A 114,704-nucleotide genomic window follows, 5' to 3' on the forward strand; every position below is an offset into this window, starting at 1 on the left:
AAAGTATGAAAATGAAAAGTATGAGCATGTACAGCACTCAATACTTAGTTGGGGCTCTTTTGCCTGAATTACTGCAGCAATGCGGCGTGGCATGGAGTCGATCAGTCTGTGGCACTGCTCAGGTGTTATGAGAGCCCAGGTTGCTCTGATAGTGGCCTTCAGCTCATCTGCATTGTTGGGTCTGGTGTCTCTCATCTTCCTCTTGACAATACCCCACAGATTCTCTATGGGGTTCAGGTCAGGCGAGTTTGCTGGCCAATCAAAAATTTCCTGGTAGATGGCTGCGTTGACTGTGGACTTCAGAAAACACAGTGGACCAACACCAGCAGATGACATGGCAGCCCAAATCATCACAGACTGTGGAAACTTCACACTGGACTTCAAGCAACGTCTTCCCCATTATTGTGGTTTCAAAGAACAAGAGATACCCAGAATTTATACTGTAGGGATGGTCATTTATTCAAACTCAAATGTAAATATTCTAATATTTTGAGATACTGATTTTTGACTTTCATGAGCTGTAAGCTCTAATCATCAAAATTAAAAGAAATAAACATTTGAAATATATCAGTCTGTGTGTAATGAATGAATATAATATACAAGTTTCACTTTTTGAATGGAATTAGTGAAATAAATAAACTTTTTGATGATATTCTAATTATATGACCAGCACCTGTAGTCATTACATCCCATGTCTAATCTCTACTTCATTTCTATTCTGTACAAACATATCAGCCTTAAATTTTCATGCATATTTCTTGCACAGTAATCAACACATTGCCTGTTGTGCTTTTAAACGCTTTCTCCAATCCTGACCTACTTCTATTGAAAGAGAAATTCCTGACTGTGATTTGAATTTCCTTTTGTTTTGATTTAGAATGGAATATTGGTTAGCATTCATGTAGACAGTAATGCATTTTCTGTGATGACATACATCAACCACAGATTCTTCCAAATCTTTCTTTAGGTTGCAGGCTAGGTGTTTCAGAGCCATTGTCAAAAGAGTCGGTGTAAGTGGGCAGCCTTTTCTAAGCTCTTTATATTCACCAGTGTTTGGAAGCAGGTTTTCCACAATCCTGAAGTCACGAGGGGGTGATGGATTTATGGGCTTCAATGATTTTAAAGCTTGAATTAAAAAATCCTTTTTGATTTTTTTGGGCATCCTGCGAAGGCTAACAACAACAAAGAGTTTGCATCTCATTTTACTTGTTTTGGTTTTGAATGAGGGCTGAAGAAATTTTTCCAGTCGTCTAACAAATATAGTGGCAAGTATCATGTAGTCTGCTCTAAACTGGTGCCTTCTGTTTTCTATCACGCTGTCAGTGAAGCCCTTTGGAATTCCTTCTCTAACCATTTGGTTAAAAAGCTCTTTAAGTTCTTGTGATTTTTGCTTGTTGTTAATCTTAAAGGTTTCCATATTGTCCCCAAGTGGGGTTTCATATTCTACAAAGGACATTAAAGCTTTCAAAACTTCAGCTTCACTGATTTCACCTGCTCTCCTCTTATAAGGCCTCTTTCTGAAGACCATATTTTTGAGGCTAGAACAAGCTACCTGGTCTTTTGAGCGAATGGTTTTAGTGCGCTCTGGTTTTGGCAAACACACACTCAGAACTACAGGGAGGTGATCTGAAATATCCCTTTGAACTTGGCAGATTTCACAGCTCTCAGCAAGCCACACATAATTTCGTGGCATGAAAAACATATCTAGTCTTGATGCACCCATCTTCTTTTTCTTCTGATTTGATGGTTTTTGTTTTTTTTGTTTGGATGGTTTCCATGGAAGACGAGTAAATGAATCTCTCTTACAACTATTCTTAAGTCCCCAGACGTCTATAAGCATTAAAGAAGAGATGAATTCCTCCAGATAAGGTCTAAGGGGCTCTGCATGTCCAGTTGGATACTCCCGGTCAAGATCTGTGTTTAGAACTGTATTGAAATCCCCTGCAACTATCAAGACACCTTTGGCAGTCTGACGAAGATACTCAGAAAGACACTGCAAGACCTTGTGTTCTTTTGCATGGTTATACACATTCACTAGAGTGAAGCATTTACCGTATAATTTGCAGATAAGTACAATGTAGCTGCCTGTGGGATCTATATCATCTTTTATGTACTCAAAATTTTGCGATCTGAATAAAACTTTTTTTATCAGTATTGCAACACCTTTGCTACATGGATGATGAACACTGAAATACGGTTCCCAACCATCAATGCCTTCAAGAAGGCTAACATCATCAATACCTATATGTGTCTCTTGAAGAAATGCAACAGATGCTTGTAGCTCATTCAGCCTTTGAACAATCTTTGATGTTTTGTCAATAGTGTCTTTAGTGTCTTTAATTCCACAAGTGTTCCATGTGATGAGTTTCAAAGATCTGGTCATAGTTTCTAGATTGAAAATATCTGAGGAGGAAAAACATTTTGAATGATAAAATATTTTAGGGTCACATGAATAAAATATAGTAGACAGAAATTATGAGTGTGTGAATAATAGCACTGAATGTCCAGCATAATACCAACATAATGTACTCAAGTTACCCAAATACTGACTAATTAAAAAAACTGAACTCTCTAAATAAAAAAGTCTTTCAAGTTAAAGCTGCAGAACACTTCATGTTATCCGAACAGGAGCTCGTATTAGTGTCCAGATGGATACTCAAAGTCAATATCTGTGTTTAAAGCACAGCTCTTGTATCAAAGTCCCCTCCAACAAAGACAATTTGGCAGTCTGATAAAAATATATATATAAAAAAAGTTGCTACAAGGCAATATTTTTTTTGTTTGTTTGCATGGTTGCATGTATTTCTATTGTTTTATAAGTACAATAAAGCTGCATGTGGAAGGTTTATTTAACTTATCAGTATTGCAACACCTTTGTTATGTGAATAATGATAACTGAAATATAATTTTAACCACGAATTTTTGCAACATCTTTAACATTTTCCCTATATGCATGTCTTTGAGGAAAATCGCAACTTATGATTTTAATATAGTATAATTAGAATCTTTTGTCTTTTTTATGAGTCTACAAATGTTCCATGTGATAAAATTCAGAATTTTTTGGTCAGTTCCATTGTCACTATGGTCAGCTGATTTTAAATAAAGAGAACCTCTAAAAAGCACCAAAGAGTAAAAGTTGAGATCAAAAGCTCACAATAAACTGGTCACATCATGTCCAGCATATAATAAAGAATTCATTGCTCTTTTGATTTAATAAAAATTAAATATAAACACATTACTTTGAACTCTGAAAACATGTAACATTTGCCATGTCTGTTACCAATTATCTGATTATCTACTTTGTAGATTTCTTTTTTTTTTCCCCAGTCCAACTGATTTTCAGAAGCTCTTGCTCTCAATAATTAAATATTTAGATTGCTCACCTTTAGTGCTTCAAAAAAATTCAACAAGATGCTGATGTTATTGATCAAATAGCAATAAAATTGATGAACCTCTGGAAACGGGCGTTGCAGCAAATTTTGTTAGAATGTCAGGAAGATTGTTCTCTTTTTAAACGCATGAACAGCAGTGGCTAATAAGTGTGCTGTGTACAGAAATTTTTTTCATGCAAATGAATGACCATGCCTCTTTCCTTTTTGGGTTATATATAGCAGACAAACTGGTTGAACTGAATCACAGCCACAAAGGTTACTATCACATGAATGCAACGGATGAGCTGAGGATCTAAGTGCAACGATGTTCATTAGACAAATCCACTTAAACCAAAAACAAGGCCGAGAACTCAGACAAAGAAACACATAACATCTTACATAGAGTAAAGCCACAACCAACAAACAAGGAATGAAACACAGGTGTATAAATACAGACCAGAGGACAAAAGACTAATGAGTAACCATAGAAACTAATAAGGAGTGGGTGTGGTCAAATGAGTGTCCATGGCAACAAACAAGGGAACAGAGCAGCAGAGAAACATGAGGAGAACAAAGCATCTAAGTAAACACAATAAGACAAAAGGTAGGCATCTATACAATATTCAAAATAAAGTCTGGGTTGAAATAAACAGTTATGGAAGCAGAAAGGATGATTCTGTATTGGCTTCGAATAGGGCACACATCCCTTAATTACTCACTGTTCATCATAGGGAAAAGAGAATCTGAAAACTGCACAGTGTGGCCTGTCAGAAACAGTTGAACGTGTTGATTCATTATACAAAATATAACAGAGAAAGAATTCCGTTTATACAATCATTAAGCCATGTACAAATTAATGGCCTGTCAGTAATAATCATATATTGTAAAGCACAGAAAGAGTCAAGGGTTTATAACATTTTAAAGGGGACCTATTATGCAAAAATGTTTGAACAGTTGTGTGGCAGCAGTGTGTGAAAATAACCAGCCAATAATGTTAAAAATCGACCCACTCATTTTTTATAATCCCAATAAATCATAAACAGTCTCTCAGAATATGCGATTTCAGATTCTCCCTACGTACACGTCATCGTAGGGAAAAAAGTCCCGGACTAAACACACACTTACATACTCGCATGCACATCTTGAGTACTTTGTTTGGATGTCCAGGACTTTATGTTGTTGTATGTATCTGTGGTATAAATATGACCAATCTTCCTTAATAAACTTAAGAAAGTTATGGTAGTACACTGGGTCTCTGTATCTGCTTGATCATTCTCCTGGGATCCTGCTCTGCGGCTGCTCTACACTAGAGGGGTTGACACACCGGTTCACCGATGATGACTGATAGCATTGAAACTACAAGATAGTCAAACAAAAAATTTTATCTAACAAAAATGATACTAGTTTTGGAGAGTTTTTTTGAAAGTGATGGGTTGAGATAGGGTGTAACTATTCATAAACTATCGCTGACTTACAATACAACAAATTACACCCACAAGAATTACATTACAATGAATGACATTTCTGCTCTTCTGTCATTACGGGGCAAGTCAATCAATCACTCATTTAATCAGTTGGTTCAAAAAAACATTTCAATAAATGCAGTTTCACTCGTGGTTGCTGCCTGCTTTTTACAGGGCTATCACACTGCAGTTTTTCATTTCATTGACTTCTATTCATACACATATGAATGTGGGAGACCAGAAACACAACAGCGTACAAAAAAATAATAAATTACTGCATTCCAAAGTTCAAGTAATGGAGGCAGACACATCTTTTGAACTAAACAGGTCCTGAATCTGTGGTTTAAGTACACACAAAAGGGTCATTGGGACACCCATTGTTTTTTTCCTTATTTTCTTTTCTGTTGAACTGTTGTGTTAAACCCATATTACACTCACACTCCTGGTCATATGACATTGCTTTAATATATGAGTAGTGTGGAGTGGTGCTATGAGTCAACCAATACTTCATACCAAGTGAGTAAGAACAAGAACCGGAGAAACTTGTTGTGTCAAAGCAGACTGAGACTCCATTGTCAAACTTTGAACCCAATAATACCCACACATGGACATGAAAGAAATTCCACATGTGACTGTATTAGAGTTATTTAGTTTCACTAAATGATACAAAAAAACAATGATACAGCAAGAAGAACAATAGAGTGGGAGCTGTGTGGTACAAGACACATTCAGGTATTATAAACATGATAGATATGCAAGCAGCAGTGAATAAATAAATGGCATATACTGAACAAGGATCTGAAAGACAACATTGTATTCCGTATACAATAAGAATGAATAATTATACAGTTTTAGGCCAATACTGTTATAAACATTCTATTTCAACTATATAAAATAAATTAAATTTGATCAAATATACTTTTTATGCTTATATTTCATCAGATATACAGAAAACAGTTAGGAAATAATGGCTGCATTTGAAGTGAAATGCAGAATTGCTTTCGTATTGCTATTTTTGAGCAGTTGCAGCTGCATATGTTTTTTCTTAGCTAAAAAAGTAGTTAAAAGTAGTAAAAAATAGTTAGCTTTAGTTCATTTTTTGAAATTGTTAATTCAAGAGTCTTCACTGAACTCCTCCCAAAGATCTTCTGGAGATATTAGTTATGCAGCCTTTCTCATTTGTTCAAATCTCCAGATATTTCAGCATCGAACTGAGAATGGCTCTAGTAAGCGGACAATCCTTTTGTAACTCTTTGAGATCTTAAGAAGGATTACTGGTGGTAGGGAGAATGCTCTCTAAGCCTGGTCTCATTGTTTACATGTAGGTATTAGCAGTATTGGGGAAAGTTACTTTTAAAAGTAATGCATTACAATATTGTGTTATTCCTAAATAGTAACTAATTACATTACTTAGTTACTTTTAATGGAAAGTAATGTGTTACATTACTTTTGCATTACTTTCGCGTTACTTTTTAAATATGAGCAGGGCTTGATTGTTTTTAATATAAGAAGTTCTATTTATAGCAAATGTAAAAGCCCTTTCACACCAAAAAGTGTAATGAATAAACCTCAGGCTGAAGGAAAAGTAAAATCCATACAGTAGAACGCAGGAGAAGAAGGTTCAACACTCTTCAGCAATAAAAAAACAATGAAGCACAATTGTTAGTTTATCTAAAGTAATTTTTGCTTATTAGTATGGTTGAACTGGATCAACCATACTAATAAGGTCAGCAGCAAAGATATTGCTTAATAAAATGGGATTAGATACATTTGTGTTGTTTAACATTTAATTATTGCAGGTTTGCGTCATATTCTGAGTTTGCATTTCACTGTTTTAATTAATTTTGATGAATACTAAATTTGTTTTTTGCGAGTGGGATGAATTAATGCACATTCACATTTAGTCTAGAACTACAGTAACATCATGTTCACAGCTCACACAACGCCTCTGTACATTTCTCCCAACATGGGGACAGGAGACTTGACATTCAATAAATGGGAAAAAACTAACTGCCGTTACTTTTTTGAAAAAGTATAACTCAGATATTTTCTTGTAAATTAAAAAGTAATGCGTTACTTTACTAGAAACTTGAAAAAAGTAATCTGATTACGTAACTCACGTTACTTGTAATGCGTTACCCCCAACACTGGGTATTAGTGCGTAACATATACAGTTATAAAACATATGAAGAGTTCATTTGCAAAAACCGATAATTCCAAGTAATATCAATCAAACTGCAGTTGGGTTGTTTTGATTAAGTAATAATAACTTAAACAAATACAGGTAATTTACAAAATTAAAGTTCATTGAAAATATATATATATATTTTTACATATTAAAGGTTTGTTTTATAGCAAAAGCAGATAACTCCACATTTCGTGTTTTAGAGTGGAAAAAAAACACTCGTTTAATCTTTGTAATCTCCTCAGATGACAATGTAGATGCCTGACAAACGTTGTTGTTGTGATCATAGACTGTATGTATCTCTATTAGAGAATGGGAATGTGTCGTCACAGCAACAATGCATTCTGAATATTTCACAAAAATTTACACAAAAATTTATTTACACAAAAACGTACTCTAATCTCATAAAATAATTCTATTTAAACGAGTGAACACTGAAAAACGTTGTATGATTTCCTTTTAATCAATGTTCTCTCACAAATTGCTTTTAAATTTCAAAAATAATTACAAAGAAACTGCAGGTAACATTGAATTAAACATGACATTTTTAAGTAAAAAGACTGAAATAGTATTTACTTGTAAAACATAATCTAATAATCTTCATTTTATTTACTTCATTTACAGTAATTTTTTAGTCTAATCTATAGTTTGTGTACAGTTAAAAGCACCCACAAAATTTTAATGAACAGTCAAATACTGCTCTTGAATCTATATTTAAATTCTCCATACAATATCTCTATTAATCGCCTATGTATAAATACACACAATGTAAAACAATATAAAATATATCAAACTCACCTTTCTGATGTTGGGTGGTTGTGAAAAACTCAAGATTATTTTTGAAGTATATATGATGCTGTACTGTCAGTTGATGACAAGAGTGAGTGATGATTCAGCCTTTCAGTATCGTAGAAAATAAGTTGCCACTCCTTCAGTAAAGTTACCATGAGTCATGCTGGAATAAATATTTCAGCATTCTAAAATATGATCCTGATAAAGACAAAAGATGTGACATTTTGTACTTTGCATCAGTATTTCTGGACACCCACTTCTGAGAGGTCATTCCAGTAATTAAAGTAATGAAGACAAACAGAGAGATTGATAGAGAGAAAATAAGTTGGATTCGTGAGTGTAAGAATAAGAACAAAGTAACGTTGATTTCCCTAACTAAAACCAATTTAACCTTTGCACTTAGTATGCGAGTTTAGCTTGATACAGCTCTGTAAAATGTTATCATAAAGATTATATAACAGCTGTAATATGTTTTAAACTGTAATTATGAGGTTAAATTGTGATGTTTAACTTATCAGTTGTAATAAAATGAGTGTGAGAGTACCTCAGTCACACATATTATAGTATATATTATATTCATGCAATATAATATAAATGAGACTTACACAGGCTTGAATGTTGATTCTCTAACCTATTGCACAGGTAAGCTGTTCTACCTGCGTGGCTTTCCAGCCTGAAGCACTTCCACCGGTTCCATTAAGTCTGCTTTTTAAAACAAAGAAAAGAAGCAGGAGGATGGCTAGTATGCAGTTCTTAAACCAGCAGGAAAACTGTATATTCATGTAGTGTGCGCATATGAGAAGATCAAATCCGATTTAAATCTTGTGACACACAATATCTCACAGAAGTGAGTACACCCCTCACATTTTTGTAAATATTTTATTATATCTTTTCATGTGACAACACTGAAGAAATGACACTTTGCTACAGTGTAAAGTAGTGAGTGTACAGCTTGTATAACAGTGTAAATCTGCTGTCCCCTCAAAATAACTCAATACACAGCCATTAATGTCTAAACCGCTGGCCACAAAAGTGAGTACACCTCTAAGTGAAAATGTCCAAATTGGGCTCAATTAGCCATTTTCTCTCCCTGGTGTCATGTGACTCGTTAGTGTACAAAGTCTGGTAAAAAATAAATAAATAAATAAATAAATAAAAATTCTTGAAACCTAAACATTTATTGGTGATTCATTGTTTTTGCTTATTCATGTCTATTTATATGTTGTTGTTGTTTTTAATTGAGTCCTGGTGTCCTCTATAGAGGGATAAATATGAATAACATTTCATTTTTCAAAATTGTTATTTTTCCATATTGTGTTCCCGGCTTCACAGAATGAACCGGATCAGCTTGGAACAGAAAAGTCTTACCGTAGGCTACTTGTGGGCTGATGGACGGTTATCTCCCGTCAGTGCCAGTTTTTAAAAGTCCTTTTTACAGAATTATGCATTGCTGCTGTTTTTCTAACATTTTCTAACACACACTGCAAATTACAAGCTAACTAAATAGGTGAACACACAAATTCACAGGCACGACATGCCTGAGACAACACAATAGCCAAACACAGCTGTCAATCAAACTCATCAAGAATAAGGCAAAAACGTCTTTTATTTATTGTAGTTATTATGTTATAATAGTTTTGTAATTGTGTAAAAAATATATTAAACAATAATTATTTAACAAATATTACATTTGTATAATAAACTGGGGGGCCTATTCATCAAAGTGGGCGGCCCATGTGCCTGTCAGGCCCGTCCGCTGCATGCCCCTGGACCAATAATTGTATTTTTAGAAAATCCAACTAAATTGTTAAAATTGGGTGTCTTGGCAATGTAATTTGAATAAATCAACTGAAATGGGATGTTTCATATTGACAAATAAAGTTACAGAGAGATCTGAAAGGCCTGAAAACATGTCACAACAGTTACACTGCATTGAGACTGAATTATTCAGTTTTAGATTGTGATCACTTATATAGGTTATAGTAGGCCTATTGCTGAAATAACAACATAAATAACAGGATTCCAATATATACACGTTAACTTTGTTATTTGTTTTTATACCGAGATATACCGGTATATAAATAACCTATAAACCCGTTGGTTGCTCTGACAGATCTTTTATCACTCAGTAGACTGACATTTATTCATTAGATGAACTAAAGTTTTTAAGTTGTTGGTTGCTAATTAAGTTAACTTAACAAGTTGACTGCAATAGGTTGCCTATTGTTTTTTTTTTTTTTTTTGTTAGGTCAACTTTTTTTTTTTCTTCTTTAGTGTACTTTTAGATTTTTCTTTTCTTTATTTTTTTATATATGTTTATCGTTTTTACAAATGAGAATGTCCCTAGATGTCCCCAAATTTAATCTTTTTGGGTTTAGCTCAAGAATCTGTCCTTTAATTTGTAGACGTATAGGCTACCTCCCCCCTCCCCCATACTTTCTCTCAGACTACTTTATCCTCACTCTTTAACATTTTCAATCGACCTAATATTTTGGGGCAAGATGCCCCAGGGGGCTTTTGCCCCATTTTGAGGGGGCCATCTTACCTCAGGCTAAGTAAACTTTACCTTTATTCATCTTACTCCGTACGTACGTATTTATTTATCCATCCATCCATTCTAAAGCTTTAGCACATATGGGGCTTCTTTGACTTATGTGCTGGGAACAAAATTAACAAATCTTTCTATTTTTTTCCATTAATTACACATTGCCTGATGCTATTTCTAACTATTAGTAAATAACTATTCTTATTAATTAAATCGTCTAAGAATAAAATAAAAAGGGCCTGAAACATAAAGATGATGGTGCTGCTGGTAATCAGAGGTGTAACAGACCGTGCGTCCGTAAGCGAGTCGCTTTATTAGAACATCGATTCCCGTTGCCTGACCGCTGACAAATTTCCAGATGGGGGAGATCGATAGTCTTGGATTAAATCTAGTTTGGATATAGAGTAATGTATTGTAATCACCATTTTAAATGTACGTGACTACATCGCACCCGTGAGGCTGGAAACCGCCATTGCATTTCATTAACTGGGGCGCAGGGTGTCAGTGAACGATGAAGATGTGCGCTTATTACAGACTGCTCTCCAGACATCAACATGCTTGTTTGCATGAACTGAAGCAATACGTAATTTACAAGTCACTTAAAACCGAATTATTTTAACTAGCTTGTTCTTTTATTTAACGTAAAAACTTGGCAGTTGCCGCCAAGGATGTGCTAAAACAGGAAAAAAATCGCGCACAACACAGTTAATCGCACTTTCCTCAAAGACGAAACACAAGTCATGATGGTTTACAATAATATGACCAAAATTGATATGAAAAAGAACAAGATATTTTGATACGGTTTTATTATAAATCCTAAATACAGCATATAGTAACATCTCACTTTTCTACGCACACCCAGACACTCCAGTACACAAAGTACAGATTTTGTCCAAGATCTGTTTCTGATATTTCAGATTCAGTTCCTTCTTCAAAATGTTCTCAGTTGCACGTCATCCATTGCGTCTTCTTTAAAAAAAAAAAAAAAAAAAAGAGAGATTAAGATGTCTAAGAAGTCAGTCATGCCCTTGAGTTGCGTTCCTCCTCCTCTTTTTCCAGCTTGTAGGCAGGTTTGTAGCGAGTCACACCTCTCTCGTCCACAACTTTAAGAGATGGATTCCTGCATGTGTTATCCATACTGCCTAATGAAGTGTATCTATGAGGAAGAGAGATAAGGGCATAAGCAAACCATGAAGATAATCTTATCTGAATAGTAAAGACCAATTGTGAAAAGAAGCATCTCACCCTTTGTCATACAGAATACAGTACGGCACATATAAAGTTCTGAGGAAAGACCAGATGTCATGATATGTCCATTCCTACAGAAAGAGAAAGAGATGTGGATATGAAGCAAACATTCAGAAGTAACGTGGATCCAGGGTCATTTGTAATTCTGAGAACATGCTGTACTGCTGTGTCTTTTACATAAGCACCAGTGATTGGGATGATGGAGTTACTGTGTAATGATCTTGGAGAGTCTCATTCATCATCATTCACCATCTCTTGGCTGTTTCTGCACCCAGCTTACATGAGAGTGAGTGGGAGACATGACAGTGATTTACTGACTGTGGAGTCAGTTTAGACACTACAGGAAAGGTGGGAAGATGGGTGAAAACCTTTCAGTTTTTTTTTTTTTGCCCGTTGTCTCTGTGATTATGATTATATATGTGTACACTTATTAAAATTTTACAAGTTAATTAAAAAAAAAAATAGGGTTGGATATTGACAGATTTCACAGTTCGGTTCACAAGCTCGTCGATTCAGTTAACATTCCAATTTGATTCAATTCAATTGCTGTAAACTATATAGGGATCCCTTTCAGTTGGTATATTACTATAAAATTTAAGGTTAAAATAAACAGTACCAAATTCAATTTCTATTTGTTTGTTTTTTTAGATATATTAACACTCAAATAAAAATAAAAAGTTACATGTAACCACATCATTCAAAATGAATTTGGAAAATCTGATCATAGTTTAATTTCAGATTGTAAGGGGTGGTTTAAACCTTTTCTAATCTGTTCGATAGGACATGTATACACTTGATTGGATTGAAAACAGAAACTGGAAAGTTGTGCAATGATGCGGAAATGCCGTAATGACGCATCAACACATAGAACCAGCTGTTGTTGTTGAATCATTAGTGTCAGAAATGAAATCACAAGTCAATCATGAATCATAAGTATCAGTCTAAATTTTTTTTCTACTCATTGTCTGTGAAGTGGTGCAGGACAGTAAAGCTGTCCCAACAATCCTTGCTTCGGACTTCTTGTCTTGGGCACAGGAAGGGCTTTACTGCTAGAGAAATATGAGCAGTGCGGTACAAAACTTCATGTGTTTGTCATCTCCCAAAATATATAAATATTAAGTATGCTTCTTAAAACAAAGAAAAGAAGCAGGAGGATGGCTAGTATGCAGTTCTTAAACCAGCAGGAAAACTGTATATTCATGTAGTGTGCGCATATGAGAAGATCAAATCCGATTTAAATCTTGTGACACACAGTATCTCACAGAAGTGAGTACACCCCTCACATTTTTGTAAATATTTAATTATATCTTTTCATTGACAACACTGAAGAAATGGCACTTTGCTACAATGAAAGGTAGTGAGTGTACAGCTTGTGTAACAGTGTAAATTTGCTGTCCCCTCAAAATAACTCAACATACAGCCATTAATGTCTAAACCGCTGGCCACAAAAGTGAGTACACCTCTAAATGAAAATGCCCAAATTGGGCCCAATTAGCCATATTCTCTCCCCGGTGTCATGTGACTTGTTAGTGTTACAAGGTCTCAGGTGTGAATGGGGAGCAGGTGTGTTAAATTTGGTGTTATCGCTCTCACTCTCTCATACTGGTCACTGGAAGTTCAACATGGCACCTTCATAGCAAAGAACTCTCTGAGGATCTGAAAAAAAGAATTGTTGCTCTACATAAAGATGGTGTAGGCTATAAGAAGATTGCCAAGACCCTGGGCCCGGTTGCATAAAGCACGTTAAGTGTAATTTTCCCTTAAGATCGCCCTTAAGTTTCCCTTACAATTAAGGGCGTTGCATAAAATATACCTTAGATGACACTTAAGGCTTTCTTTAGGTGAAACGTCATAAACCCTTAGAATTTCTCTTAAGTATCCCTTAAAGCCCATTAAGTGTTGCATAAAGCCCCTTAACTGTCATTTTCCTAAGTATACCGTAAGGTATGGAAAATGTCACCTTAAGTGTTACACAGCGAGCAGATTCAATCCTAAAGTCTTCTGCAAGACACAATCGACCGCTTTATAACAGATTTTAATTTAGGCATTTATTCACATTTATCAAATTACATACAGCTAATAGTGCAAACGTGAATGCGTCATGCGAGAACACATTTATATTCTTGAAAAACACACATGAAAAACACACATGAAAAATATATTTTCGCAATTGTGCGTTTATTTTGTTTACATTTCTGCTTTTTATTCAGCTTAGCTGCAGCGATCGCTGCTGTATTCCATCATAAGATACTTCTATGTGTCCGGAATGGACTTTCAGCTCAACAGCGCCCTCAGGCTTCGAGTATGAATGAAAAATACACTGCATAGGAGTGTTTAGCGCTTCATAATGTTCACATTATGTTACGTTTTGGATATGAATAAAATGACTATCTTGTCTGTTTGCATTTAAATATAGATTTATTCACATTAGTCCCTGAAAATGTTATGTTTCTGTGAAAACTTACACCACTATCTGCATTAACAAATAATGTGTCCATGGCAACAGTAGATTTTTTTAACGGCAAAACCTGGGTCGCTGTCGTGAAATACTCAACGGTTTTCCTTATCTAAGGGAATGGTTTAAGGGATTGTATGCAACCCCCTTAACTTAGGTAAGAGGAAATCATGCCTTAAGGGTCATACTTAAGGGAAAAACTTAAGGTGCTTTATGCAACCGGGCCCAGAAACTGAGCTGCAGCACGGTTGCCAAGATCATACAGCGGTTTAACAGGACAGGTTCCACTCAGAACAGGCCTCGCCATGGTCGACCAAAGAAGATCCCCTCCCCTCGGAGACTGGGCCGCAGGGCAGTATTCCAACATGATAACGACCCCAAACACACCTCCAAGATGACCACTGCCTTGCTAAAGAAGCTGAGGGTAAAGGTGATGGACTGGCCAAGCATGTCTCTAGACCTAAACCCTATTGAGCATCTGTGGGGCATCCTCAAACGGAAGGTGGAGGAGTGCAGGGTCTCTAACATCCACCAGCTCCGTGATGTCGTCATGGAGGAGTGGAAGAGGACTCCAGTGGCAACCTGTGAAGCTCTGGTGAACTCCATGCCCAAGAGAGTTAAGGCAGTGGTAGAAATTAATGGTGGCCACACAAAATATTGACACTTTGGGCCCAATTTGGACATTTTCACTTAGGGGTGTACTCACTTTTGTGGCCAGCGGTTTAGACTTTAATGGCTGTGTGTTGAGTTATTTTGAGGGGACAGCAAATTTGCACTGTTATACAAGCTGTACACTCACTACTTTACATTGTAGCAAAGTGTCATTTCTTCAGTATTGTCACATGAAAAGATATAAAATATTTACAAAAATGTGAGGGGTGTACTCACTTCTGTGAGATACTATATAAACACACAAAGAAACCCAATCACTTCATTTATCGCGCAAGTAACTATGTTCAGATTCATCAATCTTAATACCGGAGCATCAGAGCCCGCTCTGCCAGACTGCTCAACAGCTTTTTCCCCCAGGCTGTGAGAGCCCTGAACTCAAATCACCCCGCCTCTGAACCCCCATACAAACCCCTACCTCCTGTAACATGTAACGTGCAATTCAAGTGTGCTACACACAGGTGAGTGGGCCTGTACAAACCACCTGTAGTAGCACACTCTCCTCCTCTATGCGCACTAGTCACTTTTCACACACACTGCTGTGTGTACACAAATCCCACAAAAAGAACTCCGTAATATATGTGTTTACATGCTCATGCACTACAAATCATCCTGCACTGTTCCCCAGCCAGCTGCTTGAACTCAATGTTTCTCCTTGCACATGTACAGTACTTATCTGAAGCATTCGTATAGTTTGTATAGTTTGTATTTTTTTAGTTTGTATAGGTACTTTTTTATAGATAGTATATTTATATTTATAGTCAAAATCTATCAGTAGGATAGTTGTGTATAGGTTTATATTGTCTTACTCCATTGTTGTATGCCTGTATTTATGTAGCACCGTGGTCCTGTGAGGCACGACATTTCGTTCCACTGTATGCCCCCGCATGTAGCGGAATGACAATAAAGCTCAACTTGACTTGACTTAATTATTTAATTCTGAATGAAACAAAATCTGTCCATGTAATTGTAGCTAGTGATTGAATGACATGATACAGTTTAGTAAGTTGTGCTGTTTCTTTCTGCATACCGTCTGATGTTCATTCATGTTTATTTTGCGCTTTAACTTGTAAACTTGTAGGCAAGTAAGAGATTTTTTTATTTAATTTTTTTTAATCTAACATTACCGTTCAGAAATTCGAAGTCAGTAAAATAAATGTAGCATAAATGTTAAAATATTAAGCAGCACAAATATACAGTGAGGAAAATAAGTATTTGAACATCCTGCTATTTTGCAAGTTCTCCCACTTAGAAATCATGGAGGGGTCTGAAATTGTCATCGTAGGTGCATGTCCACTGTGAGAGACATAATCTAAAAAAAAAAATCCAGAAATCACAATGTATGATTTTTTAACTATTTATTTGTAGGATACAGCTGCAAATACGTATTTGAACACCTGTCTATCAGCTAGAATTCTGACCCTCAAAGACCTGTTAGTCTGCCTTTAAAATGTCCACCTCCACTCCATTTATTATCCTAAATTAGATGCACCTGTTTGAGGTCGTTAGCTGCATAAAGACACCTGTCCACCCCATACAATCAGTAAGAATCCAACTACTAACATGGCCAAGACCAAAGAGCTGTCCAAAGACACTAGAGACAAAATTGTACACCTCCACAAGGCTGGAAAGGGCTACGGGAAATTGCCAAGCAGCTTGGTGAAAAAGGTCCACTGTTGGAGCAATCATTAGAAAATGGAAGAAGCTAAACATGACTGTCAATCTCCCTCGGACTGGGGCTCCATGCAAGATCTCACCTCGTGGGGTCTCAATGATCCTAAGAAAGGTGAGAAATCAGCCCAGAACTACACGGGAGGAGCTGGTCAATGACCTGAAAAGAGCTGGGACCACCGTTTCCAAGGTTACTGTTGGTAATACACTAAGACGTCATGGTTTGAAATCATGCATGGCACGGAAGGTTCCCCTGCTTAAACCAGGCCTGACTTAAGTTTGCCAATGACCATTTGGATGATCCAGAGGAGTCATGGGAGAAAGTCATGTGGTCAGATGAGACCAAAATAGAACTTTTGGTCATAATTCCACTAAACGTGTTTGGAGGAAGAAGAATGATGAGTACCATCCCAAGAACACCATCCCTACTGTGAAGCATGGGGGTGGTAGCATCATGCTTTGGGGGTGTTTTTCTGCACATGGGACAGGGCGACTGCACTGTATTAAGGAGAGGATGACCGGGGCCATGTATTGAGAGTTTTTGGGGAACAACCTCCTTCCCTCAGTTAGAGCATTGAAGATGGGTCGAGGCTGGGTCTTCCAACATGACAATGACCCGAAGCACACAGCCAGGATAACCAAGAAGTGGCTCTGTAAGAAGCATATCAAGGTTCTGGCGTGGCCTAGCCAGTCTCCAGACCTAAACCCAATAGAGAATCTTTGGAAGGAGCTCAAACTCCGTGTTTCTCAGCGACAGGCCAGAAACCTGACTGATCTAGAGAAGATCTGTGTGGAGGAGTGGGCCAAAATCCCTCCTGCAGTGTGTGCAAACCTCGTGAAAAACTACAGGAAACGTTTGACCTCTGTAATTGCAAACAAAGCCTACTGTACCAAATATTAACATTGATTTTCTCAGGTGTTCAAATACTTATTTGCAGCTGTATCATACAAATAAATAGTTAAAAAATCATACATTGTGATTTCTGGATTTTTTTTTTTAGATTATGTCTCTCACAGTGGACATGCACCTACGATGACAATTTCAGACCCCTCCGTGATTTCTAAGTGGGAGAACTTGTAAAATAGCAGGGTTTTCAAATACTTATTTTCCTCACTGTATATTGTTTCCCCTCACCAGCAGTGGGTTGACCCTCATGTATTCAGGCCAGCCCGGGTCTGTGGGACAGAGGGGTGTCAGTGTGTGCGAATAAGGGTCGGTCCGTCTCGTTCCCATCAGAACCGCCTGTAAATCTGGCTTTCTTTCCCGGACCTCATGCAGAGCCTGCCGAATACTGCCCTCCACCGAGAACAGCTCCAGGTCATATCTATAGAAGAGAGAGGAAGAGATGTGCCAAATAATTACACCTATGGAGCTTTGATGGACACTGATGAATTAATGAGGCCTGGAACCATGTTCAACTCATCACGGTTAAGGAACAGACTGCAGCTGGTTTGTCAGAGGCTGTTACGGCTTACAGATGGCACATCTCCCTTGAAAGTCTCACTCAAGTGATTTGGTTAAGACATTTCACTTACTAACTGGTGCCAAATCCAATATCGTATGTGGGAAAACAAGCAGGACTGCTGATTCTAACATTAGTGTAACAGTCATAAAACTGTTCAAAGCATGTCTGGAAAACTTCACAATTCAGAAATGTTGTCAAAATAATTGTCTGAATCAGACATGACTAAATCATGTTTACATATGCTGGCTTCTAATGCAGGAAAAAGTTCTGGGAGAAATGCCAGAGGATCCAGTTTGTGATTTACCTACTCAGGAGAAAATTATTTTTGTTTCCAGATTTTTATCATCTCCTACTTTAAATCACTGCAGTACCTACTTTTTTTTATTGAAGGCAACTTGTCTTACCTTTTGATTGTATCCTGCAAAAACCTCTCCATTTCTGTAAAAGGAGAGACAATTCGAATGTATAGAGCTTTCAATCCGTCTCTACTATCTGGATACCGCCTGAGAGAGAGAGAGAGAGAGAGAGAGAGAGAGAGAGATATGAAACTTAGGTCTATGCATGCTGTTTTCTTTAAAGACAACTGCCTATTAAACATGGACATTAAATTCAATTCACAGCATTTCTAAATAGTGCCCCAAAGAGTATTTGGACCCTTAAACCACACTCAACGTATACATTTTCTGCATACATAGAAAATAGCAAATCACATGACATTTGCAAACAAATGATGCAGACTTAAGTTCTCCTCAAGTTCACACAAGTGTCCTAGCAGAATAGAAAAACTCCATCTACATTTCTCCTGCAACTTTTTTGTAAAGGGCATTTGACTTTCTTTGCACATTCGCTTTGTAAACACTGGGGCTGTACTTCCATCTACGTCACGAGTAACCTTTCCAACATAATTACGTAATGTGTGAGGTCGGGCTGGTGCAAGATGAGCATTTGTGGTCAAAAAATATATAAATTTTTATTGTTTTAAGAAAATGACTGATCATTTCACTAGATAAGACCCTTATTCCTCAACTGGGATCATGTAGCGTCCTTTGAAGCTTAAATCCTTTGGCTTCCATTGAAGTCCACTATATAGAGAAAAATGCAGGAATGGTTTCCTCAAAAACCTTAATTTCTTTAATTGTGACTGAAGATAGAAAGACATTAACATCTTGGATGACATGGGGGTGAGTAAATTATCAGGAAATTTTTATTCTGGAAATGAATTTATCCTTTAACTGAATATGTGATATGTGTGTGAAGATACACTAGCGTTTGACAACCAGAAAGTTTTCAAATACTTTAATTTCAATACTGTATATATATATATATATATATACATACAGTGGGGCAAAAAAGTATTTAGTCAGCCACTAATTGTGCAAGTTCTCCCACTTAAAAAGATGAGAGAGGCCTGTAATTTTCATCATAGGTATACCTCAACTATGAGACAAAATGAGAAAAAAAAAAAACTCCAGAAAAACACATTGTAGGATTTTTAAAGAATTTATTTGCAAATTATGGTGGAAAATAAGTATTTGGTCAATAACAAAATTTCATCTCAATACTTTGTTATATACCCTTTGTTGGCAATGACAGAGGTCAAACGTTTTCTGTAAGTCTTCACAAGGTTTTCACACACTGTTGCTGGTATTTTGGCCCATTCCTCCATGCAGATCTCCTCTAGAGCAGTAATGTTTTGGGGCTGTCGCTGGGCAACACGGACTTTCAACTCCCTCCAAAGATTTTCGATGGGGTTGAGATCTGAGACTGGCTAGGCCACTCCAGGACCTTGAAATGCTTCACGAAGCCACTCCTTCGCTGTTCGGGCGGTGTGTTTGGGATCATTGTCATGCTGAAAGACCCAGCCACGCTTTCATCTTCAATGCCCTTGCTGATGGAAGGAGGTTTTCACTCAAAATCTCACGATACATGGCCCCATTCATTCTTTTCGCTTACACGGATCAGTCGTCCTGGTCCCTTTGCAGAAAAACAGCCCCAAAGCATGATGTTTCCACCCCCATGCTTCACAGTAGGTATGGTGTTCTTTGGATGAAACTCAGCATTCTTTCTCCTCCAAACACGACAAGTTGAGTTTTTACCAAAAAATTATATTTTGGTTTCATCTGATTCTCCCAATCCTCTTCTGGATCATCCAAATGCTCTCTAGCAAATTTCGGACATGTACTGGCTTAAGCAGGGGGACACGTCTGGCACTGCAGGATTTGAGTCCCTGGCGGCGCAGTGTGTTACTGATGGTAGCCTTTGTTACTTTGGTCCCAGCTCTCTGCAGGTCATTCACTAGGTCCCCCCGTGTGGCTCTGGGATTTTTGCTCACAGTTCTTGTGATCATTTTGACCCCACGGGGTGAGATCTTGCGTGGAGCCCCAGATCGAGGGAGATTATCAGTGGTCTTGTATGTCTTCCATTTTCTAATAATTGCTCCCACAGTTGATTTCTTCACACCAAGCTGCTTACCTATTGCAGATTCAGTCTTCCCAGCCTGGTGCAGGTCTACAATTTTTTTTCTGGTGTCCTTTGACAGCTCTTTGGTCTTGGCCATGGTGGAGTTTGGAGTTGGACTGTTTGAGGTTGTGGACAGGTGTCGAGTTCAAACAGATGCCATTAATACAGGTAACGAGTGGAGGACAGAGGAGCCTCTTAAAGAAGTTACAGGTCTGTGAGAGCCAGAAATCTTGCTTGTTTGTAGGTGACCAAATACTTATTTTACCGAGGAATTTACCAATTAATTCTTTAAAAATCCTACAATGTGATTTTCTTTTCTCATTTTGTCTCTCATAGTTGAGGTATACCTATGATGAAAATTACAGGCCTCTCTCATCTTTTTAAGTGGGAGAACTTGCACAATTGGTGGCTGACTAAATACTTTTTTACCCCACTGTATATTATATCACTTAAAACAAACAATTATTTCTGTAATATTTTTGGAAGGTATGCTTGTGCTGTCTTAAAGGGAAAGTTAATTCCAAACATGACTTTACTTCTTCTGTGGCACATAAAAGTATTTATTTTGAAAAATGTCTATTTGTTGTCCGAACAATTAAAGTCAGTGTAGTTTTGGTGGAACCCATGAGGGAAAAAGTTATTTTGTATTCAACAAAATAAAGAAAGCCATACAGGTTTGTAACAACAGGAGGTTTTTTTTTTTTGACTAAACTATACCTTTAAAACAAATGCCACTTGTTTTGATCTTATTTATTAAAGACATTAAATAAATGTTAATGTTTATTAATAACACTGTTATATTAATGTTGGCAACCAAACAGTAGCTGGTAGTCATCGACTTCCATTATTTTACTCCATACTAGGGATGCACGATATTATCGGACTGATATCGGAATCAGCCGATAATGGCTTCAGATGTAAATATCGGCATCGGCAGTGGTGTAGTCTACGTGATACGCAGGTATACAGCATATACCCACTAGCAAAGTTAATGGATTTCCGTATACCCACTTAAAATAGTGCAAGGATACGTAAAAAACATCTTTGTGACAGAACTTTCACACGTTCATTCATAAATTCAATCCGTCTGTTTTGTGATCAAAGCTAAATATTCTAAGCTTTTTGAAAATCACTCTGTGTTTCTGTTGATGACCAATGCTATTGCACAACTCTTTCATTTCAACTGACTGACTGAGGCCATCCTAAAAATGCACCACTGCTGCGCGTTGCCACGAAAGCTTATCATTTGCACGCGTTTTTATGCCTTGCCCATTTAAACATTCAAAAGAGTTTATAAGCATTCAAACACAGGATGACGAAAAACTCAAATGAGTACATATAGCAAACGTAAACTTAAGTGAACGTAAACATTTGAGAAACAAAATTGGGTGTATCATATTGAATGTATTGTCTCTTAAAGGGATAGTTCACCCAAAAATGAAAATTCTGTCATCATTTACTCGCCCTCAAGTAGTTCCAAACCTGTATGAATGTCTTTGTTCTGCTAAACACAATGGAAGATACTCTGAAGAACGTGTGAAACAGAGCAGTTGGGAAACAGAGAAGCCTGGTTACAAACTTTTCAAAATATCTTCCTTTGTGTTCGGCAGAACAAAGAAATTCATACAGGATTGGAACTACTTGAGGGTGAGTAAATGATGACAGAATTTTCATTTTTGGGTGAACTATCCCTTTAAAGTGACTGCGCCTAATTTACTAGCTGCTGTCAGTGTCCTTAATATAATTCCAAGAAATTAAATCAGAGAAAAATCACTCACAGCTCTTTACTGAACTACTTTGTGGTTTAACAAGAATTAATCTATATTTAAAACAGCGAAGAATATGCAATGCTATTTTATATTTGATTATTCGGTTTCTGTACCTGGACACCTACAAACTTGAAAGCGTAAACATTGTGTAAATAGCACAAATAAATACATAGAACAAACATATATTAATCCATTTCAAACAGGGCCCACAGGTACAACTTGCACCGGGGCCCCGCAAACCCCAGCTACAGCCCGGGGAGCAGTGACAGATCAGTCAACTGTCCCAAGAATTTTTCACACAGTCAACAGTATGTTGACTTTCTCAGGCCAACATAACTAGCTAATACTTCAGTACGTAAGTGTGCAGATCAATGAATGCAAAAGAAGGGGAGAGATAACGTGTGTGTGTCTGTGTACAGCAGTTAAACTGAATACAGTGTTTATATCTCCTTGTTTCAGATGATGAGAGAGATGAGAACTCCTGGCCAGCCTTGTGGACTAAAAGTCAGGCCAGGGAATTTAAAAACAGGCACTCTTAAATGTGCATTGAAAATGGCCAGCTGATAAAACCTGTGCTCCAGGGACCATATTCAGGAAAAATTGAGCTCTTATTGGCTGAGTTAGATGATTAACACAGTAGAAAATCAGTCCAGTCTCCCCAGCTGTAAATGTCATTGGCTGTCTTGTGTTCCTTGTAACAAATTTACATGTTAATATCACATAAGCAGTCTTTCAGAATGCTGTCAGTTAGATGCATACTGTACACATTAGTGAGTGGAGCTTATGGGTGTCGCTTTGGGACAGGTGAGGGAGGGAAAAATCACAGTATGCTCACTACAAAAAACTAGACTACAACACTGGGCATTCGGCGCGATATGAAAAATTATGCCGATATGTCTTGTCGATGAGAGGAATACATTAAATCGCATGTGCTCAGGGTGTACTAGTGATTAGATCATGTCAGCAGTGTTGCTCATTCTTGCTCACTATTCATTAGTGTAATACGTTTTATTTTTAAACAAATCATAAGCTCTAAAAGATTTTTACAACTCTTTTGCTGTTTAGACCATCTACAAATGTTAAATCTTATAAATAAAATAAAATGTTAGGGTTAACAGTAACACTGCATCTTTCTGGGGGGAAAAAATGCAGCGATTGATATAGTTTATTTATAGTTATTTTCAAAGCTTCAATGTGCTGTCAAAAAAACCTTCATCATGGTTTATTTAATTCTAACAAATAATTTCTTGTTAAAAACTAACCAAATTAAAAATATTTTGCTTATAATTTCTGCACAGGAGAGACTTGGTGTTGTTTCCAAACAAAAAGCAAATATATCGGTATCGGCCAAAATTATTTGAAAAATATCTGCATATCGGATATCGTCAAAAATCCAATATCGTGCATCCCTACTCCGTACTATAGAAGTCAATGGATACCAACAACTGTTTGACATCTAATATCAAAAAAAAAAAAAAAAAAAAAAAAAAAGGGGCATACTATGCAAAATTTTGCCAACTGTAATTTAATTTGGTCCATATGCTCTCTTTTCTGTCAAGACCTTGTCTTTACTTTAGTCTTTCTTACCGTTTCAGAGCAGCATAATATAAATGCAGTAGAGCTGTGCAGTCCTTGCCACCATTGAAGCCAACACAGATTTCATTAGTCGAGTATTTCTCCAGCGCCATCTCAATGGTCCCCAATGCTGTAGCTACTTTCTTCCCCAGCACTGTCTCTGTGAGATATTTAGTATACATGTTAACAAAGTTACTCTCAACTGATTTAAACTGGTCAAGATCAAATACATGTAACTGACACCAACAACAGCACTCAAATAGGGTTAAAAAGAAGCTCACCGCTTTTCGAGAGCGCGTACACCTCCTCAGCTGCAACTGACACCGGGTCAGTGACGAGAGGAACCACAGATCCTTCGGGCAGCTCTTCTATCAGTTGAGTTCTTGCTCGTTCCACCTCTTCCGAGCTGTCAGAGTCCAAAACCAATCGGACACGATGATAATTACTAAGCCAGTCTGGGTAAGAGCCCAGAGAGATGCGCTTGCCCCAACCTGCCTGCAGTTTTGTTAGACACTGGGCAATATCAGTCTCATCCGCATTCACAAACACCTCACGGGTGTGAAAGGTGGTACCAGAACCTGAAAACAGATGGGTAAGGCCATTGAAAGACTTTTCCAGCAGAGAGGGGATGCCGGGAAATATGTATACATTGCGGACACTGACTAGAGGGAAGCGATTTCGCTGGCCTGTCTGAGGGTCTATGCCAAAATTGAGTTTGGCAGAAACGGGAACCATGGCAAGCTTCATTTGGGCACTGTTGGTAGTGACCGGGCCAAAGAACCCCTCTACTAGCTTTGTCAGTTCAGGGTGAGCGTGCAGACCTTCACCAAATGCCACAGCGACACTCTCAAAAGTGACATCGTCATGGGTGGGACCGATGCCACCGGATGTGATGAGGTGAGTAACGGAGGAGGAAAGCTGTGCCACTTCTTTAGAAATGACTTCCTGGATGTCAGGCACCACAGTGATTCGCTCTACGGTGATGCCAAGCTTGCGAAGTCCCCGGCACAAGAAGGCACTGTTAGTGTCAACAGTGTGACCCTGCAATGTGAGCATATAAACCAAAAGTTTTTAAAATATTGCCTTTTAATGATTCTAGAAGAAATAATGAACTGCGCCAAAGTATAAACTTCCCTGTATGTGTCAATGGTTGGAAAACAGGTATACAAAATCCTTATAGAGCTCTCAACGGTCAGAAAAATAACAGCATATGCAAGATAAAGTGTTAATTGTGACTATATTCAACAGCTATTGTAAATTACCTTGAGGATCTCATCTCCTATGATGAGAATAGCTGCTGTGACAGCACCATCTTTCTGCGTGGAGGATGCATTGCAGTTCTGAGCCATTGGGATGATTTGGGCTCCAATTTGCTTAACCCTCTTAGCTACTCTGCTAATCCGAGGCAAAGCCTGCTGCATTCAGCCAAAAATGATGACACAGGAGAGAGGCAAAGAAAGAAAAAGGAAGAGACAGATGGAGAGGGTCTGTTGGAAACAAGCACAAAAGACTGAGCAATAAAACTAGTCTTTATTTGACTTTTAAATCTATAAATTAAAATTATACATTAAGACTGAATATCAAACATACCAAAAATGTGGACACAAATCGAAAAATTTTCTAGATCTATAATCTTCAATAGAGATTTAAATATGGAAACAAAAGATACCTTTCATTTAAAAACAACTCAAAGAATGTAGGACTCCATGGTTGATCTAATGAAACCAAAATTGTGCTATGGCTCAGTGCTGCAGTTAAATAAAATAAATATAAGCTCTTAATGTTTCAGGGTTTAGCACTGCACTGTGTACATTTACACACAAGCAGCTCATTATCCTGTGTTTCCAGGGTCTTGATTCAAGGTAAATGCTGCTCCACACAATCTCATCTCTGAATGTGTTTGGATCATTTATAACATGCATTTAAAAATGCAACATGCACCATACAACTTTCCAAACTTGCAATGGGAAATACTTATGAACAGGCAGTTGTCAACAAAAGAGAGGCTTTAAGGCTCTCTGTGGTTTTCTGGTAAAAATTTGAAAACGAATAAATTAAGACCATAAATATTAATGTTGCAGTTTTACAGCTGATGTAAAATACAATTATTTTTCTTAAATACTCAATTTGCTTATTTCTAGTGAAATACTGCAACAGTAATATTTCTTGTTTGCTTAATACTTGATCTGTTAATAATACATTATTATTTTCATATTGATATATATGAAGAGTTTATTTGCAAAAACAGACAACTTTCAAAAATCATGTTTTTTTCATTGTGTATTCCAATTAATCTCAATCAAACTGCAAGTTGGGTTATTTTGATTAGGTTAAAAAAAATAATAATACAGCTAACTAACACAATAACTACATGATTTTTGAAAATGTCAAAAAACGGAGTTATGTTTTTGCAAATAAACTCTTATTTATATATATATATATATATATCTCACTCTCTCTCTCTCTATCTATCTATCTATCTATCTATCTATCTTTCTCTCTCTCTCTCTCTCAGTGGTAGAGCATTGCGTTAGCAGCGCGAAAGGTCGTGGGTTCAATTCCCAGAGAACACACATACTGTAAGTGTAAATGTATAGCCTGAATGCACTGTAAGTCGCTTTGGATAAAAGCATCTGGTAAATGTACTATATATATATATAATTAATATTAAATTATATTAATGGTTAAAAGTCAACAGAAGATTTGAAACACTAAACTTGAAACAAATATAACTTATTGGGAAGGTTTAAATGTCTTGAAATCATTTCTTCTAAAATAGTTTATTAAGGTGGTTTACAAAGAAACTAAATGTATGCGCCAGAACAAACTTTCTTGCAAAACTCTTGTAGCTGCATGATTATCTAAGTGTAATTATCTGATCTGTTCCAACAAAAACAGCTGGATATTTATAGAAATGTCTAATTTATCCTAAGTAAAAACACGCACGTTTGTTAGCAAAATGTTTGCTTCCCTTACCTGGAAGGCACGTAACTGAATCCTGGGTTTAGTCCAGATTTCGTGGCCAACTAAATGTTATTCAATGAAGCACTCATCTCATTCGAGAATAAGCCAGGCAAATCAATGATTACATTACATCTGGTCAAACTGTACAGTCACCAAGATCTCAAGGTACTGTCACGGTCATATGAACAAAGTCCCGAATACTTGTGTCGTGAAAGCTATAAGCAAACCAACCGTAAACATTGATACCAGCTATATATACTAGCTAATGCAAACGCGTCGCATACATAATACAGATTCGGGATGCTACTTTTTAAAAGCTGTACTTGATTTGTTATTATTTACCCCAGGTCGAGAACTCACCCTTATTACGCCAGTTACATATCAGTAAGAACACTTGGTTGCACTCCTCCTGTCACGTGACAAGACGTTACACGACTTCCTTAATAAACTAACCAATCAGCGTAAAGAGGGCTAGAAGGAGGCGCTGAACACGCAGCGACATGGACACTCGAGCAGTCCTGGTAGGTCTGAAGTCTGAAGTAAGGGATTAGTCTCTGATCCATTGCTTCAGTAGATGGCGGTAATGCTCAATTTCTGACTGCGAGCCACCAATAAAAAACGAGAAGATGAAGAGGGCGGGAACTTCCTCGGGAAGTGAAAGCAGATATTCTTAACAAAATTTACAGGTTGATTCTATCTAAATTGTAAATGTTACATTTAATTGTCCTTTAGAACAATTGCTAAACGATTTACGTAAAATCAGTTTAATTTTCTTTTGCAGTTAGTCATATGATCACTCAAAAGCAGCTTTGACAAACACACACAAAAAAATATTTCTGACTTAAATTTGTTTTTAATGTAATTTTAATAGGACGCTATATATTTACTTCGGACCGCACACTAAATACATCGCAGTGCTGCTGGAAAGCACCACCAGTTTCATCTCTGTAACTTTTTTGTTGTTGTTGTTGTTTGTTTACCTTTAACGTAGGTCGAGCCTTCTGAGATCCTTATCATGTCCATAGGAAATCATGTGATTATGGTACATTTGTATTCCACACTTACCTCAGTTCTTTGTTGTACAAACAGCTTAGGTACAGCTGTTGAATTCAAGCGTCTTTTATTTCCTTTGGCTACACTGAAATCGGATGGTGAAAAATGCTGGCTGCACACCCTCAATCCACGGATAGACTGAATTGGTGATCCGGTATCTCGATGAAGGGCGATCAGCCACAGTTTCAATCTTTCTGGATCGTGCAGGGGCAATGTGTGAAAAGTCAAACTTTCCTCTTGCATTGATGCCCACTGACGCAGTCTCACAGATTTCTCTTGGTTGAAGCACCCAGGATAAGCACACACGCGCACCATTTTGAAAAAAAAAAAATCCTCCGCCCTGAGAAACCAATAAAGTTCGCGTGCACTTTCTTCTATGTTGTGAATAGAGCTGTTCAGTTTGTAGTCCTCAACTCAATCCCCGAAGAGAACTAGCAGATTCGAACCATGGGTTCCCTGCTGATGGGCGCCTTCGAAACACTAAAGCTTCGTGAATCATTTGTTTCGAACCAGTGATTTGGAGCGTGTTTCAAACTGCCAAAGTCACGTGATGTCAATAAATGAGGCTTCGTTACGTCACAACTGTTTAGAAACGTTTTGAAATGTCAATGTTTCGCCATGCTTCATAAATTTGTACAGATTGACACATTTGTATAATAAAAAGGAAGAGTTATAGTTAATAGTCTTTTATTGACCTGGTTAACCAAGCTTCCCATAAAACAAACAAAACAAGCCCTACAATTTAATACATTTACACATATTATACAAACACTTCATCTGTAATGCTATTAAATTATTTGTTAATTGCATACTTCGGAAATAATTGTGTTAATTGCAAAATGATTTTATGCATATTTGGGTTGAGTTTTTGTTGCATTTACACAGTTTTGACCAGCAGGCGTCACCAGCGCGTGGCGTTTCGAGCGCTTCAGTGGGTATTATGATTCATCTTATTCATGATTCGAATCTTTTGAAATGGTTGAACCATAGACTGATTGAACATATTCAATCACTGATTTGTTTAGTGGCCCTTTCTGCAGGTTATATATCACTAGGTGGCGACTTGAGGGTGACTTATTTGATGTTATTAATCAGTCTTTGAATTATTCATACCAACTATTTCTTAAAACACAGAAACAGGGCTTATTATAATTTGTTAAATTAAGCTGATTCCAAAAAGAGCATTTGAGTGTCATATGCGTTTCTTAGTAACTAACAGACTCTAGTTTCCTAGTTCCTATTAAAGAAAAATAAGCAGATTTATAATTTTCTCAATTTATATATATTTATAGCAAAGAGCCTACTGTATTTTTGTATTTAACACATATTGAATTGATTTATTCCGCAATACAATGCAGACCCCTGCAGTATAGACTAGTGCTGCACATGCACTCCCCCGTTGAAGACGACTGGCCTAGTTAATTCAGTTTCAGTTCTTGAAAAAAAAGTGCTGCTGCGAATATTTTTTTTTTAGATTCAAAACACACAATGTGCTTATTCCTTCAGATTTAACCAATGAATGGGTTAAATTTGAGTGAAAGCCCGCATTCAAATTCTGTTTACTGGTGCTTTATGACTTACCATATAGAGTATGAAGCCAATGGACCACTTGTGATTTGACTGTTTTGAAGCTTGACATATGGGCCCTGGACCACAAAACCAGTCGGGTAAATTTTTTTGAAAATGAGATCTATGCCTCGTCTGAAAGCTGAATAAATAAGCTTTCCATTGATGCATGGTTTGTTAGGATAGGACAATATTTGGCCAAAATACAACTAGCCTATTTGAAAATCTGGAATCTGAGGGTGCAAAAAAATCTAAATATAGAGAAAGTCGCCTTTAAAGTTGTCCAAATGAAGTTCTTAGCAACGCATATTACTAATCAAAAATTAAATTTTGATATATTTACGGTAGGAAATTTACAAAATATCTTCATGGAACATGATCTTTACTTAATATCTTAATGATAAAAGAAAAATTGATAATTTTGACCCATACAATTATTGTTGGCTATTGCTACAAAATATACCTGTGCTTAGGACTGGTTTTGTGGTCCAGGGTCACATATTTAGTCACAATGTCTTGTCATTACATGCAAGAAACCAAAATGGACATTCCTTAAAATTTTTACTTTTTGTTCCACAGAGTTATGAGGCTAAATAAGGAGAGCTTTAATTCTGGACAAATTATATAATAACTGGAGTTTGCAGGTTGGCAAGAAATCTAAAACTATTTGATTTTTAATATAAAAGAAAGAAAGAAACTTGCACTGTTCTTAAACTCGCTTCATGTTAACTGTGATTAAAACAGTAGCCTAATAGGCTGTATTTGTTTTAGGCTAAGTGATAATTTCATGTAGTTTCCTTGTCAATAAAGACCATAAACGCCCGGGAAAGTCCATGAATGAGTTCATAATTCCTGTTTAAGGAAAATTAGTTTTTTGTTCAACTGTGAATCGCAGAAAAAAAGAAAGAAAAACAGGTCAAGGGCGCGCGCTGAGAGAACCAGGTGCGGGCGCTCTCGTGGACGCCAAACCACATGATACAAGCAGCCATCCGATCGCGGAAGTGCGACTTTTTTTTGGACCGTGGAAGAGAGAGGGAGGGGAGGGGGGTAGACTGGGGGAGGAAAGGAAAGGAAGGCAGAGCCGAAAAGAAAAGTTTCATGACATTACTCGTACTCGACGTGTAAATGAGCCTGGCGAGACCAGTGCTTTATTTCATGTCTGGACCGTCTTTTGTTCCTCAAATGTGATATTTTCAGCAGTTGATCTGAACAGTGTTGAGGAGAGCAAGACCGGAATCGAGGGGCAGAGAGGAGAGGAAGCGAGCGGGTAAGTTCAGGCAAAAGTTGACCACAGTCATGACTGTATGATCCGGGACAGGAATCCATACTGCTCCGCACTGGAACGTGCTCGGATGCGTGTGTTTGGCGAAATCTAACTTGTTACGGTCTGACTTGAGAGTTTAACGTTACTTTTGTTTCGGCAGCTTTTCTATTTTAAACGTCGTCCGTTCAATGGCCTGTTCTGACAATTTGTTTTTTGTTTTTTTGGCATTGAGCAAAATGTTGTCTTCATTATTACCCTGCTTGCATACTGTAAGACCACATGAGAGCTTTTCAAGAATCGAGATTCGTTGTAATTTTTCAAGGCAGTGTAAGTTTTATCTTTACATGATAGCCTACAAAGTGCGAGCACTTAATGTTTGCCTTTAATGCATATTATGTTATAGAAATCGACCGATATTATGTTTCTAATGACTTAAACGTGTCAAATAACTTATATGTAGGACCAAATTATATTGTTAATACTGCTCTTTGACACAAAATAAATAATCAGTTGACTACAACAATGAAAACATAACACACATTATCAATATTTTATTTCAATAATAATAGTCATAAAATAATTATTAATAATAGTTATTATGATTAAATTATTTTCTAAATTATACTAATTATAATGATTATAAAATTATTATTATTATTATTATTATTACCATTATCATTATTTTAACACCTTTTATGTGAAGTGTTACTAACTTTTTAAGACTTTTAGCTTTTAGTTTCATTATCGGTAGATTTGATATTAACCTTAAAAACACAAAAATTGTGCTCATTATTATGTAAAATTGAGCTGATTACAAAAGTAACTGTTAAAGAACCGATTAACTATTTAAGTGCGAGTATTTTAGATATATTTAAATATTTATCAAACCGATTATCTGTCTGTCTCTATTATGTTATATTGTTACAGCGATGCAAATGTAAATAATCTCTTCTTGTTGTGAAAAGCAGTTGTCCTCAACATTAGGGCCATTTATCATGGACTGATCTCGCCAGCTGCGAATCCTACACCAGCATGAGCCCTTATCTGCTGCATGAGCAGCTGTCACAGACATTTGGAGCAACTCAGTCCAACACGAGGGACGAGGCTATGTGTTCCTATCAGATTCAGATGTCTGGCTGTGACATTAGACCCCAAAACTGTACGCGATCTCTAGATTGTACAGTCTTTTATGAAACAATGCCTGTGATGTCATTCTGAGGAAACTGAGTCAGTAGTTTTGTTGCTGATGGAATTGTGTTTAAGATGAGCCATGCTTGACGGCCCCTATTTCATATTACATGAGTATATCTAAGCCAACTGGTCTCATCATATTTTGTGTCATGTCCATGTGCTTATATTGGGAAGACCTCTTTGAGCCTTGATTTCACTTTTTATAGTCTAATTTGGGCTTCAGTGATAGAAGCTGTGGGGTAGTTAAAATTTAAATCATTCATTAACTTGTAATTTATGAGTTATAAGGTCAATTACTTCAAAATCAGAACTAGTTGATTGTGTTTTTCCCCTTCTTAGATCATTATATTTGAAGAAGAATGAGTGACCGTAGCGCCATGACAAAGCCAAACAGGATTTATGATGAACTGACAGGCTTACTTTATTGTAACTCTCTCTTTTCTTCTAAGTAGATATGTTATCAGGTTCCCTGCAGATGACACTAACTGGTGAAGGAAGCTCTAGATAGCTCACAATTCCATCTGATTAGAAGCAGGATGAACAGGCTGACAGTGGAAATTATTACTGCTAAATTGACTCTTTAAGACAGCCTGATATCACACATACCTGCTCAATCTCAGATGAAAAATCGAGTGCTCAGAAAAGACATTTTTGTTTCTGAGGTGTATCGATCTGTCTGAGGCATCAGACAGGCTTCTGAAGCTGTCAAAACAGAGTAGACACTTATATAATCCCTTTTGAGGCCTCTTCCAGACTGCTTCCATTTTGAGAACTTCAGTTGGAAGTATTTCAAATGATTTTGCTTTTGTGATAAATAATTACCTATTGAATGATGTTTGCCCAGTGAATTGCAATCAGGACAGATTTATGTTAGAATGGATTCATTCTGTTTGTATTTCATAACTAAGGCCCAATGCAGTTTGGTTTTTGATGATGTTATTGATGTTTTCTACTTCTGGTTCCTATCAAGTTTAGAAACACGCCACTTTGAGCCACTGTCCCAAGCTTCCCATTTAGTCTCTGAGGAGCACTCGACAGGATATCGTGTTCCTGTGCTATCAGAATGAGTAGTTTGTGTTTTTGATAGCCCAGATGACGCATAATTTTGCTAGGCAACAGAGAAATATAGTTTGTCTGGTCAAGTTGACTGCTTAAACATGTTTCCAGATCTAGTCCTTTACCCCGGGAAGGACGTCAAATGGGTTTTTCCATGGGTTTCGTATTCAGCTGTGGCATATCTGAAGCAGTATTCACCACTGAAGGCAGCAGCTACGTCCCAGCCTGCCCTCTGTCTCCTGTCATGAGGCTCCAGTGTTGTCATCCTGAAAGTTTCTTTAGGAAGATACCTTTGTGCAGATGTTGGGTGAGAACTTTGGCCGGTACTTGAACAACTACAGCAGCAGTGACGTGTAGGTGGTCAACTCTTGAGTCAACAGGATGTTGGTTAGGTTTGCAACAAAGGGAGTAGTTCAGCTGCATGTAGAAGAACAGATAGCGAAGCATATACTGAGCATGGTCAGATAGTGAAGCCACATGAACGATATAAAGCGATAATAGAAAAAAAGTCGAGCTCTACATGTGGTGTGTAGTTGAAATGTCATGCTTTTATTACACACAGACCTCATGCAGCATGCATTGTCTTTTGTTTCTCTCTCTTCCTCTCTTTCTCACCGCTTGATTGCTTGTCTTGTACCCATAAAAGTAGGGAGGGGGCATTTCCTGTTCAATTCTGACCATGTTCTGTGTTTCCTTCAACAGACACAAGCACACACACAGACAGAATAGCTTAAAATTGGTCATTAAATAAAAGAATACTGATAAATTGTGCATTCCTAGACTTTTTGATGCACATCTTGGAATTCATTTGGTAAATCATCATCATCATCATCAGAGTTTATGGACAGAATTCATCCACTTTAAGTACGTGTATGATTTTTTTTTGTTTTGTTTTCATACATTTTGGGCATTTCATTTGCACCTGGTTCTTTTCATGATTTTTATTTTATGCAAATGTTCCCAAATTTGCATAAAAATGCGACCAGAAATCAGCTTCTGACACAGTATAGATACAACAACATTCTTTGTTTATAACTGATTTATCTGGCTCTTTATGAGCCACAAGCAGGTAGTAAATAGAGCAAAGGTTCTCTCCAGACTGTCTGTCTCTTCATGTCTGGCACCTTAGTCTGCCTGTCTCTTTACAGGACATCTTGTCTCCTCACGTTAACACACTGTCTCTGATTTGATGTTTTCTCATGGAGGAAGTGATGAATTTTTCATTTTTTCCCAAAATTTATCAAACTGTGAAATTTTCGGTTCAGAAAATGAAGATCAACTGTGTAGGCCTCTAAATCCCTTGCCTTTAAAGACTATTTCACCCAAAAATGACAAATTTGTCATTGTTTACACACCCATATATCATTCCAGCCCTGTATTGTGGATGGTGATTACTCTCAAGTTCTAAAAAGTTCATAAATGCTGTATTATGAGTCTTCTGAAGCCCCACAATTGCTTTATGAGATGAACAGGCTCACTAATAATCTTCCCCTCTGACACAGCTGTCAAATATTTTATGAAAGAAAGAAATGAATACCGGTTCAGAATTACACGAGGATGAGTTAATGATGACTGTTCATTTTTATGTGAACTGTCACTTTAAAAGTCAGTCCCAAAGTTTTACTGTGTGAAGAGTGTTACATGACCTCTGACCTCTTCCAGCGGTGGGACCTTCTCTAAGATCACACACATCCTGTTCTGTCCTGGTGAGCTGTTTGTGGTTCCTGTGAACTTTTTACCTCCTCGGATGCTGTGGCCTTTTGTCCAAATGGTCTCGCTCTGAGTAAACCCACACATGGCATACCCACTGCGAGAGACACGCAAGCTGTTTCTCAAATCCTGCACTTGTGTCCCTGACGCCTAGGCATTTGGAAATGCAAGCTCGCAAATGTTTTCCCTAGTTGAGATTTTGACAAGGATCCAGGGATGATTATGAGTTAAAATTCTGGAGACTTTGACCTACTTTGTGAAATACGTCTGTGTTTTCTTGCTGGTTTTAGCATGTGGTTAGTCTAAGGTCAATCCCACATTAGTTCTATTGTAGTGCCACATTATTTCTGACATTATTTTAATGTCACATATTCTTAAAATATACTTTGGTACTTATTCTTTTAAGTTTTTCTTGACTGTATATAAACACATTGGTCGCTCAGGATTTACACATTTTTAATGAAAGATGAAGAGTTGCAGTGAGTCTTTTGCATGGAAATAAAAGGTCTAGAAATTAGCATGTTTATTTAGCAAAGACACATTAAATTGACCAAAAGTGGCATTTATAATGTTACAAAATATTTCTATTTCAAATAAATTCTGTTCTTTTGAACTTTCTATTTGTCAAATGATCCTGAAAGCAAAATTTATCACTATTTTAGCCAAAATATTAAGCAGCACGACTATTTTCAACATTGATGATAATAATAAGAAATGTTTCGTAAGCACCAAATCATTTCAATGATTTCTGAAGAATCATGCGACACTGAAGATTAGAGTAATGGCTGCTGAAAATTTTGCTTTTGCCATTACAAGAATTTAACGTTTTAAAATATATTAAAGTAGAAAACAGTTATTTTAAATTGTAGTAATAGTAATTTAAAATATGATTGTGTTTTCTGTAATTTTGATTGAATAAATGCAACCTTGGAGAGCATAAGAGACAATCGTACCGACCCCAAGTTTATGCACAGTAGTGTATAGTAGAGGTCAACTAATAGATTTTGTAGATTAAATCCAAAAAGTGAGTTGTTATTTTCTGCTGCAAGACAGGAAGAGAAAGTGGAAATTGGTGTCCGAGGAAGCGGGCACTGTGTATTTTAGCTGGCCGAACTGCGGTAGTACTTGGAAAACAGAGAAGGAGGGAGAAACCTAAAATAGAAAGCTCACACTTTTGTAGTCTAGAAGCCTGCGTGAATGCTAATCTAATGTCCACTCAGAAAAGCCAACGACAGATTCCCACATGCCATCATGGCTTGAATCTTGATGTCACGTAGTGTGGATTTGAGTTGATAAATGTGCACTATTAATCTTGGCAATCGTTTCAGTGACAATCCGGGGACTATTGTGCGTTTTCTGGTTTCGTTAATAGTTCTGGTATGTTGCTAGAGCAGCATTTTAGCATTTTAGTATTTCGTGTCACGGCTGCTGTATTTGCAGTGCATAGAACACCTATGTGTGTGAAAGGTAGAGTTTTGTATACAGTGCACATGTCTGAGAGAATCAAAGATATCGTAAGACCAATATGAAACCACATGTAAAAGTTCTCTGGGGCCTTTTATGTTGTTTTCCTGCCTCACGTAAAAACCTGCTGGTTTTTAGTTTCATTTTATCATGATTTGTATGAGATTCCCAGAGTCCTCGTGGTCCTGCAGAGGTCACACCTGGGTGAAAGGACAGGTTATTCTGTATGTAAACGGCTGTGTGTCGGATTGACAATGAGATGTTACTTGCGTCTTCAGGCCTTCACTTAATCATTTCTGACTAACATATGTGTTTTCAGGGGCATGAATGGGCCGTGTGTCTGGAACATTGCGCTGCGCAATCCTCTGGTCAACCCTGTTATTATGGGCCGTGCAGAAAAAAACGCAGGCTATGTTGGGCCTCTGTCCACTCCCAGAAAGAGAAGTGCAAACACGCACACCTTCCACTAATATCAACAGTCCACCTCAGGCTGATGCAGAACTGTGTACCTGTGGGACTCACTGCAAGGTTATTATAGAATTTAGAATTTGTTTTATTTTTAGTTTGTCCTTTCAAAACATTTAGTATACTTGAGTTTTCACTTTATGACAGTTTAGATTGTTCTGTTTCCCGGTTTATTAACTGATGTAATTTATCAAGGGTGTCTATCGAGTTATCTAGTGTCTTTTTTTATGTTTAAAGCAGCAGTAATATATTTAGCTCCTTAGCGATTTAGGTGTAAAACGGCAAGTTATTCATGGAAGAACGTTGTTTTAATAATTGAATCTTTATTGTCATTGTATGCACTGTATGTAACGATGTAACGATTACCAGTTTGACGATAAATCATGACAAAATTCCCCACAGTTAGTATTAACATTTCATATTTAAAGTATCATTAAAACCATATTCGATTACCGCGATTCGAACAATTCGGTGGCGCGGTTGTCATGGTGACCGTCACATCCCTATGTGTCAGTACTTTTTGAACATTTCCAGCACATTTTAACAATACCTGTGATAATTTTGGTCACTATAGTCGTGATTATAAATTTTCATACCGTTTCACATTTCTAGTATGCACACAGTAGTACAAATAACAAAATGGGGTACGAGTTTTGTTTAGGTTCAGCTTTTCACTGCAGATGAATGTGATGTTATGTGGTAACAGGTCATAATTTTTCAGAGCGAAATTCACTTAGTGGCATCAAAACTATCCTCTTTCAAAAAGACGACAAAACATATAAAAATGATGTCTGTAAATAATTTCTTTTGAGAAGGTAATTGTCTTCCACTTTTTTTGTGACTCATTGATAACAGCTTTACAGTAAATTCAATAATGTTGCAAAAACAAATTGTCATTTTTGCCAAATTCCAACCCAATAGCCCAAATAATGAGTCATTATTATGAGCTTATTGTTGTGGATTACTGTTGTCAATAATTGATTTATTGATTTATTTATTTATTTTTTTTTTTTAGCCAAGAAATCCTCTGTACTGAAGCTTTAATGAAAGCACTTTGAGATTTGAAACCTTTTACTTATATATTCATGAAATTAAAATGAATTTATAGCCATTTTCCTACTTAATTTTGAAATAAAGAAAATATATTTTAGTTTACTTTCAGGTTTTCCAATTATATATTTAGCTAACAATGCTATTGCTCAGTTTTTGTTATAGTTTTGGATAGATAATTATAATAACACTGTGTTACTGGAATTCTGTCACATCGCACCTGGTTACGACGCGGTGTAAACTTTATGTAAAAAAAGAAAAGGAAATTGTGATCAGCCGATTTATTTTTTTTTGTCAGTTTGAGTGGGTGGTTCTTTCCTAAAATAAGCTGCTAAATAGCCAGTAACCAGAAGCCTCTGTGCTACTAATCCTATAGTAATTACAGTATATACAGATAAGATGCATTGAAATTAAAGTGCCAGTCTAATACTGTTTTGCATCAGGTTTTTTTTGGACATTAATTAAAAAGTTATAATAGTTATACGAGTCTGTGTACCTTTCATCCTCTGCCCACATTTTCACATCTGCTAAAGTGTGAATGTGGGTTCGAAGTGCACCCACAATGCTTTTTGAGATCAGTGCACTCTGCAGAGTAGTATCAGTGATAAGCAAAGAACACATTGTTACCAAAGTAACACAAAATGTTCCAGAGGAGTTGCTATTGGTTACTGACCACAGGAACAATTCTATTCTGGGTGGCTGTTTCAAGAATGTTACCTGCTCTGATCAACTCCCAGCAGGCTGGAACATGTGCGCTCTGACACCCATTCAATCTGGAGACATAAGTGAGCTACAGCGTACGTACCCATTACCCGTCCTGACTGGTCATTCCTTTCATTCCATGGTTTGTCTGAGCACGACCACAGACATAGACGCAGACATTCTTTAATGTGCCTTTCTCCTTTTCGGGGTGTATTTTAATCTTGAACGCGAATGCATGCATGCACAATCAAAATATCAGTAGGAGCCAGATGGAGTTGTGATGGGTTTTTTTCCCAGGTGCTATGAGGAAAGCTGACTAATTTAGAAAGTCTTTTGTCATAATCCTCCATTGAATCATACATGAATAAATGCATACCTGAGCCAAAAATGTTTTTATGCCAATAAAACCCTCCCTTTTTTTCCCCTTTTCTTTTGGATAATTTTGGCCCTCGGGCTAATCAAAGGCTTGCTGTAATTGGTGGCTTTGCTGATGTGTCATGTTTTTGTTTTTTTCCCTTTTTTTTATTTATTTATTTTTTTTTGTGTGTGTGCTAATATACGTTTACATGCACTTTCTAGGAAAACTGACACACAAAAGAGCGTTTTCCAATGGAGTATGTGGTAAGCGTTTCCCCAAACACACCTGCACGTACGTATCCTGAGGCATAGAGGCTGGTCATACATTACCGAAAAACCTGACCTGACACATTTTGTCTAGTTAGTGTGGAAGCCAGTAGGCTAACTTATAAACACACTTTATGCTATTACTCAGATGGAGACCCAACTGACAGGAATTACACCCATTATAATTGGTATGAATTCCTTGTCATCGAAGATTTAGGTTAAATTACGTTAATTTGTTGGGCGTGCCTCGATTAACTAATTGTATTACAAGCCTCACGCATAATATGCTGCTCTTTCACTGTGTATTATGTAGGTTATTATTGAAACAGGGTTTGATTTTGTCCTCTGTGCTTATTTTTAATTGATGTGATTCTGGTCCTTGCAGTTACATGGCAACAAAAGTCTTAGTACAGTGAGCCGGGTAAGAAGAGAACATCTAGTGCCGTCTATGAATATCTTTTACTGCATTCTGCACATGCACGCACACTGTGCTTTATACACAACGTTACGTTTCTTCAGGGAGTTGAAAATGTAGGTCATTAGATTTACCATAATGCTCTGTATCTCTCTGTGTTAGCTCACTTCCTGTCCTTCCGTTCTGAGATGCTCAAGAGTGTGTGGGTCTCTAGGTGAAACTCCTTCATGTTGTCATTGATGAGAATCATCAGCCTCTATGCCTAGGGTTACACTTCCAACATGCACCAGGTGATGGCATGGGTGTCTGGACCTTCACTTTGCCACATGTGTATTCCCCTATTCTTTTCATACTACTTCTTTCTGAGGTGTGGATTTACTTTTTCATTTCATTTCAATGTGTTGGAGATCTTGGGTTATGGCAGCAGAATTGTAAATTAAAGCGGGGAGTCTGGGATTTGTTGTCTTTTCTTACCTGCTGTGGGTTCCTCTGGGGGTTCTTGGGTTCATCTTGGCATACAACTTTTCATTTTTGTTTGTACTTATTCTTGGAAGCTTGTGTTATGAATTGAGAATCTTGATATTGCACATTGCGTTTATTGTGGTTCTTGTTTCGCTCTTTAATTTAAAATTTGCAGCTCCCACAGGGCTCAACAATATGGATTACTTTTTCTGAGCCCATCACAAAAAAATATTTTTAAGTTTTTTCTTTGTGTGTGTGTGTGTCAGGAAAAAAACATTAAAATAATTGTAAAATATGTTATTGCTGGAAAATAATGGAATATATACATTATTTGTTAATGATTTTTAATCATTGGTCTCATGTTATCACGCTTTCATCAGGGATGCACAAATTCTGGACAGTACTGATAAATCATATTTTCATGTTATGGCCGATAACTGATAAATAGCTGATATAGAATTCTGTAGTATATTGTCTAAAATTAAAAATAAAATACTAAAACCTAAAGTCAGTGGATTTAGGCATCAGAACATTATAATGTATAGTTTGAAAAATATATATTTGTTTTGAAATCTGTTAACGATTACTTTTTTCTTTCTTTCTTTTTTACAGTGTTATTAAATTACATATGTTTTAAAGATGAACTTATTAGATGCCAGCAAAGGTAATCTAAATTAGCTTTTAATTTTTCCAATATTGTCTGACACCTAAAAATAAATACTGTATACTGGCTGATAACCGATATGGTGCCAATATATTGTGCACCCCTAACTTTAACCAATAATTCTTGCATTTTGGCAAAACCTCATCAATGTCAGAGTCAGAGATCTAAATAACATTATTGTGGTGACATATTTACATCAGCACAATTTGCAAGAACCATTTCTAATGCTAAAGTTATGCACATCACTGATAAATGTAAGATGTATTTGTTTGAGAGAGCGAGTGACCGTTCTGTCAGTTGGCCCAAAACACTTTCACCATCTTTATTATTGAGCCCTGCTGTGTTTGTTTGTCTGATTTCTTCACATTTGAAAGTGTGTAATTTAATCAGTTGTCTTTTTGTATTGATCATGTGTTTGTTTACCCTGTTGTAAATGTTTGTCTGCATTAATTCATTTCTTGTGATTGTCGAGCTGTATTTCTTTCCTATATGTGTTGTGCATATTTTCTCTCTCTCTCTCTCTCTCTCTCTCCCTCCCCCTCCGCCTGTCTGCTCTGAGTGTGTGTGCTCGCCAGACATGCCCATGCCCTGGAGCCAAGGACCATGATGCAACCGTGTTTAAGCTCGAATATTCCTTCCCTCCAGACGTTTCTGATGGACATTTCAGCACAGAGAAGTGACAGGGAAGAAGCAGCGCAAAAAACGAATCGATGCACCTTTGCAGTCCCCTGTGTCCTTAGAAAGCAAGAGCGCGGACAGAGTGCACTCTGGGATTTGTAGTTCAGCTGACTCTTCCTGGTAACCCTGAATTCAGGTCACTTGACTGAATGACTCACAAATCAACCCTCTAGTTATTCCGACACATCGATTAGACGCTTATTGCATGGTCGGTTTGGATTTGTAAGCGCATACTCCAAGATAACCTTGATGATGTGTCAGATGACCTGCATTTTGCTTTTGCTCTGCATAGGCTCGTTGATACCACATGAGGATGGTTCAGACAAGTTCAGAAAAAAAAATTCTGTCATCATTTACTCACCCTCATGTCATTCCAACTGAATGAGTTTTTTTATATATATATACATACAATAAAAGTCAATGGGGTCCGATTTAGTTTTGTTTTGGACCCCATTGACTTTCATTATATGGACAAAAAGCAAGAAAGTAAGTCATACAGGTTTAAAACGACACAAGGTGAGTAAATTAATGACCGAATCTTCATTTCAAGGTGACCTGTATCTTTGAAGTGTCAGAAATATGAAAAAAAATTTCAATTATGTGGAGGATTATGGAATATCAAGAAAAAGTAGACAGAAATGACTAGCCCCCAACTTGCTTGCTCTTAAGTTATAATGGAGGAGGAGGCTTCATGCACCTCATCCGCTTTTTCCCTCCATCCATTGATGCTCTTACTCTCTCTCTCTCAGCCCCCATCATAATTGTGTGCATTAGAGTGTGAGGTGCTCGGCTGCTTGTGCATGCATGCACACTCTCATAAATGCATAAATGACTGATGCTGCAAGGAGAGAGAGAGAGAGCGAGAGAGGAAGGGAAGGAGGGGGCAGGAGTGCAGGGGGAATCAGCGCTAACATCAGTGAGCGCGAGAGAGAGAGAGGGAGAGCATGATAGACCAGACAGGGAGGAGAGGAGAATAGAGGACAGTCGGCTACATCGCTCCTCACACACAGACGGAGGTGGAGAGAGGAGAGGATGAGAGACTGTGGGGGAAGGAGAGGACAAAAGAAGACCGCTGTTCCGTTCATCACGCCGTTCCAAAGAAGTGAGGTTGGACGAGACTGACGCTGAACGAGGGAGCCGGCGTGACTTTGTGATTTTGAAGAGAACAGAAGAAAAGGATAAAAGAAAAGAGCGTGTTTTTGTCTTTCAGGGAGGGGACTGAGCCAGAAAGCAAGTGAGGGAGAAAGAGGAGAAGGAGGAGGATTGTCTGGCACTGTTTAAATATTAACGTGATTATGATTTGAACATGGAGGTCGTTAGTTTTTACCTAAAATGTGGCTCTCTCTTTCTCTTTTTAATCCAAAGACTTAGTGGATGAAATATCGCTCTTACTCTCTGCAGCAACTACACCGTGAGGACAAAAAAAAAAAGCTCTTTAAATTCTTTTACTTTGAATTTTTTGGATAACAACTTACAAACTCTTGTATTTTTAATGTACATAGTGATGTCTGTTGAAGAAACAATTTTATTGGTGTTACTTAAGAGTTATGCAGACAGAAATCAGGTTTTTTTTTTTATGCAAAACTTTTAGATGTCTTTCTTTGTAGTGTATAAACAGGTGCTTTCATAGATATCAGTAGATATTTCATAGATATCAGGACTCATTTTTAGCTTTTGCAAGTTCTGCTGTCTTTAGGCGGAAGTGTGCATGAGTCTGTCTTAAGTGTGTGTGTGTGTGTGTGTGTGTATGTGTGTACTCAAGCAATATTTGATTTTCTCATTTGGACCAGTGCCGCGACTGCACTCTGTGCACGTGTTCAGATGTGTGTCTGGTTCTTTTTGAGTTTGGATGTCAACACTGATCACCGCTGTGGTGCTTGTGGCGGCAGCGGTTGAACTTTACCGTCGTGTGCAAGCGCTCGCCCAAGAACATTGATTCACACTGGCTCTGAGCTCTCGCGATTGGACGGGGAGCGAGCCGACAGGTTTTGTGTTGGCGAAACTTGTCAGCTTTTGTTTGGGTTCTGTCATGACTCTGTCTCTTACGGTTTTTCCCTCAGTCTGTTACCATGGCAACCGTGTCATTGGCATGTTAAGTTCTCACGCTTCGTCTTTCACAAGTTACGCTTTAAACCTGACTCAGTCTCGGCAGTATTAGGAAAGAGTCGTGCCTTCAGACCTTACGAGGGTTCAAGGTGCTCGCTCTGAATCTTTAGTTCATTTGGTCAATCTCTAAATCAGAGTTGCCAACATTGGACTTATTTTTTTCAATGACCATCAAAATCATTGATTCATGTTTTATATTGAAATGGTGTAGTTAAACTCAGGTTTTTCCATCTGTGCTGGAGCTCAACTGCACTAATTCAACATCCGATTTACCTTTAGGACAATGAGATTAGCCGTTTCGGCTCACATTAATCAGAAAGACAAGGAGTCTAGTCTGTTAACTACACCAGTGCTTGAGAATAGTCTCTCTGTGTGGTTGGTTTACTTGCCTTTGGTTTCACTTCAGACGAACAGGAACCTCTCGACCTTTAGATACAGTGCAGCCACTGTTGTGTTGGCAACTCATTCACTCATGTTTACTGGTTTCTGAAACAACCCATCATATCAAAACAGGGATTTTGCCATATTCCTAACCGACAGGTGCTACACCCAAGCTAGGTTACCATAGTGTGTTAAACTCTTATGATATTATTTAAATGTTTTTTTTAATAGTCGGATTTCTACTTCTCTGTACAGGTTCTCCTAAACACTGTGCTATTTCTGTGCCATGTGGTGTTGACGTCAATAAAGTCCATGGCACGATGAGCGATTTGGTAATACAGCCAAGTCTGGGACACTTCTGTCTAAGGTGCACTGTAAAAAAATGAGCAAAGCTGTTCAGACTATACTGAATACAGTGAGCTCTGCAGCACTAAACTACTGGTTCTGTGCCATGTCGTCGTGATACGGTTTTCGAACTTCGTCTCGTAACTTATTGCGCTTTGTCAACCAGGTCTGAGTGGTTCTCTTTACAGGTCCTCTGTGAGGAATCTCTCCGTAAGAATGGCCCAATGGCACTGCTAACGTGGCGCTTTGTAGATGCAGTGGAGTGCACATAAATCCCTCGGGTCTCTCGGGTCTTGTCGCACTCCAGCCGAGATAATAGGGCCGCCTCGTTGACTGCCAGTCATATCTGTTGGAACAACTTGGGATGTCTCACATTGTTCATGCACATCTGAGGCAAGACACTCTGTCTCTTTGCAGCCCTGAGGCTTCTTTGTGGTGCTAAAGAGTACAAAAACAATCAGAAACACCTGAATGGACAAAGTAAGCCACAACAGTAGAAACTCAAGGTGTTTTTGTGGTTGCTTATGTAAAATATATGCAGTGAAAATCATTGTACATGGAATAAGACTGGATTTGGTTCAAGTCAGCTTGACTTGGCTATAAACTGGCGTTCACAACACCAGTAGAAACGGTTAATGGTCTATAAATGCTAATCATTTGTGAGGTTTAGAGTTACCCTGGTCTGTTAGCTCAGAACTGTTAGAGGTTACAAGACTGTTGCATCTCTATCAGAGGTTTTAAAGTGCTTTACACCGGGGATGAGCATTGGTGCGGTTAAATTCGGTGTTTGACTTTGCTAAGTGACGTTTAGAGGGTAGGTTTTCACTCAGGAAACAGATCTATAAAGAACTGCTCAGTCCAAGACTGTTTGCCTGATTTTAAGGTGTCATTTAGGCTAATGAGCAACTGATTGATTTTCCAGTTAGCATCTAATGAGCAGATCTCTGGAGGCGGTACGTCAGATTTGGCCAATCGGGTCTCATTACCGTCACCCTGACAGTGCTGGAACGTGCTTGTTTTAGGAACATCATAGTTCCCTTGCGGCTGGATTGTTACACTTTAACATCTTCACAGATCACACCAAACAATCAATGGTTCTCTAAATGGTGCTCGAACCCATGTTATCTTCTATACAGCCATATTTATCTTTGACTTAACTGTTTCAGGGCTTTCTGAGTCTAGTTTGTCCTTTTCTAAATCATATTTCTACAAACTGTTGTTTATCAGGGTTCTTTATCTGTGTGTATAATTGAAATTGAGTTTGTTGATTCAGTGAATTATTGTGCTAATTTGAAGATCGCAAAGAGGCTCAGGTGTTTTTTTTTTTAAGGCAAATAGTCGTAGCAGGACAGCCTGGAGAACGGGAAAGAAGACGTGGGAGGGGGCGCGGGGGAGCGAGAGATTATCTGGAAGAAGAGAGCGAGTGTGTTGGAGAGGGAGAGAGAGTTGGAGAGGCAGAAGCTGGAGGAGGAGGAGAGGAGGAACGCTGTGGGATACACGGTGTGGAGGCTGAGGGAGGGATTCCAGGAGAGGAAGGATAGAGAGGAGGATACCCTCAAAGGGACGAGCGCCGAGGGCACGAAAGCAGCGCAGCCAGAGGTGATCTGGAAAAGACGAGAGGAAGAGGAGGAGAAAGATAGGGATAGAGCTCAGCTTGGCGACAGATGTCCCAAAATCATCTGGAGGAGGAGGGAAAGGGAGTGACAGGAAAAGATGGGGATGTGTCAGCGCTAAGCGCTTTCAGATGTGTGACAGGACGTGAGGTGGCAAATTTAGTCTTACGGTACAAATAAACCTGCATGTACTCAGACTTCATGTAATCTAGGTGCTAGATAGTGTACATCAGGTCCCCTTTTTATAAATTGTATGAAATTAAGTTTTGAATTTAAGTCTGGCCTATAGTAAAATAAAATCTGTATAGTATCATATATTTATACATACATGATGCTTAAAACCTGTTAAAATATTCATTATTTTATGTAATGCGTTTTATTGTTGAAGGAAAAATGAAACATTTAGCTGCACTTTAACTTCGGATTTAGCGTAATATCGTGTGCATAATTTCATTATTACCACAAAAATAGGATAGTTTCAAATTAAGTGAAAATTAACAGACCTCCTAGAGGTCAACGTACCCCATGTTGTAGATCCCTGGTGTACATTTTTTAACATCTGGACTAAATTAAGTCTTTAAACCAAACGTTGAGGATTATGTTGATTGGCGCCAGTCTAATCATCATTGAGCGCAGCAGTTTGAATCATCATTAAATGATCCACATTCACTGGATCAGTACTTTTAGCATTTTCCATCCATCTCTTCCCGCTCTCTTCCTCTCTCACTCTATCGATCCGTCTGTCTGACGGAAGCCTCCTCTCTCAAAGTCTCAGCTGCAGCTAATAGGCTTTTTATGGGAGTCTGTCAGACAAGAGCTAGTAGAGTGGAGCCCAGCACATGCAAAGCGAAATGAACAGGCGTATAAACACACTCGCATGTATATAAAACACAATAGTACTCTTTCACACATCTACTGAGACGGATTGTGTCTGGAGCACTTTTGTATATATATAACTATACCAATAACTTCATGACAATCATACTATATTTAGTAATTCATAGTGTCCTGAGAAGCTCTATGCAGACTTAAGATCTGATGCAAAACCTACACGCTTTGTATGACAACAGCAGAAAACTTTAGTACTTATTTGCATCTGTCTTTTCGTCTCTTCTCACATCCTGTTTTTGATACTTTCCTGGACTGAACGGCCAGCATACTGTCCTCTTTCTGGTGCGATGATGAAGGAATCAGTAGATGCAGAGAAAACGAGGACTATAAAAGACAAGGGAAGACAAGTTATCGATTGCGATAGAGCGACGTGGAGAGACAATTAAGGACGTTTAGTGGACACTGAGACGGCTGAGACACCAATGGAGCTCGTCCCCAAAACCAAATACACGCCCTTCAGGAGCGACTCCTTCAGCTCAACAGACGAGACGGCGTCCAATCCCTCTCTCCCTTCTTCTGCTCCTCTCACCCCACTCACCCCTCCCGGTATCCCTCCTTCTCTCTCCTCCTCCTCCCTCACTCCCATCCTCCCCCCTTCGTCTCCACGTCAGGCTGAAAACAGCCCCACCACCCTCTGCTCCTTCTTCCCCAGGATGGGAGCCCTGCGGCTGGGTGTGTCTTCCACTCTGCTCCCAGGCCTGAAGGCCTCCAGCAGGCCGACTAACGTGCCAGGCGCTCAGGGAGGTTTGGGAGGGTCTCTGGAAGACACTGGGACCTCCGCCGCCAACTCTTCTCCTCCTCCTCTTCCACTCCTTTCTCTAACAGCCCCGTCTCCTCCTCCTCGTCCCCCACAGGATATGAACCGGCTGGGCGGGGCCTCGCGTAGGGCCCGTGTGGAAGGGGGCCAGCTCGGCGGAGATGAGTGGACACGGCACGGCTCCTTCGTCAACAAGCCCACCCGAGGCTGGCTGCACTCGGACAATGTGGTCAGCACCACTGGGGTCTCCTACGCTGTCAGGGTAAGATGCATAGGTCTGTTCGTCAAGGGCTGCGTTTTCCAAAAGCATCGTAAGCTTAAGTACATCGTAGACCCATTGAAACCAATGGAGCTATGATCAACTTAGGCTTACGGTGCTTTTGGGAAACGTGGCCCAGTTTTGTGTCCCCTTCCCACCCCTGGTTTCTTTTCTGGTTGTTTTTTCCCCTTTTACCATTTTTTGGCAAGATATGCATGAGGGTTCTCTAGTGGCTAGACAGTGAGCGTACATCACTTGTACACCATTGCATTGTGGGACTGAATCAGTGCTCTTGATAATTTACACTATGGTTTCGGACACCACTACAAATGGCTGTCCCCTCAAGTAGTGCACTAGGCTATATGGACTGTTTCAACAGCAACAACATAACAAACATTACTGCACATGCACGCTTTTGTGGCCCAAACTGAACATCCGGTAGACTTCCGCAAAGAATCAATAACAATAGCAAAGACCCTTCAGAGTAGATTATTTCTGATAACAAGCAAATTTATAAGGCATTACAGGCAAGATGAAATGAAAATGACATTTGTACATTTTCTGAAGACAGTCGGTTTCCTTCAGAGTACAAACACCTGCGCCGCGTTTTGATTTTTAAACGTGCAGTGCTCATGCTTATTCAGTGAAGTCAAAGCCTTTTGGAAAATCTATTTGTTGTGGTCAGTTTGATATTGTGACTGCCACAAATAAATAAATGTATGGGAAACACATCCCACAGCACAACAACCTAAGCCCAACTTCTGTCTACTTATCACCTTAACTTTAACTGCATTTGTAGTCGGCGCCACTAGCCAGACTGATAAACAAACACAGACCGGAAGTTAACTTCAGGCCAAGCGCGGGTGCCCAATGAAACTGTCTATAAGGGTATAAAGGGTTATTTCAGACTAGAGGGTGACACGGGAGTGCATTTTCAAACCTCTCCTGTCCCACTCCCACAAAAAAAAAATCTCGTCCTGTCCCAATCCCACGAAAAAAACTGAGGAAAAATCTGGTCCCGTCCCACTCCCAGAAGAATTACTCCCATTCCCTCCCACTCCTGTTTTTGTTTTTTTTAATTAATTTTTATTTATTTTTTTGGCCTAAATCTGTCAGTTAATTGAATAAAAACACAAAATGTAGTTTTTTTGTTATTATATCGAACTGAAAGCCAGTTTATGCACAGTGTAGGCTACATTGCACACATTAAATTTTATGTAAATCATCCATGCTAACACACACGTTTTCAATTTGAATTTTGTTTTTTCATTTGAAAGTAGACATTTCACTCTCTATAGATATATTTTTCAAAGACGGAGTTTCAAAGTTTCTCGGTCAGAGACCTAACGCGCACCCTGTTTGCTTTAAAGCGCAACGTTTCGTTGTTATTAAACGGAGCCCTTTAAAGGACATTGTGGTGGGAAAAATTCGGGGTGAGTGGAAAAAATTCAGGGTGGGAGGAAAAAATTATTATAAAATGTTTTTCGTTCTCTCGCAAAACTTTTGCGTTCCCTCAAGAAACTTTGCTTTCTCTCGCAAAGATATTTGCGTTCCCTCGCAAAACTTTTGCGTTCGGACAAACTCTTCCTGTTTACTTTACAGCTTGCAGTGGTTACAGCTGGTATGTTCACAATGGAGCGGTTCATAGAGTTTTAATTTGAACTTGCACTCAAAGTAATACAGTCAGTGCTTATTTCGAGGCACGGTTTTGGGACATAATAAAACGCTTAATGTTTTAAAACCGTGACATTGGAGGACTAAATTCGATAATAATAAATCCTGATAAAAATGATTAGGCTAACATTAATAAACATATTAATAATATTACTATTAATAAAGCAGAATATGAACGCAACGCCCTACACGTTAAGCCTTTTCCTCCCCATAGAAAACGCTTAAGGTAGGCTATAATGAAAGGTTCATGCAGCTCATATGTTCACAATGGAGCGGTTCATTAAGTTTTTATTTTGAACTTGGACTCAAGTATAAAGAAATACAGTAAGACAGTGGTTTGTTCAAGGCACGGTTTTTGGGACATTCTAAAACGCTTTAAAGTGGCTTAATGTAACTAAAACAGTGACATTAGGACCAAATTCGATAATAATAAATACTAATAAAATTGTTAGGCTTATATTAATAACCTTATTAATAATATTACTATTAATAAAGGAGAATAGCCCAGAATATGAATGCAACGGATTTGGTATTTTTAAATCACCATTTTCATTATAGTCTACCTTAAGCGTTTTATGGGGAGAAAAAGCTTAGGCTACGTGCAGGGCGTTGCGTTCATATTCTGGGCTATTCTGCCTAGTAATATTATTAATAAGCTTATTAATATTAGCCTAATAATTTTATCAGCTTTTATTATTATCGAATTTGGTCCTCCAAGTCACTGTTTTAAAACATTAAGCCACATTAAAGTTTTATTATGTCCCAAAACCGTGCCTTGAACTAAGAACTGACTTAATTTATTTGAGTCCAAGTTTAAAATAAAACTCTATGAACCGCTCCATTGTGAACATACGAGCTGTAACCACTGCAAGCTGTAAAGTAAACAAGAAGAATTTGTCTGAACTCAAATGGTTTTGCGAGGGAACGCAAATTTGCGAGAGAATGCAAATATCTTTGCGAGAGAAAACAAAACATTTGAAAAATATTTTTTCCTCCCACCCTGAATTTTTTCCACTCTCCCCAAATTTTTCCCACCACAATGTCCTTTAAAGGGCTCCGTATTATTCTGAGTGTACACAAATAAACGAGTCTTTACAGATTCGAAAAGATGTATTAGGCTACTTTTATCTGTATGACCAAAAATTACGGAGATTTTAAGAGCAAGTGAGCGCACCGGCGCCTGTCCTGCAGCGAGCGCGCTATTCAGCTCCACTCTCCGCACAAACACTTCAATAGCGCACATTTCTCTAGGTTAACATCATATTGAGCGGCCATGTAAAGTTGCTACTACATACATCTTTCAGATGAAAAGCCATATTTGAGGTCGATGAATGATTGTGTGTATTACCACATAGACCAGCCGTTAACAATCTGTCCGTCACGAACTGCGTCATTCACTTAACCAGCCACACCAAAGCAAACAGGAGGAGAGCGAGCCGGACAACTAGAATTGAGTTCAGAATTAAAATATACAGTTTATAGTTTATTTATATAAAATATATATTTGTGTATAAAGTTGGGTACACTGGAAAAAAAAGTTTTAAGGTAAGTGGTCGCAAACAATTTATTTTAGCTACATTTAATAAAAAAAAATATGTTGAAAGTTAGTAAACTAAATTTGTTTATTTAAATGTAGCTAAAATAAATTGATTGCAACCACTTACCTAAAATAAATTTTGTAAATTCAATGAATCATTTTTTTCAGTGTATCATTACTATTCCCGGTCCCGCCCACTCCCGATGACATTTTTTTTCTGTCCCGTCCCAATCACGTGATTCATAGCGATTTTGTTTCCCATCCCGCGGGATTCCCCGAAGTGTGAACACCCATATACTATTTCTGTTGGGAGCAGAGTTTGGGGCGCACATTCATTTGAAAACAAAAAACATTGCTTGTTAGTTTCTGCACATTGTTGCAGCCCTAATGTTGATTTAAATGTTGGTTAACAGCTTGGAGTTCTGTTGCTTTTCAGTTCTCTGTTAGTACATTTTAGTTCAAGTCCATTTTATCTACTTAATGGATTGTTTTCTTTAATGTGTGGCGCTTTCTGTGGGCAGGAACCACATTGAGAACTGCTCTATTTGATTAGTGCTTCGCAATTTGAGCATCAGTTATCATAAAACACGTACACACACGCGCTTAACCACATGCACGACAGCTGCCTGGCCAACTCAGTCATTTTTACACAAGGCAACCATATTCTGTGCTCTCAATTGTGATTGGAGGGCTAGCACAGGAAGTGCTGTAACTGAAGGTTTGTCGTCTTTGTCTTTGCTGCAGTATATGGGCTGCGTGGAGGTGCTGCAGTCAATGAGAGCACTGGACTTCAACACCAGAACTCAGGTTACCAGGTAACACACACACACACACATTCACTCTCGCTTGCACTTCCTCTCATATGCACTCAAATATCCAGTGTATGTATATCCACAGCGTCCCACAGGAGTGATTTAATCGTACATTCTCTCCACATCCTAATGCACATGTGCACGAACATACACACTCTCACACGGGTCCGGTTAAAAGCCCCTCCTCTGATGAAAAATTCATGTTGCCCTCTCATAGAGTGTGACAGAAAGAGAACGCAAGAGAGAAATACTAAAATAATGAACATACACATCCATCTTCTCATTCTCACAGCCATTCGGTTTCTTTCTTTCCATTCTACTTTTTTGAATAATATGCATGTAGATGTGCACACGTATAAAGTGTTATGAAAGTGTTGGTATCTGTAGGACTATAAAACTGCAGAATACTTCCTGTATTAAACCACATTATTTGCAAAATGGAACACATTCTACACTGAAATGCTGTGCTTTTGTATGTAAGAGAGAGAACAGGGAAGAAGGGAGGCGTTATAATGGCATCAGCCCTGCTGTGTAACCATAAAGTCTTATAATAGAATCCTCTGGAACCCTTGTGGTTTCCTCCCTTTTCTTCCCTGTTCGTGTGTGTGTTTGTTAATGGATGCTACACACATTTGCTTCTCAATATTGACAGTAGCAGCTGCTCGATAAACTGTTTTCATGCATAATCCTCAATTTCGCTGGAGGGTGAAATGCGTTCAAGAAAAAACATTAGGAGGGTGTCCATGAGTTATTATAGTTTGGAAAACTTGACTAGTTTTTATTTAGTTTTTTTCTATATTTTTACATAAAAAAGAAATAGTTTTTAGTTTTATGTTTGTTTATTTTTGTGAAGGTATGGATGCCCTTATAATACATATTTGTGATTGACCCCAAACTAATTATTTTCATGTTGTGGTCAAAAAAAAAAAAAAAATAGTATATGAAAATTAAAACACTAAAAAGCATTCATTTTATATGCTGCCATTTAGTCATCACAAGGCTGCAATTTTATTAAATAAATAAGTCCAGCATGTTTCAGGGTGAAGCTTTTTAGATTTATTCCCCAAATTGTGCAGCCCTACAACATTATAATATGCAGGTGGAAAATGTATATTAATTTTGATATTTATTAGTGTTGAGTGTTTAAAGATGACAGCCTTGTTCAGACAACAAAGAACAAACCTGTTCTGCCTATGACAACATATTAAAAAAGCATTAACCACACAGAGATTGTGAGTCAAACAACTGCTTCTGGTTTAATTGGGGAGTTTTGCATGATGGATACATTTATAGTCTAAAGTCAGGCTTCAGATTTAGAATAAATCAGACCGTTCAGTCAATCAGATTTAGAATTAATCACACTATTGATTGAAATAATTCTCTGTAATTTTGTAGCATTTTTTGTTTATATTTTAGTGAATATTTATAATTGCAGTCTATTTTTTTACTCATTTATTTATTATTTATTTTTTAATAGTTTTTGTCTTTATAATAGTTTTTGTTAACAGTAGTAGTCCTGGCCTGCTTGCATGTGTGAGATGGCAAGAAGTGTAATGACTGGAGCATGTGTTTAATGTAATAGTCCCTCAGCCATATGCAATTTGGGAACGCATGAAAAGGAGTGTGATGGAAACTCTCATCTAACAATCTGATTATGTTCTCCTCACAATCTCTACCCAGCATGTGTGTACGTTTATAACCTTTTGTTTTGTATTTCAGGGAGGCAATATCAGTGGTGTGTGAGGCAGTACCAGGTGCCAAAGGAGCTCAGCGAAGGAGAAAGGTATTCAACGCTTTATCTTATCTTACTTTCTCAGACACAGACTTTCAGCCGTGCAATATATTTGCACTTTTGTTAGTTACAGGTACAGCTCCCAAACCTCACAGTGTTCTAGTAAAGCGTGAACAGTTTCCAGTAAAAATACTGCTGTGTTATATTTAACACGCATTCACACACGTTTGCTCAAAGTGTTGTCTCAGCTGGTCAGACTGTGGTATTTGGTTTATGGCTGGTTTCAGAGGTTGTGGAGTGCAATACCTCTTTCGATTTGCTTATAGGGTTTGTGTGTGAGTGAGGAGCCAAAGGCTACCCTGGTTATGATCAACACAGGCCTGTTTCACAAAGCATGCATGAATAGTGTGATAAGCGGAGCATCAGTGGAACTGCAGCTGCCGGCTTGAGTTGACAGCATTGCTACAGTGGCTCTATACAGAAAATAAAATGATTTCTGGCTTATCATATTGAGTTTGTCCTTTTTAATAATGGATTTTTAATTCAGAATTATTATTGGTAGTAGTATGCCACTTTAAGTCTATTCTATATAGTTTTATTTACACACAACTAAAACTAAACCACAAAGTGTAAGCCATCTGAATTCAGGCAGATTTACTGAGTAGTAAGTGTTTGTGTTGAAACTAGTTTATTCTGGTATTTCATGTTTCTTCATAAAAGCCTATGTTGCGAAATTGTATGTTTAATCATTTTTAGTTGAGTTTATAGTTAACATCAAAAATGGGCTCAGCACAGATACCTCATTTACAGTGATGCAACTCTTCAAAAGTGTGGAATAATTCAAGTTTCTTTTTTTTCTTTTTTCTTTTTTTTTTTTAAAGTAGTCTCTTAAAGGGATAGTTCACCCAAAAATGAAAATGTTATGTTTATCTGCTTCCCCAAGGGCATCCAAGATGTAGGTGACTTTGTTTCTTAAGTAGAACACAAACAAAGATTTTTAACTCAAACCGTTGTCAGTCATATAATGGCAGTCAATGGGACTCACGGCTTTGAGAGAAAAAAAAAAACATACACAGACAAAACCAAATTAAACCCTGCGTGAATTAAAGTCTGCCTGAAGTGCACCTCTCCAAAAATGTCATAGCGTGTCAATTCTACACGGACTGCAATCAGTGTTCTTGGTCTGCTAGTACCCCTCCCTCCATTTGTATTTGAGTTTTGTGTGTGTTCTTTGCGCTGTAATACAGTATATTTTAATGTTAAATTAACCTTCTTATTTAAAATAAAACAAAGCAAAGAACAAGTGTCTTATCATTTATTATAAAACATAGCATTATACATCACTTTGTTGTCCATGACAAACAATGTTGTTGTGCTGTGGTTCAAGTCCTTATGGAGATTGAAAGAATGCCATCTTCTCCTGTTCCGTTGTCGTCTCTTTTTTTTTTTTATAGTTTTAAATAAATTACCGTATCTGTTCTTTGATATTTATTTGCCGCCGTCATATGGCTGATGCTTCTCCGACAGGCTCTTGCTTCTTTGGGTTTTGCTGTGGGACTGCGGGTTACACAAGCAACATGCCCGTGGACACTGCAGACTAGCGGAACAACGACGCAGAATTATAAATGAAAACCGACGCACAGCCTGCCGTGTAGAGGCTACGGCATATGTCCGACACAGAAGTATAAATCGGGCTTAATGCTCAACAAAGCTGCATTTATTTGATCAGAAATACAGTAAAAACACTAATAGTGTGAAATATTATTAGAATTTTTACAACCATTTACTATTTGAATATATTATAGCCTAATTTATTCCTGTAATGGCAAAGTTGATTTTTCAGTGGCCATTACTCCTGTCTTCAGCGTCACATGATCCTTCAGAAATCATTCTAATTTTCTGCTCAAGAAACATTAGAAACGTTGCACTATGGGGGTCCTGAGTTCGAATCCTGGCTCGAGGACCTTTCCCGATCCTGCTCCCGTCTCTCTCTCTGCCACTTCGCTTCCTGTCAGATCTAAACTGTCCTATCATAGTAAAAAGGCAAAAACGCCAAAAATAAATAAATAAATAAACGGCGTAATATTTTTGGGGAAACCTGTCAACCTTTTGTAAAATTATAAATGTCTATTATTTACAGCTTTAATCAATTTAACAAACCCTTTCTGAATAAAAGTATTAATCTCTTTGAAACAAATCTGACCCTAAACTTTTGGATGGTAGTGTAAAATTCTGATTGACTAAACCTGGCGTGTTGATAATAGGCACTGAATGTGAGATAAAACTAGCTTCAGACAGACCAGACTATTTAAAATGTTCTCTATTTCCCATGAAATCTCTTTTTATAAAATATTTAGGTTTCATCTGTTTATCATAAAATATTTAGCTTTTTACTTTTTTTGATCTGGTGTCTGATGTAATTAATGGAGTCTCTCTGTTTCTATCTCTTTGCAGCCCTCCTCTCGTTGTCTCTCCTCCATCTTAGGGAAGAGTAATCTCCAGTTTGCTGGAATGACAATCAGCCTCACCGTGTCAACCAGCAGTCTGAACCTACTGGCGGTCGACTGCAAACAGGTTAGACGTCACGCATGCACACAAACATGAATACAGTGCCTCCTTTTGCTGTGTGAAATTCACTGTTACCCGCAGCTAATGATGAAAGCGGCCTGCGTTATGCAGACGCTCTTCACAGCAGGATGGGTTGGACTGAATTATGCTATCTCTTCCTCTGAATAAAACATTTCTCAGTATGTCTTAAAAGTGAAGTTTGCCATTTTTACAATGTTTAAAATACTTTCTCGTATCCTAGTTGTGCTATGTGTAGAGACAGCTAAAAGCAAGCTATTTAAAGTAGGTTCATTTCCGTCAAAAGTGTACACTAGTACAAACACTAGTTTGGCTCTGATCACACATTGTTAGCGTTAAATAAGCTGATAAGATCTTCTACACACTTGTCTTTCAAACACTGCACTAAAATACATGTTTTAAATTTGCTGGCTCTGTGTGGCCAAAAATGTGGATAAATTATATTTTACACTTATTTCATACTAAGCATATTTCAAATCTATTAACACATTTACTGACATATCGCTCGAGACTTATTGATAAAATTATAATACAACTTTATTTGGAGTACTACTAGTGCACAATGCACATTTCTTAATATTAAGCCTAAAATGTGTTTTAATGTCACTATTGATGAGGATTGTATGATCTTTGAATAATATGGGTCTTTAAATGCAAGATATTCAAAGTGTACCTTAAGTATACTTGCAGTAGTTCCACTTTAGCACAATCAAATATACTTCAGTATATCTTTAGTTGACCTTCAGCACTACTTCCACATAATTAAAGTGAATTAAGTACAAAATTAGTTAAGTATACATACTTTTAGTATAACAAAAGTACAATTGCAATGTATTTTTATTAAGTACATAAATATGTAAATGTATTTGTAGTATACTTGCCATGAAATAAATGTATTTCAAATGCATTTTAATATATTTATTTTTCACTAGGGAAGTAAAACTTAGTGCAATTGTCTGATCACATTGCAAGTGGTCACAGAAGAAAACAATGTTTTGTCTTGCCTGACCATCGTTATTGAGCTAAAGTAAACTAAACTATTCAACTAAAACTATAAAATAATTGTTAATTGAATTAAAATAAAATGTAAATCTAGATGAAAAGCTGAAACATTTCTAATTCTTAAGTTGAAGCATTAAATAAATAAAAAATACGTGTTTAATTAAAAATTTAAACCAAAATAAATAAAAAATAAATTAAATATAAATAGTAATATCTTTAAAAAAAGAACATGGCAAAATTACTAAAAATTAAACTAAAATTAATCAAATCAAAATAAAAGATAATTCATAATATAATGATATAAAAAAATATTACTAACACTGTTGACTATTTTTGATCGGCTCACCCATTACAGGATTTTTATTTATTTATTTATTTGTTTAATTTTAGTTATTCATTTTATTTTATTTTGTGTATTTAAAAGTGTAAGTATATTAGACTACATTGGGTCTTTCAAGGGGCTAATCAGAAATTTGTCGATGTTTAACTAAACAAGTGTGTTATCCAGAGGCCTGATAGATTATGTAAAGTTGGCAGGAGCAGATATCCTCTGGCTTGTTTACAGTTGCACCACAGGACGTTTTTCCTCGCTAATAATTCTTCAGTTATATGCCAGTGTGTTTCGCATTAGCGCAGTGAGGTTTATCAGCAGGCAGCTGACTGGAGCCCAGAATAGGGCCTGGAGTAATTGCCCTGCTGATATGTGTTTATCTTAATGAATCTAAACCATGCAGAATTACTGCACACAACTGCTCTGTTCCTCTGTTAGACCACAGTCTCACCGCGTCATTTCTCCCCTTGTCTCCCTCTCTGTCCATCTCTGCTTTCACTCACTTCCATGTTTGTTCATTCTTCATCTCATGCCTACTGCACTTTTTGTCTTTTTTTTTGTCACATTGTCCTCTTCTCCATCCCTCTCTCCCTACAGATTATCGCCAACCATCACATGCAGTCCATCTCTTTTGCATCAGGAGGAGATCCAGTGAGTCGCGTCCTGTCTCTCAATATCTCTTTCTACTACTTTCTCTTTTTACTAGGGATGTTGATCATCGTTGTTAATTTCGTCGATTAAGCTAATCAGTTGTTAATTTAATCAAGTGCAGCACAAATCCGTTTAGTAATTAGCCAAGTTGATGGCCATGGAAAGCTAGAGTCCACAACAGACACGTGCACTCAGATCACCTTTACAAATTAAATGGCTCAATGTAGTCATTGTTAGAGCATTTCTCTTCAAATAATGATTGCATTCGCTGCAAGGACCTTGAAAGTATATTGAAGTACAAAGTGACATCAGTACATCAGTAGGGATGTGCAAAACTACATATTTTCAAAATCAATTAGTTGGTGAGTTGCCTGAGCAACTAGTTGACTAATGTCTAAAATCATTAAATTATTAATTATAAAAAATTGTAAATAAATATGAATTAAAAATAAATTAAATTGTAAGTTAATTATGATTTATTAATTTAATTATTTATTATTAAATAGAAAAATAATATAATAGATGTATAATTTAACATTTTAGAATAATAATAATGTTTAATTTATATAGCGCCTACATATATAGAATACATTTTAGAGAGTGTGTGTATATATATTAATGTATATGTAAAATTTAAATTCATGACTGAACAATTAAAATTAATAATTTAATTAGAAAATAATAGTGTATATACTAATTATTAAAATATAATTAATACTTAATAATAATAATTATAAATAAACAATTAAAATGAATAATTTTAATTACTGTATAACTAAACAATTAAAATTAATAATTGAAGTAGAAAGTAATTTAAAAGTATTTATTAAATAATTAATACCAAATAATGCTAATTATTTCTTAAATAATATATACATTTAAATGAATATTTTCTAATTAATTTATTCATTAATTGTTATTTATATATATATATATATATATATATATATATATATATATATATGTATGTGTGTGTGTGTGTATATGTATGTGTGTGTGTATATTATATTTTATATATATATATATATATATATATATATATATATATATATATATATATATATATATATATATATATATATATATATATATATAATATTTGAACTAATAATTGAGCGATTAAAATGAATAATTGAAGTAGAAAGTAATTTAAAAGTATTTATTAAATAATTAATACCAAATAATGCTAATTATTTCTTAAATAATATATACATTTAAATGAATATTTTCTAATTAATTTATTCATTAATTGTTATTTATATATATATATATATATATATATATATATGTATGTGTGTGTATATTATATATATATATATGTATGTGTGTGTATATTATATATATATATATATATATATATATATATATATATATATATATATATATATATATATATATATATATAATATTTGAACTAATAATTGAACGATTAAAATGAATAATTGAAGTAGAAAATAATTTAAATTTATATACTAATTATTTGTTTAATATTTATAGATAATATTTAATTATTGATTTAAACTATTTAATTTAATATTAAATATAAATACATTTGCATTTTATATTATTATTAGATGATTAAATATGTACATATCATCAATCAGTTAGTCAGTTATTGGATACATCCCTACATACATTTAATTTCCTCTTGGTTCTATCAGCTTTACTCTCATTCTGTCATTCCTTGATCATTTCTTACTCATCTCTCCTGCTGTCTGTAGTCATCTGTTCTTTATTCCTCCACTGTTTCCTCTTCTGTTTCCTGTCCTTTAGTGAATAAACTGCCTCAACTAAAAGACTTACTTTCTTCTGCTTGTCCCTCTGTTCTTTGTGTCTACTCTCTAATTTCTCTTAATGTCCTCCTGTTCATTCTTCCTTTCTTCTTCTCCATCCTTTTCTTTCTGTTTCTCCCCAGGATACAGCAGAGTATGTTGCCTACGTCGCCAAAGACCCTGTCAATCAGAGAGGTAAAAATATGTCAAGACACTTTCACAATGAGTTCAGTCATATTTGTACATTTAAATTACTGCTTTACATGCTCAATTTATTTGAACTGATGTTAAATACTAAATTACTTAATTATATGTAGCATCATTTATTATGGCTTTGAAGGAGTCCCAAAAGATTTGGAATGACGTGATGTTTAGTTTTTGTGTGAACTGCACCTTTAAGGAATGTCTTGTTAATGCTTATGACTGATGTCTTCTATACAATATCTGATGTTTGATAATCACTTCCTGCATTGTAGCGTGTCATATCCTAGAATGCTCAGAGGGCTTGGCTCAGGAGGTCATCAGCACCATCGGCCAGGCGTTTGAACTCCGCTTTAAACAGTACCTGAAGAATCCCCCCAAACTGGTTACCCCTCATGATCGGTGAGAGCGTTTATGTGCCTGTTCAAACAAGTACTGCAAACATTTACATATATGTCAGTGTGTTTACACGAGTGGTTGTTCATTGTTTAACGATGGTACCTCCCTAGGGTCTTTGGAAACCCGCTTAATATCCTGTATGTCTGTTTACAGCATGCGTTTGCAGTCTGTGCTGAAACACAATGACATTGTGTCTATTTGCACTGCGTACTCTCATCGTACACTGAGAAACATCTTATTACTGAGTATTTTTTGCCTTATTTCCAATTAAAATATCTAAAAATCTGACAGATAATCCAAATATACTTTTATATTCTACAAACAATCTATAAAAACAAGTACTAATGTTGCTTTTCAGTAACAGAGTTATTCTTAAAGCTAAAATTATTAAAAATGTTTTTTTCTACCTGAAATAAGTTTAAGGTAAAACTACAGTTCAAAACTCAAACTGAAGCTAAAATACATTGAAGCCTAATAGAAATATAATGCAACTCATAAAACTGACAAAAGCACATAAGAAAATGACTAAAACTTGAACTAAAGTTTTAATGAAAAGTAAAAATATATAGTCATGGCCAAAAATATCGGCACCCTTAGTAAATATGATCAAAGGCGGCTGTGAAAATTAATCTGCATTGTTAATCGTTTTGATCTTTTATTTTAAAAAATCACAAAAATCTAACCTTTCATTGGATAATAAGAATTTAAAATGGGGGGGAAATATCATTATGAAATAAATGTTTTTCTCTAATACACATTGGCCACAATTAACGGCACCCTTTTATTCAATACTTCTTGAAACCTCCATTTGCCAGTTTAACAGCTCTAAATTTTCTGCTATAATGCTTGATGAGGTTTGAGAACACCTGACAAGAGATCAGAGACCATTCCTTCATCCAGAATCACTCCAGACCCTTTAGATTCCCAGCTCCATGTTGGTGCTGCTTCTCTTCAGTTCACCCACTCATTTTCTATAGGGTTCAGGCCAGAGGACTGGAATGGCCATAGCAGAAGCTTGGTTTTGTGCTCAGTGACCCATTTTTGTGTTGTTTTTGAGGTTTGTGTTTTGATTATTGTCTGGTTGGAAGATCCAAACATGGCCCATTATAAGATTTCTAACAGAGTCAGTCACTTATTGATTTTTTTTATCGGTTGGTATTTGATAGAATCCATGATGCCATGGACAAGATATCCAGGACCTCCAGCAGAAATATAGGCCCACAACATCAAACATACAGCAGTATATTTCATCGTACACATGGGGTACTTTTTATCCCTGTGTTCACCAAATCCATCTTGAGTGTTTGCTGCTAAAAAGCCCATTTTTTTAGTTTCATCTGACCATAGAAGCCAGTCCCATTTGAAGTTCCAGTCATGTCTGATAACTGAATATGCTGGAGTTTGTTTTTGGATGAACTAGGAGAATTTTTCTTGAAACCCTCCTAAACAACATGTGGTGATGTAGGTGCTGTTTGACAATTTTTTTTTTTTAAGGTTTTCTGACCCGAGACTCAACTATTTTCTGCAATTCTCCAGCTGTGGTCCTTGGGGAGTCTTTAGCCACTCAAACTCTCCTTCTCACCGTGCATTAGGACGATATAGACACACGTCCTCTTCCAGGCAGTTTCGTAACATTTTATGTTGATTGGAAATTCTTAATTATTACCCTGATGGTGGAAATGGGAATTAAAGTCTTAAAGCCACTTCACTAATTTGTGAAGCTCAATTATCTTTTGCCGCACATCAGAAATGTATTCTTTGGTTTTTCTCTTTGTGATGGATGATTGAGGGAATTTGGGCTTTGTTTTCCCTCGTGTATATTTCTGTGAAACAGGAAGCCATGGCTGGATAATTTCATGTTCATAATCATCCTGGAGTGCTCAAAATTGTGAATATGAATGCAATATACTTCAGAGATATTTTACTCATAAGAATTTCTAGGGGTGCCAATAATTGTGTCCAACGTGTATTTGAGAAAAACATTTATTTCATAATGACATTTCCCCCCATTTGAAATTATTATTATCCAATAAAAGGTTAGGTTTTTGTGAATTTTTAAAATAAAAGATCAAAAGGATTAACAATGCAGATAAATTTTCACAGCCTCCTTTGATCATATTTACCAAGGGTGCCGATATTTTTGGCCATGACTGTACAAAGAATGCTAAAATAACATTGCTCAAGAAAGTGTATGCTGTTTTAAGGATTTGAGAAATTTTGACTAGAAAACAATTAAAAAAAGCCTAATTAAAAAGTAGTTTTTTGGAGCGTATTTGATTTGTTTACTGTTTCTATTTCCTTTTTATTGCACGTGTGTCTGTTCCTGCTGGTTGTTCCCTGCTGGTTTCAAAACAAAGCAATACATAATTTCCATCATTCAAACAGAATGTAAATATAATAATATTTATATTTACTTGTATTTCCCTCTCTCTCTTAGGATGGCTCCTTTCGATGGGTCGGCCTGGGAGGAAGAGGAAGAGGACCTGCCTCCACCCCCAGATGTTCCGTATTACAATAACTTCCCCGGTAAACAGCCTCCCCCTGGAGGCTTGGTTGACATGAGGACTCGTCCTGGACACAGTACAGGAGCCACGCTGGTGAGATTTGTACGAGCATGTGTTTGTGAACATTGATGCACTGTAAAAAGTGATAAGTTGATTTAACTTGAGGAAACCCGTTGCCTTAAAATGATTAATTAAATAATAATTTAAAAATAAAGTTAAGTGAACTTGACAATTCACTTAACTTATTTTTTAAATTATTATTTACTTAATAACTTTAAGGCAACGGGTTTCCTCAATTTTTTTAAGTTAAGTCAACTTATCACTTTTTACAGTGTGTTGGGGTTTTTAAGACTTATGAATTTGTTCATAACCACAAAGTTTTGTTCAGTGACTGTTTTTATGTGTTGTGTGTGAATCATGAAGTAACTTTGATTTGTTAAAAAGAACTGATTCGTTCGCAGTCTTATACTTATAATATATTATACTTATACTAAAAGAGAATTCAGTAAAGCAATCATAAGCATTTTTATTACAAATGTCAACAAAGCAGATCCTTCATTTTTCCTCCATTGTGAGAACATGAGTAAAAAAAAGCATTGTCAAGCTATACAATAAAAACACTTATATACACATTGGCGGTCAAAAGTTTGGAATAATTCAAATTTTTGTTAATGTTTTAGGTCTATAATGTACACCAAGATTGACTTGTTTGATTAAAATACAGTAGAAACTGTAATCCGTTTTTCTGTCCGATTATATTTTAAAATATAATTTCTCTAAATATTGCAGAATTTTCAGTGTCACATGGTCCTTCAGAAATCATTCTAATATGCTGATTTAGTTCTCACAAACTTTTTTTATTATTATAAATGGTAGAACGTTTTTGCTGTTTAATGTTTATGGAAACCATGATGCACTACCATTCAAAGGTTTCTAGTTAGTACGGTTAAAAAAAAATTAATACTTTTAATCAGCACAGGTGCATTAAATCAGTGATTTAGTAAAGTCATTCTATTTCAAATGAATGCTGTTCATTAAACTTCCTGTTCATTAAAGAAACCTGGGAAAAAAGTATGTTCCACAAAAATAGAAAAAATGATAAAGGATGTTTTCAGCATATATGTATATGTGTATATATATATATATATATATATTAGGGCTGTCAGTCGATTACAATTTTTTAATCTAATTCATTACATGTGTCGATTAATCTAATTAATCGCAAATTACATTTGGCTGTGAAAAAAAACTCCCAAAATTATTTAAATCTATTTTTGTGTTAAATGAGAAAGTATTAAGTAGATATTACAAATAGTAGCTTTAGAAAGAAATATTTTATTTGATTCAACATAAAATTTATTACACGTAAACGTTTAGGCTACAATGTTCTAACGTTAACTAACACAAAAGATAATTTAAGAAACATCTCAGAATTTTTTTTTTTTTTTTCGTTTATACAATGAAAGTCACTGGTAACCAAAACAGCTTTGTTACCAACAGTCTTCAAAATACCTTACTTTCTTTTGTGAAACATAAAAGAAGTCATTCAGGTTTGAGTAAATAATGACAGAACTGACTGACAGAAACAATGATTCGTTAATTAACAGAACTCCACTAGTTAATTTACAGAGCTGGGTGGTAACTGATTACATGTAATCTGGATTACGTAATCAGATTCCAAAAATTAAGTACTTGTGATTAGAGTAAGTTACATTTTAAAATACTCGTAATCAGACTACAGTTACTTCTTTATGGATTATTACATAATTACATATTATTCACACAATAGCAATAAATTATTCATAATTCATTGATTCTCCCTAATTTCTCTTTTTCATTTTTTTAAATTTTCCTTTCTAAAATAGTCTAACGATTATATACATATTATATATGTATATATAGTCCAGTTTTGTGGACATTCACACATAGAATAGAATAGTCATTAGACATGTGGCGACAGCATTTGACCACTGGATTTACAAAAATCATTTCAGGTTTAAGAAGGGTTTCAACATTGCATCAACTACTGATGAACACGTTCATTTTTATTTGAATTATTACTCTGTAGGTTTTTTAACTATGTATTATTAATTATAACTAATTAAATTGCACATATTCACATTATTTCTTAGTTGCATGTAATGCAGGCATTCCAAAACTTTTTTTCATCTAAACCTTATTCACCAAATATATTTGCTTTAAGTACCCCTGAGATTTTAAAATAAATATTTCAATAATTAAGTATCACATCTGCATGTTCACGGTTTATTTTATGTTGATTAATGATCACATGGCATGCAGGTAAATAAAAATATTTTATATCTTTTTTAGTGTTTTATTTAAAACAAAGTCTGTAGAAATACAAAGACCTTTCACTCTTATACTTATGAATGGGAGAAACTGTAACACGCAATATGGAGGAATAGTTCCGCCTTCTAAATGAAAGAGCCATATTCCCCATAGAAACCTGGGGCACGTTCAAGCGCAACTATGATTTCCGGGTTGAACGACATGTTTCCTGGAAACGTTGTGCATCGGAGTTTGAGATATGTTTTCTCATCAGCAGCAACATGTATATAAACCATGCGGTATTAAAGAGACAGCTCGCATAATGGGTCCAAGTAAAGTTGTTTACAAACGTGTCCGCTGCAGCTCGGTATACGCAACAATTTAAGATATTAGAAGACATGTTTGTCGTAAGAGTTTTATAATAACAACATAGTATATCAATATGATGATGTAGTTGTTTATATTTTTAGCTTCATTGCAAGGCAAGTTTATTTATATACCAAATTTCATACACAATGGTAATTAAGTGCTTTACATAAGAATGGACAGCAAGGGCGGTGACTGTAACATCGAGCATATTTTGCAGTATTAAACACTTATTTGTACCGATTTCATCAGGCTCTGAAAATTCTTCAAAAAGAACACACAGAATGGCCTTCTCAGCTGCCATAGTTGCAACTCTTGCGTCATCAGAACAGAGTGTTCAACGCACCACTGTTTCCGTTTAAAAAACATTTTGCAATGTTTTGTTGGGGCTGAACGTAGCCCTGACTAGACCAGTCAATGCACATGTGCGGATAAGCACGTTATGACTCCGCATGCACATTGGCTGGTCTAGCCTGAAAAATAAGCTTTTTAAATGCTATTTGAGCATAAGAAACAACATTCATGGGGCAATTAATTTCAGATTTTTGTTGCTGACATGGAATTTAATTGTGAGTTCAGCGAGCAGTTTTTTGAGATTTCAGGATTCCCCTCATTCATTAAGATTGGTCTTGTATGAGCTGCCCTGAGGCATTGCAAATATGGCCGCAGAGTGAAGAGACTTTCCTCGAAAGGGAGTTTTGTTGTAAATTACAATAAATGGAATACGTTTTCTTACTTTTTGCATTTTTTTACATCATTATGGTACAAGATAATGCAATTTACATCAATGTGATAAACGAGTTAAATCAAAAGTAATCTAAAAGTAATCTGATTATATTACCTAAAATGTGTAATGTAACGGATTACGTTACTGACTACAATTTTTGTCATGTAATCTGGAATCCGTATTACGGATTACAATTTGTAAGTAATCTACCCAGCTCTGTTAATTTATGTGTCAGCGCTCTAATGCAGTGTGTCTCCACAGCCCTATGGACAGCCCAGCCAGAACGACATTCACAAGCAGCCTCTGCCTCCTCTACCAGGTCAGGTTTGCTCAAACACACATGCTTCACATTAATATCCCCTGCCCTGTTCCTTTCATAGTGCCACATAGTATTTGTAAGTCTTATATTGTCGCACTTCCCTTCATTTCATTTTCCTCTCAGCTGAGACTGTCATTCTGCAGAGTGAGTCAGCGGTTTTTCTGTCACTGTTCGTTGCTTTCTGTTGGACGCTGCCCAGACCTATTACAAAGCTCCTTTGAGAGGTGGCTTCTGGATCGCCGGCCTTGCTGACAATACGACTCAGAATGGCACTGCTTAAGCGCACTCACCTGAAGGTTAACTCACTTTAACCTCACAGTCCTCTGATTCTCTCTCTCTTTCAGTGGGTGTTAAGGAGGGAGGCTTGTTTGACGACCCTTCATACGTCAATGTGGATAAACCCCGGCTCCCTGCAGCAGCATCCAATGGAAATGCTCACAGAGATGCATTTGACATGAGTGAGTAACTAATGCTAGGCGACTTGTTTGGAAAAATATCTTTATTTGTGATGTATGTCTTGATATTCATGTATTTGCTCTAAAATGGCACAAATAGTGATTTTAAAAATCTGTAAAAATCTACTGAATCATCATTAAAGCATGTACTCCACTTTATTTTTCACTAAATAAACACAAGGAAGAATTTATTTTTTATTTATGTGCATTAATATAACAATAGCATACAGTGCAAATCTGTTTAAAATCAGTGAAAGCATTATTTGCCTTTAAAATTTTGTTCATTTTAAAACGTAATTTTTATTATTTTCATTTATATGCTACAATGTAACTATTAATATTTTAATATATTTAACATTAATATTTACATACATGGCGTTCAAAAATTTAAGGTCCGTAAGATTTAAAAAAATAAATAAATAAATATATGCTTTTAAAAGAGGTCTTTAATGCTCACAAAGGCTGCATTTATTTGATAAAAAAATATAATTAGGAACAGTGATATTGTGAAATATTATTACAATATAAAATAACTGTTTTCTATTTTAATATATTTTAAGATGTCATGTATTCCTGTAATAGCAAAATAATTACTTCAGTCTTCAAAGTTACATGATGCTTCAGAAATTATTCACATTATGCTGATATGCTGCTTGAGAAACAATTATTATTATTATTATAAGTAATAAGTGTTGTAAACATTATATTTTTATGGAAACTGTGATTTAATTTCTCTTTTTTTTTTTTTTTTTTGATTGTTTTGATGTAAAAAAAAAAGGTTTAAAATAAAATTATTTGTAACTGAAATTTTCTTTGCCATAATGCAAAAAGTCTTTACTGTCACTTGAATCAATTTAATGCATCCTTTGTAAATTAAAGTATTAATTTCTTTCAAAAAAATGTATCTTGCTTACCCCAAATCTTTGAACAGCAGTGTACAGTATATTTTTACTAATGTCTTAATACACTTAATACAAATGGCATATACGTTTTTGTAAAAAAACAATAAAATGTTGATTCACTATTTTGATTAATACAGATAGTTTAAACTGATTAATAATAATGAATGGATTTTTCCAACTCCTAACACTTGAAACATATCAATATATTGCCCAGATTTTCACATTTTCTTTATGGAGATTCCTTATATATTTTGGATAAGTTGTTTTAGCTATGTTTTAAAGAGAATATTTGGGTTTGCTGTACTTTCTTTCTAGTTCAGTTATAGGTGCAGTTATAGAATAACAGTAAATTGTCCAAAGATACGTCAGTATTGTGCTCTTCATTTTTTAGAACCATTTGACGCTGCTTTAGGTGTGTCGGGTGCAGTGGCGCCCCCTCTGGCAGAGCAGCTGCAGAACGAGCCCTGGTTCCACGGACCTCTCAGCCGCAGACAGGCCGAAAGACTCCTGACCAAGGATGGAGACTTCCTGGTGCGGGAGTCAGGCACCACACCAGGCCAGTATGTCCTCACTGGACAGCAGGGCAGCCAACCTAAACACCTGCTTCTGGTGGATCCAGAGGGAGTGGTGAGTAATATGATAAAATACACCACACTCTCAATATTTTGTCCTTATCAAAACATAATTCTTTAACATCTTTTTTTGCTGTCATAGGTGCGCACCAAAGACCACCGCTTCGAGAGCGTCAGTCACTTGATTAGCTATCACATGGACAACCGGCTGCCAATCATCTCGGCAGGAAGTGAGGTGTGTCTGCAGCAGCCAGTTGATCGCCGTGCTTGAGAAAAAAAAAAGAAAAAAAAAGCTTTTTCTCTACCACACATTGAAGAGAAAAAAAAACTCCTCCCTTTCCTACTTTTTTGACAGATTCTATTAGAGAAAAACTGTTTTTCCAATTGGGAGTGTAAGCTAATCATATCTTCACAGAAACACAGAATTTTGTACCGCATCAACCACCGGCCATGAAATTACAAAGCGATGCAATCATTCTACTCAAAGACTAAAGGACATGTCGCTTGCAATAAGCGATTACAAAAAGCCTAACGATGAGGCATCTGAAAGAGAAGCAGATGCAAAATGGATGTGACATCACTTCCCAAACACGACATCATGTCTTGAATTAAAACTGGGATGCACCTGTAACCATGGCAACAGGCCCGGGCATTCTTCGAGTCGAGAGTTGATGTGAATGTACTAAATTTGCAGAACCTTCGTAGCACTCTAAAGATTCACATCTGGTGCAATGGGCGAAATCCAAAGACTCGAGTTTCATATTGATCATAGAGCCTTTGTTGCACTCGTTTGGAAATCTCGCGAGACTGTTTGATGAATATGCAAAACTTTAAAGAGAATACAGAGCTCATTCTCCAATCACAGACGTCACATACCCAAAGGAACATAATTTTCCCAATTTTCCCGCCAAGAGAAATCACACAAAATGCCTCTTATTCTCAACCTCACAATACCCTTTACAGAATTCCGAGCGTGATCCCCAAGAAAAATTGGGAATTTTGGTCATTTGGAAAGACCCCTGAACATATGTGAAAGCTTTAGCAGCTCGGATGCTGTGTATTTTTCCTTATGCAAATAAGCAGACGCTGTGAGGGACTTACGCTGCCCGTTACGAGAGACTACAAACTAGTCCGTGGAAAAAGGGAACGTTCCCTTTCCACATAACATCATATATAAACCTGGGACAAAAGGGACGAGAGAAAAAAAAAATACAGTGCAATCAGTGGACATGGGAATAGGACTGAAGAACTGTGGTTTGAGTTCTGATTGAAGCCCTCTTATGATGTCATTTTAACTAAGAATTTCTATATTTGTCGCAATGGTGTCATCTCGATCAGCCGACGACATCATCGGGATGGTTTTATTCTGGGAAATGGAGGCTCTATTTTTCTTGATCTTTTTCTTGTGGACATTACTTCTGTTCGCATTGACAATCGATCTTCACGTGTATCGAGGTGTCAGCTGCTTCTGTACGTTCGGAGACTCGAGTTACAAGAGAAAGCGGTGTATTATAATACATGCATCTTTTTCAAAGATTCACTATAATCACTTTGCATTTGAATGACATAGATTGCAAGGGGACACACCATCCTGGAAGAGGAAAAGCACTCCAAATGAATTCTGAACGTGTCTTTGCAGCCACAAGTGCAGTTTCTGTTGAAGCCACAAACAAGAAACCACTTTTTTCATCTTTGTTTGCTCTGATATTGATTGTGCCTTTTTTTACCAAACACAGACGCACCGATAAAACACAGTCGCCTTTTGTGATTCTATAGGTAATCGTGACACTTTTCTTTTCTGGAAAAAACACAACTGAAAAGATAATCAGCTGCAAAAAACGACACAAGTTCACTGAGGCTCAGTGCAGATTTTGGGAAAGCATTCTTCGTTTTCTTTGGCACGTTAATTCTGCTATGCTGTTCTTACTGTGTATCGTTCTTACTGTGTTGCTTAAACGGTTCTTCTATCTCTCATTTAGAAACCGACATTAGATGCCCTGTAAAAGAACATGTAAATAAGCTTTGCCTATGCTAGTAGCTGTCTAAAACCAGTCATTCACTGTGTGGATCTGTGTCAAATGGGAATTTGCAAACTCACAGGATTGTACTGGGTGAAAAAACATAAAGGTGTAAGATTCGACATGCTCTTCTGAAGACAATGCGATCACTCTGTGTTTATCACACAAATCTATGTAAACTATGAGGATTTGCTTAGATGTACAAAGACCCTTATCTGGATGCATTATGAATCTGAAATGGGCAACGGTTTTATTTTTAGTCTTTTTAATGGATGTAACTTGTGGATTTTGAGTCAGTGGTCAACATTCGTTCCACATTATAAATCCAGATGGATCCCCACCGCAACTGTATGCGACCAGCCTTCACGCTAATGTGAATTGTAGCCTGTTGTAATTCAAATGAATGCATTGAATGGTTTTTTTAATCATTTGACGTCAGACTTTTTATGTGCTGATAGCACCATGGATCTGGTCACTAACTGCTAATGGAGTTTAAACAGAGTGTGTTTATGAGTCTGTGTGTGTGTGTGGATGCATACATATGCAGGGCTGGAATGGTCTGGAATAATCTGGCTTTTACAACTCTGACTCGCCACTCAACTGTTTGCTCATTTTCATATTTCACAGCGGCCTTTTGTTGCATGGAAACACTTCCTGTTATTGTGGTAATGGTGACTTTTGTGTTGTGGTTGGTTGTTTGCTATTTTCTAAGCCAAAGGCTTTTTCTTTTTTTCTTCTTTTCTTGTTTGCCTATATAAATGATGCTTCTTTTTTTAAATACATGTTTTTGATTATTTTAATTATTCTTTTTATGTTGTTGTTCTTCTTTGGGGAAAACATAATGTTTACACCTGTATCAAACGATAGATTACATATATAAATGCATATATCATTCATCCTTCTTGGTGTGTTTCATTTCACATTCCTATTACCTATTTTTGATCTAGATTAGTTTTAAGTTAATTAACGAGCATAAATCTATTTCTCAAGGGGTTTGTGGCCCCAAATCTCAGAATCGTATTGCTGTAATTGTTCTTCTTTAAGATTAATCCCAGAAATCATTTAGTGTGACACTCCTCATCATATTATTACAGAAAAAAAGTCTGTATTTGTTTGTGCACGGTGCGTGAATATTTGGACAGTCATTCAGGTCCTTTCACTGCACAGTAGAGGAATTAGAGATGAACAATAGGTAGATGAGAGATGTTGTGAGGCCATTGTGCAATAGGAGGTGAACAGTTAGCTGGCATTTTCCAGAGCTGAATAAAACCCGTTTTACAGGGGGCACTGGGTCCGTGGATCCCACAACACACAGGAGTCAGTTCGCTCCAGGGTTTCATCTGAAGAGACGTTACGGTTGAAGGAAAAAGTGGAGACCCACAACGCGCAGCGGCAAACAAGGACCTTGCCCGCTCTCTTCCAGTTCCTCCCTTCGAGGATTGCTCGTGCTCTCCAGTCGACCGTGGAGCGGTGGCGTGAGATGCACCCACAGCGTCCTCTGCCCCAGGCCATGCCCTCCTCACTGGGCCAAAACCTGAGAGATGCAGCTCTGAGGATGGGCCATGGCAAGAACCTGCTGGGAGGGAATGTGGCTTATGGAGTCATCCAGTCCCTTAAAGAGTGCCTCTACTTCCTGCTCTGCTGCTGGTGCATCAAAGAGATCCTGGACTAAGAAAAAGGTAAAAAATAAAATAAATAAATAATAATAAAAAATATATATATATATATATATATATATATATAATAAAATAATAATTTTATGATGTTTTCCAAAGTAACATCTAATAACAATCAGTGTTTTAGGATGAATTATAGTATTTAATTTATATATTAAAATTATTAAATATTATTGTTATTATAAATATTAAAATTATTATAATAATTTAAGTACATGAAGTTGCTGGTCCCATCGACTTCCTTATTATTAATATTATTTAATAGTGACAAGCAGCTGTTTGGTTACCAACCTTCTTCAAAATATCTTTTTTTTTTTTTAAATGTTCAGCAAAAGAAAGAAACTCACAATTTAGGGGTGAACTGCCTCTTTAAGTGCCAAGGCAGCCGTTCTAATTTTAAGTATTTTTAAATACATTTTTAATCTAATATTAGTTTTATTTTATTTCAGCTGTTTAATTTACTGAAAACGATTTTAACGATTTTAATTTAGATTTAAATTAACAATAACTAATAAACTATTTTTTTCTAAGCTGTATGAGGTTAATGTTGAACAATGATTAAATGTTAATTTATATCGACTATTTTAAACGTTTACAGAAACAAAACAAGGGCTCACAAACATTTAGCCTTGACCTTGTATAAGTGTGTGCAATCTAGTGATGTTACCATTAGAGGGCGCCCTGTTCAACTGAAAAAAAAAAAATATATATATATATATATATATATTATTTTGAAGCCTGAATACATTTCATACTACTTAATTAGTGGGTTAATCGTCAGATGATATTTAAAACAGCTGTATAGTGATATTTATGATGTTTCTTTTTTCAGAGCTTTTGAGCGGGTGGATGATTCATCACAGATGTGTTGATGCTTTGGCCTGAATCCATATCTCTTCACACATGCATAAACACTCATGCCTCACAACTATTAGAGGCTGCTGTAGCAATGCACTTTAAAGCAGCATATCACACAGGCTTCATATGAAGAACATAGACCACATCCATGTCAACATGCTGGTGGTATTCAAACATGTTATAAATAACACTGTTTGAGAAAACTGTGCAATAATAATAATAATAAAAACAAAACAAAAAAAAACAGATTGTGTGATTCTTCTTAAATAGCTCACAAAAAGGTCCCGAGGCTTTTTAAATGGGTTTAAAGCTTAGTACAAACTGTGACTGTATAATGTGGGCCTAATAGTTTATGTGTGAAGAAGACAGTGTTACAAGAAGTACATTTGTGAATACAAATGCAACAAATACAGTATGCCATAAATATGTATTAGAATACATATCAAACATTACACAAATGCATACAGAATGTGTTATAATACATGCTGAAAACAAATAGCATATCACATGCTCTATGCAAATAAATAGGCTATTGTAAACTGAGGCATTACACTAAACGCCAGTCTAGAAAATGTAGGTTATGCACGTTCATGCAAAACTTTTCACCGCAGTGCTAGTGTGTTTTGGGTGGTTGATCTGGCATGTTATGCAGATTGGGTTTTCAAAGTGTTTGCTTACTGATCCATGTCAAAAAGTTGGCTCAGGTCAGACTTTCAAAAGTCTGGTCTCATTTTATAACTATAAAATTATTATATAAAACTATAACTATAAAATTATAGTGACTTTTTTTTTTTTTCTTCATGAATTTAAAAATACAAATTTCATGAAAATACAAAACAGTTCAGTAGGTTCTCAAGACACATAACATAAGGAACAACATCAATCGAAATAAGAATACATAAGTAACTATAAGCAATTGAAGAGCATCACAAACATTATTTCCTGTTATTAGAAAAACGTTATATTCATCAGAGTAACTGGAGTGGCTCAAAACCCTATTTTGTTTCAAACAGCTCTTGAAACTGATTTTGAATCTATAAAAATTTCAAATAACAAAAAAGCACACAAATGGTACTAATGTATATTAAAGTCTTATTAAAGGCTTAAAGAACACCCTCTCCATCTTTTACGTAACCATACACCAAGTCTAATACATACGGATGGAGGTTTGTTGGGATCCTTTTCCCATTTGTTTGAGAACATCCTCCTCATTTTCATGTCACCTGTGTTTGTCAGTCACAAAAAGAAAAAAAGAAAAAAGTGTGCTTTGAAGGACGGAAGATAAAGTATGCTGCCATTGGTGGAGAACGCAGCGTGTGGGCGGGACATAGCTCAACGGCAAGCGCTGATTGGTTGAAAACTTTCAAGACCGAAGGCCTGTCAACAAAACTGCACACTTGAGTTTGCAACTTTGCACAAGACACGGGAGAGTGGTGGCAATTAAAGCGGTATTAAAGGCGGAAGGTCCTTCAGAGTTACCAGGTATGCTTCTCTTTTAATACTTTTAGATGTTTTTCGTATTTAACCAAACTCACATCGCACACATGAAGCTTGTTTCTTGTTTCTTCTATATTTCCGGCATGTGCATGTGTGTGTATGTAAAGTGCGACTTAGACATTTGCCTGTGGGTTTTATTGAACACTCCCCTTTTGACTGTGCCTGCTTAAAATGTATACAGACGTCCAACATCTGTGTAACATACAAACACAGAATATGCGATATATGGCGCATGGGAATAATAATTATGCTACTATTCGCATGACGTGAAGATGTGTCCTTGTATGGGCATTTTATGTCGGAGGAGAGATAAGAGAGACACAGAGGACCAAATGAAGCTTTTCCTTTACATTTCAAAACAATCTGGACTCACCTGGTTTAAAAATTCAGACATTTACCATGGTAGTCATAGTTTCCCCCAAAATAACATATTACAGTTATTGTTGCTTCTGTAAAATAAGCACTTCTGTTATTGTGTATAATAATTATTGCTAAAAATTTCAGTACTTTTATAATTGTATTACGTTAATATGGAACTTTTTCCAACCTCATAAAGCGTTCAAAAAGTTTTTTTGTTTTTTTTGTAAGTAGTAGCTGCTGCTGAAATATTGTCAGTATTTTAGGAAGCTTAATAAAGCTAAACTCATGTCTGTGAACTTAAAGTGCGATATATTTTAAGTTATTTAATTTCAAGATAAATAATTTTTGGTCATATGTATAATTATTATTGTGTATTTTTTTAATTATTTTCAAATATTACATCAGTATTTTCAATTTTGTAATAGAATTGTCTCGGATAATCTCAGTTTGGTGCACTTTGTGCTTCTTTCTGTGTTATTTTTAGCAGTTATCTATTTCAGACATTCTTCTATATCCTCAACTCTCATGGCTCATGGCTACATTGAAAAAAAAAACTCTCATGGGAGCCACATTATTAGCAGACCCAAATTACTGCGAAAGGAAAAAGATCCTTATTAAAGAGTGAAGTGTGTCACAAAGTGGTACGTCGGTGATTAGGCCTCTTTCATTTTTTAAATTCGCATGGAAGATTCACCATTTCGGCTTAACAGGATCCCATTCTTGCTCAGTTTATGCCAGATCTATTTAATATTCAGGTCTACTTAATATTTGAAAGATTTAGCACAAATGGAAAAAAGTGTCTGAATACGGTTCTGTAATTCATTGAAATGGCTGTTAGTCTTTGACCCACTTGGAAAAGTAGCTCATGTCTTTCTCGGTTTTCTGGTAGTGAGCAGTAGGTCCATTGCTTTGTTTTTTCAGTGCTGTCAGTATGTGTATAACTCCACCATTCTCTCCTGCATTAATGCCTTCAGGGCTGTTTCACTTGACATCCTTAGTTACACAGTTCTTTGCCAAAATATTTTCCAGCCAGGGAGCTGTTGGTGTAACCAATGGGACAACACAAGGATAATACTAATGAAGTGAAAACTCTTTCACTGCAGCTCCAGCTTTTCACTCTCTCCTTTACTCCTGTTTTTTCACTAGTAGAGGCCTGTAGTGGAGATACCGTCCTCATTGAACTCACTCACCACCCTCTCTATTACATCAACGTTGTTCTTTTTCAATTATGATATTATGTGTACAGCATATGTGTTGTATGCCAATAGTTCTGTACGTGTTCAAGGTCCTTTACGTATCCTTTACTTCTCTACATTTTAACATTTTGGACTCATGCAATGAAACTCAATCCACAATAAAGATGACTCTTAAATGTTGTTGTATTTGTCTATTAATTTGTTACTGAAATTGAGCTGATGACTTTCTAAAGTGCTTGTGTTTTTCAGTTGCTGGACGGAGCCACTAGGGGGCAATGTCTGAAAACAGCAACAGTGCCAATGGCAACAGCTGGACTCTTCTTACCCCGGAGGTAAAGGTGTGTTTCAGTGTCGGAGGCCTGGGTAAAAGTCTCTGTGGTCTGAAAATGTTCATGTTATCGCATACAATGACATTACATTCTATCTGTCAATTTATTCGAACCTAATATGCAAATTCATATATGAAGTGACTTTAATACACATCTTTTCTTTATGGGCGTAGTATTTACGAATAATTTATGGAGGTATAGCATTTATGTAGTATAATCAAGAACTCATGATATTTGTAATAATAATAGTAATGTATACACACTCATATGGGGAAAATGGTATTACTTAATGTCCTGATATAATGGAAACAAGGCAAGGTTAGTGTGGTAAAACTTCTGAAAACGTACTATTTATGAATCTAATGACTAATGGTATTTGTAGTAGTAGTAGTAATACAATAATAACAACATGAAAAGGTATGAAAGTTTTAAAAGTAGATTGTTAAGCTAGATTAATACTCATTTTGTAGGATATTGTGTCAAAACAATGCTTAAATTATGTATGAGATTAGGTTTGTTTAACAGTGACACTTTTCATGTTCAAGGAGTCTGGAGTTGAGAATGTGGGCCCTGTAGCTGAAGGTCTTCAGATCGAGGGGCAGATCTCAAAAGCACCTGAGCCCTCACCGGAGGCCCACAGTGACCTGGAGAAGCACTCCACTGAAGCATCTGCTCACCAGCCGGAGACAGAGACATCCACACAGTTGCAGTCTGACCCAGCTCTCACCCATGGGTCAGAGCCTCCAGAGCTATCTCAGGTGTCCTTCCTTAAATAAACGCTTCAGATGATCTGAAATCCTGATGGCCATAACCTATTTTACTAGATGACGTTTAGGTCGCCCAAAAAAAATAAAACTGTCATTTTGTGATCCTTTTTTTATGTAAAATAGTAACTAAATCTACCAAAAAAGCAGGTAACGTCTCCAGAGACGAGTGAGGGACGGGCCCAGCTGAATGCAACCCATATCAATGAAGAGCCCAGCTCTGTCAGTGCCACTGTTGAGGACATCAGCTCCTGGACCCCTGACCATGAGAAACAAGGTCTTTCAGAGAGCCCAGTTACTCCCAGCACTGATGTCGATTCATTCTCTGACTCTTACACTCACATAAGTTCTACCTCTGGATCAAGTCCGCTTCCTGCCTCAGTTTGTCAGGAAAGAGACTGGTTTAAATCGGATGAGGATTCACTGATGAAAACCATAACTGAAGGTGAGAGACTGTGCAACAAAAGTGATAGTGTCACATACTTTTTTACCTTTGCATTTATATCTATTTTTCTGTTCATTTGATCAAACAAGTTTGTTTTTAATATTCATTTTCTGTATGTATCTGTGTTTAAGTACTGTATATATCTTTAAAGTGTTGGTGGTGGTCAAAACGGAGCTTAAGTGCAGTTGGCAGGTCTGTTGTGGAATAATGATGGACTTGCATGATGACTGGTGGCAGCTTGACAGCTTGATTTCTGTTTATTGTTTTTTATTTATATTTGAAAACAGCGTGCCCGCTCTGATTACATTTTGGATGCATCATTCTCTCTGTTGTCTTTCTTAAGGTGAACTTTTGCTTGTACCTGCATCTTGAAAACTCTTCTATAATTCAGCCATAATATTTCTTATGAAAATAGCCACAGAAGCTGGAATAGTGTTAAAGTCAAACAAACAAACAATGCTCACCAAGGCTGCATTTATTTAGTCAAAAATGGTAAAAAAAAAAAAAGTCATTGTAAAATATTAATTTGTATATATATATATATATATATATATATATGTGTGTGTGTGTGTTTTCTATTTTAATATAATTTAAAGTGTAATTTTTCCTGTGATTAGAAAAACTGAATAGCAGCCATAAATCCAGTTTTCAGTGTCACATGATCATTCAGAAATCATTCTAATATGCCGATTTGGAGCTAAAGAAACATCTCTTATTATTTTCAATGTTGAAAACAGTTGTGGTGCTTAGTTTTTTTTTTTTTTAAGAATTCATTGATGAATAGAAAGATTTAATTGAAATTTATTTGAAATGGGAAATCTTGTAGCATTACAGATGTCACATTTGATCAATTTAATGCATCCTTGCTGAATAAATATATTATCCTTAAAATCTTTCTGACCCCAAGCTTTTGAACGGTTTTGTAAATGTATAATAATTAAGATTGGAAATGCTTCAGTGTGGCATGTTTTAGTCGTCTTGCTAATGTGTCTTGAGAAGAGTTTAATGCTAGATCACTGAAGCTGCAGAGCAGACTGATGACGTGACCATGGGGAGCTCCAGAAATAGAGCCTCAGTCTCAGTACACGAGCATAGCCTTGATTCGCCAGACAACCCTAACCCTACAATCAGAGAACAGTGAATGCTTAATAATATGTTCCAGGGCCAAAAAGGATGTTCATGTCCTACTCTTGCAAATAATGTTAGCTATTATATGAAGCATCCATAAAAGCCACTTTAAACTATTAAAAAAAAAAAAACAGCAATTTGGCTGCTGCACTAACCAGCTGGAAAAGGATTGCTCTTTTTTTTTTTTTTTTTTTTTTTTTTAAATGCAATTGCAATGCAGTTGTGTATTTGTGTAATACCTACTGAATATCCCCAATAATCATGTGCCCGTTTTCTGTGTAGAGTCTAAAGAAGTGTTGGAAACAAACGGAAAGGAGGGGATGGTTTCTGAAAGAGACAAATCTCCCACCTGGGCTCTTTGGACAAGACTGAGGCAGAAGATGATGAAGAGGGTGAGGAGGAAGACTTTCAACAACCTCAAAGAGAAGAGGAAACAGTCTTTTCTTTGAACAAGTGCATCCTTGCAGCTGTCATTCTTCTAGGACTAGGGACCATTTTCTTCTCTGGTGAGCATGAGGCCCCTTGTTTTCACACTCTTGAATGAAATCAAATGAAAAACAGATCGCTGTATTCTCTAGATTCATAAGAAATCCAGTTCTTAGCATATTCAAATAATGAAATAATAAATGTATCATTTTAATAATGCTTCCTAAATACTTATTTACCATATTCAGCACCAAAAGTGGGTCTTCAAGTCGGGTATCATTAATGAAAGGGGGTCTCTTATTTTTTTAATATAAATTTTGTCATTACTAATAATATATTGTCAGCATAAGTTTAAGTGAATTTTAAAATTCTAAAACTTTCCATGTTTAAATTTGAATGTGAATCCCATTTTTTTTTTCCAGTTTGATTTCATAAATGGGATCAACATAACACTCTTAGGCCATCGTTAATAGGTTGTCAGTCACTAGAGACATCTACATGAACTACATACTTAGAAATGTGTGATGGAGATTTCCACACATTTATGGGGATGGTTATCAACTTTTCTAAGACTCCTTGATAAACTGGTTTTGAATATGGTGTGTCATAAAATGGGGCATGTGACCAAAAGTACCTATGCAGTGGCCCATATCACAGAGTGAATTTGAATATGTTCCTGTGTCTGAGACTGAGGTGTATTGTTCCACAGGTATGCTCATGGACCCAGATGATGGTAGGAAGAGTGTTTGTGTCTGTGTGAGTTTGAATGAAGCAGTTTGACGCTTTAGCTCAATGTAATTTGCTGGTGAATGGATGCTGCAGTTGTAAATATGCATGTGCTTTTGCATATGTGCTGGATATGAACCACTGGTTCTCAGCCTTTGGACTCTGATGCCCCTCACTGTCCACAACAACATTCAAATGACCCATGACCTTTCCATTCATTCATGATTTGCTGGATATGGTTAAGGATAATAATTAAAAAAAATATATAAAATTATAAGACTTAACAAAATATTTTAGAGCTTGGAAAATCTGGAAAAATGCATATTTGTAAAGTGTATTAAAATGCCCATTATGTAATTAAAGGGATATTTCAGCCAAAAATGAAAGCACTGTTGTTATTTACTCTAGTTGTTCCAAACTTGTATGCGATTATTTCTTCTGTTGAGCGTTAATAAGATATTTTGATGAATGTTACAGTTGTTGGTCCCCATTGACTTTCATAGTATGGTAAAAAAAAAAAAAGTCATTGTAAAATATTAATTTGTATATATATATATATATATATATATGTGTGTGTGTGTTTTCTATTTTAATATAATTTAAAGTGTAATTTTTCCTGTGATTAGAAAAACTGAATAGCAGCCATAAATCCAGTTTTCAGTGTCACATGATCATTCAGAAATCATTCTAATATGCCGATTTGGAGCTAAAGAAACATCTCTTATTATTTTCAATGTTGAAAACAGTTGTGGTGCTTAGTTTTTTTTTTTAAGAATTCATTGATGAATAGAAAGATTTAATTGAAATTTATTTGAAATGGGAAATCTTGTAGCATTACAGATGTCACATTTGATCAATTTAATGCATCCTTGCTGAATAAATATATTATCCTTAAAATCTTTCTGACCCCAAGCTTTTGAACGGTTTTGTAAATGTATAATAATTAAGATTGGAAATGCTTCAGTGTGGCATGTTTTAGTCGTCTTGCTAATGTGTCTTGAGAAGAGTTTAATGCTAGATCACTGAAGCTGCAGAGCAGACTGATGACGTGACCATGGGGAGCTCCAGAAATAGAGCCTCAGTCTCAGTACACGAGCATAGCCTTGATTCGCCAGACAACCCTAACCCTACAATCAGAGAACAGTGAATGCTTAATAATATGTTCCAGGGCCAAAAAAGGATGTTCATGTCCTACTCTTGCAAATAATGTTAGCTATTATATGAAGCATCCATAAAAGCCACTTTAAACTATTAAAAAAAAAAAAAAAAAACAGCAATTTGGCTGCTGCACTAACCAGCTGGAAAAGGATTGCTCTTTTTTTTTTTTTTTCCTCCTTTTTTTTTTTTTAAATGCAATTGCAATGCAGTTGTGTATTTGTGTAATACCTACTGAATATCCCCCAATAATCATGTGCCCGTTTTCTGTGTAGAGTCTAAAGAAGTGTTGGAAACAAACGGAAAGGAGGGGGATGGTTTACGAAAGAGACAAATCTCCCACCTGGGCTCTTTGGACAAGACTGAGGCAGAAGATGATGAAGAGGGTGAGGAGGAAGACTTTCAACCACCTCAAAGAGAAGAGGAAACAGTCTTTTCTTTGAACAAGTGCATCCTTGCAGCTGTCATTCTTCTAGGACTAGGGACCATTTTCTTCTCTGGTGAGCATGAGGCCCCTTGTTTTCACACTCTTGAATGAAATCAAATGAAAAACAGATCGCTGTATTCTCTAGATTCATAAGAAATCCAGTTCTTAGCATATTCAAATAATGAAATAATAAATGTATCATTTTAATAATGCTTCCTAAATACTTATTTACCATATTCAGCACCAAAAAGTGGGTCTTCAAGTCGGGTATCATTAATGAAAGGGGGGGGGGTCTCTTATTTTTTTTTAATATAAATTTTGTCATTACTAATAATATATTGTCAGCATAAGTTTAAGTGAATTTTAAAATTCTAAAACTTTCCATGTTTAAATTTGAATGTGAATCCCATTTTTTTTTTCCAGTTTGATTTCATAAATGGGATCAACATAACACTCTTAGGCCATCGTTAATAGGTTGTCAGTCACTAGAGACATCTACATGAACTACATACTTAGAAATGTGTGATGGAGATTTCCACACATTTATGGGGATGGTTATCAACTTTTCTAAGACTCCTTGATAAACTGGTTTTGAATATGGTGTGTCATAAAATGGGGCATGTGACCAAAAGTACCTATGCAGTGGCCCATATCACAGAGTGAATTTGAATATGTTCCTGTGTCTGAGACTGAGGTGTATTGTTCCACAGGTATGCTCATGGACCCAGATGATGGTAGGAAGAGTGTGAGAGTGTTTGTGTCTGTGTGAGTTTGAATGAAGCAGTTTGACGCTTTAGCTCAATGTAATTTGCTGGTGAATGGATGCTGCAGTTGTAATATGCATGTGCTTTTGCATATGTGCTGGATATGAACCACTGGTTCTCAGCCTTTGGACTCTGATGCCCCTCACTGTCCACAACAACATTCAAATGACCCATGACCTTTCCATTCATTCATGATTTGCTGGATATGGTTAAGGATAATAATTAAAAAATATATATAAAATTATAAGACTTAACAAAATATTTTAGAGCTTGGAAAATCTGGAAAAATGCATATTTGTAAAGTGTATTAAAATGCCCATTATGTAATTAAAGGGATATTTCAGCCAAAAATGAAAGCACTGTTGTTATTTACTCTAGTTGTTCCAAACTTGTATGCGATTATTTCTTCTGTTGAACATTAATAAGATATTTTGATGAATGTTACAGTTGTTGGTCCCCATTGACTTTCATAGTATGGTAAAAAAAAAAAAACACTATGGAAGTCAATGTGGCGCAGAAACTGTTTGGTTACTAACATTCATCAAAATATCTTATTTTGTGTTCAACAGAAGAAAGTAAGTCATACAGGCATGATGACAGTATTTTCATTTTTGGGTGAGAGCTGCAGTTTTCAGGGCACTGGCTAAATTGTTTTCAACTAAGCCTCATGATGCACAATAACTCATGACAGTTGCATTTGAAATGGTTTGTGCAGCATGTTTAATTTCCTGTGATGTCACATGGATGCTTAACCACTCTGAACACCTGTGAAAGATTGAAAGACCAAATCAGATATGGCGACATGACGGTGACATGAATAATGCATACATTTAGAAAATGAATCGGATTTAATTCTGAACATTGCATTTTATATTTAAGTCACTGCTAGAACCGCATGCTTTCTGTGTGATCGCTCGGGCCCTAATCACTGAGTGTTATGGTTCTATGTTAGCTTCCTCATCTTCATCACATCGGCCACTGTTGCTTTTTAATGATTGATATGTGATTATGATTGTTGTCGTGTTATTTTTCTTGATTTGCTTGATCTCCTGCGTTTTCCTCTCAGAAGCAGACATGGATGTTAGAGAGCTGAAGGACCCAACAAATCAGGTCCGTTCATTTGCTCTTCTTTTTTTGTATGATTTCACAGACCTAACATTTATATTTTAGTTAATATATCATCTGTTGGCTATTTGTTTGTGATAGGAGTGGCTGAATCCTGAGATCTCCAAAGACACACCTGTTGGTCTTCAGCCTCCAGATATTTTAAGCAAACAGGTGAAGGAAGATCAGCAAATATTGGTACTACAGGAACAGCTTCAGGTACAGACATGTGCAGACCTGTATTAAATGAAGTCCAAATTAAACCAAGAGTTTAAGTATCAGAGAGAGTGAAACAAAATGACAAGTAAATAGGCTGGTTCTGCTAGCGAACCTTTAAAAGTGTATATCTAAATGATCTTTTATACTGTTCCTCAAGGTTTCTAGGACCAACCGCTTGTAATTTACTTGTGCATGACCGTTATATTCAATAAGGCTAGTTCTGATATTACATAATTCCCATTTATGTTACAAAGAAGCAGGGACATTTCCAGTTTATGGGGTTTCTGTTGTTCGGTGTTAATTTTTTCCGTTTGTAAACTCAGCAACATCAGGGTGAACTGAAAGCAGCGCAACTTCGGGTGGAGGAAGGAGAGAAAGAGCGTGTGAGGAGAGAAAAGCTGGAAAAGGAATATGAGAGGATAAAAGGAGAACTAGATAGAGTACCTGCACTTCAGAAGGAGCTGGAGCAAGAGAACGAGAAGATGAAAGAAGAAAGCGCAAGAGCAAAGAAAGAACTGGAGGCACTGCCATCACTACAGAGAGAACTGGAGCATCTGAGAGCTAAAGTTTCACAGCTCACACAGAGCGCAGGTGCAGTAAACACACATGCACACACACTGAGAGCAGTCATCCATCAGTGAAACGCATGTATTCTGTGTTTTGTTTTTTCTATAAAAAATCTGATTAAAATGCATCTCTTAAACTTGTTTTAAAAGCTCTTGAAAAAATTTGTGTAAATCACATATATTAAAGTTTATATGCTTTGTTTTTTTGTTTTTGTTTTTTGTATTGTTTTCTGTTGGTAAAAAATATATATTTTAAAAATGCATCTTAACTCTCTTCCAGGAAGTGCAGAGTCTGTTCCTCCCATTGCAGCTTCTCGGATGCCCTCTGCTGGAGACAAAAGTGATGTACCACCGATGGAAAGACAAGACATGAAGCCCAGAAAGACTTGGGACAAAAAGAGTGAGGAGAAGGAACAAAGCAAGGGAGACAAAGAATGGAAAAAGAAGAAAAGTGGAAAAAAGGAAGATGACAAGGAAAAGAGGGAGCGAGTGACTGAGGGAAAACATGTGAAGGAACAGAAGGACTGGAAAAAAGATAAAAGCCACCAAGAGGCAGGTAAAGCAGGGAAGCGAAAAGAAGAGAGAAAAGAGTGGAAAAAGGACAAAAACCGAGATCATGGTAAAATGGGCAAAGAAAGTGAAGACAAGAAAGATTTTAAGGAGTGGGAGGAGAAAAAAGAATTGAAGGAAGATAAAAAGTGGAAGAAAGACAAACATGTAGGACAGGATGAGAGGAGGGGAGACAAAAAGGACTTGAAGGACACTGGAAACAAGAAAGTGAAAGAGGAAAAAGAATGGAAACAGAGAGGGGAGCGGAAAGAGGACAAAGACTGGAAAAGCGATAAACGGAGTGGTGGGAATGACCATAAAGAATTGAAAGAGAAAAGGAAAGACGAATGGAAAGGTGAAAAAGAATGGGGAAAGGAAAAGAATGAGGGAAAACACAACGATAAAACGGAGAAGAAATGGAAAGGAGACAAAGAATTTCCAAAGGAGTATGATGAAAAAGAAATGGAGAAGCAGTGGAGAGGGAAGTCAAAAGATAAAGAATGGTCAAGAGAGGGAGTAAAGGAGGAGAAAAAAAAGAAGGCGCCCTACCATAAAAACGAAGTGAAAAAGAGTCCCAATGAAAAGGAGAAACATGGGCATGGAGCACCAGACGAGACCTTCTCCCATCACCATTACGACCATGAGAACTACTGGACCAGACAGAGAGAGCGCATTCAGCACTATGACGGGCAGCGGGAGACGTGCAACGGTGTGGCAGACTGCGCTCGAGTCGAGGGACTCTCTCCCGTCGGCCTGCGGGACTTCGAGACCCTTCTCCAGTCCTATCTGAAGAATCTCCAGGATCAGGACCAGACCTCCAGGAAAGAGGAGCTCAGTAAGCTGGTGAAGGAGTTCTTCACGGACGGAGTGTTCGCTCATGATCAGATGCCGTTCAGGGAGTTCGTGGAAGACGTAGGGGACATTTTGGAGGACATTGCTGAAGGAGAAGAGAGCGACAGCGAGGAAGAGGAGAGCGAAGAAGACGACGACGATGAGATGGAAGAATTTGAAAGGGAGGCAATAGAGAAATTTGCACTTCCAGAGGAAGTGAGGAAGGTTGAGAAGAAGGGTGAGCAGAAGAAAGAGAGCAGAAGAGTGAAAGCTTGAAGGTTCCTCGTTGTAATTTAGAGGTTTCAAAAAAAAAAACGAAAAGGTACATCCGGAAACAGTCAGGCCTGATATTCTGCTTCCTAATGTAGTGTGTCATTTTTAAAAAGCTTGTTCATTTTGATCAGTATGGCTTTGCTTTTTCTTTTCATAGATGAAGCATTACTGTAAAACCTCAGTGATGGTTTCCTCCTTATAATAGCTGTTTTTGATCATTTTTCATTACTTTTACCTTTATTTGAAAATGTTATACAACATCAAATAAAGACTCTTGAGAGTCGCCTGTTCAGTCATTTAAAGATCTGGGGCTGGATTCATGAAATGTTGTTAAGAATAAAATTGTTTTATTTTCTTCTTTTTTTATTTTACAAAATGCATAGAATATTGTTTATTTGTGACAAGAACTCTTAACAGTTATTTTTTTGCCTTAAGATGGTTCCTAAAAAAAGCTGTAAAAGAATTAAAATTTTTGAAAAACGTTCAAAATAATTCTAAATTATATTTTAGACTACACAGATGATTAATAAATTAATTGGACCGTTATGATATTAAAATATAAGCATTACAACATTATAATACTGGCTAAATATACTACTGCATTTTACTTATTTATATAATGTAGCATACTTGTAGGTTTTTCAGATGTATGTTCAAGATTAGAAATACTGTGGATTATTAGATATGTTGCTATTAGACAAAAAAGTTTATAGATGAATAAATTTACTGTCAATATTTACCAAGTATTAAATTATTGCATTATAAAGACAAATGTAACCTCAGTAGGCTATTATACAATAAGAAAGTCAAATCATTTTATCATTGTTATTCTTAAAAAAAAAAATCCTAAAAAGAAAATGAATGTGTTCTTAAGACAATATTTGAGATTTTTTATCATTTCACTTAAACTTCTCATTTATCTTTAGAACATTATTAATTTTGTTTTGTTAAGAAGATATTCATGAATCTAGCTCCAAAAAAGAAGGGAACAGTGTCAAGAACTGTAGGATCTACTGTTACGGCACATCAGGTTTATGTTTACAACCTGGCACATATAATATTCGTGTGGGAATATTATCAGAAGAATGTAATTGTGAGAGTTACAGACTAGTATAGTCATTTTTTCAATCCTTTACAGTAGTCACGTAACGATTTATGTTCATTTTAGGATCATATTTAGCTTGTAGACTATGTACAGATATTAAATAGATTGTTGGAGTTTTATTAATGTTTATAATTTTGGCTTTTCTTTTCTTTCTTTTTTCTAATTCTTTAAATTATTTTGTTTGTCTTTGTCTGTTTGTTTGAGAGTTTCTGTAGTATTTATAACATTTTATGGAGGATATCGTTAGTAAGTAACATGCTTGTATTGTCTGGAACTTTGTAATCATTAAAAAGTGACAAACAAAAACACAAGCAAATCCTTAAAGAAAAGTGCAGGCCATCCTAGTTGTATGTAAAGGTAAGGTGAGTGCAGTAAGGTTTGTAATTTTAAGGTGTGTAATTTTGTGGGGTTTTTTGCTCTGAATCCTGTTTTTTGTCAAATTATACGCTGTCAGGCAAAACTGCTTGCACCTTTACAGTCTGGCTTTCACAGATCCTGTGCTGGGTTGAACAGTTAAATGCAAAAACTTAAGTATTGTACACTTATATACTTAATTACTTAAACGCAGCATGTACATGTTTTTCACAGGCCACTAAATTGTAACAAAATTGCAATATTGATAAGTGTAATTTGTTTTTTGTTTTGTTTTTTAATTGTTAATCACAAAAGTTCAAATGGTTGTGGTTATGGTAGTGGGAAATATTTTTGCTGTGAAACTTTTCACAGAATAAACATATACATACGGTCATGCATGATGTGTTGCTTTAGTTATTTGCTGTAAGATTTGTGCATTTTTAGGAAAACTTCTAAAAGAGGCCTGCATCAGTGACTGCGATACCTTATCTCTTCATCACATCGCTTGTAGTTCCTGAATAGTAGTTCCTCCTGTGCTGCACTGTATTTGGAACTTATTTGGCCAGAATGTCTGCATGAATGTCTCAAATGAACTGTGAAGTGTTTGTTATTGTTGCTTGTTTTGTGCACATGCATTTACAATGTCAGAACTTTATTAAACAATATTAAACTGTCCAAGTCATTTAATGGAATAAAGCAAATCATAAATAGCATACTCAAAAAAAAAAAAAAAAAGTATCCTTCTGTGTTGATACAAATTTCATTCATAGTAATTCTGAAGAAAATCACATATCCTGCATATCCTTATTGAATATATGGAGTGAGATTTATCCTCTGTATTTTATCTTTCCTTCAGTTAAAAATAACGCATTTCAGAAACATTAAGACAAACTGGTGGCTCAGTGAGAAAAACATACAGCAAAGAGGCAGGACCTAACATTTCTAAAAATAAAACCTCTGCTTTTTTCATAGTGAAAGAGGAAGTGAGGGAAAATAGTAGTTCACACAGAGTCTGAACAAGTGCAGTGTGACATTAAATGCAAATAAGAGTGAAGGCAGACGAGTAGATTCGTCTAGAGTACCTCTACAATGGGTGTGCATGATTCCAATTCTTTCTGATGGAGATTTACACTGGTTTTAAGTATCTGCAATGCCGTTTTTACTTTCATACATAAACGCTGCATAACCATCGATTAACATCTCCTCCGAGACATGCCCAAGACTCCAAACTGCTACTATTAGGAAGGGGTCTATACGCAGACTGCAATATTATAGACCCGCTCACTGATCTGTCAGAGGTAGGCCTTGAAGTTAGATCTCTTTGTATTGTTGGTGATATTTCAAGCATTCCTGCTGATGCCTTTTCACACTTGCCTTCTTTGGAGGTCCTTCAAATAGATGGGACAAGACTGGAGAGGGTTCAATCTGGTGCCTTTTCCAGACTCCCCAATCTGAAGCATTTGTCGGTGCTTTTCAGTGATGCAGTTTGTAGATCTGTCACCGTGGAACCTCTCGCATTTTCTGGTTTGTCTAATTTGGAGGAGTTGTCACTGAGTGGTCTTAAGTTAGTCAATGTATCCAGCAGTATATTTGATCCGTTGGTTAGTGTAACCAGACTAGAGATTAGCAGAACTTGTGCACAGGACCTTAGTGATATTTTCTGTTATCTTTCGGATGGAATGTCCCATCTGAAGAACCTGAGTGTGATAGACAGTGGGATTTCAACAATTGAGACCAAAGGATGTCCAGGGGGATCAAAGACATGGCCTGTGGCTGTCCTCTCTGGGATACAAAACCTTTATCTAATAGGGAACAGTATCAAAATAATTCAAGCTAACTCTCTAGTTGCGTTTCAGAACCTCTCCAGCCTTTTTTTGGAGTTCAAAGGCGAGTCGCTGGATAGTATTTGGGAGTCTGGGATTGGAAAAGTCAATGAGTTGAGTTTGACAGGAACTGTAATAAAAAAAAATATCAACAAACTTCAAAGATTTGTGTCATCTGGTCACCAACCTTCATCTTCAATCCCTCAGCCTCTCAAGCTCATCAACCTGAGCTTTTCTAACTATACAGATGCTGGAAGCGTCTTCTGGAACCTGACAAGACTCCAGACTCTAGTGCTGGTAAACTGCCATCTGAGCTTCCTGTCCGAGAGTATGTTTAAAGACCTAACGTCTCTGCAGCTGCTGCGTCTCTACAGCAACAGTCCTCTGGTCTTGACTGATGGTTTGTTCGAAGCTCTTCCAGGACTAACAGCATTTGTTCTTGATAAAGTGGAGTTCCAGTGCAGTTGTGAAAATGGCTGGATTCTTGATTGGGCGGAGAGCACAGAAAAAGTGCAGGTGATCTTCTTGCAGAAGCAGAAGTGTGTCTGGCACTATCAGAAACTCAACTTCTTGGTAACCATGGAGAAGTTGTGTCAGACTGATGAACAGTATTTGCTATGTAGCCACAGCTGGAAGTGTTTGTCTTCTGCTGTCGGCAGCCGCTGGATATCGCTTTGCTCGCTGGCCTTCTGTAGTCTTCTTCTTCCGCCTGAGAGGATGGGTGGAGAGGAGGTTTGGTAGGCAGTGGCACAGGAGGAGGAGACGAGTCGAGGGGGCTGATGGAGAGATAGAGGAGATGCGGTATGATGCCTTTGTGTCTTTCTGTAGCCGAGATGAGGCCTGGGTCTTGGGGGAGATGGCTCCTCGACTGGAAGAACAAGGGAACCCAAGACTGAGGCTGTGTCTGCACAACAGAGATTTTGAGGTGAGGTTGAAATGAAGTTCTATTTGATCTTCTGAATGTGAAGTTGAGGTTGAGTTATGTTATCCATCATTTCTTGTGAAACATCTTTTAGGTGGGTAAAGATATCATGAACAACATCACTGAGAGTATTTACAGCAGTCAGTGCACTGTTTGTTTGTCGGCGGTATCTGCGCAGTGATTGGTGCAGTCTGGAGATGCGAGTGGCCACACACCGGCAGCTGGAAGAGCAGAAACACCGTCTCATCCTCATCTTCCTCGAACACATCTCTCCTTTTGCGCTTTCTGCTTTCCATCGGTAATTAGGATGAGATGGGAGAACATGCCCTACTTAAGAACAATGTGCATTTACTGTGAAACTGAAACATATTCAGAGATGAGTTTAGGAAGGATGACAATGGATCAATCAATATACACTAGATTTTTTTTAGACAGTAAAGACTTTTATAATATTACAAAAAATAAATAAATGTTGGTCTTTTGAACTTTCTATTTATCACAGAATATTGAAAAATGTGAATCTTTAAAATAGCATGGTTTCAAATTCAGCTTTGCCATTATACATGACTTTTTTAAAAGTATTTTAAAATTTTAAAAGTTATTTGAAATGTAATGTATTTTTGATCAAGTAAGTGCAGCTTTGGTGAGCATATGAAACGTCTTTCTTTCTTCAAGCTTTTAAACAATATTGTATTATTAGTATAAACTTGATACGATTAATAATTTAAGAGTTGCACTATTAATTTACTAAATCAAATATTGTATTAATTTTCTCATTTTATAAATCATGTAAATACTTTTATCATTCCTTTCCATAGTTTGGCCAGACTGGTGAAATCACGTACATATCTGGACTGGCCAGAGGATGAAGGTGACAGAGTGCATTTCTGGGATCGTCTAAGGAGGAACATTGCAGAGGAAGACAAGGTGAGTACAAAGAAGAAGCAGGAAACTGGCAGAAGTCTGAATGACACTGAAATTGGAGAGATACAAAATGACTTCGACAGCACAAACATCTAAACTGATGCTTCAAGAAAGAATCATGTTACAGGTATTAAACTATATTTGAATATATCTGAATTGTTTTACAGGAAGCTTCTTGAAACTACACCTGCTGTGTTCCTGCTTGAACACAACTGTCAAAAAGCAATGATAAAACAAATCTTATTACTCCATTTCATTACAAAAAAAATAAAAAATACTTGTTACATTTAGAAATGTGATGTGCTTTTTAAAAATGTGTCTCTGTATGATATTTATTCCTAATTATTCAAATGAAATTTTAAATTCATAAAAAGAATAAATTGTACTCATCACACGAGTGTAATGTCTAGTAATGTCTGAACATAAATTTACACTGTGCTACACAGAGTGCATATGTTAAACTTATTAATTCATAAACACTCAAGTGTAAAAGCACACAGTCCACCATTGGTGCTTAAAGTAATTTCAAAATAGAAATATTTTCAGTTCCCATTATGAATGTTCTTTTTTTCTTTTGTATTGTACCACTAAAGTGTGTTTAAATTCTTGAAAATAGTTTTGTAGACATACAGATGTTGTACCTATGAATGTTCCTCCACCTGTTACCTTGTGATGGTAATGTATACACTATTAATACCATGCTGCAAGAATTTTGGGTTTGGATGTAAATCTGGCAATACATTAATTCAAGTACTAGAGGGCGCTGTTACACAAAGAGGCTTGTTGTCTCTCTATCTCTCTCTCTCATTCATAAATAAACTATAACCTGATTAAGCACTATGAACCAGCATGTTTACACAGGGCAGTTTATAGTTTAAGTCTTTACTTCAGTGATATTTTTGATGAAATTCGTAAAACCACGATTAAAACAAGATCAACAGCTGTCTTTAATTTGCGCTTTGTCATAAATGCCATTTGACTGATCAGTCTTTGCAGCAAACAAGATTATTCCAAGCTGTTTAGAGCCCTCCAAAAATGCATTGGCAAAACTACTATAAATCAATGAATTTCTGTTAAAAAAAAAATTGCCAACATAATACCAGCAGGGTAGTAGTTTTTTTGTTTGTTTGTTTGTTTGTTTGTTTTGTCAGTCAATCAATTAATCATGTCATCTATAAAGCTGATTTGCAATACAGTTCTAAAACCATAAATCTTTCAAGAAGAGCATCTCACATCTGTGCTTACACAATACATTTTCTGGCATGGAAACGTCAGAAGTTACACCTATGAAGTTGAGCAACCTTCTTTACAACTTTGAAAACTGGGAGAAAATATTAAGTAAACAATTTCCTAATAAAAGTTAAATATTATATAACATAAAAGTTTGCCATTAAAATACATTTACAGGTTATGTTGTGTAATTATTATTATTATTATTTTTTTTTTTTTTTTTTACAATTATTTGATGCAGGAACTAGAGATATTAAGATTTAGGCTCAGATTATAGGTGTGTCCTGTTTCACAACATGTGCTAATCATGGTTTTAACAGTGTTTGCTTGACACAATGCGCTAGATTTTACATCCAGAAAAGTATTCTATGCCTGTCAAGACTTATCTTGGTCCCAAAATACTACCAATGGTGGCTACCCACATAGTTTAACTAAGACGGTAAATCCTAATAAGTGTGTTCTGATTGCTTAGATGTGCTATCCATGTGATATGAATGACCTCATATTCTAAATAAAACAATTAAGAAAGAAAAAAAGAAAGAAAGAAAAAAGTGGGGGATGGGGGGGGGTTGGGCTGGACAGATCAGATAGTTTCAGCCAGTAGAGGGACTCAACAGAATATTTACATTAAAATGTAAAAGAAAAAATATATTTTATTTGACATATTTAATGTTTCTAGTTTTGACTTTATAAACTGTTGAACGTTTGCTTTGTGATTAAAGCTTTAATGGCACTCACAGCCAGAAATTCTGGTGTATTGTCTGGCAATAATTATGATGGCAAACAGTACTCAAAGGCAAACAAAACCTACATTAATGTTGCATACATAGTACCAAACAAACACAGAGACTGTGGGCTTGGCGAACAGGGTGGAGGAGAACCACTGGACTGTGAGGATTTTGTCTTGGTAATTGGAAAGCACATGTTCCTGATAATTGTGTTCTGGTATGCTGTGCGCCCCGCAGCAGACAGCTTTCTCTCTCACATAGCTGCATTCTTTCTCTCTCCCGCCCTCACATATGCACAAACATAACTTCAGGCTGCAGAGAGAAAGTTACACCAAAATCAAAACTTTTAAAACTTAGATTTTGATCAATGTGGCAAAGTTGGCCAGAAACTTGGAAAAAAGTAACTATCTGACTAAGCTCTCAAGGTGTGGCTGGATGATGATCTCACTATGCTAGTTTCACTAAGCCTTTGTGCAACAGTCAAAAGCATGCTCCTACTTGTGACAGGCACACAGTTACTCACAGGTCATTCAGACATGGGCCATGCAGTTGGCACAGAACTCACCGCAATAAATCAGAAAGCAGAAAATGGCTATAGATGTTTAGAAGAAAAACGGTTCAAGTGGTGTTATTCACTTCCTAAACCTCTTCTCACCTCTCACCTCATTTTCCAGCGTGGTTATGACAGTACACTTTCAGGGGAGTTATGTCCACACAACACCTCTCTTGAGTAATAGCCTATATCCTGTTTTCCCCACCCATAAAGTTCTGGGTATACGCCCAGTGATTTGATGGGAAAAAAAAGCAACTTGGAAAGACTGGAATTCGCAGAAGAGGCATTTTTATAGGCATTGTACTGGCTTAAGTTAGAAGAGGCAAGAATCAGCAGAAGAAAAGTTTCCTTACAAAACTAGGTAAGCATTCTAATTTGATCCTAAGAGGTTTGTAGGACAACCCTATTGTTTATTTGATCAGATTCGTCGGTGTAGAATAAAATAAGATGCTTTCTTTTGGATATTATAACAATTTTAACCAGGAGTTTCTGTGTTTAAGGATATTCATCATTTAGCATGTTTTGTTTCGTAATCCCTGCTGAAAAAGGCGTTTTCTGGTGGTCTCTGTTTGCTGTTTTTTGTGGAAGTTGAAGTTGAGGGCACTTTTCTGCTGGTCAAACTGGTCTGTTAGCTGGTTTTAATGTGCTTGAAGTGTGGAACACAGAACTTTGGCATCAAGTTAACTGGGTTCCATAAATAAGCTTTCGTGCCCAATGCAAATGTGTCACTTTCCGTTTAATCCCACTCTGCGTGAATATTTCAGTCCTTACGCGCGAGTGTAGGCTCACTTGTCCGGTGACTACAAGTAGCCGATCCGATTCCCTATAGATGTAACGCAAGCCCTTCTCCCTTTACACCAAAGAAGAAATCAGAAACCTGGTATTTATTAATTCAGAGCGTTTTCTCAGAGCGCACGCGTGCAAATCTTCCGCGTGAGGTGAATAGATTCGCTGCTTATTATGCGCAGTTTGCTGTGATAAGCCCTGCAGTCGACCTTACGGGAGTTTGGGGGGAATGCACTCGATCCTTAACCGGACGAAGCCCGACCTCAATGTGTCAGCGGCGACGCGGCCACCAGAACGACGTTAATTATGAATACAGAGATAAAACAGCAATGGTGGGAGCTGCCTGATAACCCAGAGAGCTCGAGACAACTTGTTCACCGTTGCCTTCAAGTGCTGACAACCTGGTACAAGCTGAGGAAATGATTCACACCTCATGAAGAGAGAGAACAAGCTTCTTATTCTACGTTTACATAAATACATACGCTAGAAAAACGAACACTGCCACTAAATAAAAAATGTTCTTAAAGGGACAGTCCACGCCCAAAATTAAATTACGTCATCATTCACTCACCCTCATGTCGTTCCAAATGTGTCACTCTGTCGTCATTCACTTCACTGTGTAGAAATAAAAGATGATTGATATTACATATTAATATTACAAAGTAGCCTATAAATTCTCCAAAATGAGTAATGAGTACAATTAGTGATTTACAGCCATATTCATAGAATGGATAGCCTATCTAATAGCCTAAATGAAATACCAGTTATTTTAGGAATCAAATCATTCGGTCATGTTAGGGCAATGAGTTAACTGTGAGAGCTGTAAGGTATGAACGTCTTAAAGAAATAAGAGACGTGAACCACCTGTCCGCACAAGTGCAACAGTTCATGTGAGAGCTGAACATGAGAAATGTGAACAAAGCCTTATTCTTTCAGTCACTTTCTCAACCTCATTCTTTACATTTTCATCCAGTGATGGTTGGAAGTTTGACATTTTTTGGTAACATCAGGAAACAAGGGCAAACCACAGGTAGCCTGGAGGGACATCTAGAGGAGCAAGAATGGAATGCAGTTCATTGAAGAAAACAGTGAAAAGAGCACACTAACAGATGTGATTACACTACTATTGCATTTTTATTTGCCCAGTGATCAGAAAAATCATCCAGTTGATCTTGTTTAGGGGAGACAACATAGGTTTTATTCACAGTGTCACAACAGAGCAATTTGCTATTTGGGAAGCTACTGAACTTTCCAAGCTACAAGCTTAATAATGTTAAATAGCTACTGTATACTACAGTCAAGCTACTGTTTTGAACGGCAAACAGTTAAGGGGGAAATTTATTTTTAAAAATAAAAATCATTTTAAAAACAAATTGCCCTGTTAGCTCTTTGCAGTACATTTTCAAAACAGTAGACTGCAGTGTAGCTTCTTCAAAATATTGAAGTAGAAGAATTATATAACTTAACTAAATATGGCACAACCAGTGATTTTGAACGAATTAACACTTGGTTAGGTACAATTAACAGTATTAAACTTGAACAGGTAAATTTTATAATAGAATAACAACACGATAATTTACACAAGTGAGTCAGATTATGTATATTTAGGGGACTTGAATCAGTTAATCATTTTTAAAATCTGTTCATTTACATGAACCATCTGAACAAACTGATTCAGTTGAATGAATTGGACACTCTAACACCACAAATAATGGTACGTTTACATGACAACTAAACAGACAAGTTTTTCCTCTGCGTTTTAAAAGTTTTTAAAGACAACAATGTTGTCAAAACGATCCCCGTTCACACGGATCCACTAAAATGACTACAAATGCTGTTCTATTCATGCCAGGCCAGTAGTTGGCGAAGTCATTTTGTTAAGAAGCACATGTGCACATACTAATAGACTGAAGATATAATACGCATATGAACTTGTCGTCACCATTTTAACAAATTCACATTTTTGTAGTTTACACGTTAATGGGATCATTTTCAAAAGTTGGACTTTGAAACTCATTTTCAAGTTTTATTTTCAAGCCCCCAAAATGCCATTGTTGTGTATATAAATGGCCGAAACACATAAAAAAAAAAGTGTTCAGTTTTTATTTGAAAATGGTGTCGAGAAAGACAGAGGGTGGTTTAGGATGAATCGGTTTACAATAATGATTCAGACTTTCCAACAATATGAGATGGGACTATTTAGGATGAACCGATTCACTAAAATGAATTGCACTTTTCAAATAACAGAGGGGAGCATTTAGGACAAATCAATTCACTATAATAATTCAGACTTTCCAGTGATTTTTAGTTGAGAGGGCGTTTGTTTATTCCTTCAACTCAGCATTTAGTCGTGTCACACCGCTACTTTTTGGGTAAACTAACTCATTATTGGAAAAGCCTATTAGGCCTATAAAATCATCTGATCTTAATGCTGCTAAAAATGTAACAACGTAAGCTAGTATCGTGGCTACTTTTAGCTAATTCCAGCACTTAAAGCTGTTGTATTTAGCATTTTGTGGCACTTGCAGTGCCTTTCTGCATGTTTTTAGTGCTCGTTTCCACTTGGCAGCTGGCATGTACTGCAAAGTTCATGGGTTTGTTGACTTCTGAATTTCACAGCATTTCATTACATGACAGTTTGTTTGGGTCCCTTGGGACTAATCACTAGGAGCAACTATCAGTCAGCCTGTCTGATGTTTCTGCCTTAGTCTGACCAAGTCTGAGCTTGAGTATCACCTAATGAGCGCATCTCATTTAGAACAATGACAACATTTTTAAGACAAATACACTTCTCTCTGTGGTAAACACAAGCCTCACAGCTAAACACATGACTTCATTCAAATAAAATCTTTCCACAGCCACAACTACAGTAATTCAAATCCACACTGGTTGCTCATAAGAGAGAGGATTAATAATCATGATTATCAGTAAATTCCAGCAGGTCTTCCTCCAGTAATTTTCACCCAAGCTCTGCTCAGGCTTTTCTCTCTCTTTCTCTAATTAGGTTAATAGAGGGCCATCAGTAATTGGGAGGACGGCAGAGCAGTGGTGTAGTGTGCTAATGTTAGTGGTGTAGTGTAAGTATTCAGGTGTGACGTCTGTCAGATGGAAGATTTACCTGAAAGGGGTGGCCTATAGAATTACCCATACGTCACACGTACATTAAAATCACATTAATTTTGTGCGTGCATGTGAGTGTTGCAGCTCATCTCAAGGGAAAATACAGGCCTTGTTCAGACAGGCAGCGAAATCTGATTACTATATACACACAATATATGGGAAACATATTGGTTATCATCCAATAGTAGAGTTTTTTTTGGATTTATGAAATTGTGCATTGTCATTTTTATATTAAGATAACCTTTGATGTCATATAGGCTAATTCTCACTAAGCTAGTCAATTAAAACACTAATAATTTAATAAAATTGTTAAATATAATCTTCAGCAGGTCTCAAAATTATCTTTTTTATTCTCTTTTTTAAATTATTATCAAACTAGTATAGAATTTCAATATCAGCCATTCATGAATATTGTCCATAGCTTTTTTGGGTGAGGATTTGGTCCACATTGTAAAAAAAAAAAATATATATATATATATATATATATATATATATATATATATATATATATATATATATAATTTTTTTTTGAATCTGTAAATAAAACAAAGATTATTAGAGTACATGTACCAGCAAATACCATTTCAGTTTATCTACTTCAAATTTAAACATTTAATTAAATGTATTACTTTCAGTTTCCTTGTTATTATTTGTGAAATTTACCTGCAAAATATGAGTGAAAAAAGTTTTGAAGTAAATCCTACACTTCTTTTTTGTGTGTATATGTGTTGTTGTGGAATTGTGGCCTTCATTGGTGTTTTACTGTATCTTGTGTTTGTTATGGATAAGCTTGCTAAATGTCACTGGAAGGAAACCCAAATTAGATCATTAATTATTTGTTAATGCCAAATATGAGATAGGGTCTACAGTACAAGAATATGAAATGCAGTAGGTTACACATTATTGCTTTACTTTGTGTGTCAGTGGGGAAGATGAAAAGGGGTATTCATCCAAGAGGAAAGGCCTGTGCGAGTGGGCATCCTTCAAAGAGTGTGTATGGGCTTTTGTGTTTGTATGTTGTTGGATAAGAGAGAGAGTGTAACAGACATGTAGCAGGCAACCCCAGCGGTAATGTGAGCCTGTGGCCTGAGTGGATCGAATGTCCGTTAAAGATCACAGGTTCCATTGTCTTGTGGTATACACTCTACAGCTCCACACACTCTTCCTCTGCTCCTCTCTCCCTCCTCCCTTCTCCATGCTCTTTAATTATTCTAGCATCATCCCTCTCCTCAGGTCACTCATTTTCCAGTGCCTGCCCTTCCTTTGGTCATCCTGCTGCTAAAATGTCACTTACTAACATTAAGACTCCATCCTAAAAATAGATATTGCAGTGTTTTCCGATCTTTTTATCTCAGGTACCACCATAACCCCTTCAGTAAGTTTTCATCAATACCAAATGTATTGTATTGTATTGTATTATTATATTATGGACTTGTCGTCCGTCAGGTATTTACCTGTCTTTGGCCTCGGACACTGGAATAGGCCTCATTCCTGTGACCCTGGAAAATGGATTAGACTATATCATAATACATTATATTAAGTCATACTTTGTTTTTTAGGCTAGGCTTAACAAAGCTACATCAAATTATTTACTTATATTACTATTCATTTATAAGTACTCCCTGCAAATTACCTCCCACTGTTAAAAACTAATTTTCAAAGTTGTAAATAAAACACATTTCACAAGACTTACAATTTCTGTTTTCTACCTTGAAATTTCGTTTAGTTATTTGCCTTTCTTTGTAATTATTTGTGAAATTTATTTGCAATTTCTGAGTGAAAATCTTTACACCTAATGTTTTGAGGTTGTGACAGGATGAAAACTGAATCTTGGTTTAGAATGTATGTTCTTCTCTCCTTTATACAGTTACAAATATGGAGGGTGCCGTTAAAACAGTTGTTATGCAGTTCCTGTCTTCAGCACGGGGAAAAGAGAGCCTGGGTGGGAAGAGCTTCCAAAAGTTAGTCCAGAGTCAGCTCGGAAACATCCTGAGCGTAAGTAACAAATCTCTCATTTTACTCCATTTAGTTGATGCATAACATGTCCATAGACTACAAGATAAAGATTTTAGGTTTAATGTATGCATGTATAAGTGAGTATGTTTGCTAAATTTAATCAAACTTTTGCCCTCATTGGTTTATTTTAGGTGGTCCTGTCATGTGACAATTAAATTAAAATGACAAATATTTCATAATCTCTCAATTAATATGAGGTCATAAGTGCTGCATGCAGAATTAGCTAAATTAATTCAAAGTAAAAGTAATTTAGATGAAGAATTAAGCATGTCGCACTACAGAAAAAAAAATGTCAAGACTGCACTTCATTGGCTGTCTGTGTTTGGCTTGATTGGGCAATGCTAAATAGTTGATGATTTCACACTCTTTCTGTCTCTCTCAGGACACTGACAGTTCTTCAGCAGTGAAGGACATGATGAAAGGCCTGGATGACAACCAGGATGGGAAGGTCAGTTTCCAGGAGTACCTGACGCTGGTGGGCTACCTGGCCAACTCACTGAGTGAGCAGAAAGCACAGAGCAGCGCAGCCGGTGCACCATAAGAAGCCCCAAAGCATCCATGACCCTTGGGTTGATGACACTGACAATCATTTGTAATGTTGGAGTCTTGCACCAGTAATGAGAGACTGGGGCTAGTTGTCACAATTTTTTACTTATTAAAAAGTTTTCAAGGTTATACATGCATAACAAAACACAACTCCTTAGCCCTTGTGACTTCCTGTTGTAGCAACTAGCCCTGGTCTCCAATGCAATATAAAATCTGCAATGATCTGAAAACACTTTTAAAGTCTCTGATATTACAATGAAATTATAAATCTGTTTACATGTACTCGCATTAATGAATTTATAAAACAATGTCTGACCTGTGGCCATGTACAAGTGCTAAATCAAGGAACTTTTTGTTGCATAAGTGTTTGCTTTTTTTTTTTTTTTTTGTTATTTTTGCTTTCCATGTAAACAGGTTTTCATTTCTAAGCTCATGTGTTTTCATATATGATTTAATTATTTTACTGGGAACAAAATATGCTTGATTAGTGCAAGGCATAACTGATGAATGCAAGCCATCAAATATACTAAAAACAGAGTCAACGTCAATGTTGTACACATCAGATTTGTCCATTTAAAAAAGTGAAATTTTACACAACTGGAGAAATGTTTTTGTATAACCTTTCAATTAAAATATGGAAATAATGACAAAATTAAAATTTTAGTCATCCTTTAATTTTCAGACATGCAATACAAGCTAAACATCGTGGTTTTCTGGGTACAGCCTGTGCCCTAGCATGAATACATGTTTTTATGTGTACACATTTTGTCAGTGTCCTTTGAATTTGGCCATTCGTGTGTTTTCAGTCCCAAGCCTTGGCTGGCATGTGTATGGACACCGTTTGCTTAATGATGAATTAACACCTGTGCAGCAGTATCAGGTGTGACAGGACAACACACACACACACACGAGATTATCAGCACCTCTAAAGACCCTTGGGTTGTGAGTAACTACATTTGTGCCATGTAACCTTGTTTGGCCTGTAACATAATCAGTCCTCAGGCACCTGACCCCATTTTATGGCTTATGTGCCATGATGCTAATAATTGTAGAAAAGTGCATCAAGAAATTAATTACAATTATTTAAACATATACTTACATATATAAATGTGTTAGAAAGATAGATAGAATTACACCATTAAGAAGCTTAACCAGTCGCTAATTATATTATATAACCTTTAATTACATAACTTAAATAATATAGACATTAAAATATTTAAAAATAATAGTTTCTTTATATGCATAAAGCATATTTTAAGGCATAACTGCTGGTAATGTTGTATTTCTATAGCTCGGCTGATTTTCATTATAGCGATGTTTGTATCTAAGTCATCAATTACAGCAGATAAATCATTTAGTTCGGGGTGCTAAACCATCACGTCTCTAAAAGTTTAATGTGACAAGCACCGGTACATATAACTAACCTTTAGGATCAAACATATCTATTTACCCAAAAGCTCTTCTTTCAGGTGAGTCCAGGTCTTCAGTGCATGTTTATATACATGAATGTCATGTTGTATCATTAGATAAGCTTGAAAACATGACTGGTAACATTTAATGACACAATAAAGTCCATTACATGTACATTTTAAAGAAAATTGCCTCAAATTGATTCATTCAAATCTTATGTTGATACATGTAGTCACGTGTATATATATATATATATATATATATATATATATATATATATTCATGATTCACAAACTGAGTTAACTGAGTGTCGATCAATAAAACAAAACATCCGTTATGTGGCTTGTTCTCATTTGCTCAAGTTACCGTCTAACGCAGAGAACTTTCTCTCTTTCAATTACGACGATCAACATCACATTTACTCCTTTATATAACACTGTTTTCGTATTTTTTCTTGCATTGTGAATGTGTAAACAGAGAGGACAAGAGGTGGGAAATAGGTAGGCAGAGACAAATGAAGGATGGATGGAGGAAGGGAGGAGGGGTGTAAGGTATGATGGGAGGAGGACCAAGTAGGTATATAAGATGCTGCCCATCGCCTCCCGTCTTCACCAGCATTCATCTCTCCTCAAGGAACAGAAGAGCAACAACCTTCTAACAACAAGGTAAGGGAAAGACATGGATGGATGGAAGAACAGACAGTAATTGTACATATTAGTTCGATTTTGTGCTGCCTGATATTTCTAATGAGCTTCTGGACAGAACATGCTTGGTCAGATCATGTGCAAAAGAAAAGTTTGACATTAACGAGCTGCGATTGGACAACATTCTTTAACGCGGTTCTCTACCTCAAGTTGTGCGTGGCTTGTGACTCATCTCTATAAAGTATCAGGAAGCTTTTCTTCTCCACTGAAGTTATTTTTGGCAACACAACCCAATATATTTATCAGTTCATCCATCAGGACAGGGCTAAGCTCAAACCGAGGGCAGTGCTTGGTTAAATATGCGTGTGTGTGTGTGTGTAGTGAGTTGTGGGCACTGAGATTGGCTCGGATTACACTTGGCCAAGTAACTTCCTCCCCAGGTTCGGAGTGTTTTCTCCAGTTTAGGATTTCACCCTTATCAGGCGAGTCACATTTCCCTTCTGTAGTTAAGTTAAGCCCCTTGTAGGATGATCTGGAGAGGGAAGGAGGGGTCAAAGCGTGTTGAGCGGAGAATGTTACTGCTCCTTTTGCAATGTTTTTACTGTTGTGGTCTGACGAAAATAAGTCTGCCTTGTGCTTTTAAATATTTAAAAATGAGCCAGAAATACTCCCCCTAAAGAAAACCTTTTGTGCATCCTTGAGTGCATTTATAAGTCTAAACACAGCCGCTCGCCAATAAATCTTTCTTTCCAGAATGTCTAATGTTCTAAACTCAGAGAATGCCTCCACACTGGAGAGCGCCATGCAGCTGATGATCCAGACGTTCCACAAGTACTCTGGAAATGAGGGCGACAAATATACTCTCAGCAGGCAGGAACTCAAAGAGATGCTAACGCAGGAGCTGGGCAACTACCTTGGGGTAAGGAGAAAACAGAGTTTTGATTTCTTTGCGAAAGTCAGATGTTTCTGAATAACTTTATCTGCGTCTCTCTTGCTCCACAGAATGCACAGGATAAGGATGCGGTAGATAAAGTTATGGGAGACCTGGATTCAAACAACGATGGTGAGGTGGACTTCACAGAGTTCGTCATCCTCGTTGGTGCCCTCACTGTTGCCTGCAACGACTTCTTCCTCGAGTATCATGAAAAAGATGAAAAGAAGGCTGAAAAGAAAGAGTAGAGTTGCATTTCTCTGAACAAAAGCCAACACATGACCAGCGAATGATGATGAGGGGGAAATGAGGGGAGTGTGTGTATGAATCTTCCTTACTGATACTTTAAAAGTTTCTTGTCATCTCTGCACATCCTGCATCCATGCAATCCTGGGTACACAAAATGTTCTATGAGACACAACATGTTTCCAACCCCTGAACCTATTAGACGCATTAGGAATGAGATTGTGACATGGTCTTTGTTGAATATGTGAATATGTGTTTCTTCCTATCTTTTGTTTTTTTAACAATTGGAGTTGTTGATTTTAAAATAATCTCTCCATATAACAATAAACCGCAGATTTAAAAATAAATAAGTGAAGTTGGTGTGCTTTTTTCACAGCAAGTGCAGTGGCAGGGTGTTTGTTAATGAACTGACGAAAAATGGGGTATAATTAACGACTTTAATTAAAACATTAATGAAAATGTAATGAGAAAAAACACAGGGCATTAGCAGTAGGTCTTTTTTTATTTTAGAAAGAATGATTGTTTGAACTTATCCAATTAGTCAGTAATGAGTGAATTTCCCATACGCAACTTCCGAAACGCACTAAAATATGTGCAATGTATAGCTAACTATAAAAGGTTCTCAAATGTGAAGCACCAAACTTTAACGAGTTCTCAAATCTTGCACACATTCAAATATACAGTAGGCCTATATTGTACCACATTGACGATTGTCACGACAACCAATGAGGAAGGGTTGTGTGGAGTTTCTGTACTGAAGTAAACAATTTTTTTGGCACGCGCCAGATTCAAATTGTAGATTTTGAATGAATGCAAATTAAATTACAGTCCGTGTTTACATAAAGCAGTTGAATAAATTCAGAAGACTTGGAATAAACCACACATCATGGACAACTTCTATCATAAAGATTATAAATACTACTACTAATAAAAAACGAATCTGAATGGCCTAATTTTACAAAAATAAATATATTCTCACACTATGGCAAAACAAAAGTGTATTGAAAATGTTTTTAGCTAATAACTCAGGAACTGTGTGATAGACTCAGATTTCTTTTTATGAATTCTTGCTTTAACCCTGAAAAAGGGTATATTTAATTTTATTGATTATCGATAAACTAATTTTAATTTGATTTTTTTTTAAAAAACACTTTTTTGAACTCCGAAGAAACCGTTTGGTCAGATCTTCACCAAACTTTGTAGGTCAGCTCTAGACCTTGCTGGCAAAATGAATTTTGATTTTGTTTAGCAGATACAATTTTTTTATATTTGTCTGGTTTGACCCATTATGACTAACATGCATGCACAAAGTTAAAACTTCGCAAACCTTGTCCATATGGAGAACAGGTCATTTTGAAGAAACAGGTTTAGTTTCATGAATTTTGAAGCTGTATATTAAATTTAGGTATAATTGGTTAGGATGCGCTATAATATGTTTTTGCTAATAACTTTGGAACCATCATAGTTAAACAATCAAAATTCACAATAACAATTCTACTGATTCTTTCAGTGTCCCCGAATCAGTTGATTGACTATTTCTGCAAAAAGCATTGCTAAGATATCAGTTAACTGATGGCCTTTTTACAAGCTGATGTATATCTGCTGAATGCAATGTCCAAGTTTAACGAAACTGGACACACAACAGACAACAGATCATCCTGAGGAGGTTCATAAAATTCTGGGAATGGGGGACATACAACTGCAAAACCACTCTAACTCCACAACTGTATGATCCATTAAGTTAAAAACTGGTATGCACCTTCTATGTTGGATGTCCATATCCTCTAACATATTCTCTAATATGACGCAGTCACCACAAAAACTCTCTTATATACTTTATTATATTTTTTCTTACCAGGTTTTTTATAAATTCAATTATCTTATTAAATTATACTTATCTTATAAACTTCTACACTTATCTATCTTATACACTTATAAACGTATCTATCTTATACACTTATCTTACAACTTCTACACTTATCTATCTTATACACTTATAAACTTATCTTATACACTTATCTATCTTATACACTTATCTTTAAATGTATAGACTTATCTATCGCATACACTTAAACACTTGTCTATCTTACAGATTTACCTTATACACTTATCTTACAAAATGTCTTACTAATTTTCTAGAAGTATATATAAATTTAAAAGCTATGCAAATAACTATTACAAGTCGAGGCAGCAAACGCTACCAGGACATGCCGGCCCTCATAAGATGGTAAGGCTTGAGTGGAGGGATGGAAAAGCCACTTATATCAGCCCGCCAGATGCAAAGCTTACTGAAGATAGAAAACAACAGGTTGGCTGTGACAGGAGTTGTTTTCTTAAGTTCTTCGTGTCTTACTCCATGACCTGATTAAAAAAATAAGTAAATCAGCATTAATAGTCTAAATACATTACAAATTTGATTTGGCAAACCAAACCAAAAATGACAAAAAAAACCATTTAGCTCATCTTAGACTTAGTACCTGAAACCAGTCATGGAGATGCATCTTCTCCAGATGGATCCTCCGCTGTGGATCAGACTGCAGACATGAAGAAATCATCTGGCAGCATTCTGTCCAAAAAGACGAGAGACGTTTGATTTATTAGCTTATTCTTTACACCTGCTCTCTTTCAAGCTATGGGTCTGTTTTGTGTGATTTAGAATACAGATCTTACCTTGTGACAGGCCAGGTCTGGTCCAGCTCCTCTTACTGATCAGATCCAGGTCGTATTCTGTGGGATAATATCCGCACACCATCATGAACAGGAGGATCCCTAGCGACCACACTGTTGTCGGCTTTGCATGGTATCTGCCATTCACGGTGACCTCTGGTGGACAGTATATTTTTGTGCCTGGAGGAAAGAGGTTTTGTCCATTTAACACATTTCCACATCATGTTGACTATATAGGATGCAATTCTGTGAGATAATTAACAAAGCAGTTCATAACACATACCACTGAAGACTTTGTAGCCAAATCTCTTCATTTGCACACCACACCCAAAGTCAATCAATTTCACCTCCATGGTGTCCTGGTTTACCAGCAGGTTCTCCATTTTTATGTCCCGATGAAAGACACCACGCTTGACACAAATGTTAGCGGCTTCAATGACCTGCCGCATGATGTTTCGTGCCGTCCCCTCATCAAGACTCTCTCCGTGGAGCTTTACGAAACTTTTTAAATCCATGCAGGGCATGGGCCGCTCCAGGACCATAATGAAGTGGTCTTCGTTGTCCTCCCAGTCCAGAATTTTTATGATCTCAGGAGCTCTGGGGTTTTTATTGGCCATGAGTGTCAGGCCTATCTCCATTGGGATGCCTTCGGGATGACCAGGCTAGAGGAAAGGAAATATGATGCTTAGATGGAGATGGTTTCCCAAACAATGACTTGGTTCACAAATCAGAACAGTTTGCCTATTGAGAACTCATTTGTATTCTGTGATTAATATTAATAAAAGATGTAATAAATTGAAAACAGTGACTGAGAAGCAGTAATATAGAGAGCGCAGGCTTCTCACCACTCTGATAAATGGCATGTTTGGTGACTTCACTGAAAATTTCACAGCCACCTGATCAACAAAACAAAACAAAATTAACAATTAGCATGTGCACAGAGGTCATATTGGTCTAGTCATTAATTCTGAAGAGATGAGTAAAGTTTTGTAAGTAAAAGAAATTGAAACCTCAAGTCCATCTTTGCAGCGTGTCCCTTCGTAGACGAAGCCAAATCCTCCCTGACCCAGTTTTGGGCCGATTTTATAATGGCTGCGGATGTGGCCTATTAAAAGATAAACAATTGCAGTTAGTATGAAATACAATTATATATATATATATATATATATATATATATTATTTCACTGTAAAAAAAAATAATAATAATGAACTTAGGTGTTTGTCACTTACAAATTAAATTACATTAAAATGAGTTGAATCTTGTATAACACAAAAAAGCTAAAAATTGAAACTTATTTTTATGATTTAACGTAAAAACACATCATGATTCATTGATCATTGTTTACATTGTTTATAATTCATATTAACATTTTATAATTCTTATGGATTTATTATTCTTACCTTTGCCTGGGACATTCTGCTCTCGCTGTTCCTCAGCAGGAACAGGGTGGACTTTAGAAGCTGGAGCTATAATATCAAATCAAATAAATCAGTAAAATAACATCTCAAATTAGAGTGGTTCTTCATATAGGGGCACATTTGACTTGATATAAAATTAAACTTCTCTCAACAATTTGAACTGATTTAATCAATGTTTAAGCTCTGACATGCTGACTGGTTTGGTAATGACACCTAATAAAGTTATTCTCAGATGCTCTGACGACCTTGCTCTCAAAAACCTTTAATTTAATTTCTGAACTGTCACTGTAAAATGTTTGGTGTGATAATGACTGCAGTGTTTTGGGAAAGTGATTCTTAATTTAAAAAGGAAGCTAAACAGAAGTTCCTGTAATTGAAGAATCAGCCTAAATTCAAAACATGCCATGTTGATGTGATTGTACCATCGGTAAATGTCTGATATGATCCGGCTTCTGCCTGGTACTTATTCTCAGCTTTAGCCAGATCATATTTAGTGGCTCTCCGGTGAGGAAAGCAGAGAGCTGGCCCCCTCCAGAAGCTCTTCTTTTTCCTTTTCTCCTCTCTTTCTGCCCCCTTTCCTCCATCAAAACCACCAGCAACAACGGGAACCTCATCAGGCCGATGAGGAGGATGGTTCTCCACCGTGTTACAAGTGTGTTTGAGAAGAACACATGGTTCTTGTACACACTCCTTCTCAATCATTTTTTTCAGTCGTGAAAGTAATCTCATGATAACAATATTTATCACTCGATAAAAGTCTGACAGCAACCAGTTGATCAATCTACACTCCGACACTTTAACCCACAAAATGAGCAAGTTCCAAGCCTAGGCGAGACGTTCTAAATGTGACGTCACAACAGCTTGCGCAGAGGAGCTGAGATTAGAGAAAAAACATTTAAAAAATGCATCAAGTGAATGCTTGAATCTGATTGGCCGACGAACGTTCTAACTGTGCGTTCACACCAGACGCGACTTGCGCGAATAAATCGCGCTATTCGCGCGTAGTTGGACGCTTGAACATTTTGAGTTTACTCGCTTCATTCGCGCGTGAAATTCAAGTCACAACAGACGCGAATTCGCGTCAAGGAGGGGCTTCTGCCAGGCGGCTCCAGTCTCATTTCACTACACTGGTCCAATCACAAATAACTATTTTTTTACTATACTATTGTGAGTGTATTTGCAATAGGATATAATTAGAATGAATGTACAAATGTTTGCCATAAGTAGCCTATTCTAGTCTTAACATAGAAATAATATTTTTATGTAACAAATAGGCTATAAATCTATTATTTATGTTGTGCACAAAGTAACACACCAAGCAAGATCCTTTTTATTCCTGTTTCTATAAAAGTACGAAGATGTATCGTACAGCTCCGGGTATCCATATACAGCGACGATGATTTTGTCCTCCATTGTTGTTTCGGATTTCTGCCTCCCTCGCTACGTCATAATCACGTCACTACTAGAGAAAGCTCCTGATTGGTTAACGCGGCGCGAATTTTCGCCAAAATTCAGATTTTTCAACTCAAACGCCCAAAACGCTCAATTCGCGCCGCCTCATTCGCGCGATTCGCGCGAATCGCGCCGCAAGATGTCTATTCGCGTCTTTGCATTGACTTAAAGGTCCCATGGCATGAACATTTCACTTTATAGAGCTTGGCAACCGACGTCACTGCGCAGTGCATTCTGGGACGTAAACAAGAGGGCGCCGCCATATTGTGAGGCCACATCGGGCGAGACTTAAAACAACCACATGAAAAACAATGTTGAAAAGTCGATTAAAAGAACAAAATGTACTATACAGAGACAAACTTCTAACGGACGCAAGAAAACGGTACCTGGAAAAGATGGCCAACCACCCGCACCTATATTTTTGCCTGATTTTGATTTAGATAACCGCACCCGATCGTCACATTCAGGGTTCATATACGATCATGAAAAACCTGGAAAAGTCATGGAATTTTAAAACAGCAATTTCCAGGCCTGTAAACTTTTGGAAAAATAAATAAAGCCAGAAAGTTTTGGAAAAGTCATGTTTCACAATTCTATGTACAGTAGAATTATGCTTAATCAGGTCCTGAATTTCGGTGTGGGATTGCGCATATATTCCTGCAGCTTTCGACTTTAAAATGAGGGAAATTCCTGCAAAACATTTATTCAATATAGCGTGTAGTTTAGATGAGTAAATAAATTCACACAACCAGTCATTTGAAAGCGTGAGTGATTCAGCTGCACCGCGTCCTCTCTCTTGGACCTTCTCTTCACATCTGCTGCACGCTGCGATACAAGACTTTAGCTCGCGTTTCGGTACAGTTGACAGAATTGTCAATTGCCTAATCATTGTTGCATCGTCACAGAAATGTATTATTTGCACGTCTTTTTAAGTCTTTCGGTACTCGTGCGCTCCAGAGGCACTTTTCTGTGCGCTGCAGTCACATCCAAAGCGTGCGCTGCGAACAAACAAACACAGCTTGTTGCGCTTAAGTGGCCAAATACACACAAAATAATGTCAAAATGGTCGTCCTGGTGAGTATCCTAAGCATTGTCGGTTTTGTCTTAAGTTGGGAAAGAAACCGCATATGTATAAGTATTGGATCCGTGAAACAGGTCTTGTGACAGCATGACAGCTGTGCCGTCTGTCATTAATGTTAATCAAACAACAAAAGACAGAAGAAATCCCTCACTGCTCTTGACTAAATAATGTTTTGTTGAATAACTTTAATATGTTGATTTATACTTTATTCAATTTCTGTAGCCTATTTAAAACAGGTTCATATTACAACTTCCTCGGCGCGTCGCAACAAGTGGCCTCACAAAATGGCGATTTTTCCCATCAGCCACCGCGGCGCTAGAGCAGTGACGTCACGCCCCCATCCCCTATGAGGTTTTTTAACATTAATATGAGTTCCCCTGGCCTGCCTATGGTCCCCCAGTGGCTAGAAATGGCGATAGGTGTAAACCGAGCCCTGGGTATCCTGCTTCGCCTTTGAGAAAATGAAAGTTCAGATGGCCCAATCTGGAATCTTCCCTTTATGTCGTCATACGGGGAAAGGTTACCTCCCCTTTCTCTGCTTTGCCCGCCCATGAGAAAATGAGCTACTACCGTGCGAGGCGAGCGCAATATTTTTTTTTCCTCGAGAGACATCATGGCTTGCAAACGAGCGAAGCGTGACAGTTGCTCAGTGTTTGGATAAACAAATGAACACCAAAGTATTTTTTTAGTTCCTTCATCCGAGCCTATGGCTAGCATTAGCTACATGATAATAACTGTAACAGCATACATAAACAAATCAACTAAAGTACCGTATCCAGACACAATATTTTAAACTAACCATTCGGAGACGTCCTGCTGTAGCCGCTGAGTTGCAACTTCTTCATCCGGTGCTTCTCCATCCGGATCAGATTCTGGGTCAAACTGAAAAGCTTGAATGACTGCGTGTCTATGAGCCACTGCGATACATCCACTGTCAACATTAGCGCATGGTAGCGCAATCTGGTTAAGGCCACACACAAGCGAGGTAACAAACGGCGCTGTTCGTGAAGAAAATAAACTTGATGTTTCACTAGAGACATTGCTGTCGAACACTATATTGAGAGATGCAAGTCTCTCTCTCTCATAAATTATGCTGCGTTCACGCCATGTAATTCCTAGATGAAAACACGTGATGTTCAACTAGGTATTCATGTCCTTGGACTGGGGATTATCCGTTTCTATAGCGACAGTCAACAAAATGAACCCGCGACCGCGTAAAGTTATTGGCAGCTGTAAAACACATTACATTTGTATGCTACTGGCTGCTAAATATTGCAGAACACGGAAACTGTGTCAGGCAAAAAAATAATTACAAACCGTTTGTTTGTTATTATTAATGGTGGCGATAAATATTGCTAACCTAAACAAACAACAACAAAATAATAAGAGTATGAATACTTACATAATGTTTTTATATTATAGTACATTATAGTAGCCTATCTATGTATCCATTTCCCCCTTTTTTAGAGCAGTATAGCTTTCTTTGAAAGCGCCGCCATTTTTCGCTGGTTCAGTTGAGGTGCAGCGGTCACGTGGTACAAACCGTAGCTCTCAGAAAACTCCCAGTTCACAAATTGTAATTACGATTTCTACGAGGACGTGAACGATTTTTACAAGTTGGTATCTGGTAATTACGGTTATTACGATATGGTGTAACTGTACTGCATTAGTCTGCTATCAAAGGTTCAAGCCTCCTTTACTAGGTTTAAAATGACGCTTTGGAATTAGCAACGGAGGCGTTGGATGAGATAAGGAAGAAATTAATCCAATTAATCACAATAGCGATTTAAATAGAAAAACCGGACGAATGCCTTGAAATCATCTGATCGATGTCTTGAGGTGTGGAAACCGTATAAGCGGAATAATTGACTTCGGCCCGTCCTCAGTTATTCCTTATAGACTACTTAACATACTCTTCGTGGTCAGAATTCAAGACCACCTTCACACAGCAGCAGAATAGGTCGACAGTCCATTTTGAGTCCTTACGGTTACGTTCACACACTGGACGGTTGTTTACCGGCGTGACAGCCGCATTCACACACCTGTATGCCTATTTTCAGGACTCAGAACCGCATTCTCGGAAAACGTGAAGGGAAGAGGACAGGACGGGACAACTCTGTCACATACAGTGCGAGAGAGCCACTCTGCTGCATAAACGCGCGTCTACGTGTTTCGTGTTTTCGGTCATTTACAGTGATGGAGAAATGAGCTGTGTGTCATCTGAAAGTTATAGATTCAGTAAGTTTTCTCTACCGGAGCCGCTCCTTAACCGTTTTGTGTTCTGTGCGCGACTCAAATGCTACGATTCCAGCCCAAATATTAGCTGTTTGTCCCTTAATTAAGATTTGACTCGTGTCAGAAAGTGATAAGACTTCAGTTTTATTGACGTCGCCATCTTTGATTTTACTTTGGTCACTTACTGGTAAGGAATACGGGCCTGACTGGTATAGTGTTTACTTTTGGCTGGTACTAAGCTGGTCCTGAGCAGGAGCTAGTTGCTTAGGAGCAGCACATGACGAGCTGGACCAGTTTAAACCAGCTAAGGACCAGTTTAAATCAGCTCAAGCCAGCAGCCATGCTTTAAAACATACCTAACCAGCATATGCTGTTTTTTGCAGGGTTGCTGAGGGTGAGTAGCCTAGATGATACTATTTTTTTATTTTAGTTTGAACATCTGTTACCTATTGCTCCCACAAGCAATATATCACTTATTCAATTTATTTTTGTGATATTGTCAGCCATATAGGCCTGTACTTGTTGCACTTAATTTTGTTCAACTAAAATTATATTTCGCCCACTGAAAATGTATGCAATTTAGAGTAAAACTGTCTAAATTAATGAATATAAAACAAAATACTGACTAAATGTAAATAATGTCGTCAAAAGACAAACAAAATACTATGTAAAAATGAACACCGACTAGAGTCTTGACCATTAGAGGGCAGTATTGAATCAAAGCTGAGCTTAGACAGGAAAGGTCTCAGGTAGGCTGTTTGTCCAGAAGGGCGACTCGATTTTTCGTGTTTGCAGACAGTCGCTTACTCATTTTAGGAAAGACTGCATGACAATGCTCATTTATTATTCAATAAAATTATATCTTCTTGCATTCTACATGAAGCATTCACTATTTTCGTCACCAGGGATGTAGGAACATACAAAAGCAAGGCCCTGTTTTATGTAGCATAAACTGAAGGTCACATTAATATAATATGCGGGCATGCATTTCCTTTCTCTAAGCTGCTCTCATGAAAAGTTGGCTTGAAGAGCTTTCATAAAGGAGGATGCGCAGCCAACTTGAAATAAGACATGAATTTATTATGTTGTCAGGAGGTGGCAATGCCAGCTGATGTGAGTTTAGAGACTGGTGAACAATTCCATCTTGTTTAAGGATTCAAACAGAAATGAAAAAGACATTGTATTCAGTGCAAAACATTGAGTTCGACTTTCCCTAACAGAGAAATAACAAGTGTTATTTGTGCAAATAGGCCAAGAATTGTCAAACACAAAGAGATGATGAATTTCTAATCTTTATTTGACAGGATAAATGTGATCGGTCAGCCAAAGGAGGGAGGTGAGGATAGGAGACGGGCATTTAAGTGCCATAAGTGTGAATAAGACGGTGCATTCTTATTGGCCGACACAGGTATTTTGACACAGAATCATTGTGACGTCACACTTCTGGATTATTGCAGTATTGAATAGGTTGACTTGATCGTGACATGGCATAACATATGTATATAGGGAGATACACTCCTCCCTTTGTCTCTTCTCTTCATTCCATTTTTCTTTTGATGAATTTGAGAGACTTAAGCACTTATGGTTATGAAAGCTGATTTGCTTGCTCTCATGGACAGAATGCTTTAATGAACAGAGGCACAACCCTGTGTGGCAAATACTGACTTATATCTCGTTGTCGATGTCATGCAGTGAACACAGACATTGTGAATCACTGGAGACTTCCTGCCACTTGGAGCCCAAACAAAGACAAAAGTAATGCATTCATAGTTTGACTTTCACCCTAATACTGTTGTATTTTTAAAAGCTAACGGTCAAGATATGTTAATGTAATAGAGCAGCTGTACTATGCAGCTTTGTGGTTTGTAATAGGGCTTTTTTGCAGAGCACTGCTGGTGAGGGAAGTATGAGAAGAGAAGAAAGACTGAAAAGGCAAAGCAAGAGTGTGAGGTCATTTGAAGCGCTCAGGAAAAAATTTAATCCATGGGTGAACATGTTTGCATAATCTGCTTTCTGAAAGATTAGTTTTGGAGATTCCCTGCTTAATGAACTGTATGGATGAAACTGATAGAGAAATCCACACTTAAAGTCTTAACTGCCAGCTAGTGGCCCTTGAGTTCATAAGGGTCAAATATGATATGCAAATAGGAAGAGGGATATGGAGGCTCAATTAGCAGAGGAAATAGCTTGCAATGATATTGCCTCACTTTGCTTTGATGAATTATTACGAGGTTATATATAATACACTACAGTTCAAAAGTTTGGGGTCAGTAAGATTTTTTGAAAGAAATGAATACTTATATTTAGCAAGGATGCATTCAATTTATTAAAAGTCACAGTAAAGACTATTACATTGTTACAAAAAACTATATTTTTCAAATAAATACTGTTCTTTTGAACTTTACATTCATCCCAGCATCTTGAAAGCATGTATTATGGTTTGTACAAAAAAATAAGCCAAAAAAAAAAAAAAAAATGAGTACTTAATCAGCACATTAGAAAGATTTCTTAAAGATCATGTGACACTGAAGACTGGAGTAATGCTGCTGAAAATTCAGCTTTGCCATCACAGGAATAAATTACATTTTAAAATTCGATTCAAATTTATTACTATATTTTGGATCCAATAAATGCAGCCTTGGTGACGAAATGAGGCTTCTAAAATTTTACAGATCCCAAACTTTTAAGTATTTATATCAAATCTGTTAAATGGAGCTGAAAGTACTGTAATTCTGCAAATAAATCATAACCAAATTTGCCAAAACACTTAATAAACAAACAAGAAGCACAGACTCTGGGAATGACAAGTGTTCAAATTATCCTGAGATCTGCTGATTTGCAAACACAGGTTCACTGACTTTTATATCCAGTAAATAATGACATAAAATCAAGGAAGGCAATGAGTCACTGACCAAATGTGTTTTTAAATATGAGAATGGTCATAACCAATGCTTTTGTATTTTCATGAGAAGCTATTATGTGTTTCTGAGGAGGCAGTAATGTGGTGTGAGAGGACTGATG

General features: G+C 36.8%; 8 protein-coding genes across 30 annotated transcripts; 6 read left to right on the forward strand and 2 right to left on the reverse strand.

Moving 5' to 3' along the window:
* Window positions 1–10,995: 10,995 nt before the first annotated feature.
* flad1 (flavin adenine dinucleotide synthetase 1) lies at window positions 10,996–28,223 on the reverse strand. Of its 8 annotated transcripts, none has more exons than XM_058748191.1 (8): window positions 27,699–28,223; window positions 24,932–25,081; window positions 23,951–24,710; window positions 23,682–23,829; window positions 18,270–18,368; window positions 17,535–17,724; window positions 11,602–11,675; window positions 10,996–11,512 (listed from the first exon to the last, which is right to left on the reverse strand). In XM_058748191.1, the coding sequence occupies exons 1-8, from the start codon at window positions 27,999–28,001 to the stop codon at window positions 11,377–11,379; spliced, it is 1,860 nt and encodes a 619-aa protein (XP_058604174.1). In that variant the 5' UTR covers window positions 28,002–28,223; the 3' UTR covers window positions 10,996–11,376. The 8 variants fall into 8 exon arrangements, with proteins under 8 accessions (XP_058604174.1, XP_058604182.1, XP_058604178.1 ...); XM_058748199.1 differs by having other exon boundaries at window positions 24,932–25,084; window positions 27,699–28,097; XM_058748195.1 differs by having other exon boundaries at window positions 11,010–11,512; window positions 24,932–25,156; window positions 27,699–27,833.
* A 2,067-nt stretch (window positions 28,224–30,290) lies between these two features.
* shc1 (SHC (Src homology 2 domain containing) transforming protein 1) lies at window positions 30,291–71,080 on the forward strand. 3 transcript variants are annotated; one of them, XM_058748201.1, is made up of 14 exons: window positions 30,291–30,519; window positions 38,734–38,775; window positions 47,188–47,352; window positions 51,305–51,375; window positions 53,092–53,155; window positions 55,559–55,678; window positions 57,621–57,674; window positions 59,590–59,641; window positions 59,923–60,049; window positions 62,484–62,643; window positions 66,194–66,251; window positions 66,596–66,709; window positions 68,000–68,235; window positions 68,323–71,076. In XM_058748201.1, exons 2-14 carry the CDS (start codon window positions 38,764–38,766, stop codon window positions 68,449–68,451), a joined length of 1,362 nt encoding a protein of 453 aa, XP_058604184.1. In that variant the 5' UTR covers window positions 30,291–30,519; window positions 38,734–38,763; the 3' UTR covers window positions 68,452–71,076. The 3 variants fall into 3 exon arrangements, with proteins under 3 accessions (XP_058604184.1, XP_058604185.1, XP_058604183.1); XM_058748202.1 differs by lacking the exon at window positions 38,734–38,775 and having other exon boundaries at window positions 68,323–71,075; XM_058748200.1 differs by lacking the exons at window positions 30,291–30,519; window positions 38,734–38,775 and having other exon boundaries at window positions 41,465–47,352; window positions 68,323–71,080.
* A 218-nt stretch (window positions 71,081–71,298) lies between these two features.
* On the forward strand, window positions 71,299–72,867 carry lenep (lens epithelial protein). The gene is made up of 2 exons (XM_058748203.1): window positions 71,299–71,877; window positions 72,707–72,867. The coding sequence occupies exon 1, from the start codon at window positions 71,679–71,681 to the stop codon at window positions 71,868–71,870; it is 192 nt and encodes a 63-aa protein (XP_058604186.1). The 5' UTR covers window positions 71,299–71,678; the 3' UTR covers window positions 71,871–71,877; window positions 72,707–72,867.
* A 1,222-nt stretch (window positions 72,868–74,089) lies between these two features.
* pbxip1b (pre-B-cell leukemia homeobox interacting protein 1b) lies at window positions 74,090–87,623 on the forward strand. 10 transcript variants are annotated; one of them, XM_058746772.1, is made up of 10 exons: window positions 74,090–74,214; window positions 76,035–76,123; window positions 76,660–76,872; window positions 77,026–77,323; window positions 81,034–81,258; window positions 81,896–81,919; window positions 83,016–83,059; window positions 83,156–83,272; window positions 83,596–83,863; window positions 84,119–87,623. In XM_058746772.1, exons 2-10 carry the CDS (start codon window positions 76,061–76,063, stop codon window positions 85,492–85,494), a joined length of 2,628 nt encoding a protein of 875 aa, XP_058602755.1. In that variant the 5' UTR covers window positions 74,090–74,214; window positions 76,035–76,060; the 3' UTR covers window positions 85,495–87,623. The 10 variants fall into 10 exon arrangements, with proteins under 10 accessions (XP_058602755.1, XP_058602763.1, XP_058602757.1 ...); XM_058746780.1 differs by having other exon boundaries at window positions 83,156–83,227; XM_058746774.1 differs by having other exon boundaries at window positions 83,019–83,059.
* Window positions 87,624–89,237: 1,614 nt separating this feature from the next.
* LOC131521754 (toll-like receptor 13) lies at window positions 89,238–90,867 on the forward strand. Its single transcript, XM_058746783.1, is given in 5 exon segments — window positions 89,238–89,698; window positions 89,790–89,854; window positions 89,856–89,993; window positions 90,514–90,622; window positions 90,787–90,867. Coding segments are annotated over 5 exon segments (648 nt in total). The 5' UTR covers window positions 89,238–89,374; the 3' UTR covers window positions 90,799–90,867.
* Window positions 90,868–93,335: 2,468 nt separating this feature from the next.
* si:ch211-105c13.3 (uncharacterized protein LOC325758 homolog) lies at window positions 93,336–101,141 on the forward strand. The gene is made up of 3 exons (XM_058746918.1): window positions 93,336–93,491; window positions 98,904–99,031; window positions 99,435–101,141. Exons 2-3 carry the CDS (start codon window positions 98,912–98,914, stop codon window positions 99,591–99,593), a joined length of 279 nt encoding a protein of 92 aa, XP_058602901.1. The 5' UTR covers window positions 93,336–93,491; window positions 98,904–98,911; the 3' UTR covers window positions 99,594–101,141.
* A 214-nt stretch (window positions 101,142–101,355) lies between these two features.
* s100t (S100 calcium binding protein T) lies at window positions 101,356–103,157 on the forward strand. Its single transcript, XM_058748224.1, has 3 exons — window positions 101,356–101,673; window positions 102,406–102,571; window positions 102,655–103,157. Exons 1-3 carry the CDS (start codon window positions 101,594–101,596, stop codon window positions 102,829–102,831), a joined length of 423 nt encoding a protein of 140 aa, XP_058604207.1. The 5' UTR covers window positions 101,356–101,593; the 3' UTR covers window positions 102,832–103,157.
* LOC131522601 (serine/threonine-protein kinase pim-2-like) lies at window positions 102,892–110,960 on the reverse strand. Of its 5 annotated transcripts, none has more exons than XR_009266574.1 (9): window positions 107,338–108,151; window positions 106,898–106,963; window positions 106,507–106,601; window positions 106,342–106,392; window positions 105,780–106,158; window positions 105,500–105,676; window positions 105,307–105,395; window positions 105,119–105,190; window positions 102,892–102,973 (listed from the first exon to the last, which is right to left on the reverse strand). XR_009266574.1 is itself a non-coding variant. In XM_058748221.1 (9 exons), exons 2-9 carry the CDS (start codon window positions 110,306–110,308, stop codon window positions 105,179–105,181), a joined length of 930 nt encoding a protein of 309 aa, XP_058604204.1. In that variant the 5' UTR covers window positions 110,309–110,330; window positions 110,851–110,885; the 3' UTR covers window positions 104,658–105,178. The 5 variants fall into 5 exon arrangements, 4 of the variants coding, with proteins under 4 accessions (XP_058604204.1, XP_058604206.1, XP_058604203.1 ...); XM_058748221.1 differs by lacking the exons at window positions 102,892–102,973; window positions 107,338–108,151 and adding exons at window positions 110,248–110,330; window positions 110,851–110,885 and having other exon boundaries at window positions 104,658–105,190; XM_058748223.1 differs by lacking the exons at window positions 102,892–102,973; window positions 107,338–108,151 and adding an exon at window positions 110,851–110,960 and having other exon boundaries at window positions 104,658–105,190.
* Between the last annotated feature and the right edge of the window lie 3,744 nt (window positions 110,961–114,704).

The sequence above is a fragment of the Onychostoma macrolepis genome, chromosome 16, assembly GCF_012432095.1.
Source record: "Onychostoma macrolepis isolate SWU-2019 chromosome 16, ASM1243209v1, whole genome shotgun sequence".
In the NCBI taxonomy this organism is placed as follows: domain Eukaryota; kingdom Metazoa; phylum Chordata; class Actinopteri; order Cypriniformes; family Cyprinidae; genus Onychostoma; species Onychostoma macrolepis.

What these genes read in the sequence shown, in the direction of transcription:
- pbxip1b (XM_058746772.1), top strand. Translation starts at nt 76,061, where the DNA reads ATGTCTGAAAACAGCAACAGTGCCAATGGCAACAGCTGGACTCTTCTT. An exon ending in GATGAAAACCATAACTGAAG is followed by an intron (nt 77,324 to 81,033) that starts GTGAGAGACTGT and finishes TTTTCTGTGTAG; the next exon opens with AGTCTAAAGAAGTGTTGGAA. An exon ending in TACTACAGGAACAGCTTCAG is followed by an intron (nt 83,273 to 83,595) that starts GTACAGACATGT and finishes TTGTAAACTCAG; the next exon opens with CAACATCAGGGTGAACTGAA.
- LOC131522601 (XM_058748219.1), bottom strand. Translation starts at nt 107,644, where the DNA reads ATGAGATTACTTTCACGACTGAAAAAAATGATTGAGAAGGAGTGTGTA. An exon ending in GCTGCAAAGATGGACTTGAG is followed by an intron (nt 106,393 to 106,506) that starts GTTTCAATTTCT and finishes TTTGTTGATCAG; the next exon opens with GTGGCTGTGAAATTTTCAGT. An exon ending in TGGCTACAAAGTCTTCAGTG is followed by an intron (nt 105,677 to 105,779) that starts GTATGTGTTATG and finishes TCTTTCCTCCAG; the next exon opens with GCACAAAAATATACTGTCCA.
- si:ch211-105c13.3 (XM_058746918.1), top strand. Translation starts at nt 98,912, where the DNA reads ATGGAGGGTGCCGTTAAAACAGTTGTTATGCAGTTCCTGTCTTCAGCA. An exon ending in AGCTCGGAAACATCCTGAGC is followed by an intron (nt 99,032 to 99,434) that starts GTAAGTAACAAA and finishes TGTCTCTCTCAG; the next exon opens with GACACTGACAGTTCTTCAGC.
- lenep (XM_058748203.1), top strand. Translation starts at nt 71,679, where the DNA reads ATGCACCCACAGCGTCCTCTGCCCCAGGCCATGCCCTCCTCACTGGGC.
- s100t (XM_058748224.1), top strand. Translation starts at nt 101,594, where the DNA reads ATGCTGCCCATCGCCTCCCGTCTTCACCAGCATTCATCTCTCCTCAAG. An exon ending in AACAACCTTCTAACAACAAG is followed by an intron (nt 101,674 to 102,405) that starts GTAAGGGAAAGA and finishes CTTTCTTTCCAG; the next exon opens with AATGTCTAATGTTCTAAACT. An exon ending in AGCTGGGCAACTACCTTGGG is followed by an intron (nt 102,572 to 102,654) that starts GTAAGGAGAAAA and finishes CTTGCTCCACAG; the next exon opens with AATGCACAGGATAAGGATGC.
- shc1 (XM_058748200.1), top strand. Translation starts at nt 46,756, where the DNA reads ATGGAGCTCGTCCCCAAAACCAAATACACGCCCTTCAGGAGCGACTCC. An exon ending in ACCAGAACTCAGGTTACCAG is followed by an intron (nt 51,376 to 53,091) that starts GTAACACACACA and finishes TTTGTATTTCAG; the next exon opens with GGAGGCAATATCAGTGGTGT. An exon ending in CAGAGATGCATTTGACATGA is followed by an intron (nt 66,710 to 67,999) that starts GTGAGTAACTAA and finishes TTCATTTTTTAG; the next exon opens with AACCATTTGACGCTGCTTTA.
- flad1 (XM_058748199.1), bottom strand. Translation starts at nt 28,001, where the DNA reads ATGGTGCGCGTGTGTGCTTATCCTGGGTGCTTCAACCAAGAGAAATCT. An exon ending in GTACGCGCTCTCGAAAAGCG is followed by an intron (nt 23,830 to 23,950) that starts GTGAGCTTCTTT and finishes AATATCTCACAG; the next exon opens with AGACAGTGCTGGGGAAGAAA. An exon ending in TGAGGGTCAACCCACTGCTG is followed by an intron (nt 11,676 to 17,534) that starts GTGAGGGGAAAC and finishes CTCTTTCTGTAG; the next exon opens with GAATGGACATATCATGACAT.